This window comes from Melanotaenia boesemani, chromosome 10 (assembly GCF_017639745.1).
Source record: "Melanotaenia boesemani isolate fMelBoe1 chromosome 10, fMelBoe1.pri, whole genome shotgun sequence".
NCBI classification, from domain to species: Eukaryota; Metazoa; Chordata; class Actinopteri; order Atheriniformes; family Melanotaeniidae; genus Melanotaenia; species Melanotaenia boesemani.
This window is the reverse complement of record NC_055691.1, coordinates 13,609,154-13,753,332: the sequence shown is the minus strand read 5'-3', so window position 1 is coordinate 13,753,332 and position 144,179 is coordinate 13,609,154. Positions and strand designations below refer to the sequence as shown.

The 144,179-nt window shown below is 38.8% G+C and overlaps 1 protein-coding gene across 1 annotated transcript; it reads right to left on the bottom strand.

Annotated features, from left to right (window-relative positions):
- Nucleotides 1–43,928: 43,928 nt before the first annotated feature.
- On the bottom strand, nucleotides 43,929–132,599 carry LOC121646987 (chemokine-like protein TAFA-5). The gene is made up of 4 exons (XM_041996155.1): nucleotides 131,923–132,599; nucleotides 91,024–91,173; nucleotides 73,409–73,536; nucleotides 43,929–44,386 (listed from the first exon to the last, which is right to left on the bottom strand). The coding sequence occupies exons 1-4, from the start codon at nucleotides 132,011–132,013 to the stop codon at nucleotides 44,378–44,380; spliced, it is 378 nt and encodes a 125-aa protein (XP_041852089.1). The 5' UTR covers nucleotides 132,014–132,599; the 3' UTR covers nucleotides 43,929–44,377.
- Between the last annotated feature and the right edge of the window lie 11,580 nt (nucleotides 132,600–144,179).

Sequence of the window (144,179 nt, the reverse complement as noted above, 5' to 3'; positions counted from 1 at the left end):
CATTTTGCCTCACTTATTCTCACCTTGGATCTCTTGTTCTCACAGGCCAGTGGGCGACATGACCAGACCCGGATTACCTGAAAACTATTCATTACCTTACAATAAATCTGTTTTCTTACCAACCCTCTGTCCTGATATTTTCTGTGGTCCAGTTTGCTTGATAATGCTTTCCACTTCTATCTAAAGTCAACAAACTAACAAAAAAGTGAAAAATGTTGAAATACATTGGCTGTGAAAGGATTGTAGTACATTTTATATGCTATTAAAAATATGGGAACATGCTTCTCCTCCACGTTCTCCTCACCAACATTCAGGGAGCTCTATAACATCGAATGAAAGCACCCTATATTTCAATTAATGATGAGAGAGGGAACCTGCAGTGTTGTGCAAGTTCATGCCACTCATGAACTAGTTCATAGTTCAGTTCTTTTCAGTTGTTTAACTTCCTTAGGGCCAAAGTTGCAAAACTGTCACAAGCACCAGATCATGTCTCCAGAAAGAGAGCTTAAACCTGTTTCACCGCTAGAAGGCAAACATGTGAACTGTCAATACTTAGCTGCAATTATCATTGATTGGCCGCTGCTGCACCACCTGCCACCAAAGCCGGAAAACCTAAGGGAAACCTGAATATGCCTACTTTTACTCTTTTATATAAAAACTTTTATTTTAGTAGTCACTTTAGTTGTAATAATTAGTTGAATATTTAATAAAATCTACACCTTTGAAAAGGTCTCATTTGTGCCCCCCTTTTCCTGGTTAGTACCCATGCCTGGACCCCATCAAGACTTTTCTAGACCTGCCCCTGCATAGCTGATGTATAAATCATTTCTACCAACTGTCGGCTATTTTCTTACAGAAGAGTTCTGCTCTGTTTATAATTTCTCTCACCATATTCATGACCCCTAAAGGATCTGACCTGTATCTTCAACATCTGTACAGCACCAATGATTTAGAGAAGACATCCCCTTGTTTCCTTTAGCTATTCCACTCTCACTAGATATCTGAACCTGATCTATTTTCATAGATGTGTGCATGGCTGTCTGATGACTAGCAGACTGACAGCTGTGTCACTAGCAAACCTCATTAATAGTAAAAAGTTACATTAAATAAAGGCTAACAATATTTAACTGAAATAGGCTGCTGTTATCAACATGTTTCATTCTTCAGCTTCATGTGACATGGACGTGACTGTATTGAGAATGATACATTTAGCTAATTAATGCTAGCACATCCGAAAACAATACTTTGGGGTGAATATATACTGGTATGAACTAGAAACCACTAGTTTCTTCCTCCTCACGCCAATTATGAACAAGCGCAACAAGAGAGATGGTACTAGCTACAGGAAAGCCAATCACCTGATCACCGGCAGCTAGTGCAGAGCGAGGAGGAATAGGAGGAGGAGAAGGGAGGAGAAGGCAGCACAGACACAGAGCTGCAACTACAGCAAAAAACTTAAAGACCCACTCCAATGATTATTTGGAGCTGTTTAAAATGTTCTCGGTGGTCTTTAAATTGTGATTATGAAGTTTTTGACAAAAATCACAAACCTGTGTCTTTCTCCAGGACTTTGCTTCTGCAGAGAACAAGCAGCTCATTAGCGGTTTGCCTCTGAGTTGTGGGCGGAGTCAGTGCTGCTCAGTGCTTTAGTGCCCCCACAGTACAAAATCTCTGGAATCATGTTGGTATGGTCAACACATATCTGACAGCTGCTTCAGGTGGGACAGATGCAGAGTTTCTTTTATAGTGAACCTGCCAGCGAGGAGGTTCACTTCACTGAGTCAGTTACAATGGTAAGATTTTGTGAAGCATTATCATTTGATGACATCAAATTTCTTGCACAAGCTCATGTACACAAGCTCATTCCAAAATAATTAATTTAATTTCTACAAACTCAAACCATTTAAATTAATCAGTCACACAGCTTTAAAAGAAGTTTAATTTCTTTTGAGGCAGTGAGTTTTTTTTTTTTGTTTGTTTTTGGGGTTTTTTTTTGGTAAAACTTTTTTTTTTTAGAAGAAGAATCTTTTGTATCTTCTGGGAAACACTCTATAGAACTTATTTTAAACCTCCTAAGCACCAAATAGCTACCACAGCTATACACTAAAAGGTGAATAAAGAATAGGACTTAGTAATAGGTGACATGAGTAACACTGATCATCTTGTTACCATGCAGTTTTCTGCTTTAGAAATGTTGTGTGCTAGCACTGATGTGGATCTTTTTTCTATTTGCTTTCTGATTACCTGGGGGAATGGTCTCCCCCAGCAGGACAAAGCACCACTGCATACAGCAAAAAAACATCTTCAAGAGCCCACAATAGACCCCGAAGTAGTCACCTGCCATCCAAACTTGCTAGATGCGAGTGTAATTGAGAATCCGTTGAATGTGGTTGATTCACACAGACTCCACCCTGCAACCCACAGGACCTGTAGGACTCATTTGACAGCATCCCAGTGCTCCCAAATGTGTGTGATGCTCTGTTTTACGTCCTGTCCTTGTCTTTTCCTTCCCTTTGAGATCGATTATTTACACCTGTGACTCATTACCCAGTCATTACTCTCCATTATGTCTCTTTGATTCTCTCATGCACATGTTTTCTTTTACGCCGTAGCTTCAACCAGTAAGAGGGGAATCTCACAGGGAGATGCATGGAAGAATACAGATGAGTTTCTGCCCTCTAAGCTCTTCCCAAAGCCTCCTCTTTTCCCTGAAGTGCATTTAAGGAAATGGCTGAATCCTTGATGGTGGATTGGAAATTATTTCTGAGTCCAGATGAAGCATAGTTTAGCATAATGAATAGCCCAACATTTTAGTCTGTAACAGAGGTAAAGTTTATTAGAGTGGTCTGCTTCATAGATAACAATGAAATTACACCTCAAATAAATGGCATGAGATAATTTATTAGTCCAGTTTATTAGTTTATATCTGACTGATCATTAGGGGATCATTTAAAATTAACAAACTACACCACAACACTCATACAATACCAAGTATTGTTTCCTTTGTCATGTGTATGCCATTATCAACCAAGCCTAAATATCCTGTACCACCTTACTACAGGATATTTGTGTCAGCATTTATTTATTTTATAGTTTTTTATCTTCTCTCTCCAATTATTTTGATAGAGTATAAATATAACCACATTAAACTGTGTTAGAAATAGTCTGAAATAAGTTCCAGGTTCTTGCTGTGTTTGTGAAAAGTGACAGAACTGCACTCAGTCATTTTTGTAAAACAGGACACTGTGGTATGTTTTGCATGTAAGTCCAGTTTTGTGCACGCCAAAACAATCATCACGTCCGTATGCCACTTCCTTAAATTAAAAGTTTTTTGAGCGAAAGTGCAAACTTTTACCCAGAATTTGCATGACTGTGAAGCGCTGTATTTTTCAATATCTTTTGTATAGACATCTAAGCTAACGGCTCCTTGCCGGAAAAGCTATTCGCTTCATGTTCAGCCATTGTAAAGCTAATTGGACCTCTAGAGGAATAATTAAGTGGTACGATGAAAGTGACAGGGATTTTATTTGGCTTCACCAACAAACGTTGTTTCTGCCTCTTTTTTTTTTTACAGCAGATCATGATTGCTGTTGATGCCGTCTGTACACTTAAAGTGTGATGAAACTTCACCCACCTTGTGGTGGTTCCAAAAATGGTCATGTTGGGATTTTTTCTTAAGCAAACCACACTATTCGTCACTTACACTGAAGTCGCACACAAACGGAGTCCAGCACCACTTTATTTGAGAAGAGCATTTCTCATAAATTGTTCCAATAAAACCAGTCCTGCTCAAATTGCCTCCATAAGCATTCATACTTCCCATTTCCCTGCCCAAAACTATTGCTGGCCTTTTCTTCAGGAAACTCTGAAGAATAATCTGACTTTTCAACAACTCCAAACATTGGTGATGTAATGATTTACAGTAGTTTAACACAGTAAGCAACAGGTTAGTTCAATGGCTAACATTTAAAGTGAATGTGAGGTTCCAGATTAGATTAATTTTAGAAAGGAAGGGACTGGGTAGTGTTGTTATAAAAGCTCAGTTCCAGTATTTCTGTAAACCACTCATAGTTGTCATATGTGGCTCTAATGAGATGAGATGTCTCAGATTTGTAAAAGACTTTTCCATAAATAGTGGGCAAACAAACAAGACCACTCTTGGTAGACAACCAACATTGTAATGATTTTCAGATCTGCCATTTTCAGTGTATTTTCAGCTATGGGATGGTTTTCTATAGCTAATAGATTTGAAAACAGGTACAAGAAGGTAGTGGAGGGATAAGACCTTTAGTATGCAGCCTAAGGTTTACGCCAACTGTCAAACTGTCAAACATTCTGTTAGTCAAACTACATGCAGGAACAAAGAAGAGAAAGTTAGCTCTTTATGTGAGTAGGCATATGACTGTTATTTCACAGATGAATGTGATTTAGACTCATTAGATTTATGTCTGGCTGTAATACATATATAGCATAGGGCGCTAACAACAAATCTGCACGAGATGTTCAAATTATTTTGTCATCAAATCTTTGTGCCATTTTTATAGCTACTGAGCCTGTATCTATGCATCTGGTCGATTTGCCCCTACACTTCTTCTACAAGTCATCTTTGCAGCCTTTAGCATACTCGTTGCCTTAATTTACGAGGATGCGTGCACCAACTTAAATTAAAGAAGTCAGCCATTGTATGCATGCAAATGCATACAATGGTTTGTAATAATTCTTTTATCAGTTTAAAAGTGTACAGGACAGAGATGGTATCTAAATTTAAGTTGGAAAAAAAATAATAAAAAAAACATTGATATAACTGATCTGGTCAAATCAAAAATGGCCAGTTCATATTAAGGTATAATGGAGTGGTTAATTATTGTCTGCAGCAACAGAAAAATACAATAATTTAATAAATAAATAAATAGATAGTAAAAGGTATGTTTTTATTCTCTTAGAATAAGTCATTTATATCTACTTTTCGTGGTTTTACACACATGGCAGCTGCCATATTTGTGCCACCATTTTTACTATGGTGTCTCTGAATGGACAAACAACTCTCTACGTCAAGTCAGAATGCTCTGAGTTTTAAACTGCAGTACTTGTTCCTGGTTTTCTCATGGCGCGTCACATATTGTTTTATCTTATTTGTTTGTGAATATGGAATTTATGTAATCTTGCTGGACCTGACCGGAGGGGACAAAAAGAAAGGAGAATAAAGAAAAGAAGTAAAAGGAAAAGTAAAAAGGAAAGTGGAAAAAAGGAAGATGAGACAAAGATACTGTAGATAGAAGCAATGCCCCTTCAATCCAACATAGCACCAGACAACCAACTGCTACACCTGTACAGAAACACAACATAAAAACTTCTAACAGCTTTTACAGGTTGACTAAATTGACAGTCATCAGCAGTTCCTATAAAACACAACAAACAAACAAACAAAAAAAAACAAGACAACAACAACAAGATGCACCACAACAACAACCAAAGTTGCAAGGACACACACATTCAAAACAAAAAAAAAAAGAAAAAAAAGTTAAAACCTAACAAAAGTAGCTGTCAGTGTATAAACTCACTGGACAACTAAGTGACTATGTCAGCAAGTAGAGGATAAGGAATGAGGAGTGATCAGAGATGAGTGTGATCCTGCAAAAGTGGAGGCTAGAGGCAGACTAGGGCCATCAGTAGCAATCCCAAAGCACAGAGACACATGACTTAATTTAATGTAACTTTATCTAAGCAGGATAGAATTACCTTGTGGATAGGCAAAAACAATAAGCACAATTAATGTAGTTAAATAGAATAAATCAATATGCTTCTTCTCCTATGCAAAATTGCTTAATCTCAAAAACCTGAATTGCTTTAATTTTATAGAGGTTTTATAGGTAAAGTTTGATAAATTGTGGACAAAACTCTCTATGTCCATCAATGACGGCTGACTTAAACTACAATCTTGACAGCACTGCCCGCCGTGCATGTGTGTCAGTCCCCCGCTGGTGAGCTACTAATGATAAATGGACAGAGCGAGGCTGAGGAGCCCACGGTGGAGAGCTAGCCGTGTGAAGTCATGTGCAAAATTGATATTTGAGGACAGCTGATGCATTGTGGGAGCCAGGTCTGCCAAGTGTCACCGTGATGCTACACTGACTCTTTTTCTATCACAGCTTCATCCAGAGGGATGTTCTTTTGGGTACTCCTCCCTACCAAACAAGGGGGTTGAGAGTTTCCTTACGGAAATACTCTCACAGCTACAGGGAAGATGTTCACAGTAATTTATTTTGTTTGATTACTTTCAATTATTGTACTGATTCAATTTAATGTCAGCAAATGGATGACCTGGAATATATCGGTGTTATATTGAAGATAACTGGAATGAATCACGAAGGAAACATAAAAACTGAGGAGGAATCAGCAGGTTATCTGTTGTTAATACAGTCAAAATAGACTGGTTGGAGATGTCAATATCATTTGAAATCTATAGGGTATCAAAAGTATTACAACCAGTTTTATTTGCTGATGACACAAATCGTTTTGGCTTTTGTACAGATTTGGAAAAACTCATTCAAGATGTCAAAACAGAACTGAGTAAATTTAAATTATGATTCACAGTCAACAAACTATCATTGAACACAAGACCAAAATAATGCATTCTGGTAACTGGAGAGGTGGCACACAGATGCAAGTTTCATTAGATGGCATAGATAGAAAAATAAATGAATTCAGCTTTCTTGGGGTGATGGTAGAAAATTAAACTAGTTGGAAATTTTATATCAGTTACATACAAAAAAAGTCTCAAAGAGCATTGTAGTACTAAATAGAGCAGTTCTGGTTTTGGATCATCTTGCTTTCCACAGTTCATATTCTTCTATTGTTCTTCCATATTTTACATATTGTGCAGAAGTTTAGGGCAATAATTATAAAATTCGGTTTTATTCATTAAATATATTTCAAAAACGAGGAATACGATATGACTAGAAAAGCGCTATATAAGTACAAGTCCATTTACTATTCAAGACAAAAACTAATTCTCTACCAGATACCATTAAAAAATTATTCAGTGTAGTAGAGGGCTATGATTTAAGGGAAAAACTTAACTCTTTGTATGCTCGCACAACAAAGTGAAGCTCTTCTGTTTTAGTTTGTGGAATTAAACTGTGAAATAGTTTCAGTGTGGAGTTAAAAGAATAAACAATTGAAACAGTTTAAAAAAATATAAAGAAATGATTTTATCAAAAATATGCAAGCACAGAATGTCATTGAGAATCACCAGCTATTGGTCGATATTGTTTTTTTGTTTGTACATGTTGTGTACATATTTACTTTTTGGTTGTCAAGTGAGGCGCTGACTGGGCTTCTGGAAGGTGGATTTTACTGATGTGGAAGGGGGTGGGAATATACAAGTTTCGACTTATTCCCATTTCTTTTCAAACATGAAAAGAAATTACAGGGGTGATCATATATGTTTTAATGTGGTAGACTGCCCGCCTGCTTGTTTTGTTTATTGTTATTTGTTTTGTTTTATTTTACTAACATGTTCAAAATAAACAACCAAAAACACTGAAGAACTCTGGTAACCTCCAAAAAATATTAAATATTAACTATTAAATTTAATGCGTGTTCTATTTAGGGCTAAAATGCATTATCATGATACTTTCAACAAGGATGTCGTCCTTCTTCCGGGGCCATCAAGCTGTTTAGTCATCAAATATCACACAAAGCAAAAGTTACAAGGGCATGCAATGAATGGATCTAAATTCCAGGATCTTGGGAACAAATAATTGTTACTGAACTAATAAGAGATGCCCTTCGAGAAAAGTCAGCTGATGTCAGGTATGTGCTTATCATTGTTATTATTTATATAAATGTGGCAACAAACTACCTGCTGGACAGGAGCTGGATGTAAATCTTGTGTGCAAATATATAAATCAAAACCTCTATACATCAGACCAACAAAGCCAATTTTGGTATGTTTTGGTCTCTTGTTGAAATAGTCTAAACATTGTCAGTTACTACTAATATTTGTAATGTTGTGTGTTCGGGATGATACCAGCATCCAAGCATGGACACAGAACTAAGTATATGTGAAAAGTTTTATTGCAATCCACTGGTAGAGGAAAAAGACTGGAGATAAGCCGAGGAATGATGATGGAGTGAAGGCAGGCAGGCAGGTCTGGGTTCCTGAGAGGAGCAAACAAACAACGATTATACATAGACTGAGGGAAATGACCAAGTTCTGTTACCACTGGGTAAACCAACAATCTGACAATGACTGGAAGACCAAGCAGGTATAAATACTGCTGCTGATTACTGATGAGGTGCATGTGAAGATCCTAGTTGCCAGGGAAACAGGCACGCCTACGACAGCCACAGGCCAGAGCAGGGACATGGACCACAATGAGGGTGAATCTGGTGCTCCACAGAGATGTCAATTTTAAAAGCATGGACAACACAGGTAAAAAAAAAACAATAGCTGACTTTTCAGATACTTTTCAACTTATAGTTTATCTTTTTTCCATGTCATTCCAACGATGACATCATAGGCCACAGTGGAGATAATGTTTTTGAGAAGCCCACTTTTTTCACATGGCAGCTGTGTTCCTCATCTCAGGGTATATCCTTGTCTTCCTCTTAAGATTGTTTTATCAGTGCAGTGGATCCCTTCCCACCAAACTGTACGTCTTCAGTTGAATCTCTTGTCTCATTTCTTTGTCGTAATCCTTCACATTGAAAGGTTAGAATAAAATGTACCTGTTTTCTAGTAGCTAATTCCAAAGTATTTTTCTTGTTGTATTGCTTTTAAGGTCTTATAATTTCTCATTATCAACTCTAACATACTTTGTCATGGGAAGGTTTTGTTTTTAGAGCACATATTGTCAAAGTAATGACATTAAATTGCACAAAATAATGAGTTTCAATAACAGCACTAAGCTCAGCTCACGACCTCATCTTTGTTATCTTATTTTATTTTTAAATATCCTCCAAAATTGTCACTTTTAAGAAAAAAAAATGAATGACTGAGCTTGTGTAAAAACAGTTTGCAGAACCTCACAAAATTATATCTTAATGTCTTATCAGACATTTAGTAACAGACATTTAGTAGAGTACAAACATACTTTTTGCAGAAAACAGTGATAATCAACAAGACATAGAGCTCTAATCTTGCTGTGTCCCAACTTATCTGTTTCTTGTTTGTCTCAGATGTACCACTAGAAGCTCAGAGCCAGCCAGAGATATTCTGGAAGAACTTGCAATGAAAGTAAGCCATAAAAAAATAAAATAACATAAAATAAAGAATTCCAAGTTAAATATGAACCAAACCACTGCCCTGGAAGGAGCTATACAAGGTTTTAAAAAGGGAACGTATAATCCATGTAACACAGACTATCTGATGACATGGGAGTTCTTGAAGAAGCTGTAGCCCTAGGGGGTCCAAGAAGAGAATTTCTAAGACTCTTAATGGAAGCTTTGCCCCAGTCCTCAATGTTTGAGGGAGACAAAGGCAAAAAGAACTTGGTCTTTGACAGTGCTGGTTTGTATTGATTGTAATTCCTATCTTCGATTGGCTCAACTTAGAAAGTTATTTATTGCATTTTTATCTATATTTAGATGTACAATGCTATAGATTTTTTCTACAGTTCTTTTACTTTTTCACTGTGAATTAATACAATTTTTCTAGCAATGAGCAAAGACAAGTACTTGATTGCAGGCAGGGCCATTGCGGTAAGCCTTGCACACAGTGGTCTTCCTGCAAGCTTTCTGTCCCTGATTCTTTCCTCTTGCCTTGTTGATGGCCCAGAATTTGCTAAACCAGTTTTGGAAGATGTTGCAGATAGAGACCTCCATGAACAAATTAAGATGGTATTTTCTACTCAGTTTTAGAATACGATGCAGTTCATTTAATTCTACATCTGTGCATTCAATATCCTCCTGACTACCAGTAGTTCAAATGTGTCCTATGTGGGGACATTTGTAAACTTGTAAATTTGTGAAAGTACCTTTTGGTAACAAAAAAAATGTGATTGGACAGTATTTTTTTTCCTGGTAGTCAAGAGGATATTATACAATAATATACTGATACTTCAAATTTTTGTTTTATCAGTTGGAAGCTAAGAGAGTGGCAGTCATTTGAAGATCTCACAAATGACTGCCACATATGCTCACACCTATGTGTGCACAACCACAAATCCATGCACCCATATAAGTAATTCAATATTCTATTTCAAATTCAGATCAAATTTATATTTAACAGCCATGAACACAAAACTAAAAGCCACCAGTTCAGTGCTTTTCACTCCCCCACTCATCAAAAGCTTCAGTACAAAGGCACAACAGGATTCCTGTATTGATGAGCTAAACAACATAACTGTTTTATTTTCCCGTTATTTTTTCTATGCCAGATCCCTATAAGAAATTTAAAAGAAAATGAAAAAGTTGACTCAGCTTAAAAAGATAAGACACTGTCCAACCTTATCAAGGGTTCCCAAACTTTTTCAGCTCGCCTGTAGAGGCATTGTTTGGTTCAGCAGAACCCACCAAATATTTGCGTTTTGTTCATGTTTAAATGTTTAGGTTTAGGTTACTGTAAATCTTACACATTCATTACTCATTCTTGTAACAATCACTTGTCCTGCTGTTGCTCTGTACATGCTGTCAGTTCCTCTTTACTACTAGTGGAGTGTCCTCCCTCTAAACACCTGCATTATATCTAGATTTTCAGCACACGCACGCACGCACGCACGCACGCACGCACGCACGCACGCACGCACGCACGCACGCACGCACACACACACACACACACACACACAAGCACATATTTCATATGGATTTGTGAAGATAAACCTCAGACATCAAACAGCAATGATAAATCATTTAAAGTAAAACCATATAAACACACTTATAAACTGATTAAATCAAAAGTTCCCTCGTCAGCATTTAACCTGGACTAATGAAATGTTCTTCACTCTAACAGCTGTGCAACTACTTGTGTGTTGGACATGGACAGATAAGGACAGTATATGTGTACAGACTGTTATAGCCAAGCAGTCAAAGTATTAAAATATCCACCTGTCAGTTTAATACAACACAAATACATAACTAATTATTTTATTTTGTCCGGGTTATACCAGGAAACCTCAAATATTACCTAGTTGTATAAATTGTTAGCATATCCATTTGTAGTTGTGTGTTTGGGCTGATGTGAGGTTTATTAATAAAACAACAAACCAGTGCGACATTTCCAATAGAATGAAGTTTAAACAGGAGGTGGTAGCCTACCAGCTCATCATTACAGCTACATAAAAGGGCTCATGGAGAATCTCAACCAGTGATTATCATGTTATCTTCAGATAAAAGTTTGCCCCTTAACAATACCCCTGCATCTGTGTTTTATTAAATGGTTACCTCAAGTGATGTCGCGGGTGACTAGACACCACTGCTAGTGGAGGATGTTTTTTTAAGTTCTCTTGCTGCTTCCCCTTTCCTCTTATTTACGAGTCCATTAATAGGCTACCAGCACCACATTCCTCTGTCTCTCTGTTGTTCCACTTCTACGTGCTCTTGTTTTGATTAGTTCTCGTGTTGAAAATAAAATTTGACTATTGATATTTTAAGGTGAAAACTGACGAACACAAATCTTTTTATTGGTGGGCGGGTGCCAGTTTCTGCAGACCAATCAGTTGTAGTTTGCCGTGATTATTTTTTACTTTTTTTTTTTTTTTTTTTACCCCAGTTAGGCCACTTAAGAGCCCAGGCCACTGGAAATACTCCCGACAACCAGTTTGGGCTGAGCTTACCTATCTGTCACTTGACGTGGAAAATGGAGCAATACCACCGGAAATCATGGGTGCAGTGTTGCGCTAACAAGCACCCAGCAAAAGGAACAAACCAGAGAAGAAGAAGAGGAACAGGAAGACAATGGGTGTGTTCCAATTCAGGGACTGCACACTTCGAAGTGCGGATTCGTCGGCCACATACGTCATCGCGGTGCGCGAAGTACTGTCCCAATTCGCAGAATTAGAAGGACCCTCCGAATCCACCCTTTACTTAATTTGAAGAGTGGCTGTGTGAATGTGTTCAAAACTACAGCCATATTTATGATATCACGTCGCCAGGGCCTGGGGACAAGCAGGTTTGAAATAATAGCTGGGAAGAAATAGCTTGTGAGTTGGGAGTGACTCCAAAAATGGTGAAGGAAAAATTGAAGTGTGTCTGGGACAAATGTACGTGCAAACAACAAAGCCTTGTGCAACAGAGTGGTGATTCAACCAATGGCTCTTCGGAGCCACCTATCCTCTGTCGTCTAGGTTGGCTCAAAACGTATATAAACCATTGACCAACAGCAACAAGGTGATGATATGGTGAGTTTCTCATATAACATTTATTTGGTAAATGAGCTGGAATCTTGCCATACTGTGCTTTTTTTTCACACTATAAACCAATTGCTCATTGTTTCTGTGTTGTGGTCACGGACATGACATTAACCAAGGCTGGAAACAATATGAATCACTCATGAAAACTCTGACCAACTGTAACAGGGAAACCAGGTAAAACCATGTAGAAACCACGAGGATCTCACCAGGAATGACTAGAACCACCGGGTATAAATACACAGCAAAGTAATCAACAGCAGGTGACATGAATGACAAATCAGATCAGGTGTACTCCTCAACCAGGAACAGAAAATAAATCACATGAAGGGAGACTATGACCCAGGAACCTGAATACACATAATCTTTACAAAATAACCCTGACATGAAGAGACAAGAAACCTGAACCATGATCTACACATAAACAAAATATGACAAAACCCAAGATTATAACCCAAGATCCAAACTACACATGACAGAACCCAGAAACTTAAACTGTGATCTTTAAGAACTAACCCATGATCCTAAAACAAGATCTTAACATGAACTAAACATGACAAAAAACCAAGAACTTCAACTGTGATCATGACGGAACTTAAACCAGCACCAAAACCAAATTATAACAGAAACTAAATGTGGCAAAACCCAAACACAAGAAATAAGACCGTGAAACATGACAGCAGGTATGTGACATTACTGAAAACAAGGAGATTAAACGAGAAAGTGCATCAGATCTGCATAGAATTGTTTAAATTTCTCCACTTAGAAATGAAGCAGGGAAGCTCTCATCTTGCTAGAGAGAACATTGCTAATCTGTCAAAAGTTAACATCTTCCAGGCTATCATTAGAGTTACAGTAAATGAGACGGTATCACTAACATTAAAAGCAAAACAGCTTTTGTTTGTAGCTGCTAAAAACAGGGGCCAGTCTAGAAAAGTTTTGATGATAACATAACTAAATGCTTTTTATCTCAAATTTTTTTTGTCATAAAATAATAAATCAACTACATTAACTAGAAATAAATGGGTTACCCTATTTTTTTGTTTAGTAAGATTGTGTTGAAACAACATTCCTGAGCCCCATATTTATTTCAATTAAGACATTACTATTTTTCTAAAAATACAACTTGTCTCAAATTGGAGTTTCAGTGTAAAGGATGACTTAAAAAGAAAAATCAATCTCCTGCACAGACACACTTTTGTGAATATAATGTATGTGTATTTACAAACCTTTATCTGTGTGTTTTGTCCCCAGAGAGAAACTGTGTCATGTAAATACAAGTGTAAAAATAAAAAGTAAATATGAACTAAGTAAACGTGTAATGCTTCTCTTGGAAATGATTGATTAAAGTAAATTAAACCTGGTTTCTTTTTCCTCTTTAAGCAGATAGAATAGGAGCAGGGTCACCATCTGGATCCTGTGCGTTCTTCTACACTGAAAAATGTAACTCTCTCTGCTGATTTATTTCACAAAAACCATTTATTTATCGCAACAAACTCACACCCTTCTGATCTGTGAGGATTTAAAGCAGAAACCTGCAGTTCAGGAAGCTTACCTCCTGGGACCAACTGGCCTGCTGCCTCCCCTGGGCGGCCATGATGGATGTTGTAGAAGAGGAGCAGGACATGTTTCCCAGGAGATTGAGCTTCTCACTGCAGGTTAAAAAGCATTCAATAGAGAGCTGCTTTAAAGACACTTGATTTCAAACCTGAGCCAAAAACATAGACAGTACATCATAGATAAACAAACCACCGTGCTGTCACCTCTCAGTTTGTGAGCTGAAATAGTGAATAGTTTGTTCTTTTTGGGGCTAAAAATGACCATTTTTAGATAAGGGTGGAGCTGGAGGGGAATGCTTTTGACATAACTGGATGAAAATGAGTTCCTTAAAGGACTGCTATCATTGTAATTAATTTTCTAAAAGGTTGATCAGCATGATAACACAGATCTTGAGAATTTAGCAGACAGCTGGATCATGTGGTCAAAACATATTTGGTCAGGTAAAAAACTCACAGGTGAGTCTGTGACATACTTCTCCAAAATACATCTCCAAAGCTGTTCCTGCATCAGAGATTTTCAAAAGTAAATCTCTATATATTTAATTATATATGATTATGTAGTGGTAGGGATGTTTATATGTTTATAAACAACCAAAGCAGGAAGTTTTCTGCTGGAGGTGGATGGAAATGAAGGGGCAGAGGTTCCGGGGGTACTGCTGTCTGAAGGAAGCAGAAGGCAGCCCATGATGCAGAAATTATGCTGCGGAAATTACTGTTTTTCTTCACAGTATGTTAAAAACAACAGATGAGACTCTCTATTGTGTTGATATAAGTAAGGCTTACATCTGTACATATCCACAATTTCAAGGAGCAAATGGAAAGCAGCATGCAGGTCAGCATCACACATGCCGGCATGCACAGCAATAGTAAATGCTCCAGAAAATTTGCTGACTCATTCATATATTGTCTCGCCTGCAGATGCTCTGGAGATTTTCCCTGAAAGATGTTTTCTGTTAAGTTTCTTTACAGGTGAAGCAGCTGGTTGTCTGGTTTTCTTTCTTCAGTTGTTTAGTTGTTGCTGCTGCTTTTACTCTGTTGTATCTTTGTCTCATTTTTCTTCTTTTCACTCTCTTCCCCTCACACTCACATTTCTTCACCAAATCCATTTGGTACGCCAGATAACATTTTGCTTGCTATGATTCTCACTAGAAATGAAGAAATCTTTCATTGAGTGGAAAAACATCTTCAAGGTTAGAGAAGATTAGAGAGAACTACGTTCTGTTGTCTTCTGTTTAAAACGAGGCTGTTTTTTGACAGTATACAGTAATTGGCAACGTAAAGGCTTCATTTTAAACAATTTGTTGGAACAAGAGCTAACAGTGGTTGGTATACCACAACAGAAAATGTCAATATCTTGTCATGTGTTAGGTGTTGTCTTGGTCTAATGATGTCTGTGAAAAGATTGATAAAGTCAACTGTTAACATAAAAGTTGTCATTGAACCAGAACAGTTAGTGGTTGATTCATATTTCAGACACTTTTGGACTTTTCTTTGTGGTTAAACATCTAGTTAGAGAACAGCATGGGGCTCAATAAGTGCTTGAAAAGTCATACATGTGCATTTAAAAGTTTAGGGAAAGTCAAATTAAGTTCACCTGCAAGAGCTATAGAGCATTTTAGGTTCATTCTGACACCAGACAATAAAACAACTATCCCTAAGTTTTGTTTTTGTGAGTAATGTTTATATATATACATACATATAGAATAGAATAGAATAGAAATACTTTATTAATCCCTTTGGAGAGTCCTCAGGGAAATTTGGGTACCAGCAGCAATACAACACCAACAGTAAAGCAGGACAAGCACAAGACACAATATATACAAAGCAAAATAGAAGCAACAAGGTGCAAGAAAAGCACAAATAGAATGCAATAAATAACAATAAGATAAGTTAAATAAAACAGTATATATATATATATATATATATATATATATATATATATATGTGTGTGTGTGTGTGTGTGTGTGTGTGTGTGTGTGTGTGTGTTTCTAAGAAGGTGTGAATCTAAACAAACTCATGAAGACACTGCACCATGTTGGATGCCATTCAGTTCCGGTAGGAAAGACCTACGGGAACTGAAGTGAACCATCAAAAGAACTCTGTCCTGTTGAGTTTACCAGCCAGCACCACCCCTGCTGCCACCGTCAGATTAGGAAGAGAAACTGCAACACAACACCAAAAACGACACTTACCCCCTACGCTCGTGTGCGACTTGACCAGCGTCAGCTACACCCTATCCAACCTTGCGCAGATGACGTGCGAGTATAAATCTAGCTTAATTGTTGAACTACAAGGGGGCTATTGTTTTCACAGCTCTGGGGAAGGTGTCTCTTTTTGTGGTGGTTTTAAGGTTCCTGTATCGCTTTCCTGATGGAAGCGATACAAACTGCATTGCCTGGGTGGGTGGGGTCAGCTGCAATGTGTCTGGCCCTCTTCTGGACTCAGGTGGGGTAGATGGAGTTTGACTGCCTCATCCTACTCCACACTAACAGTCTGAAAGCAAATAGCTTCATCATTTTAAACATTGTCCAAATTCTGGACTGATACTGGAAGGTTCGTGGATCGATTCCAGGCTTCCCCTGGCTAAATATTGAAGTGGCCTTGGGCAAGACACTTAACCCCACGCTGCCTCCCAATGTGCCTACCGGGGTATGTGTGTGTGAATGGGTGAATGTGACAGGTAGTGTAAAGCGCTTTGAGTGATCAAGCTGACGGGAAAAGCGTTATATAAGTACAAGCCCATTTACCATCCTCTGTGATCTTCATTGTTATTACTAAATGTTACAGGTTTGACAAGTTAATTAGAATAGAGCTAAAGAATCATATTGTGACATTATAACAAAGAAGAACTGCTGTTTTCATGTATTTGAGTTGTGATGCTAATGAAATTAAATCTTTTAGAGGTGATAACTGGAGCTTGTCCAACAGTAGTGAAATAATTTGCAGCCTTTTCGACTCTGCCTAAAGAAGGTTTATTTCAGCTGTTTAATGGTGTTGTGTGAAGTTTACGTTTCGGTAGTAGTACTCCATCCTTCCATCCTTAAAGTGACCGCTGAGAAAATGACATCAGATTTTAAAAAAGAAAATCAACACTGGTACAAAAGAAGGTTCAATTTAGTAAATGAGACATTTTAAATTTGACTGCTGAATTCTACAGATGATTTATGTCTCTGGGATGTAATTGAGGGTGTAAAGTGGAGGAAAGACTGAGGAAAACTCAGGGGAGATAAGTGAAGCTTCATCTATGACTCGTTGGGAGACTGGTGAACAAATCGTTGCTCTGCAGCACATCCAGAAATGTCATGGTGGAGAGGTGGGACCGCTGACTCAATCCTCACCCGCCTCAGTCCTCATCTGACCTTCAGGAAACTATTCTGACCTGGACATTAATCATGTGGAGGCAGCATCGTTTCTCTGCTACCACGGCATGTCTCTGAGGGAGCTACTGCAGCTGTCGCAACATCCACAGAGGCTCATGCTGCTGCATTTGAACCTGCCGTGCCCGTCCTCCTCCAAGGAGCTTGCCTTATTAGCCCATTAACTCCAACCCCACCCTCCCATCTTTCTCGTCCTTGAGCACCCTTCAATCTCACTCTGTCCTCGTGACCTAACCTATCTTGTCTGTTTGTCTCATGACCAACCTTCATCAAGCTCACACACATTCAGGTTTCATGGGTGGAGATGTGTGTAAAAAAAATGCTGTTAAACTGAAAAAATACAGATGAGATGTAAATGTCTTGTATCACATTTCAGATATGCACCTTTTTTCTACTAATTCTGGCTTCCACATCAGGTAACAGCAATCTCATGGGATAACTAACAGCAATTCTGTCTAATACTTCTGTTGACTTCTGAGCGGTGATTTGGGAGGGTTGTTAAAATTTCTGTTATTTAAAAAGAAAAAGAAAAGGTCAGTATTCTAGCGTACATCTGTCAGTTGAAAGGAACAGATTCAAGCAGATGTTTTAGTTTTGGAGACATCCATCCATTTTCTATACCTGCTTATTCCAGTGCACGGCCGCGAGGAGGCTGAAACCTATCCCAGCAGCTACTAGGCATGGACATATGAGCTGCTGTTGCTCATTTGCTGAAGCCTTTTATAGGGATGGAGGGCCGAGGGCTCTGAGAAGGAAGAGGAGGTGGCAATTCACATGACAACACATGTGGCCGGACCAGCTGGTAAACACAGGGCTGGAGATCAGCACAGAGAGGTGTGTGTGATGTCATGTTATACTGGAGATTAAATTACACCTCCAGTTCTTCACATAGCATTTTTTTAATTCCTTCAATTTAGATATGTGTTTTTGCTTTTTGCTCCTTTAATAAAGAATTTCCATAACACACTTTTCATTAATATGATTTGAATAGTCCATCATGCTGCTCATTCACATGGTATATTTTGTTATTTATTTTTCCTATTTAAACACCATCACAAAACAGAGAAAGAGAACATCAGTATGAAAAAGTTAGGATGTTATGGAAAATATTAATGATAAAGATAAACTGATATAAACTGGAGAAATTCCTTTACTATTTGCATTTCAGGTATGCAACCTAATACCCCCCCCCAAAAAGCTCCAATGTGAAGAATTTGTATGTTCAAGTGTATTGTGGGTAATGAACAAAACGAAACAAACAAAAAAATCACCCCAATGGAATTAGGAAAATGGTTCACTGAGAAGAGAGAAAACTTTTCCACATATTTTGAAATGAAATGGCACGGAGCAGAGGATTCAGTTCATAGATCATCTTCATGGTAGTCTAAGGTGAAGCTGTAGTCAGAACCTTCACTGCTGGTCAACAGACAGTTTGCCACTTACCTCATAAGGTAAGCTGAGATTCCTCTGGAAGGCTAGATGACCTTCCATCCTGTGTGTCGGATGGTAAACCCTCCGCTGCAGGTGATGTAAAGATGGAGTGGCAGGAGGGAAGTAACAGGATTACAGCGGGAGGCTGGAAACGGACAGCTTTTGTTGCGAGGAAACAGGTTGTTCCAGAGTAAAAAAAGACCAAAACTGATTGATTCATAGCTGAGTGGAGACTCCTGAATGTCACCTTTCCCTTTGCTTTACTGGACATCACATATTTATCAGTTATATCCACAGATCAGATAAACAGTAATGCCTTTCTGCATCCCATCCAAAGTATCCTATATACTATATCTTATATTGAAAATGGAGTATCACTTGAGGATAAAACTGTTTGCTTGAGGTGGTTTTTGTTGGTTTACTTGTGGTTCAAGAAGAAGCAACTTTCCTGAAAGCCTTCCAGTTTGGCTTCCATCCATTTTACCTATTAGATCAGGCTGAAACCCTTCCTTTCTGATAAGTCTTACAGTTATGGGTGGTCTAGTTTCCCTTAGTCATGCTGCCATAGGCTTAGATTGCAGGGAGACGTTCCATGATGCATTGAGCATTTCCTTTCTTTTTGTGTCGTTGCTCTTCCTTTTACTTGTGTAAATATATGACAGTATTAGCATCATTAACTTGTATTTCTCTTCTTCTCTCTCAGCAGGTCTCCCTGGCTAAAAGTTGTGGTGCCTGTTGATCCCTCTTTCCTGACCTCTTCACTTCTAAGTGGTTGAGGCACATGACCACCTTCCTTCAATCAGGTTCTACTCGAGGTTTAGTCAAAACAAAATTTTATTTCCTTTCCACTGTGAGCCCTGTGCATGCTCAGGATGGGAGATTAAATTGAAGACTAGATCTGATGCAATCCCTTGGTTCCCTTAGACAGCCTATTATTTTTATTAACTGGCTTGTAAAAAAGAGTTATTATAAACTGAACCTATGTGGATTTGTTTTAAGTGACTTTGAATGTAGCATGGTTTTTGGTCTGAGTATTTCTAAACTGCCGATCTACTGAGATTTTCACTCACAACCATCTCTACGGGTTACAGACAACGGTCTGAAAAAGAGAAAATATCCAGTGAAATGTAGATGTCATGCCCCTACTTTTTAGTTTATGTGTAAAGCAGCAAATGAAAATGATAAACTAAGTTATGACCAGGATTATGTTATATCTGCAACTTTGACTGTACAGTGGCCATTTGCGTTTTTTGCATAGAGAAAATACACATTTGATATTTCTTCAATCACTGGCCCTGTTAAGATCATGAATACGTTTGCATCAGATATTAGCATTTCTACTTTCAGTCCTAACTTAATTATGTCTCATCAATTTAGTATTATTGATCATGAAATCTCTGTTGAAAAACAAACATTAAACTTGAGAATACGCTTCCAGAGTTTCCTGTTTCATGCTTCTGTGTTGTTATACAGCAGGAAAATGGAAAAATGTGTGCCCTTCACATCTTGCAAACAAGCTCAAGCTTCAATTATTCAAACTGAAAACCCTCTGACACTCACACACTCTTACATACGGTGTGTGCAAGATGTAAAATATGTCATAATTCAGGTTAATGGGAAATGGCATGACTCTCCAGAGGAGCCTGCATATGTTTGATACAGTGTGTGTGTGTGTATATCTCATAATCTTAATACTACATGCATGATGAGTGTTTTAGGGGAAGCTGCTGCATTTTTTATGGCGTCTGCATCAATTTACAAGCTGCTGCTGTGAGCACAGTATGACGGCCATCGTCAAGTTCGCAGACGACACCACAGTTGTGGGGCTCATCTCTGGGGGAGATGAGTCTGCATACAGGGCTGAGGTGGAGCAGCTGACTCAGTGGTGCAGAGAGAACAACCTGCTCATTAATATATCAAAACCCAAGGAGCTAATCATAGACTTTAGGAGGGAAAGAACAGACATTCCACCACTGTTCATCAGCAGGAACTGTGTGGAGAGGGTGGAGGACTTCAGCTTTTTGGGAGTCCATATTGAGGAGGACCTGACCTGGATTGTGAACACTTCTGAATTACTGAAGAAAGCCCAGTAGAGAGATTGCACTTCCTGAGGATGCTCAGGAAGAATAACATCACCCAGAGGCTGCTGGTATCCTTCTACAGGTGCACTACAGAGAGCATCTTGGTATACAGTGTGTGTGTGTGTGGTACACCAGCTGCACCGTGACTCAGAGGACGTCACTTCAAAGGGTCATAAACACGACCCAAAAGATCATCGGCTGCCCTTTTCTCACACTGGAAGAACTGCACCGATCCCGCTGCCTCTGGATGGGTGGCAAAATTATCCAGGATCTGTTACCGTCAAGGCGGTACAGATCAATCACTGCAAGGACAGGTTTTACCCAACAGCAGTAACAGCCAGGAACAAATGGTTTATTAGCTGATAATTCCACCTCATGTGCCTTAATAAGCTACCTCAGATGTTTATTTTGCATTTAATACCTGTGCCTTAATTAAAATAAGAAGACATTGCAACAACAACTATGGGGGCTGCTGTGGTCGTACAGGGACTAAACAGCTTGTATAAACTTGGGGTCCGGTCCCTGTACGACCGGTTCCAGAGCTTGGTCTGCAAAGCTGGAAGTAAGTCAGATTCATTTCAAGTTGAGGGTTGGGCTCCATCAATGAAACCTTTCATCACCAATTTTGGTCATAATTTTTATGAACAAAATTTCTAGGCGCAGCTGAGGTGTTGACGCGATCCAGTTTGGTGGCTTCAGGATTGGGTCTCTGCTTTTTGCAGATGATGTGGTTCTGTTGGATTCATCAGGGTGTGATCTCCAGTTCTCAATTAAAGAGATTTGAAAAGGGTGGAGAGTCCTCTCCGGGTTGGTAATGAGGTCATTACCCCAAGTTGAGGAGTTTATGTATCTTAGGGTCTTGTTCACAAGTGAGGTAAGGATGGAGCAGGAGATTGCCAGGCGGATTGGTGCAGTATCTGCAGTGATACGAAATCTGCATTGGTTTGTTGTGGAGAAGAAGGAACTGAGCTAAAAGGCAAAGCTCTCAATTTACTTATGCATTATTATTTACTAATGCATTTCTTATCAGTTCCCAGAATCAGAACCAGACATGGAGAAGCTGCATTCAGCTTCTATGCTCCACATGTCTGGAACAAACTCCCAGAAAGCCTCAGATCAGCTGAAACACTCGGTTTTTTTAAATCCAGGTTAAAGACATACCTGTTCTCTGCTGCATTTCAATAGTTTTTATTTAGAAGTCAAAATCTACATCTGGTTCTTTTAAGCTGGAATCATGTTTTAATATTGTCTTTTCCCACAGTGGAACTTTACTTCTTGCATTTTATCTATTTTATTTTATTTATTACATCTTCTTTCTGCTTTTATTTCATTAATTGAATTTCTTTTAATCTTTTTTTTAATGCACTTGTATTGCTTTCTGCACCCTACTGTAATGTTTTATGTAAAGCACTTTGAATTGTCTTGTACATGAAATGTGCTATACAAATAAATTTGCCTTGCCTTGCCTTACTGTAATAGCTCACCTACCACAAACTCATATGCACAAAATAAATTACGTAAGCTTTCATTCCAGTGACAAGATGGTTCTTGTAGCATACAATTTTGAATCTGGGCCTTGTAACTGTAATGAAATAAGAGTTCATTGGTGGACAAGACAGTACTGAGTGAGAATCCATGTTGTCAAATGCTTCCATTAAGATAGTTTTGTATGGATATTGTCAGGGGGCATAGATAATATTCTAAACAGAATGCTTATTAAATGGAGACACTTCTCCAGCACATTGTTCAGCATAATGTTAAAATTATCATTTCATGTACACTTCATAAGCATTGCCTGTAAAGTGTTATGAATTTGATCAACCCAAACACTTACATAAACCTGTCATCCACAACAGCCTGAAGGACGTAGGAAGGCCAGCCTTTCTGATTTACAAATTCTGGGTAGCTGTCAGAAAGAGAAAGGATCAAAATGTGAGTTCCTAACAAAGCAATTAACAAACTTTACTACAAACTCAGGGGGCAAAATACAGGCATCTAATTTCTAATATACTCAGTCCAACAATAGCCCTAGTGTATTGTTGTACAGTGTTAGCAGAAGGGGACTCTCTCTCTCTCTCTCTCTGTGTGTGTGTGTGTGTGTGTGTGTAACCTCCCTGCATCACAAGGTTACTTCAAAGAAATAGGTGCAGTGTCGTGATTAACATGGTACACAGTACAGATGAGCACATATGAGCAGCAATTAGCCACATTAAAACATGTTTCTACACCTTATAACCACATAGTTATTAAAATGTTTTGAAAATGCATCAGTGTATTTATGGTTATTAAACAAAGGAAAGTCAAAGAGAATACTTACCATTTGCCAGACCAAAAAATCTGAGGGATGTGATGTGAGGCCTCAAACCTTCTTGCCATCTTGAGTGCATCCTATTTATTTGGCATTTGTATTAAGTTCTTAGTAGTCCTTCTTCTATCATGCCCTTACAAAAAGGGTATGTGCAATTTACAGTGTTGCTTTCTGGATCCCCAATTGATTTGCTACCAGGTGAGCACACCCAAGACAGTAGAGGCCAATGGCCACACAAGTTAAGGGGAATGGGTTCACGGACATGGGGGGATATGAAGCCCTGCACCAGGGTCATCCGAAAGTTCTCCTCCCACTCAGCATCCATAAAGTTGGTCAGAAAGACTCGGTTCCACCAGTCCTTGCTTCGCACTTTCATCCACTGCTGTCTGGTCTTGCGAGCGTGATGTGGCAGTGGGTTGAGGTATAACAGCTGTTACACTAACACTTGGCTTTGATTCACCAAAGTACAGTCTTCTGCCACACATCTCTGGTACTCAATCTCTCTTCTCTTCCTCAGCTGACGAAAGTGAAGCATTATGTTAATGCAGAGCTGCTGCTTCAAAACTATATTCAAAATCAAAGAAAATGTTACTTATTATGTGGTCTTCTTTTAGCCGAAAAGAAGCATGGACTTGAATTTGTTTTCTTCTGGTAGACAAAAAAACATCACATCCGCCCCCTGTCCAATAAGAATCCATCCCAGCCCCCAGATCTTAAGCGGATTGAATTAAGGGGATTAAACGTGTTTTCCGAGGAAATCTCAACTGTTTTCATGTAAACACAAAGATGAATACTTTAATTCTGAATGATTTAATACTGAAAAAAAAAGAAAAATAATATCTAACCAAGTCCACTGTGCTGAAAAGACACAGGAAACCTTCTTGCCATTGATGTGCCATTCTGTATGAGCTGCACTACCTGATCAACTTCTGTGGGTTGCAGACACCGCCTCATGTTACCTCCAGTGGTGAGGGTACTGGCAAAATGCAAACATGACCAAAAATCAGCCAGAAAGGACAAAGACAGGAAAATGCTCTGTGGCCACTTTCAGGACCATTCCTTTATAGGGGTTGTCTTGCTACTTACTGATTTCCACCTGCTGTCTGTCCCATTTGTACAACAGCAGGTGAAACTGGTTCACAATCACTGGGCAGATTTATATCCCAGAAGTGCGACTAACTTTGAGTTACATAGGAATGGTTATGTGGTCCCTATATATATATATATATATATATATATATATATATATTTATTTGTGAGCACTGTGCAGAATAACGTGCTTTGGTGGTTACTTAAATTGTGTGTGTGTGTGTGTGTGTGTGTGTGTGTGTGTGTGTGTGTGTGTGTGTGCGTGCAAAATGTGTGCAGTCCGGCCCTGTGTAGACTAGTGCTACAGGTCATCCCTAGAAAAAATATTTATGATTTTTAGAATCATAAGTCTTTGTCACAGAAGTTAAGCACAATGACAACAATCCTCCAAATGACTGATATGTGATTTTTCCAGTGCTCCCAGTAGCATCATCTGTACCATTGTTAATCAGAATGACACAGCTTATACCACTGATGTATACAGTCATAACACTTAATGATGTCATAGACCACTGCAATGGCCAATGCATTCAGCAAGTACTTTCACCTTTAGAACTGTAGTAATCTCTAGTGTCAGTAAACATTAATAATGTTTATATAAAATGTTAATTTAATAACCAATATAAAATATTAATTATTACCATTAATATTTATAAACCTCAGAGGCACCACCAAGCTTTTTCTCTTAATGGAAGCAAAGAAAACCATGTAAGTCTTAGCTTAATTAATTAAATTAATTAATTAATTCAACTTAATCATATCCATCAGTCTCTGGGCAGTTATTTAAGTTCTTAAGTACTTAAGGGACCAAAACATGATTCAAAGGAAAAATTACAAACGACTAGTTAGATAAATGTAAATGTTTATTAACTATAAATAAATAATATAAATATAATATAATATAATTTTTTTTTTACAAAAATAAAAGGAAGGATAAATGAAATTTAGATGAGCAGAAAACATTCAATGTGATGTTCAAATCAGACTCTTATGGTTAGGCAATGTAAAATGTGGAGCAACAACAACAAACAAAAACAACAATAAAATAAATAAATAAAATAATTAAGCTGTGGTCTTAATTTAAGAGAATGCTGAGAGGATTTCTGAATCCTATAGAACTAAATTGAATTGTCTGTTTAAGACAAAAGCGTAACTCCTGAAAATAGCAAGTCAATAGGAGAAGATGATGTTACGGATCTTTTCTGACAACCAACCATCTCAAAGCAAACTCTTGCAGACGACTGATCCTTGCCCGAGGAACGGAGTTTCCCTCAGGTGAAACACACACACGGTTTGATGGGACGGGTCCTGGATCCAAGGAAGCGAAGAAAGTTGGTCTTTGCCAGTGCAAGGCTGCCAGAGCTTCTGAAGGTTAGTCCTCGACTCTCTGCAGGGGTCAGCCTGGGCATGGGGGTCTGCAGTGTCGCTACTTTCCTCTTTCAGAGAAGCGACTGGGGTTGGCATCATCCGACAGTAAAACGTTATGAACCAAATTAAGTGATAAAAAAAGACTGAGTTGTGAAAAATGGTTGGGAAAAACTTGCGTTGTAGCTTAAAGTACGCAGGTGTAAATTTAACTACTTACAAAAATAAAAAAGGGATATTAAGTATGTGCAGAGATGGATTCTTTGTCCCACTCTGTACCTCCTGGTCTAATCATTCCTTGATCATCTCTACCTGCCCAGGCAGACGTGTTCATGCATGTTAAAATGCAGGTTCAGCTTAGTTCCAACGTTCTGGATTCTTCATTCTGACTCTGTGAAAGTCTAAGTAAAAAAGTTCAGAGTTTTAGATAAACATCTGTTAGTGAAGCACAAGTCTTTATTGTAGGTGAAAACAGGGGTTCTGGTAACCGTCACGGTCCGTGCCTGTCTATGGGAGATTCCGGTTAGTTTATGAGTTTGAGAAACACAAAAAGGGTGTATGATCTAATATCTGCTGTTCCAGCTGCAACCACCTTGAGAAGATATCTTAGTCCCCATGCTTTTAATTAATTCAAATGAAAGATTTGTGGCTGCAGGAGGTTTATCCATGACTCCCTGAATACAAAATCATAGTTTGGCCAACGCTCAACTCTAAGTGTTTTGTGAGAAGAGTTGATCTCTTTGACCTGTTAGACACCAACTCTCCCCTTGGAAGAAATGAACTCCTTTCATCTCTGTAAGGAAATCCATTTGAGATGTATAAGCTACTCGACATTAAGACAAAGTTCACTGTAGTGATTTAGTGTAATAACACATTATTATGTATATAAAATAGTAACATTAATAATTAATATATATCAATATTGCTATTAATTTTTATATACCTCAGGGCACCACCAACCTCTTTACATAATAATGGAAGCTATGAAAACCATCAATTTGTTAGAAAAATTAATTAAATAAATAAATCAGTCTCTAGACGATAACTATGCGAGTTTTATCCGAAAGGACCCAAAAGCACGACTTATCGAAGAATTAGTTAGATAATTTTTTATTAACTAGCATTTATTAACTAGACTACAACTACATAAGATAAAATGTGAATATATACAGAACAGGAAAGAAAAAAAAATCCAACATGGACAGAAAATATGCAAATATGTGTTTAAAACAGATTCTTATGCTGTGAAAAAGCTGGATCAAAAAAATAAAAATAAAAATTAATTAAACTAGAGATTAATTAATTGATGTTCAAAAGAAAGGAGAAAAGGTTTCTGAATCCTAGGGAGCTAATCTGCATTGTGTGTTTAAGGCAGAAGCTTAATTTAATTTCTTAAAAAAGAAACAAAAATTAGTAAAGGAACATAAATTCACTATCTTAATCTTTTCCGACAAACAACCACCTCATAGCAACTTTTTGTGCAGAGAAGTGGTCCTTAAGAAAAGAGCTGACCTCTTCAGTCTATTGTGTCTTATCTGATTCCATTGTGAGCAAGGAATACGCTACAGTACAGTGTTTGAGTACTTCCTTCTCCACTGGTAGGCCTACACACAGTCGCTACCAGAGCTGTTACAGTCATGCCCTGCCTCCCTGGATTTGCCTGCACTGGTTTCACTCGGCTTCTCCTCACTCTCTGCCTGCAGCAGCACCTGACGTGTTTAAGGACACCTGTCCCTCATCGTCCTTCATCACTGATGCACATGAAAGCCTGTTTTCTTCACCCACCAGTCACCAAACCTTTGTGGCTTCTGAGAATTCCTGTTTTCGGAATCCTGCCTTTCCCAGAACATAATCTCGAATTCAAGGTACAGCATTCACAACAAAGCACAACACTTTTGAAATTGATCAAACTGGGTTTCTTAATGAGCTTTCATAAGCTATTAAAAGGTATCATCTTCCTGTAAAGCCTCGTCTTTGATGGCCCACTGGTCTGTACATTTTGGATGTTTCACTCTTTACACTTACTCAGTTCAAATAATTGGGTCATTTGAAAGCTTGTGGGGAATTTTATTCCCCCTAACTAAAATAAAACAAAAAAAAGGTCAACATTTAACACAGAAACTCTAAGCTTTCAAAGTTTAAAAAGGGTTTAGGATGAAGTTAAATACATATAGTCCAACACCCTGTTGTCAATAACTTAAATATGGACATTTTCACAGCATTTCATCAGAATATTAAACACATCGCAAACCATATTACACAATGATAATAACGCCCAACTATAATAAACCATAATACATAATATACATTGTTTTCAAGCCTTTCAAGATTGTTTCAAAGATTTTAATTGTATAATTTTTTTTTATTATTTGTTTAAATCTACATATTGCATCTGTTCCATATGTCAACCCTCTTGTAGCAATACAATGAAGTTCAGCATTTATTCTCACAGCTGGTTCTTTTAAACACGTTCTTCTCAGATTTAATTTAAATTAATTAAATCTCCCTTAATTGGAAAAACTTTTGGATACTTTTTGGCAATTGATAATTTTCAACTCTGTACATAATTTGAACAATTTTGAAATTAACCAGATCTTCAAATTTTATTATTTTCAGTTTGATGCAAGATTGTTGGTTCTGTATGAGTGGATTTATTAATTATTGTGTTTGAAGACAAGCTGAGCAGATCAATTTTATTTCAATCTGGTGTCCAAGAGAGATGATTTGGACAATGTTCCTGTAGTCCACCTGAAAGCTCAGGGATGTAGTGCACAGGTTTTGCAGGCTGTAGCACAAACTACAATAACCTGCATACACTAAACATATTCTATAAGTTAGAAAGAATTTGATTATAACAGGTGCTCTAGAACTCAAACATTTATTCCCTGGGAGAAAGAGGTGATGTGGTAAAAATGTCTTCCAACCCAAACACAATGTTTTATGAAACGTAACTTCTTTGACAGTATTCCTGTGATACAAGTATTTCCAGTTTAAGTCCTCAAAGGCCACTGTCCTGCAGGTTTTATTTATTTTTATTATTACTTTTTTTATTTCTCATTTTCTTTCTTTTTTTTTTTTTTTTTTATAAATTTTCTATTTTTTTAAAACCTGTTACTGTTGGTTTTAGATGTTTCCCTGCTCCAAAACACAAGATTGAAATAAAATCGTACTCTCCAACAGCTTGTTGTTAAGTTCTACACAAACTTGTTAATGATGGTGCCCCCAGTGGCTGTAATTGGACACCCCTGCTCTTCAGTAGCACTTCGATAGACTAGTGGCCTGTCCAGGGTGAACCCTGCCTCTCGCCTGCTACTTGCTGTGATGGGCTCCAGCTGCAAGCATTAAAAATATTTTCTTTAAGTTATTATAAAACTAGATTTTGCTTCAGCTTAATTTGTCTGATATAGCTACTTTTAGTTAATTAATATGCATTCATCTGCTGTCAGTGTGTATATGTTTTACTGAATGTATTATTTTTTTGCTCTGATTTGTGCTGTCTGTGCACACCTGTTGCGTTCATGCCATTATTAACTTTTATTTAGTTATTTTACTTTTTATTTTTTATCTATTTTATTAATTATTTACTGCTGCAGTGTGTTGTGTGTAAATTGGATGGATTTCAGGGCAATATTCCAGCTGTCACACATTTGAAATTTGAAGTATTTAACTATAAGCATCAAGCCCCAGGCTACAAACACACACTGACTTATTAAAAACTAGTGGCTTGATAATTTTTACTCGTCTATCTGGATGGTCATTCTGTATGTTTCCAGAATATCCAGATGGCCAGTTTGCTTTTGCTGGATGGGATGTTTTCCACACTATTGATTCCCTTTCCAGCAGCAGACTGAGGGGAAAGATGTGTTGCAGAATGCCAGGCAGCTGGCCTACGCAGGACTTCAGGACTCTGGGAGCGATGCAACCAGGGCAATGCAAAAGTTTCTGTTTGCATTTCATAAAATATCCCAGCTGGAACTAGGATTTATTCTGCATGTAGCACAAGCACCGTCTCCAGGCACTTTCCATAAAAGTGTATGAACTTTAAGGCAGAAAAGTACATTGACAAAAAAAAAATATACAAAAAAATAAAATAAATAGGATATGTGGAATAAAAACATATTGTAAATCCCATTCTTTTCATTTGGTACAGTGATTATATTAATTTATTTCTTTAGCTTAAGAACTTGAAACCAAACTATTGAAAGCAAAAGATGCCCACACGTTAGACAAACTCAAGTCATCACAGTAATAGAAACCCTGTCTCATGAGCACCTCAGACATAAGATGGTCCACAATGGCCCTCCAATGATCAGTGTTGAAGTTTGGAGGTACTGGATAAATCCCAGGAGAAATCCACAGAAATAATATGTTATTATTTGCACATCGGGATGTTGAACAATCTTTTGTTACAAATACACATGTAGGGAAGAAGTGGTACTGGATCCAGCTAAAACTCTGTGCTTAAGATGTCAGTCTGCCTCCGAGTATCTTCGCAACACTGAGCAGGGCCATATCCAGTGTGTAAGGCTCCCAGTATTCATTTTGAGGCAGGACAAGGACTATTTGTACAGCAAATATAATGTATGAGACAATTCAGAGTGCTTTACATCATTGATTCTAAACGTTTTTGAGGCCAGAGAGCCCTTACAGGTTAGAAAATTTGTGAATGACCCCCATCATAATTCTGACACCAATAAAAATAAAAATAAATAAATAAATAAAAAAAAACAGTATTTCCTGCCAATTGAACTCCTAGTTGGTCTTATGAACTAATGCATTTTAAACACAAAGTACAAATAAAAAATTAGCTAAAAACTTTTATTTAAACAGGGTCTTTTTTCACACATTCATCATTTTTATGTAAAATATGTTGAAGCTCTCAGAAAATGAACAGCTGCCAACGTCCAAATGTCCAGAGTTAAAAAAAGAGAAAAGAAATACATTGTAAAGCTTACAAAAGTCATCCAACTGTAATATTATGGCACCCTTTGCAAATTATTGGCAAAAATCAGCCTTTTTAAACAATATTTGACAAAGCCTGTCTCTAACACAGTATTTATATTTCTTATCAGCCAAGGTGGAAAATGACAATTCACAGAGATAAATGGTTGGAAAGCTGAGCAATATTTGCATGGCTTCGGCAGTGAGTTTGGGATACAAAAAGCTTGCATAACTAACCTGCTGCAATCAGACTTTCAATAGCCACAATGTTGGGTTTTGGTAGGAGCAAGTCTAGTTTTAAGTGTCTATAGACAATTATTATTATTCAGTAAAATTATTTTTGTACATTACTACCACTGGAGACATTTCAGAACTAATAACTATACCTTAATATCAGTCTTTAGAGTTGTTTCTTTGTATATGTCAATCTTGGAAAGATATGACATGAACAGAGCAGATAATGAAGGCTATGAATCCTAAGGGGTCAAAGTAGAGACTTCACCTTGTGGCTAGCGATGGCACACGATGGCCACTGTTGCTGCTGCTTTGATCCTTCACGATCAAAGATCCCATCAGAGGTCTAGCAGGTACAGAGGCAGATTCAGGGAAGTCCAAGGGGCTTAAGTTGGGGGATCACATCCTTCACGGTGGCGACAGACAGGTTGTTTGTGCGGAGAAACTCGGTCAGTTTGGGAAAGCGTCTGTTATCCTGTCCTTCATCCTTCTTCTCCATAGATCTGTTTTCTTCATATAAGCAGTGATTTTTGTTGTTGACTTCAAGGATAGATCTGTGGCCTCCATGGATGGAGAGGTTCGGGCTGTTCAGTGTATTGGATATGTCTGTGAGATATGCCAACTTGGCCACACACTCTGGGTTGGTAAAAAGTGTACAATGTCGAGTTTTTCTTTCAGTTTATTAGCTGCTTCTCTCCTAAGCATTGCAGCAACTTTATTCTTCATATTTCAGCTGCCGCTGGTAGAATAAGATCTTGACCTTATGTTACTTTTTGCGATCCATTGAACCATTAAATAAGAAGTCTTCTGTGCTTTCTTTGAAGTTGTGGCCAGGCTCACAGTCTGGGAGTTTTTGGAATATGTAATCTCCAGCCTTTCACCGAAAAATGTTTTGTTTTGCTATATTTTCCTATTTTAGTTGGTTTAGGTAAAACATTACTTTTTGAAGTAGACAGATTTAAAAACACATCCATAGCTACAAGCTAAACTGCAGTTGGAGTAGTGCTGGCTTGGTTGTTGGTTACTGTTTGAAGCTGAGTGGTAACATTTAATCTATCTTTCTTGGCTCAAAACAAACAAACAAAAAAAAAAAAAGAGAAAAGACTCAAGTTGTAGCAGGCTTAAATGTCGACACAAGGTCAGATACACAGTGGCAACCCATTATCCTAATTTGAGTAAAGCGGGCATAGAAAGTGCAAGAATGACATGCCATGAATGCACAGAGGATACATATTCAATACATCTTAGAAAAATGTGGATGGCCCTTGATAGAGCAGTAGGCCATGGACGATGCCAGATGAACTGCCATGGCAGAACGTGTTGATGTCCCACGCAGCAAACAGACTATCATTTGACTTGCTAAGATGCTGGACAGGACAGGTAAAAAAAAAAAAAAAAAAAATCCTACTGTCAAAATAGAGTGTGTTTGGATGGAGTAGTGGATGTTTTAATCATTGCATACCTCTGCCAAGTTGTAGAGATGACCCAGACAGACTGAACTGAATTCCACACATTTTACAGAAAGACATAGTTACTCAAAATATGCTCTACCAAACGGTTGAGCAGTACATTGCTATAACAAGAAAACAAACTTTGCTTTCTTAACAGTTTTACTTGTTTTTTTCTAGATAATTATTTAAAAAAAAAAGAAAAATAGTTGATCATGGCCGCTCTTGGCTTCCATAATAGTCTAATAGGCTGAAATGTTTTCCTTTTATGCAAGATAATACAACCACCACTCCAATCTAAGTTTAATGTTTAAATGAATGGTTATGTTGTGTTTAAGACATCTATAAACTCATCAGGACTTTTGGTTATCACAGTAATTTCTTACACAGAGAGCTACTAAAAGTTGCAGAGAACTGAGAAGCAGTTGAGGGGTTAATTTTGCATATGCGTTGCTCTGGAGTGGGCAGTTTGACTGGAAAACAAGGGAATGTAACAGAATAAAACTACAAAATGATCAGAAATACTTGCATCAAAGATCTCACTGACATATAAACTCAAGTTGAAGGACAATATTAAGTCAAATGCGTGTCCCATCTGGTGTGTTGTACCTGTCACAGACTGAGTGAAGTTAAAAGAATCTATGAGATTTAAAAACTCCTTGGCCTGAGGTGTAGACTCACAGCAGTCATGGATATTAAAGTCACCAACAGTTAAAAACCAATCAAAGTCTACAGTCAACCTGGCCACAAGGTCCGCAAAGTCCTGAATAAAATCCTTATCAAACTTTGGTGGACCATAGATCAAAGTATAAATGATAGGAGGATCATAATTTATGGGAAAAGTCTTCTCTTCAAAGCTGGAGTAAGTATCAGCGACAACCTGACTTCAAGTGAGGCTGGATTTTAAAAACTTGCCAGCCCTCCACCTCTGCCAGATAGAGAGCTGAACAACAAGCATTCAGGAAGGAGAAGTTCAGAAAATGGAGTGGCCTCACCAACCTGAAACCCAGGTTCTGTGATGAACATAAAATACAAACCTCATGAGTTGAGAGATCGTTCATTTGCTAGCCTCATTTGCCTGTGCATTTTCTACGTTTCCTGGAGCACTTCCTCCTTAAGGTGACATGTGGACAACAAAGGTACCCTGGGATAGATGCCAAGAAAGGTGGGGCACTTGCGGTTTGGTCATCAGAATTCAGTTTTGACCACAACTCAAGGGAAGTTTTGATATCCAGAAGCACTTGTTGATCATACACCAACAGAAGCAGTCACATCTCAGCAGCAAACACAAAGTAGAACAGCAATAAACGCAAGTCTGAATAAGCCTGGGAGACAGAGCATTTTGAAGCAGTTCTTTGTATCGTATCAAAAATCATTACACCAGTTCCACCAGTAGACCACATCTCTACCAGAGGATTTCTAGTCGATCTCTCCTTCCGAGGCCCTCAGAGCAGATTGGACCAGACAAAATCACTCCTAACACACCCCACACCACAGGAAAATTGGACACAACGTTTTTTGTAAACATCTGACAGTCTGGCCTTTGCTGGCTTTGATCGTAAGGGGGAGATCGAGACAAAAATCGGCCTAATTATCCTGTAGTGTGTACCCGCCTTAAAGCAGAATCTGTCTCACCTCAGTGAGCTCAACTTACTTGGAGTAGTTTGCAGTTTCCTGGTTTAAACACCTCACACAATAGCAGAGGAAGTGATCATTCCTTGACTCCTACTGACATGGTTTTAACTATAATGAATAAAGTAGCAGATAATAAACTAAAGACTAATTTGTGGCACATTTCTTTCTGTGTATTTCCATGTAAGCATTGGGGTACATGTGATAGTGAGACTGGGGGGTTGGGTTTGTTTATTTTTGTTAATGAAAAAGGGGCACAGCAGAAAAATTTTGGGAGCGACTGACATAAGGATAGTATTAAGGGAACACAAGTCTCCTGATGCACAGAGATGACTAGGTACCTCCTCTCCACCGAGAAGGTAAGTTGTTACCCATTTAAACAGAGACTGATGCTGGCAGAGAATAGGTACAGTTTAAGACTGACTGAGATTTATGGATTTTTTTGCAAGACCTTGAGACCTACCTGTGCCTTAGTGCATTCACTAAATAACCTGTTTGCTATTAGGAAGTAAAGGCTAGCCTGGATGAATAGGGGTTATAGTATGAAGCCCTGAAAGGTATTGTGAAGCACAATGGGCAGCTTATTTCAAGCAGTGGTTATTTGAGTTATTGTTGCCTTTCTACTCTTTTGACCTTATTTAGCCTTGAAATTCTTGAAAGAAAATATACCATACAAACATGCCTAAAATTTATTACATATTAACTACGAGTTTCTGGCTATATCATTCACATCGGTCAAATATTAATTGACAACCCACACAGCACGCCAAATTGCACACATCTCATTTTATACAAAATAAGATATTGGCTGAAAAGGGTAAAAAATGTGACTTTGATAATTAATAACTTATACACTGATAAGACATTCACAAAGTGAGCATCTAATTTATTTCATTACCGGTCTCTCTGTCATCAATGTGAGCGTTTGCAGTTTGAATCTGTGGGTGTGGCCAAGTGGTCTTTGAGCTTTAATTAGAGCTGACAGAATGGAAATGGGCTTTTAAAGAGGTTGGCAGAGGAGGTGATTCACCTCATTTAGGTGTCAGGTGAGTGGTCAGGAGCAGCAGCTGTTCTCATTTACAGAGAGGGAAAACAGTGATGTCATCTCGCATCTTCTTATCTTTTCTATTTCTATCAGAGAGGTTGTAAACAATGAGAGATGGGAATTTAGTTTTTTGTTGGGCAGTGCTCATATTAGTTGTCAGCAATTGTTATCTATAAATAGCAAAATGCGTAAGCTGTGAGCCTGTTTTTGTGACTGTGGTTTTGTGATTGGACCTAACCAAGTATATTAACAGTGGCAGAGCCAAGAAAATTTCAGGGAAATTTTCACATCTCACTACAAAATACAGGGTTATTTAAGGCAACTAAACCACACACATCTACAATTTACAACACAATTATTTAAGGCAATGAAATTAAAAATACTTTATTTATCACCATGCACTTCTACAATATTTGGAAAGAAGATGGTGGAAAAAATGAAATAATATTCAGTGTATCTACTTTTTTTTTTTTTTTTTTCAGATTAAGTAACAAAGAAGAGTACATCACACAAATTTACAAAATTTTACAGACAACTGTACTGACTATTACTAGTTGTCTGAGTGGAGATGTTCAGCCTAGTTTTCGGCAATTAGTAGCGTTATATATATATACATATATATATATATGTGTGTGTGTGTGTGTGTGTGTGTGTGTGTGTGTGTGTGTGTGTGTGTGTGCGTGTGTGTGTGTATACTATTTAAAAAGGTAATGTAAACATGAAGCAGTCAGTTTTACATTTGAAGAACCACAGAGCCAAAATGGACACCCTTAAGGGTTCTGACTGACAAAATTTGGAGTGTAAAATGGAGCAACCCTTATCATGGTAGAAGAAAAGAATTGTGAAAGCCTCATTTCATGCAGCACTTCCATTCTAAATGGCACGACAAGTAGCAAACAATAAATAGGCTGCTATTATTGAGACACAGTGTAGGTCTCAAACATTTTTTCTGGGTTCTGCAGATTTCTTATGATAAAGATTAATTTTATGATTTCACATCAGTTCATTCATCCATTCATTTTCTGAACCGCTTAGTCCATTAAGGGTCATGGAGCCTATCCCAGCATTAACAGGTGAGAGGCAGGGTACACCCTGGACAGGTCACCAGTCCATCGCAGGGCCAACACATAGGGGACAAACAATCATTCACACACTCACTCATAGGGAGAATTTAGAGTTATCAATTAACTTAACATGCATGTCTTTGGACAGTGCGAGGAAGCCAGAGTACCCCGAGAGAACCCTTGCATACACGCATATACAGCTATTTCTGAAGCTGTCCATAGGAAGTGGACTTCAAGCTCCTCATGGGCTGCAGACATGGCACTGGCACAAGAGCTATTCACTTGTGAAGTTCACAAGTGTGCAGCGGTTCATTGATGTTTTTTATTTGAATGGACATATAATATAATATAATATAATATAATATAATATAATATAATATAATATGTGACAACCAGGTTTGCAAGATTTCCCTCCGTGTATAAAAGTGGGATAATACTGAGGAGAAGTAGGCCAGAATATAAAATTAATAAATAAAAGAAGATAATGTAAGAGCAGTGAGGCCTCAGAGAACTCTGCCTGCGAGCTGCCTTAGTATTTTTAGTTCATGTGAAGCCTCAAAAATTAGGTATTTACTCAGTGTATTCAGCAGGAATGTGTCTGAAGCAGTTGGTTAGACACAGTCAACTGTGTGTATGTGTTTTTAACACCTAAGTATTAAGTCTGAGGAGGATTGAGTTGTGGATATAAATCACTTGCATGCAACTTGTTCTGTTTGTGTGTGATATCTGAAAGGTGCAGCATCATTATCTGGTTTAGATAAATCATTATCTTGTGATTAAAAATTGCATTATCATCTTTGTATCTATGCCCAGCTGAGAATATATGTACAATATTTTGCTGTCTCAAAAGACCATCTCAAAATTAAATTTTAATTATCTAATTGTAGATAGATTTGTTGTGCTTTCACTTGTTTTGGTTTTGTAGGGCTGTCTTATGTCAATAACGTGGCAGGATGCCGAGAAATTTTAGGCTGGCAAGCAAATAACATGGAGAGAAAACTCAGAGACAGCAGACGCTGGATGTCCCCCTGCTGGGATGTAAACAACCAACCATCGGACGGGACCCTGGACACGGAGGAACCTGAAAACCAACTGCTTCATTTAGATGAATCAGTACAATAATATGTAGGATAAAATTTGGAAGCATTATTGGGGACATGCTCCTACCTGAGCCACCCCCTTGTGGAGGAGTTTGCACATTCTGAAGATCCTTGGAACTATGTTGTCAGGGGCTTTATGCAGGTCTCTATGGGAGGGACCAGACAAAATGCAGCTCAACAGACCCCTATGATGAATAAAAACAATTGATTCAGGTTTCCCATGCCCAGACGTGGGCTACCAGGGCCCCCGTCTGGACCCAGGCCTAGAGGTGGGGCATGGAAGTGAGTTCCTGGTGGCCAAGCCCTTTGTCCATGGGACCCAGTCAGGCTCAGTTTGAAAGCGTGACATGGGCCCCCCCCTCTTCTGGGCTCACCACCTGCCGGAGGGGCCAAAGCGGTTGGGTGCAGTATGAGCTGGGCGGTGGCCAAAGATGAGAAAACCTGGCGGTCTGATTCTCGGATACCAAAGCTAGCTCCAGGGATGTGGAACGTCACCTCTCAGGCAGGAAAGGAGCCTGATCTGGTGCGCAAGGTTAAGCAGTTCAAGCTATATATATTTGGACTCGCTACAACACACGGCTTGGGCTCAGGAACCACTGTCCTCGAGAAGGGCTGAACCCTCTTCCATTCTGGGGTTGCTCCCAGTGAGAGGCACTGAGCAGGTGTGGGCATACTTGGTGGCGGTACATTTGACGAGAGGGTAGCCTCCCTCTGCCTTTGAGTGGGGGGATGGGTCCTGACTGTTGTTTATGCTTATGGACTGAATAACAGTTCAGAGTACCGACGTTTTGTAGAGTCCTTGGATGGGGTGTTGGAAAGCACTCCTTCCGAAGACCCCCCCTTCTGGGGACTCCTAGTCCTGCTGGGGGACTTCAATGCTCAAGTGGGCTATGGCAGGGAGACCTGAAGAGGCGTGATTGGGAGGAACGCTCCCTCTAATCTGAATATGACGGTCCCCCTTTTCCCTCCAGCTACAGAGGGGTCACACTTCTCAGTCTCCCTGGTAAGGTCTATTCAGGTATCCTGGTGAGGAGGGTCTGTTGGATAGTCAAACTTGGATTGAGGAGGAGCAGTGTAATTTTTCTTCCTGGTTGTGGAACAGTGGACCAGCTCTACACCCTCTTCAGGGTCTTGGAGGGGGTATGGGAGTCCACTTAACCAGTCTAAATGTGCTTTGTGGACTTGGAGATGGTCTTCGACCTTGTCCCCTGGGGACTCCTGTGAGAGTGTTCTAGGAGTATGGAGTGCCGGTGTTCTGTCAGTTTAGCATACGCATCAGAGTAGCATACATTATATTAATGCACATGTGGGTTAAGGTTAGGGTTATGGTTAGGGTTAGGTGCAGTTGTCAGTTTGCACTATGCGTATGCTGATCTGACAATGTATACTAAACTGACAGAACACCGGACCCCATAATATGAGCTGTCTGGTCCCTGTATGAATGGTGCCATAGCTTGGTCCACATTTCTGGCAGTAAATGCCCTTTGTCACCGATTCTGTTCATAACTTTTACGGACAGAATTTCTAGGTGCAGCCAAAGTGTTGAGGGGATCTAGGTTGGTGGCCTCGGGATTGGGTCTCTGCTTTTTGCAGATAATGTGGTTCTGTTGGATTCGTCGGGTCATGATCTTCTGGTACTGACCAAATAACCAAAATAATGAGATTGGCTGAAATACAAGTGGCCAAAAAAAGTTTTCTCTGCAGGGTGGCCGGGCTCTCTCCCTCATAGGGTGAGAAGCTTGGTGATCTGGGAGGGTCTTAGAGCAGCGTCGCTGCTCCTCCATATCGAGAGGAGCCAGATGATGTGGCTCGGGCATCTGGTCAGGATGCCTCCTGGACCCCTCCCTGGTGAGGAGCTCTGGGTTTGTCCCACCCGCAGGAAAGCCTAGGGAAGACCCTGGACACACTAGAGGGACTACATCTCTAGGCTTGCCAGGAAATGCCTCAGGATCCCTTTGGAAAAGCTGCCGAATATGGCCAGGAAGAGGGAAGACTGGGCTTCCCGGCTTCGGCATCTGCCCCTGCAACTCGACCCCAGATAAGCAATAGAAAATGGATGGATGGATACTGCGAACATAGGCTGACCATCTTTATCCATCTGATTATCCTCAATTTTAGTGTGTAATTCAGCTGGTAACCAGTTATTCAACCCTAACTGATGCATTGAGCAGATTCACATTTCTTAAACAATCTTGTAGTGATGTCCTGATGCTTATGAAAAGATGTCAATCTGTTTCAGAAGAGTCATATTATTGGCAGAGAAAACATCTATGGAGATGCTGAAACTGCCCAAAACTGGGTTAAAAACTGTCCAATGTATTGTTAGAAACAGGAAAGATGGTGGGAAATTATCATCTTCCAGAAAGAAATGAGATCAGTCAGACAAAGATCTTAAATGACAGTGATTGGTGATCAATTAAATGTTTGGTGAAATCAAATAAAATCACAACAGTAGAACTCTGGGCTATGTTTAATAGCAAAATTAATAATATTTCCACATGCACGTGGAGACAACTAGAAGGATTTGGACTAAATGCTGTGCAGCCTTAAGAAAACCATTGACAGTACTAGTTAGAAGTTATGTCCAAAATTTTGTCTGGTTGTGTGTCAGTGAGGATAATCACAAAAATATTTTCAGTTTCATAGGGAGTATAAAGATTTGACTCTGGAGCAATGGAAGAAGGTCATGTGGCTACTCATGTGGCTGGATAGCTCAGTTGGCAGTGCATCTGTCTTCCATGCGGGGGACCAAAGTTTGATTCCCTAAGGGGAAGAACATTACCACTTTCCAGTTGGGTTCTTAGGCAAGACCCTAAACGCTATTACTACTTAACATATCTACTGTAAGTTGCTTTGAATAAAAGCGTCTGCTAAATGACTGTAATGTAATGTAATGTGGTCTGATGAGTCCAGATTTATCCTGTTCCAGAGTCATGGTACCATCAAGGTAAGAAGAGAGGCAGATGAAGTGCATCATGCCTAGTGTGTACATTACAAACCTGTGGGGGCAGTCTATGATCTGGGGTTGCTGCAGGTGGCCAGGTTCAGTTCCTAAACATTATGTGCCCAAAAAACGAGGTCAACTACTTGAATATACTGAGCAGGTAATTCCATCTTTCATGATGGCACAGCAATATTCCAAGATGACAATGCCAGGATTCATTAGGCTGTTTTTTATTTTGTAGTCATTTTTTATATTTGGACTGTTTTGAAATTATTTATTTCTTTTTCTGTTTCCCGTCTAAACTGATTATGTGCTTGACCTCTGTTCTCAATAAGTTTCATTGGGGTCCAAAACCTGACACTCTGGTTTTGACACTCATGAATTTACTTATCAATTTATTTCATATTTCTGTCAGGCCTGGCTTTGCAGCTTTCCACAATAGCCACTATAAAAAATAAATGAAATATTACAAGAGAACTACACCCAGGTGTAAACTGTATGGTGATGCACTGAGTCTGTCCTATAAAACACTGGCATCAGTTGACATCATCTACATAGCCCTTCTGTGTCTGTGCAGGTTTTTTTTAGGTACTTTAGTTTTCTTCCCACTGTCTGAAACATGCACATGAAGAAAGTTGTTGATTTTAGAATGATCTTTGGTATGAGTGTTAAGATGCTTGGAATTTTGTCTCCTGTAATGTTGTGAGTGTAAATCACCTTTCACCCATGCAGCTAGGAAAGACTCCAGCACCTTTGCAACCCTCAACCTGATAAAACCAATGCAGAAAATAGATGGATGGAAGTCAAATAAGAGCATGACTTCTTTTAACACAGTTTTAAACTTCACATAGGACATATTCAGAAGAATCATTTGAAGAACGTTGCCAGAGTGCAATCATTTCTCACCAATACAAGGACATTTCACCCTGCTATTTTTACTGCAAACCTTTACTTTCTGGTCTCCCAAAGATGGGTACATTTTCCTTACAAATCACGTAAAACTCAGCTGCATGTATTCTGACTAAAACAGGACAGATGAATTGCTTTGCACCAGGACTAGACTGTTTTTTTTTTCTTTCTTTCTTTCTTTCTTTCTTTCTTTCTTTCTTTCTTTGTGGAGGAACGGAGATAAATCAAACACTAGTTCAGTTCTTATTATTCGTTTTTTTGTCACTAAAAATGCATGAATATTTTACTTCAGTTGAAAGAGTGTTTTAGTTTGCACAGCTTTGTTTATTATATTGTCTCTGACAGTGGATGTGAGGATTCCCTTCTCTCTTTGCATGAGTTTTTATTTAAAGAACACACAAAAAACTCCTATTGTCATGAATAAGATATACAAATTTCATTACTATAAAAAAAAACTAATAAATACTGAAAATAAAAATACTTTATAAATTCCCAAAGGGAAAATTATAACAAATATTATGATAGAGCTAGTCTTACATGTTTATCAGATTTGCTTTTATCCTCTCAAAATACTGGCTGTCTTCTAGACTTCTGCTGGTTATGTCCCTTTATTTATCATAATTAAAGTGAAGGACTAAAGCCAATAGTGAGATAAACTTTTATTACTGCACATCAGTGGAGCAGCCAGCTTTAAAATACAAATTAAAGAACAACTTTTTTAAGTAAAAAATGTAAATTATAGTATATAGACCTTTCGTCTCATTTGCCTTGTTTCTGGTGTTTTCTCATTATAACTTCACTTTTATTGATGGAAGTGTTTCTTGAGTTTTGACTCAGTTATTCAGACCAAGTATGGCATTTTATTCTATATCTTTTGCTTAACCTGTTCATTTTCTTATCTTTGCTGCGTATTACATTTTACAATGTAAAACATGTAGTGCTACTTTGCCTTGATGAAAAGTGCTGTACAAATGAAAATAAACTAATTCACAGATTAAAAGATGATGCTGAGTTTCTTCATTTCACAGTATTACAAAACTAAAGGCAACAGAGGTTGAAATAGAAAATAATAAGAAGAAAATTTCATTTTTCAACAGCCAAAAACAAATAAACACAAAAAAAAAAACATTATTTTAGGGACAATTTTTGAAGTAATTTTCAAACATTAACTTACATCCCTATTTGTCAATATAGCTAAAGCCCTGCTTTCAATATCCTTTTGGTCCTTTTAACACATAATCAGTTATTTCAAACACCCCATGCTACTGTCTTTCCCTTTTGTCAGTGCTTTCATCCAACGGTTCAGCTGATTTAATTTTTCTCTCATCGTCTTTTCACTCAGAGCCAGTTTATAGTCTGTAAGGACAACTTTTTCTGATGTGCTGTGTGACTGAGCTGGAAAGCTAATGTGTGGTAGTTGTTAGACATAACCACACAGACAGATGAAGTAAAAAGTCGACTGCAGGGACTTGGTACCACAATATTCTTCAACAATGTAGATAATGTAATAACCATTATTGAGGCGGCATTGGCTCAGGTGGTAGAGCGGGTTGTCCAATAACTGTTGTTTTCCCATGAACCCAGTCATCTGTCATGTCCTTGGGCAAGGCACTTTACCCTCCTGGCCTCCATTGTTGGCATCGCTGGTGTATGCATGTGGATGAATGTTCAGTGGTGGTCGGAGAGACCGTAGATGCGGATTGGCTGCCATGTTACCTTCAGTCTGCTGTGGCTACACATGTAGCTGAAAGAACTCGCGCCGTGTTTTTCTCTTTCGACTGCAGTTCTGATTTGAAACGCTAGGTGTCAATGCTACTTATTTAGCCTTTAACTAATTTTAAATTTGATGGCAGCAAAGCATTTCTAAAAAGTTGGAACGCACAACAAAAGGCTGGAAAAGTAACTAACAGAAATCAAAAGGAGGAGGAGGAGTGTTTGACTGCTAATGAGCTTAATGGGCAACAGCTGAGTAGCACTGGTATAAAAAGAGTGTTTTGGGAGAGGCAGCGGATGCATACGCAAAGATGGGCTGAGGTTCACTAATTTGTGACAATTTTGCATGTAAAAATTGTGAAACAATTTCAGAAAAATGTTCCTCAACATAAAAGTCACCTCCCAGAGGTTTACAGACAGTTATTAAAAGAAGAGCTAGTGGCAAACATCATGCTGTTCCAACTTTTACAGATGTATTGCTGTCATTAAATATTGTACAAAATGAGCATACATTGTCCATGCCTTGCCTTGTCATTATATGATAAAATGTCTCATCTTTAACACCTGACATGTTGTTTATGTTTTATTGGGAATAAAAAATGGGTTTATGAGATTTGTAAATCATTGCATTCTCTATTTACATTTTACAATATCCTATCTTACCCCTCCCGCCCTGCCCTTTACCCCTTTTACCTGCTCCCCTCTAGAAGGAGATATAGGTCCATTAAAGCCCACACAGCCAGGATGGCAAACAATTTCTTCCCTTCGGTCATCAGAGCCATGAACACTCAAACCACAACAAGACTTTAATTTAGCTCCAAGCTTCCCAATAATAAATATGCAATTATACAAGTGCAATATTTTGTTTTCTATATGTGCCCTGGTTTCAAGGTTGTAAGTATGTGTACATATTTCATAAATTTGTATGTAAAATTGAATGGAACTGAGGAACTGAGGCTTTTAAATAGTTATATTTATTTACTGTCTTCTCTGTTATTTCATTCTTATTTACACATTATGTAAATGCCTGATGTGACTTGTCAGCCTTTTCCACCACACTGATGTGACAGGGGGAAGAGCTATTAGTCTGCTTTACAGTCAGAGAAGGTGAAAAGGTGTATTTCCGTGCCTTTCTCAAAGGATTAACTTTTAACTCTTCACACCCAGAGTGATGTTTGCTGAGTTTAATGTTGGAGTACTATTCCTACAGCTGAAGTCCTGGCACCTGAAAGAACACCATGCTCATATTTTGGAGATACCAGTGATTTGACAAAATAGCAGCACATGATGACTTGGAAATGAAAATGTGTTGACAGTTTTTTTTTTTGCTCAGTAAAGTCATTTATTGTATATAATATCACAATGTGGGTTTTTGTTATCTTTACAGAGATCTGGTGCTGTGTATGTGTGTACTGTATGGAGTGTGTGTATGATTAGGAGGGCTCTGAAAGTCTCCTCTCCTAAACATGTGTCATTGTTGGCTCTGTTCATGTTTGGTCTGTAAAAATGAAACAGAGTTTTGTGCCAAACAAAAGAAATCCATCCAGCATGGCACCATTATTTGCTAGTCAAATCTCTTAGGGGGGGAGCAATAAGAAAAGTCACTTTTATCAGGAGGCTATTTCCACAATTCACCCCAGCATGAAACAGGAAATGCCAGTGTGTCGCCCTGCCGTTCTGACAGCGGCTGATGATTGTTCTGTAGCAGCTGCAGTAGCTGCCGAAGCTCTATTCGGAGATGGTGGACGATGCGCAATGGGAATCATTCTCTCTCTGGGCCATCGCTGTCAGGACACCTGGAGGTCAGAAAACAGAGTTAGGACAGACACAACTAGACCTCTACAGCAAAGACAGCTAGTCACAATTATCCAGGGTGTTCATTTTTAGCGCATAATGATAAGATTTAGCAAGGAAATAGAAGGATGTTTCATTACGATCAAATGCAAACATCTTTCATTTACAAAAGTATTCAGACTCTGTGAGGCTATGAAAGGAGGTCAGGTGTATCCTAAAGTGTAAGGCTGATACAAAATCTACTCATTTCTTGGCTTAACAACTCAAGATGGCTCTGTGATGGGAGATGGCTGTAATTTTACAGGTTATTATTATTATTATTATTATTATTATTATTATTAGTAGTAGTAGTAGTAGTAGTAGTAGTAGTACTAAATATATATACTATAAATACATAAAGCAAGTTTTTTAAAATAGTTTCATAAACAATCACTATCTAATTTCATTACATCATTGTTTTTAAAATACATATCAAGCTATAATCAACAAAGGAAAACCTAATTTATTAGACTTTTATCATAAACGTAATATTAAATAATCACATCCTTATATGTTGGAAAAACTTTTTCTACAGGGTAAACTATATTTTTAATGAAGCATTTAACATTAAACATAAAATGGTTCTGACATGAATTAATTTAATTGCTGGGGTAATATAAAGTTAGGGTTATCACTATCAGCTGCATTTTTGCATCAGTGTGTGGTGATAAAAATGACTGAAATGATTTACAGACCCCAGCACAAGTCTGTAAATCATAATTTATTTTCATCTGCAAATAAAATGGAAAATAAAACGTATTAGGTCACAGGAACAACTTAGAATGCAGTGAAACTGTTCAGTCCTAAAACATCAAAAAAAGAAAAAAAAAGAAACTAAGCAGAAAACAAAAATATTAGGATAAATATGTGGGTGCGTGTGACACTTCATGTTTCAGTCTAACTGGTCTCAGTAAGCATCCTGGTTTAATCGACTGTGCTGACGATCATCAGAGAAAACAAATCCCACACAACAGGCTTAAAACCCAGCAGCTGCAGACTGACTGCAGACCAATGAAGGTGTCTATACAAGGACACGGGGAAAAGATGAGCTGAAGGAAAGCTGAAATATTAACTACAGAATCTATAGCACAATTTAAAAAGGAGCTGCTCAGCCATTTTAATTATAACTAGAAGCTATAAGAGAATGCAGACCTCTGCAAAGCCATAGATTCAACATCTTTACTGTCATTATGCAAGCATAATGAGTCTTTTGGCTTAAGCACAAATAAATAAGAAAATAGAAATATAACAGGCACACGAAGATAAGTAAAACTTAAGGATATAAAATATTTACTGCAATGGACTGGTGACCGGTCCAGAGTGTACCTGCCTCTCACCTGCGAAATGCTGGGTTAGGCTCCAGCTTCTGCACGGAGGGGTATAGCTAATGGATGGATGGATAAAATATAAAAAAGATATAAGAACACCTTTATTTTTACAGAAAATGAGAGAAATAGGATAATAAATAAATAAATAAATAGGATCATTCACTGAGGAAAAACCCCAAAAAGCCCAACAGGCCACCCAGTGCCCTCTATATTTCGACATTCACTGGATCTAAAATATCAACGTGATCCGGATGAAACAACGTTGGATTGAAACAGCTACCACAAAGTCAGCTTTTATTTTATTTTATTTTATTTGTTTTTGCCAGTAATTCCGGACATTATCTGATGAGTTAAGGATAATTTTGCCATTACAGCTTCTATCTCAAAATGGTAAAAATTCCTTAAAAAAAAAAATCCTGGATCCTGACGGTGATCCGGATCACCCCCAAAATGTAATCACTTGTTTCTTATAACATTTCTGACATTTGCTTAAATTAATCTGACTGTGTGATCCCACCTAGACGATTGGATGGCTGTGTGGCTCCACCCCTGTGCCTCACTGTGCTGTTCCTTGCCTGCGATTGGCTGGCTGTGACATCCCCGAACCAGGATTGGCTGCTTGCTCTTCCTCCCCAGCAGGTCCTGGCTCATCAGCCCCATTTAATGAGCAGGGCAACGTTGATTCAGGGCAGCTGTGTGGTTTCAGCACGGTTTGTCTCAGTTTTCGTTTGACTTTCTACTCTGTAGGCCTTTGTGATTTTTGTGCACTTTGTCTTTGAGAACTTTGCCCATTTTGTAGTTTTATGGACATTGTCAGAACTGTGTTTGTTGAGAACTGATTGTTTTGTTATCACACCTCATATTCTGCCTTGTTTTTTTTGCTAGAGAGCTGGGGGTTTGTAACAATCTGTCCATAACTTTTTGAGTTTTGACAGACAGACACATGCTGCCAAAAACATAATAATTAAAATGAATTAATTTTACTTGGTAAAATGGAAAAGTTTAATTTGTGCAAACCAAATCAATTTATATATTCTATGTAATTCTTGCATTAGCCCTTATTTCCATCATCACCTTCAAGCTGGTGTCATAATGTTGAAAAGAAAAATAAAAAAAGCTTTTTTTCCCTGATAATTAACCTCCAGACAATATAAAACAGAGTGAGGATAGTGAATTGAAATATATGAACATGACAATGCTAATCCTTTGTTCTCCTATTTGTCTTTCAAGCTAATTATTGTGATAACTATTTTAAAATCCGTCCCTTTTAGCCGTGAATTTATCCACTGGCTGAAATGTGATGACAACAGAGAGAAACAAGTTATTAAATCATGTCCTTATTGCTTTTAGCTTTTTTTTTTTTTAAACCCTTTAAAAACTGTAACGGAAATGGTCAGCCTATGCTGTTCTTTTTGTGCATAGTGGTATCTTATTTGGAATATCCTCAAGTACTTCATATTTCTATGATCTGCACAGCTTGAGCTAAGTCAAAGAGCAATAATAACTTATAAAATAATTGAAACTGTTATTAATATATTAAAAATACAAAAATCTGGAGATTTTTATCACATTATATTAAATAAACACACGAAACAGAGATCCAAAACATTTTTAAATGTGCAAAAAGTAAGTAATTCTTTACACTATAGAAGCTACTGCAACACTTTGTCTCTTTTAGTTTTTGAGATACACTCCATCTTAGGAGCAGAGTACTAAAGTATTTTGATTGATAGTTGATTTTATTCTGCAATACAAAACAACTGAAATATATACATGGGCATTCGTATTCTACTGTGGTGTCCTTTGATGGAGTATTTTTTATCCTCAGAATATATGCAATGGAAACAAAAAGGTTATGGAGCCATGAAAGTCTAAAGACCCTTTTCTTCTTTGTGAAACTGGTTGGGTAAGAGTTTCTAAAATGCACAGAGACAAAAACACTGAACCGAAACACTTATAAAATGCAGAAAAATATTGAATAGTTAATAACTTATTTGAACAATGTCCATGTTTTTTTTTGTTTTGAAGCAGAAACATTTTTCATTTAGCGTGCAGTTTCATTTGTGCAAGTACTGTATGTTACTTTAAATTCACCTTGTAGTTCTCAACAGCCCCTCACCTGCTCTACCAAGTTATTTCCACGGTGCAATTGACTGCTGATGTGTAAAAAGAAAAGGGGGAAAAAAGGAACAATGATTTATGTAAACAAACACTAATTGTAAACTCTAAACTGAAAACTAATTGTCCTAAAGACAAACAAGCAGCTTTGCTAATCTGCTGAAGAACTGTAATAATAAAACAAGCAGCTTTCTATGTTAAAACTACTGTGGTAAAAATCTGCTGAATACCATGTGGTAAAAACTATCTAAAATACACACTAAAAATGAAAGACTACATTATTCTCTCCATCTCTCTGATAATCACTGCTGCTACTCCACCCAAGCTCTTACACTCATATAGCATGACGTGATGACATCAGCTCATTGCGATGTTACATCTTAAACTATGGTAGTCATATTTGTCAGCTAAATAAATAAATAAAAGAGACAGCTCTAGCTATTATAGTTTTTTTTAGGGCAGCTTTAAAACAGGATTATGCCAATAGTAAACTCTGTTTTATTAAAGTGTTCAAAATTAAGAAAATATCAACAAAAAGGATCAATTAAACATTAAAAATGTTTAACTAGTTCTGATTTTGTATTTTGGCTGTGTTTGATATAAGGTGCATCACATGCACAGTCTAAAGAACATCTTGTGTAAAGGCCATTTTTTTTCTTGAAGGCTCTAACTTAAAACACAAACTTGACAAGCAGGAACACGTCATCCCTGTCGCTCCTGTGAAGATAGGAGCTCTCTTGTAATTACTTTTCTGGTAAAGACTCGCCAGACAAGACAGCAGAAGTGGCAGCACCTCTGAGCTGTTCACCTCTGAATTATTTATATCCGCCCTGTTTGACTGCAGCTGGAATCCTAAAAGAGCTGTAGGAGTCAGACAAGGACGAGCTGGATTACACCAGCACATCACTCTGAAACAGTAATAATGCAGAGACCTTCTCTACAGCTCCGCTCACACCTGATTAAAAACAGAGGCGTGTTTAGAAGATCTCAACCTACTGCTTGCAGTCACACACTTTGACAATTTAAGAGCTCCTGTGATACACATGTGTTCAGGCAGTCACATGGTTGATTTAAGGAATTGTGTGTTTTGCCATGTGATTGATTGGACAGATTATTTGTGATAACAAGCAATTGAACATATTGTGACCCTAACAAAGTGGCCAGTGAGGTCGATATGTAGCTGCTGCAAACACAAGAAATTTAATATAAAAGATATGTACCTTCTATTCCAATGTAAAAGTAAGGTTTAGGTAGGATTTGAGAACTTTGCTCCATTAGATTTGAGTCTGAGACTTTCTTACAGACAGTGAACAGTGCACCAGCATCTGAACTGTGTTTAGGTTTCAGAAACACAGCAGCAGAGGCATTAAAACTACTTGGTAATATAGAAAGAGACTGGATTCAGGTTAGAAGTACACTGTTTTGTAGTTTATCTTCCTCACAGGTTAATGACATGGAAATACATGTTTTACTATGTAAAAGAGTTCCATCCATCCATCTATCTTTTGCCGCTTATCCGGAGTGGGTTCGCGGGGGCAGCTGCCTAAGCAGGGAAACCCAGACTTCCCAGCTCATACGAAGGGATCCCAAGGCATTCCCAGGCCAGCCGAGAGATGTAGTCCGTCCAGCGTGGCCTGGGTCTTCCTTGGGGCCTCTTTCCGGTGGGATGCGCCCGGAACACCTCACCAGGGAGGCGTCCAGGAGGCATCCTGACCAGGTGCCCGAGCCACCTTATCTGGCTCCTCTCGATGTGGAGGAGCAGCGGCTCTACTCCGAGATAAGGTGAGAAGCTCGGTGATCCAGGAGGGGCCCAAAGGGGGAGCCCGGCCACCCTGCGGAGAAAACTCATTTTGGCCACTTGTATTCACGATCTTGTTCTTTCGGTCACTGCCCACAGCTCGTGACCATAGGTGAGGGTAGGAACGTAGATCGACCAGTAAATCGAGAGCTTTGCCTTTTGTCTCAGCTCCTTCTTCACCACGACAGACCGATGCAGAGTCTGCATCACTGCAGACGCCGCACCGATCCGCCTGTTCGATACTCACTGCTCCATCCTTCCCTTACTCATGAACAAGACCCTGAGATATACGTGAAATCCTCCACTTGGGGCAGGACCCTATTGCAGGACCCAGAGAGAGCACTCCACCCTTTTCTGGCTGAGGACCATGGTCTCAGACTTGGAGGTTCACACTTCACACTCGGCTGCGAATCGCTCCAGTGAGAGCTGAAGCTCACGCTCAATGAAGCCAACCAGAACACATTATCCGGTTGAATAGAGCAGAGACCCAATCCTGAGGCCAACCGAACTGGATCCCCTCAACACCATCGGCTGTGCCCAGAATTTCTGTCCATAAAAGTTATGAACTGAATCTGTGACAAGGCAGCCTTTGACAGAGTCCAACCCTCACTGGAAATGATTCTGATTACTGCCAGCAATGCGGACCAAGCTCTGACACTGGTCGTACAGGACCAGACAGCTCGTACAAGCGGGTCCAGCACTCCATACTCCCGGAGTACCCCCCCAACAGGAGTCCCCTGGGTGACACGGTGGAATGCTTCTCCAAGTCCACAAGACATGTAGATTGGTTGGGCAAACTCCCATGCCCCTCAAAGACCCAGAAGAGGGTGTAGAGCTGGTCCACTGTTCCCCATAAACCACACTGCTCCTACCTCAATCCGAGGTTCGACTATGACGGACCCTCCTCTCCAGCACCCTGAAATAGACCACCACCCCAGTCTGCCAGTCCAGGGAAACTGTCCCCAATGTCCATGCGATGCTGCATAGGCGTGTTAGCCAAGACAGCCCCTACATGCAATCTAGACCCTAAGAAACTCTGGGCAGACCTCATCCACCCCTCATGGCCTTGCCACCGATGCAGCGGCCTTCAGCCCCAGAGATGGGAGAGCCAGCACAGCTACCCCAGACTCTGCTTCGTCATCAGACAGATGTGTTGGTGGGATTGAGAAGGTCTTCGAAGTATTCCCCAAGTCGAGGTCAGCAGACCCCCATTCCCACTATACTGACAGAGCACTGCTTTCCCCTCCTGAGCTGCCGGATGGTGGACCACAATCTCCTTGAAGCTGTCCGGAAGTCATTTTATGGCCTCTCCAAACTACTCCCATGCCCGAGTTTTGCCTTAGCGACCACCGAAGCCCGCCGATACCCATCAGCTGCCTCTGGAGTCCCACAGGCCAAAATGGCCAGATAGGACTCCTTCTTCAGCTTGACAGCATTCCTTACTGCCTCACACAGCAGAAACATGGAGACATGGAAATACATGTTTTACTATGTAAAATAGTTAAAAATAAAATCTTCTGCACTGAACAGTGAGACCAGATCTCCTGACAAGGCTGCAGTGGAAAATTCTGTCAGAGCAAGCAAGTCCTGTCTCTGCATCTATCTCCTGTCAGTCTGCCTGTTCATTTTCTTCAGGCTGATATTATGAATTCTTCCTCAAGTGTTTTTGAACTGCAGTTTTTTTTTCTCTCTTTTTTTGAGAGTTTGTTCTTCTTTTGGACTCTATTTTATACTTTTCATTCCGGGGTTCAGCAGCTGCCATGTAACTAATTCAATCTCAAACGCCTCTGCTGGGAATAATATTTGATGCTGAAGGCCAATATAAAATATGTCCTTGTATTGGTTAAAGCCTGTATTGTCAAATCATCCTGCCGTCTGGTCTTTTCTTCTTAACTTCACATAATAGAGATTATACATGATAGGGACTGTAGCAGACAATACAGCCATTTCTATTCTGAATATGTTGTTAAGCTTATTGGAATGCAATGTCTAAGAAATAAGGTATACATCGGAGTTTTTACAGTATGCTTTCTGTCAAATTGACCCCGCAGGATTTCTGCCTGAAAACAAAATGAAAAAAGCATAGTTGATCTATTACGCTCTTAAAAACAAAAACAAATGTCATTTTATAAGACATTAAGTGTCTGCGTTTTCATCAGACCTCCTTCCTGCTGCCCTTATCTCCAAGGAGAATTTGATTTCTGTCTGATTGAGCGCACAGAGATTTGTTCCTCTATTTTTTTCTACCTGTGTGTGTAGAAACTGATGCAAAGTACCCCTGCAGGTTTTAACTACATGGGAGGCTTCAACATAATAATTCTGCAAAGAGAGGTAGAAAAAAATAGATAGGTAATGTCCGTTTCTGCATAAGAGTTCTGCTTTGTGCTGCGATGCCTGATAACACCATTTGCTTCCATACCACAGGCTGTAATCATCATGAATGAACAATCTCTGCTTCTTCATCTCTTTCTTGGTGCTTTTAACTTACTCAACTCCAACTGTACAGCCCGATTTATGCAAATTGTGTTCTATAAGGAGCCTGTTTGTTTAGCAAAGTTTTCCCAAGTGTCTCTTATCCACATCCAGCAATGTTCATCTCGGCCTTGTGAGATGTTATTGATGAGACTGGGGGCATGTGGATGTGTCAAGTTGATATTTTAAAACATAGCTAAGGGGTTATGGTGAGAAAGTTGTCAATAAAAAGAAAGTTAAATAATAGTTTTTAGATGCTTTCATATGTGTGTTATATTCTGTGGAGAGATTGTCAGGTTGACTATTTAATCTCCTTTGAGTCCTGCAGAGTAGAACCCTGAAACTTGTCTAGCTTGTCTTCTGGCCTCTGCTGGAATCATGGCTCAAAGCTGATCTTTTCATTACATATTGTCTGAAATCATGGTAATCATCACATGTGATGAATACAAATGACTTAGACAGTATAAAACATGGTTTCTGTGATTCAGTTGAGATTAAACCCTTATAACAAGGCTACTCAATTCGCCCAATGAGGGCGCAGCAGCAGGTTTTCAGTGTCTCCATTGCACCAACATACCTAACTCAAATTAATGTGTGATTGTGCAGAACTTGATAGGCTGTTGGGATCTAATGAATTGACTGAGGTATGTTGAGCAGGGAAACCTTTGAAAACCTGCAGCGCTGTGACCCCTCTTAAGACCAAACTGAGTAGCCCTGCCTTATAATGTCCTGAGCTGAAAAAATACAAAACAGGAAAGTGCTTGAATTTGTTTAATAAATTTTTATTAACGTTAGTTTCTATACAAAAAAAAAGAAAAAAAAAAGAAAAAACAACAAGAAATCCCATTAAATTCCCCCGTGAAACCCATAAAATCACACATGAAATTGCATGTGTGTTCTGTTGTTGCCTCTGGCCCTGTTCATCATTGTAAATAAGAATTGGCTCACAATTATGAAGAAATGATTAATTATTATTCAGAATTATTCAGAATTACCATAGACGTGAAATTTAAATAAAAGTCTTGTATATCAAACTGAAATCATTCAGTGACTATAGAAAAACCTTTCATACACTATTCTGAAATCCACTTATACACTATACTGAAGTCCTCTCATACATAATACTGAAATCATTCACACCTTATAGTGAAATTTCTGAAATCACATTTTACTAGTATGTATAAGTCATTCTACTAGTGTGTGTGCAAGACAAATTTTAATTGAAAAGGAAGTCATTTCAGCCAGAACGGAAACGGAGTAGAAAAAAAGGCACATTTTTAAAGCAAACTGAAGAGGAAGAAGTTTGAGAACATGGTGACAAAGTTTTCATGAAGACTTATGCAACACACAACCCAACTGATCTGCACCACATCCTGAATTCCAGCAACATCTCTCCCATGATCAGTCGTCTATGGGATAAACTTTGTGCCACTGGGGAGCGAATCTGAATTCTTTATATTTGAATATGAATCATTCAATTTGAATCTGAATATGCCTGTTTGAATAATTGCTTTAAAAAACTGAATCCAAATGACCATATTTGATATTGAATCTTTGTTTTTTGAATGTGTATATTAGTAAAGTTGAAACTTTTGTGGTGCCGTTAAACAGACTTCCGACACATTTTGTGAAGTGGATGAATCATGTCTGTGACTCATGACGTATTTTTGACAGTTGCTTCACAGCTGCGGTTTGTAAATTCATAATGAAGAAAACATTATCATAAATTACATTTTATATTTGAACATTTTTAAGTTTGTATAATTTTTTAAATCATATTCTCACAGACTTACTATACAAAGAATATTTTATGTAATTTTATACGGACGATAATTTACAAATTTTTATTTATGCACAATTTTAGATGAATGTGCGTGGATGTATTTCTATTCTATTCTATTCTATTCTATTCTATTCTATTCTACTTGTGCACACAAATCCTAATTAACAGCTGATTTACACCATAATATTGTCTTAAATGGCCCCACATATAATAACACGTGAAAGCCTTGTAAATTTAGTTTTGCTTCCACATCCGCCTACCTAAAGCCTGGTACACACATAACGTTTTTTTAATCTTATGAGATTTTTTATCTGGTCGAGACCCCACACGTGAAGATAAAAAATCAGTGCTCCAAAACTGTCATCACAGAACATCACACACATAATGGTGCTGTCCAGCAACTCATCTACAATCTAGTCCTCCAAGCCGGACAAATACGTCGAAATGTAGTAAGAACCATAGCAATAACCGGCAAAAAACGAAGAGAAGAAACATAGTAACAATCGTAAAAACACAACACAGCATCGGAAGAGGATATACAGGATGAGGGATGATGGTGGTCTTGGGGCTATTGTTAACAGAAAAAGCCAGAGCTGAAAAAAAAAATAAACAGATCGGGAGGCAGACTTTATTTACTTTCTTGCTCCTCAGCCAGCTTGCTCTCTGATTGTTTAACATTCTGTACCACGTCACCATCCAACAGAGTCAAAATGCATGAGTCGTCGGTGTTCCTCAGACATCAGCTCGGAAAATATTAAATATGTTCAATGTTCCCAATTGTGGCTAGGACCTGTTTCAGAGCGGACAAATCGACTCGTAACACCCTCAGACCAAATGATGATTGGACAGGGAAATTTTCACCGATGATTCGGGCGTTTGCCGTCCGAAGTCGGAAGAGACTAAATCGGGACAAAAACAGCCCAAAAATATTATGTGTGTACAAGGCTTTAGTATTTATATTAATTTAACAAAGGTTTATATGTACTACTTCCTGTTGTTGTTTTGTTCTGTTTATTTATTTATTTATTTATTTATTTATTCATTTTTTTCATTTTTTTTTCATTTTTGTTTTTAGGTTAGAAGAGTCAGCAGCCTGGTTGAAGTCAGTTTCAAAACTTTAGAGTCACTTTAAGTTTGATTCTGTCTTTTGTTGAGCAGCACCATATTGCTGCTGTTCTTTTTTTTTATTTTTTTATTTTTGTGTTAGCGCTCTGGCCACTGCCAGCAATAAACTCTCTAAGTATCTTGTTTTTTTAACTGCTACCTGTCCCAGTCCCCTTGCAGAGCTGGATGAAAAGTCTCATCCACATCGAGCCCAACATTTGCAGACATTAAACAAACAAAACAAAACAAACAAAGAAAAGTAAATAAATAAATGGCTTCCTGCTTTTATCATCATGCATGACAAAAAAATTGTGGTGTAAGCAGTTTTTCTTGGAGTCATGGGTAATATCTGACCACCATCATCTATCATCACTAGGTAATTGTGGCAACTACCTAAAAGGGCCCGGTACCAAAGTTCTATTTAAGATTTTATTTTGTGATGAGGGTTGTTATGATTATTATCTAGAGCAGTCTTTGTTACAAAAGTAAAGGGGCGGATAATTTCGTTTTCCTCTTTGTTGCTACTGGGACGGTAAAGGGGGCCCGTATTTCCGCTTTTCTACCCAGACGCACAATCTTGGAGAGAAACGAAGATGGTAACGTTGCCTTACCTCCCTCCTTTCACCTGCTGATATCACACGGTAACATCTTTGTTATGCCCGGTCATACACCCTGAGAACCACGTTGCAGAAATCACACATGCTGTGTTGGAGCTGATCCCACTGATGACATCCCTGAGACCAATACTGAAGCTGCAAGCTGAAACGGAGGCGGAGCTGTCCTGCAAGCTGACTGATTCCCATCGGAGAAACAAGAGGGAAGTTTCACTATGACTGAGAGTGGGATGGAAGCACCTGGTGTGGGACATCAGAAAAAAGCCTGCCTCAGCTTGGTCCCGCGGAGGAACTCTTTCAAGATCACCAAAGAGGTGGGGCCAGCCGCAGGACAGGACCGGCCCGAGCTCGAGGAAGGAGACCAGGAGGGTTGCTTTGACCACATCAGTTCCTTCATGTATAGTAAGCATTTACTTGAGCCAGAGGACAGTGGGATGGTTGAATTATTGATCTTGAAGGATTGTATTGATGCTGTTAGTAAGGACAGAGATGGGACGCATGTGTCTGACGACAGAGAGGTTTTAGAGTCACAGGCAATTCACGTTCCCACCCAAACAATGTACACACCCCCTAACACAGATGGTACTCTGGCCCTGGTTTACCAGTAACCAACACTCATGACACAGCCATGCAACCCCAGGCTCTAGATGCAGTTACCAACACAAACCCAGTTGACCTATTGCCTAGCCAGCGTAGTGATACCCTTGCAGCTAGCCCCATGAGTCTGGCCAAAGCCGCATCTGACACCACAAAGGTTGAGTTGCAGGAGTCACTAGCTATGAGGAGCTGGGTAGGAAGTTAAGGCAGAGCATGTTGTCACCTGCAGAGCAAGCACTTTGGTCTGGATGTAGTGAAGCATGCCTAACAGCCAATCTAACAGTGGCCAAGTCCAAAATGAATCATCCTGCTCAGCCCATGACCCATATGTCTCGTGAGGGCATCACCTCCCTAAGAGATCTAAACCTATCTCCAGAGAAGAGAGTTCAAATACAAGGGGGTCAAGTTGGAGACTATTCATCAGATATAAGCTACAATAATATCTGTAAACAATTGATGAGGGGCTCAGAGAAGGTCTTCCATGACACAGAGATAGTTCGAGGAATTCTCAGGATAATCAAACCTGGGACTTTCAAGGATATGCTTATCAACAAGGATGACCTCACTGTGACTGAACTGAAAGGATTTCTCCAGGCTCACCTCAGAGAGAAAAACAGCACAGAGTTATTTCAGGAGTTAATGTGCGGCAGACAGGATGAGAACGAGACACAGTTCCTCTACCGTGTGATTGGCTTGAAGCAGCGTGTTCTGTTCACATCCAAACTGCCAGACACGGGCATACAGTATGGTCCAGCTACTGTTCAGGATGTTTTTCAGCATACAGTCTACCAGGGTCTTGGAAATAAGTACAGTGACATACGGCGAGAGTTGAAACCTCTTCTGTCAAGTGGGAAAGTAAGTGATGAAATAATACTGCGTCATGGGATGAGGATCGCTAACGGGGAAAATGAGAGGCCGAAGAGGAAGGGATCCTCACTTCGTCAGGCCTCCACAAGCGCACATAGTGTCCATCTACAGCCTTGCACAGTCCAAAAAATGCAGTGATGAGCAAGGTGTGAACACATGGTTATGCAGATGTGCTCATCTCAAGGACAGAAGTGACCAAGGAGAATGTGTGTCATGATTGAGTGTATGTTAGTAAAGGTGGGCAAAAGGACTCATAAGGACTGATATGAAACTGGTTAAGTTGAGTTTAAAGCAAACTGAAATGACAAATGCAGATATGATTGTGATATGTGATGTTAAATAAACCCAGACGCAATCTTGGAGAGAAACAAGATGCAACGTTGCCTTACTTCTCCTCTTTCACCTGCTGATAACTGGTAACATCTTTGTTACGCCGGTCATCACCCCTGAGACCCATAACATAATGGAAATGTATAATAATAATAATAATAATACATTTTATTTAAAGCGCCTTTCAGGGCACCCAAGGACGCTGTACAAACAAATAATAAAACATTAAAAGTACAGGAGAGGCAGACATATACAACACAATCTAAAAATCTAAACATAAAGGGCAGAGTGGCGAGGATGTGATTGAAAATAATGTTACAGAGAGTATGCTGTTCTGAAAAGATGAGTTTTGAGTTTGGAAATGAAGATGAGGAGAGAATCGGTATTGCGGAGGTCAGGAGGAAGTGCGTTCCAGAGCTGGGGAGCAGAGCGACTGAAAGCTCTGCTCCCCATGGTGCTGAGACGGGCAGGAGGGACAGAGAGATGGATAGAAGAGGAGGAGCGAAGACATCTGGAAGGGGTGACTATGTGGAGAAGATCTGAGAGGTAAGGGGGTGAGAGTTTATGTATGGATTTGTAGGTATGGAGGAGAATCTTGTATTCTATCCTGTACTTGATGGGAAGCCAGTGGAGTTCTTGCAGGATGGGAGTGATGTGATGAATGGAAGGAGTTCGGGTGATGATGCGGGCAGCAGAATTCTGAACCATTTGGAGTTTATGAATGGATTTTTGTGGGAGGCCAAAGAGGAGAGAGTTGCAGTAATCCAGGCGGGAGGTGACAAGGCTGTGCACCAGGATAGAGGTGGTGTGGGGGGTGAGGGAGGGGCGAAGACGGTTGATATTATATATCTGAAATATATTATCATATCATCATCTAATTTACCCACCCACAGCTATGTGGCCTTACCATGTTTGAGCTTAAAAATAGGAACGGGGAAATAAACAGCCTCCAGTCTGATCTTGAAGATTAGCCCACAAATGAGTAAATCTTAAATCCTTGCAGTTCTTATATTGAAAACATGAGGAAGTTATCTTCTGATCTCTGGTTTAGCAGGATTGAACTCACTGATCTGAGCTTTAATCTGTGCCACAGAAGTGAGCCCGGTCATCTTCAAAGACTTAATCTCTAACACCTCTAACACTGCTGACTTTGCATCAGCAGTTGTGGTTGCGCTGCTTAAACCCAGGCTGTCATTGGTTCTTGCTAAAGCCTGATGACCCAATGGGATCAATTACAGGAGGAAGATCAGAGCGCAGCACCTGTGGCTCATTGCTGTCTCCTTTCCCCCTATGGAGAGGTTTAAATTCACAACCAGCTGTTTAGATTGATAACAGAGCTGAGGACAAACACAGAAAATAATCACAGTAAAAACGCTGCGCCCTGGGGAGGCAGATTGTAGGCAAGTATGCTGAGAAACATCTATCCGATTAAAACAAAACTTTGTCATAGGATGTAATGATATTACACAGGTCTTCCCTGCCTTTTCAACAGGGATGACCATTTTAGCTTCATCGTGTAATATGCTAACATATTAAAATCCAGGTGAAAACTGGCCCTCTAAAAAATAATTACCCAACATCTTGACTGTGCAAACATTTCCAAGTGTTTTTGCATTCATTGTTTTAATGCAAATAAGCCAAATCCCCAGTTCAGATTTTAATGGTGCTGCCGTTTAATGTCCAAAATAATGTATTACTATGTTGTGAGGGTAGAAGGAGAAGTTTGCAAAACGTTTGATTTTAACACAGACATTGGATGACAAATTGTTTTTGTATCTAAACCCAAACACCTTTTCACCCAGAGACCATTGTTTTTCAGCAGCTTCTTATGTGCAGTACCGCTCATGCTGCCAGAGCTCTTATAGATTGTAGCAGAAGATTAGGAGAAGAGTCTGTAGCACCTCTTGCTCCTTTGCACCAACCAAGTATGAATCTGATGGAGAAAGTAAGGCTGTTTTTACAAAGATTTTCTTAACACTTCAAATGGAAAGCTTCATGCTTAGTGTGTTACAAGGAGCAATAAGCTATACAGCTTCTTGGTATCTTTTTTATAAATTATAATACAAACCTCATTTGCAAAAACGCTGGTAAACTCAATGCAAGCAAACGTGAACCTGTTCACATTTGTTATCATCATCATCTAGGGTGATCTGATCATAAGTGCTTGTGTTAACACATGGTTAAAATGTGTCTACATGCACCCTGACACCATTTTTGATCAGACCTCAGTTACTCTGAATGCAAATACAAAAAAATTACATACATTCATTCAGGGTCAAACAAGATATCATTCTGATACATCAATCCTATCATCAGTGATGCTTAGCATAGATCCAAATTTAAAATATTGATCAGATATTGATACAGTAATCCTTTCTATGATGCAGTCAAAGAACATGTTAAAGTGTTTCTATTTTCTTTACTGTACTGTAAAGTGTTATTTTAATCTAATGTGGAAATATATCCAAATGAGTGGTGTGTACAGTAATTATGATCAAATTAGTCTGTATTACTTTAATTAATACAGCTAAATTCTGTCATGATTCATGGTTTATGTTCTGGTTTCTTGTGTTTGGTTTTTGTGATGATTTTGGTTTGATCTTGGTTTCTTGTATTTAGGGTCATGTTCTGTGTATTTTGGTTTCTGCTCATTAGTTTACCTGGTGTGATTTGTTCATTCACCTCACCTGTGTCCCGTTAGTTCCTCAGGGTATTTAAGCCATTGGTTTCAGTTCCTCCCGTACTGGTTCATTGTTTGCTTATGCTTTCTGTTAGTACTTTTAGTTTAGTTAGGCCATGCCATGCCAACGTTTTTGTGTTATGTAGTTTAAGTTCAACTTTATCAAATCCTTTCCCCTGCACCAGTCTGCCTCTTGCTTTATCTGCCTGCATTTAGGTCCTCATGTCCACAGTCCCGTAACAAATTCTGAAAATATTTAGTTATAAAGTCTAAAATAGAGTAAGGTTTACACTATATGCTGCTTTAAAGCAACAAAACAAAATTTTCTGACCTTAAACTCTGTGCTTCTGATTCAATTTGGTGGTACACTGACATTCATTTTGTACATTCTTTAAGTTGCCGTTGCTCTACAGCATCCTGTGGCTGAGGAACACCACTTAATAACATTTTCTTTCTAGTCTGTGGCATCACATGACAGGGGTAGGGAGCTTTGTTTTACATTACAGCATGACATCACATGCCAGCAACTGCATATCAACACACTGCATAAGCATCATGGCAGATTCAGAAAAGAAATTCAAGATGGCACTCATGAATGGAAAGAAGGAAAAGAAAGTGGAAAAAGCGTGTATGATTTGATGGGTGTTTGCTTTGGTGTTTTCTGTTCCTTACTTTCTATTGTCCTTTAGTCTTCTGTTTTTTGGCTTCTTGTCCTGATTGAGTAGAGCCACACCCCTTGTATGTTGTGTGTTTGTTGCTTCCTGATTCAGCACACCTGGTTTAATTATCTCATTCACTTCAGCTGTTTCGTTAGTTGTCCTCTGTGTATATGCCCCTTGGTTTCTATAACTCATTGCCAGATCATCGTTGTTTTCCTCCTGTTCTTGTTTGTGTTGGTTACCAGTACTTTGGATTAAACCCTGGATTATTGTGCTCATCTGCCTCTTGCCTCGTTGGTCCAATTTTGGGTGCACTTCCACTCCACCACTGAAAGTGACAGAGTAAGAAATAAGACAACAATCAACATCAGACTGATTTTTACTGGCTGGAGAGAGCTCAGAGCAGAAACAGGATGCCTGATGGACGCTGTCGTCATTAGGTGGCGCCTCACTCAGAAAATCTTCTTTATTCTTTTATTCTTTAATCTCTACAAATATAAATGCATTCGTTTAGCACATTTTGTATATTGACATATACAATCTCTATCATTTGAACATTCAAATGACAAAGATTTTATATCTGAATATACAAAATGTGTTACAATCTACTTTTGTTAATTGTTTTTATTAAGTGTGATTAAGCTTGGAAAGAAAATTAGATTTAATAATTTTAGTTGGTTTTTGGGATCTGATATTAATTGGAATGATTGTTTTAAATCAGTATGTAATTTCTCATATTGATCATTAGATCCTGAATCTAGTCTCGCAGATTCTGATATGGTGTTGGATGCAAATACACATATCACTGACCTGTGCCTGTCTTCATTCTGAGTTCAGTTCATACAAACATTCCCAGGAACCTGATGCTATCTGCTTGTTTTGTTTGTGTAGACTGAAAACAGTAAACACACAAACCTCAGTTAATGATGAACATTTCCATTAAGATGGAAACACAAGCTATAATAATATAATCTATAGTAAATAGATGATGTAAAATAAATCAATCAGCAGTCAGTGTTATTATTGCAGAACTGCCATCTGCTTGTTTACACAAACTGCTCATTTTAAGACTAAAAATGAAACAGCATTAGAATAACACAAGGGGAAGATATAATCAGAGACTCTGATGAGAGGAGACCATGTCCTAGAGAAACACGTGAAGGTGAAAAATATTAAAAAGAAATTACATCAGGGCCAGAGATGACAGGAATGAGTCTTACAGTGTTGTTAGTTACATATCAGCTTAACTCATATTGCTGCTCTATAATACAGCATCCCGTTATCTCTGTGTCTGTCTGTGTGTGTGTGTGTGTGTGTGTGTGTGTGTGTTATCTGCTATTTTCTTGATAAACACCACAGCTGGGAGTAAAGTGGAAAGCAGGCGACCTTGTTTCCGACGTAATTGCTTTATGATGAATTGCAGCTGGTGATGAGAAACAATGAGCCCTGTTTCTATTTATTTCTCTTCCAAAGCAAAAACAAGCCAGAACTGGTCTCATTAATAATGCAAAGCTTTGGTTACAAACCCATTTTTAATTTTCCTCAGTGTATAGATTGTTTAAAATTCTCTTGAGAAAGTACAGCCTAGCTCAGGAACACACAGGTGAGGAAACTTTGGCTTTAGTTATTTTTTGGGCTTTAGCTGCCCCTGCTGGAATCTATAGGCCCATTTATGCTCAACGCAGATGATTGATACTCAGATGGACGGACAGTTACGTTCATCTCCTCCAGTTACACATGCAATTTGGTCCATTTTCAAGGAGCTTAGCTATCCGTTGCTTAATGTAGAAGGCGGAACAATACTGCAGGGAATCATGAGGGCAGTGCTGAGCAGAATAGCTGATATGTGACCAGTGAAAAAAACAAACCAGAGAAGAAGAAGAGAATCAGTAAGGGAACAAAAAAGCAGAAGAAGAATCAAGACGAGCACAACAACTGTAGAAGTTGTGCGAGCTTTGAAGAAAGACTATGTGAGTGTTTAGGGCGTGTTGGGAGGTTGGGAACAGCTTTATAGTGATGCATTTCTGCTGCCAAACGGTGTCTGGAACTGACGTCAGCTCACGGGAGTGAACTCTGAATCGAGCACTGGCCACTAGTGGAGGAACTGCCTTAACAACAATAGCAACGCAAAACAGGCATGGAAGAATGAGGATGCCGTCATATGACACCGTTTGATATGAACATGGCTATTTACGTACGTAAGGGAGCATAAATGGGCCTTATGGATGCAGCACTTGTGCAACTAGACTTTAGGTGTATAAGGTTCACATCACTGAATGTAAATTTCATGGTACACTTGGGGTAATGAGATGCAACAGGTTGGATTTGCTCCTGCATTGTTTTCATTCCGTTTTAGTTCTCCAAATCACTTGTAACACTAATTTTTTTCAAAACTGCCATAGATACATTGCAGTTATGTAGCAGGTCTGTTTTATTGAATTTACCTACATGGAGGAGGAGCATCCTCCCACATTTTCAAAAAACATATATAATGTGCAACAAACCTTTTAAAGCTGATGAATTTGTAAATATTTTTTTTTTCTTTTACGTTTTTTGTTATTTGTACTTTGGCTTATCGGCACACTACTAATATTAGTTTTGACAAGAAGAAAGTAGGACACTGAACAAAGTATTTCTCATTTACATGTCTATGTTGTAGTCAGAAACATGTTGACAGTGACAGCAGACTAGGGCTATAGTATGTATTCACTTGACAAAGGTTGCAAGAAAAAAGTTATCATTTCTTGGTAAACTATAAAAATTTTGCTCTCTAATAATATCATTTTGTGGTTGCATGTGTACGTTTATCACTAATATCCACTAATATCCATCTACCCATCCATTTTCATCTGCTTATCCAGGTCAAGTCACAGGGGTGCATCCAGAGCAGGGACGCCCAGGCTTTCCCTTTTCCTGGCCACTTCTTCCAGCTTGTCTGAATGCTCCAAGCTCATCTTGGAGGTTTTTCTTTTATTCCTTTTAGCTGTTCTTGTGTCAGTTGTAGGTGTCATGCAAAACAATGCATTTATGTAATGTTTTGACTAGGATATCTTCAATAAAACTGACATATTTACTGTTTCTTACCACAGATCATTTGGTGACTACAGGTTCTGCTCTACAAAATATTTGTAATTGAAGTCAAAGCATGTGTTTTTATGACCCTATCTACAACTAGATGAGTGTTAAAGGAACAGTGAACGCAACTGTAGATTCAGACCTTGATAATTTAATTGTTAAATGGGTGAAAATGTATTTTATCCATATTTGTTACTCTCTAATAGTCTCTCAGTGGGTCAAAAAAGACATCTTACTGTCATCTATTAAATTCAACCTAAACGCTGAGTAGTGATGAATTCAGGCCAGTGAGCTGTTTGGTGACACTTGGAGACTGTTGGGGGTCTACAGTAAAATGTTGTTACTATTTTTGTAGCCATGGGAGTGCATTCTTTTATAACCAGTAATTTTTAAGAATTACATGTCATCTAATGTAAACGTTATAGAAAAACTTGGTTTCTACTTGTCATTCAACTCCTCATCCAGACTCTTGTATCACCAATTAAAACCTCAACACTTTTCTGTACATGCCTTTAAGCCTGTAAACCTCATTTCAGCTAATTGATTATCATTTGTTCCTCTGATCCTGCTCGCTGAGTTTTAATGAACACTGACTCCTCTTCTTGGGTAAACACTGAATTTCGTGTCGGTCCACCCACTCAGTGCTGTGTCTGTAATTTAATTTGCCTTCCAGCATGGCAATCAGATCTGCTGTCCTTCATTAGCAGATGAGATTTTTTTGTGAAGCTCCTTAATAAAATAAGCTATTCTCTATTTATACTGGGCCAGAGGCAGCAGAGGCAACAAAGTACTGCCATCTTTCAACAAGAGGGGGTGGGAAACTATTGTCGGGTGTCAGAGCCAACAGAGATGTTCATCAGCTAGGAGGGGGGCTAATGGGATGAGTTGAACACTTGGTTTAATTGCCCTGATAACTGGTTGAACACTGTCCAAATTACCTGCCAAATTTAGACTGCTGCATGTGGTGCTCACTTTAGCTTGTATTTGAAAACATTAAATGACCTCTTTAAGTTTTCCAAAAAGCTTGTAAGCAATATCCAGTAAAAAACACTGCCCATCCAAAACAAAACTCACACACTAAAATTTTGTTGAACTGCCCACAGCTTTGATAACAGCAGCATTTACTGTGGCATAGTTTCAATAAGCTTCTACAATGTCGCAGTTATTTATGTCCAGAGTTACACTAATTTTTCTCCAAGATCTTGTGACCACTGTGCATTCTTCTCCAGCACATCCCAAAGACTTTCAACAGGGTTCAGGTCTGGACTCTGTGGTGGCCAATCCATGTGTCAAAAAGATGTCTCCTGTTCCCTTAACCACTCTGTCACAATATAAGCCTTATGATCCTGGTATTGTCATCTTAGACTATGGCCGTACCATCAGCGAAGATGGAATAACCTGCTCATTAAGTAAATTCAGGTATCAGCTGACCTCATTCTCTGGGCACATAGATCTGAATAGCAGCAAACCCAGATCATAGACTGGCCCTATAAAATGATCTGATGACATAAAAAACGCACACAGCATTTAAGGTTATTAGAGAACAAAACTTTCATAGTGTACCATAGTTAACTAATTGAAATTATGACAATAAAACACATTTTTTCTGCTTTTTTTGTTGCCATTTCTGAGCCAGAAAAGTGCTGCAAACAGCGCAACAGAGCAGCTTCACTAACTTCGACACTGGGTCAGAATTTTGTAGGAATTTGTATGCTTCTCTGTGCACTGCTTTCGTAGGAAATCATATGAACCATTTGTGCAGGCTGCCCATCTGGTAGCTAACCTCATTCTTTGGACCCCAGATCATAGACTGGCCCCACAGGTTTGTACAGTAGACACTATTCATGATGGCTGCATCACTTCATCTTCCTCTCTTCTTATCCTCATGCTCCCATCACTCTGGAACAGGGTAAGTCTGGACTAATCAGACCACATGACCTTCTTCCATTGCTCCTGAGTCCAGTCTTTATGCTTCCTAGCAAAGTGATTAGCCTCACTGATAAGTGGTTTTCTACACACAGCTGTTTAATCCCAGTCCCTTGAGTTCCCTTCACATAGTTTGTGTGGAAATGTTCTTACATTCACCCTTAAACAGCCCTGCGTTCTACTGGTGTTTTTTATGATTTGATTTAATCAAATTGTTGATCACCACTGATCACCATCATTCCTGAAAGATTTTGGTTCCCTACTATCCTTCCAGGAAGGATTTAATAATGCAGTAGACAGTTCTTAACCCAGTTTTAGAAGTTTCAGCATCTCCTTACATGTTTTCTTTGAAGTTGCCCACTGAGTCAGTCAGGGTTAAATAACTTGTTTCCATCTGAAATGTAATCATCCATGCAGTTATTATTGAAAGGGAGGCTCTTACATATTTGCTTAGTTAAACACTGGCTCAGCTTCTAAAGATATTTGCCTAAAGGGTGCTGGAATTTGTCAGGCATGATTTTGGATTTTGAAGATTACAAATCAAAATCATTTCAGGTTGATCAATTTACTTTGGAGAAATTGTACCAAAGTCAAGCTGGCCTCCTTATGTGTAATTGGATCAGGTCTCCTTTTACATTTTTGGGGGTTTAAGTACGCATATCAGCATAGCCAATAGTAGAATTGATCTTCTCTGATGAGGTTAAATGTACCTGATTAAATGTACCAAGAAAAGATGGTGTTTTATCAAGCAAGGAATTAAAGAAAAAAAAAAAAACAGCTTGAAATGCCTTTAAATTCCTTTACGAGACGACAGCTGTTTGTATTTATTTATTTTTATTTTGTTGTTGTTTTCCCATTTCTGGTTTTCTTGATCAGGCTTATAAATTAAAACTACTTGGTTGAGGAAAGAAACTAAATCATGGCATTGTCTTAAATACAATGTGACTGCTTTCATTTTAAAGTTTATATACAGTTGATCTCATGAACACTTAAAAGTGTTCTTTGAATGTAATTACAGGGTTGTCTGAATGAACAGCCAATCCAAAGGAATATTAATCTAACAGCAGCCACGTTTTTAAAATAGTCTTATCAGCAATGATCTATTTCCTCTGGGGGAATACTGGAAAGCCCCGTATTGCAGGTAGATTTTTCTTAGCTTGCAAAATTAGAATTTATAGCATAATCATATTTTATTTCTTTAAATTTCACCAACGTATTCACAGCGTACTGGCTGGGGAGTGTATATCAAAGATGTGGAGGTTTGCCAAATTAAATTGCTAACAATATTGAAAAAAAGGACCTTAAAGTTATGCGATGGAAGTTCTTTTAGCTTTGGGATGAAGCTACCAGAAAGGGGAGTTTTTTTTTCCTCTCCACTACTCCCCATGCATTTCAGGGTGGAGGACTGAGCCAGAGAAAATATTTCATGCAATCCATTGTTTTTCTTCTCTTGGCAAATGTGTTTATGAATTGACTTTATATTAACAGCTTTATAATGCAAAATCAGAAAATAAAGCATGTCCTTGTACCTAGGGGACTGTCACAACCTTGTTAGATCAGGGAAACAATGAAAACCTGCAGGATACCGGCCCTCGCGTACAGGAGTTTGACACCCCTGTACTACAGGGACACAAACACAACCAGAAACTTGAAATCATGCCTAGAGGTCACATATAAACCGGTGACAAGTTGGGCAGCAGATAATCAACTACTATGAGATATTCACAGAGGACAAAGGCATGAGTCAAAAAGGAATAAAAAATCAGCATGACTTGAATCAAGTTCGGCTGATGGGATGATTTCTGTTATCTGAAAAAAAGAAATGCTGCTAATCAGCTTTAAAAAGAGTGGAAGAGAGAAGGAGCAGAAAGCTCTCAAGGTAGCACTTAATCAATTAACACAGACTGATGCAATGAGGATCAGCAGCATCTCCTTCTGAAGATGTTATTATGTAATTAAGCTGTAGGTGAGATTACATTTTGGATTGAAACTGAACACAGAAAAAAAAATAGCATAAAACAATGTAACTAAAGACCCTCTCCAGCAGAGCTTTCTATTTTTTTTTATTTTCTTTTTCAACCGGCTGAGCCAGTAATGTCATCCTAATGTGACCTTAATTTATAACAGCAGGTTAAACAAAATAGTCACTTTGAATGTGATGTCCTTAGTAGGACCTGTTCACTCCTGGCATTATTTTCCTCATAAATATGACTCTTAAGCAGAGATGGGTAGAGTAACCAACAGTTGTACTCAAGTAAGAGTAGTTTTACTTCATCAGTGCTTCATCAGTGTTTATCACTGGGTCTCGTGTGCTCTTTGTCAAGGAGGACAGGCCCCATGTCTCACCTCTATTCCTTTGTCCTAAATTCAGGATCCCATTATATGTTGTACGTTTTTCAGGAGGTTAACTATACCAAGCAGCCTTTTGGTTTCCGCTAAGTACTGTAAAGAACAGGGGTCTGCAACCTATATAATCCCAAGAGCCATTTTTACCTCAACCCAGCTAAAAATAAAAATAAATAAATAAATAAATAAACTTGTTTAGAGCCGCAAATGTTACAAGACCTTTTGAAAAAGGACATCTTATCATTTTGGCTAAATATCTACTACAGCAAATTTGCTGTCGTTTTAGGAGAACCACATTTTTATTTCTGTTTTTGGTAGGTCTGTCAAAAATAATGCATTAACGGTGGTAGTTGGAATTAACATTACATTTTTTGAAGTCTGTTGCATTCAGGTTTTCAGATGATGTGATGACAGTTGTATCTTCATAATCCCCAGATTACACGGAATCATTGATAGGAATTGATCATTGAGAAAGGGCTAAGACATTAATATAAAGCTTCACATTTTTTTGCAACGAGTTGCAGTAAATCTGTTGATGACCATGATGCTAAGGAATCTCTGATAATTAATCTCTATTATATATATATTATATTATTATACCCAGCACAACATCTTAAAACTTTTTTCCATTTAAGGCCACAAGAAGTTGGAGTTATACCTGTGGCCATCAAGATGTTGGGACACCCTTTCTTTAAGCTGGCTAATGAAGAAATACCTTGACTGTGAATGTCTTAGTGCAGAGCTGAAACTTTCAGCTGCACACTGAGCCCTGCACAGATGACAGTGGAATGTAGTTTTGAAATGCTTTAGGGAAAATTGCAGAGTTTATTGAAGAAGATACACGTCAGCATCTCGGGGGTCCCGCCACTGTCAGCAGCTGCTTTTTATGACACAACGTCTGCAAGTTGCAAAGAGATGAGTAGGACAAAGTGGATGAGCAAGCAAAATTAAACTAGGAAGGCATCATGAGATAACAGCACAACCATCTCACAGGAGTGTCCCACAAAATGGTATTTTCAGCATGCATCTTGGTTTTGTGGCAGATACAAAGTAGAACTGAGTATTATTAAAAAAATACTCTTGTTTTATGAGGTCCACCTGTTCCATTGTTAATAACACAAAGAGCTATTCAGTCAATTACATGGCAGCAAGGCATTGCATTTATTGGCAATTTGCTGAAGTTCAAACGGCCTCGGAATGAAGAAGAGGGGATTTAAGTGATTTTATACGTGGCATGGTTGTTGGTCTTGGTATTTCAGAAACTGCTGATCTACTGAGATTTTCACACACAACCATCTCTAGGGTTTACAGAGAAAGGTCTGAAAAAGAGAAAATATTCAGTGAGCAGCAGTTGTCTGGACCAGAATGTCTTGTTCATGTCAGCAAGAAGTCAAATGGCAACTGGTTTCAACCAAGGTACGCAGAATAGCATCTCTGAACACATAACACATCCAGCCTTGAAGCAGATGGGTTACAGCAGGAGAAGACAACACCAGGTACCACTCCTATCAGCTAAGAAAAGGAAACTGAGGCTACAATTCACACAGACTCACCAAAAACTGAACAATAGAAGATGGAAAAATGTTGACTGGGCTGATGAGTCTTCATTTCAGCTTCAACATTCAGATAGTAGGGTCAGAATTTGGTGGAAACAACATGAAAGCATTGATCCACTGTGTCTTGTTGTTCAGGCTGCTGGTAGTGTAATGGTGTGGGGCACATTTTCTTGGCATATTTCAGGACCCTTAGGTAGGCTGTGGTGTTTAAACCATGATAACTTGGTACTGAGTATTGTTGTTGACCATGTCCATCCCTTTATGACCACAGGGTCCCATCTTCTGTTGGCTACTTCCAGCAGGATAATGCACCATGTCGCAAAGATCAAATCATCTCCAACTGGTTTCTTTAATGTGACAGTGTGCTCACTGAGACAATAGAGCAGCTTTGGGAGGTGGTGGAACGAGAGCTTCTCATCATGGATGTGCAGCCGACAAATCTACAGCAACTGTGTGATGCTGTCATGTCATTATGGAGATCTAAGGCACATTTCTAACACCTTGTTGAATCTATGGCACCAAGAATTAATGCAGTTTTGAAGAAAAAAGAAGGTGCAACCTGGTACTGGGAAGGTGGAAAAGTGACCAGTGAGGGTATTTTTTTGTCACTTCTGATTTCAGTAAAAGGAAGAAACAAATGCTGAAGAACAGCTGAGACACAAAAGCACTGATACCAACTAACATAGTTTAATAAGGAGGACAATTTAATTTGATCCTTTTATTAAAAATGCAAATGGTTAGTATCACAACAAGTATCACACAAGTTAGTATCAAGTTAGTATATGTTGTTGATGAGATCAAATTTAAAATAAGTGTCTTATGTGCACAGAAAGGCAAATATTTTCTTTTAGAACTAGCAGATTACACCAGTATGCATCTTATCTTAATGGGTGGCGTGTAAAGTCAAACTTCTTCATACCTTCCACAGCTGTGGGGTATAGGGAAAATGACAGTGTTGGGGAAGTGAATACATCTTTGACGTAAGCCTGGCTAAATTTATCAAAAGTGACGGTGGGGAGTTTTGTCATTCAGTTCACAGGAAGTGCACCGTTGGAACTGCTGGTTTTGGGGAAGTTGTTCAAATATTAAATATGTGTTCATGTAAAGGCAGCTGTGTGAGTTTGTCTCACTCTATGCTGACACACAAAACAAGAAAATCAAGACTGAGCTGGGTTAATGTAGACATTACCAGAGAACCAAACCATACATTAGTTTTGTGTTCTCAGTCAAATACCAAATGAATGCACACATTTACACTGCTTAGACTAAACATCTTTAGTTAATGAGGTTCAAATGACAAAGTATAGAGTAGAGATCTGAAAGGGACAGGATTTTCAATCCTGCTCCCATGGGACTCCCTTCACCTGACCGCCTGAGGGATTCCCAGGAGTCCCGACGGGTACTGAGTTTTTTTTTAACGCAAATCTAGAAGATGAAATTCATCATTTTTATGAGGGATATTATCCGTAGTGCAGCACAATAAGCGAGGCTTTGACCCACACACAGGCCACCCTGGGTCACGTGACCTGCGCTACTAGTAACAGTGGGTCGCTGCACACTGCACACGCAGCGCAGAGGTTTAAAAAGGAACCCTATTGATGTGATGGAGAGGACCTTGTGCAACTCCCCCATCATCACTACAAGATCTTGAAGAAAAAATTTATGCAATTCTGGATGAAAATAAATGTGACATTGCAAAAGCTAACTGAAACAATGCCACAGTGAATACATATCGTAATCAAAGCTAAACAAGCCAATGAAATAGTGTGCAACCAGTTTGGATGGGCAGTGTACATCAGAATCAGAATACTTTATTAATCCCTTTGGAATTCCTCAGGGAAATTTGTGACATTCATTTGCACTTGGGTATCAAAGGTTTTCCCAGGGAAGGATCAGTTCACATTAAATATTTGTTGGAACTTGATTGTCTTTTCTTTGGATGTCGCCTATGGGGTAAAATAAAGTTTCCAAATAAAGAAAAAAGAAATTATTAAAATTTTATGTTAAATTACAGTTTAATGATTGAGTTGAGTTTGTCCTCAATTTTAAATCTGCATTGCACATTTCCATTTAAAAATAATTTCAAGTCTTCTTCAAATGAGGCTTCAGGAGCTCCAATTAATCCAGGGGTTTCCAACTCAGATACACAGTGGGCAAAAATGAAAAAAACTGGAACAAGTTAAGGGCCGGACTGGATTAATGTTAATTAAAAACCTTTTAAAATGACCTTATTGCACATATTGAACATCGAACTAACAGAGCCTATTTGTTATTGCCTATAAAACAACATTAGTCATTAACTAAATGAAAAAAAAACACTTTTGCATTTCTTTCTTATGGCTATATATGTATTTTTTCATAGTAATTTCAAGTGAAAACATTTTCTACAAAACTGCCAAAAGCAATTTCCTTGTTTGAAAAATCAAATGCTCTGTAAGAGAAAGACAAACAATGCAAAAGATAGACAGACGGACGGACGGACGGACGGACAGATAGATAGATAGATAGATAGATAGATAGATAGATAGATAGATAGACAGATACTTTAATTGATCCCAAAGCTGATAAATTAGGGATATAAATAAAGCAGTAAAACAAACATACAAATCTAATAGATATAGATAGAATTCATAACTTTGAACTATGACCTTATACATATATATTATTCATCTAATATGTGATCCAATCTGAGATGCCACAATATGAAATTAGATTAATTTGGTAATTTTACTACCATCATGAACTCAGGGTCATATTCAAGATTTTTTCTCTTTTATGCCTTATATACTGTAAGTACACAGAGGGTACTTGCCCATATTACCATAGAAACGACAACTCTAACCATTTCTATGTGGTAAAAAAGTAAACAGTAAGTAAAGTGCCAAGTTGTGGCACTGTTGGTCTAATGTGGTCTAGGTTTCCAAGAATTCAGTGTAATCGCCCTTTACACACATGCTCAGCATTGTTTATTTTGTGTTGACAACACTTCAAGAAGTTGTTTCTGACATAGCTTTGTTGTCAACTGGAAACCTGTGTTTTGACTCGCAGGTACTAGTTTAGTTGCTCCTATCACGTACACGTGTCTGGTGTTTACCAAGCGCGTACTCCGTTTTCTATAAAGGGCAGCTTTTGGAAATTTCATATTGGAATATCTATTCAAGTTGTAAAATTTAAAGCATCTTATCTGCAGCTACCTTTACTCTCAACAGACTCCACAACACACGCTGTGTTTACATGCAGAGCAGATGTCTGACAGCAGAGTAGCTAACACTGCTGCGCACCTGGAGGCGGCAATGCCGGTTCAATTAAGAAAGATTTAATCCTTTTAAGGCGTGGCACTAACAATATAACTGTGGCAGGCCGCCACAGCAGAGTCAGTGTAGGGGAAACATTGGATAAACTATTTGGTAACGCAGTCTTCGCAACCCACAGGTGCAAAACTGAACGGTTTTTACGGCCCTCTAGGTGGCACTCAGCCAAAACATGGACCTTGACCCAATGGTGAAGACAAGAACAAGTTCTTCTGATACTGCACATTACTGCTGTATAACATTTGACCTTCTTTCAAAGTGTAAAAGGGTATCAATGCAGTAATTAATATACTTTAATCAAAAGGCTTATTACATCATTTCTCTGATGAAACATGTGACACAGGTAACTTAGTATGAAAAAAAAGAAAAGAAAAAAAGGTTAATTTTGTCCCATTTGAGCCAGATGGGGTTTTGTTCTCACCGTGGTGGTTTTGACGCGGCCTCCTGGTTGTGTGCAGGTCCAGCCCGACTGATTGACCAGGAGATTACAGTCTTCATCGTCCAAACAAGGAGTCATCTCACACCACTGTCGACTCCTGACAACTCGAACTGAGGAGGAGGACAGCAGAGGAGAAATGTGAGTATTTTGGTTTCATCTTGTTTCTCAATGCCAGATGAACCAGTTTGTTTCCTCAAATCTGAGTCTTTGAATAAAAAAAAACACACACAGAAAGAATTTATGTATAAAATGATCATAAGTACAAGACAAGATGTGGGCATATCTGATAAATTGGATCAAGCAAAATAAGAACCTAAGTTTCAGTCGAGGGACGGCATGGCGGATAGCTACAAGTTCCATGGTGGCCTGGTGGGTCCACACAGGAGGAAGGAAGATAAGGGTCTGATTGATAGTATATTAGGGCTGGGCAATTAGTCGAATCGATCTCGGTTTTCAACGATCACAAAAATTAAATGATCAGATTATTTGCTCCTTCTCAGTTTACACTCATGCTTTTTTCAGTTGCAAATTGAGCACCACTTGCTGTGCTCTGCTGCAGACTCCTCCCACAGCCCCAACCGCTTTGGTTTCATTCAACTCAAGTTGAAAACACCTCTCAAGTTATGGGATGGACACACAGGAGGCGACGTCACTCCTCCATCATTTTCTATGGAACTTGCGCGATGAGGCGAAAATCGCTGCCCTCCTCCAGCCAAGCAACAAGCAACATTCGTGCATGTGAAATGTTGCGCTCGTTCACGTAGACATGCACACGGGGGGTTGTGACGCCACACAAGAAAATAGAAAAATGTTCAATTTTTATGAGTCACAACTAAATAATCCACCAGCTCCCAGACACACAGAGAGACAAACGTTATAAACAAACAGAACATTTTTTTTCTCAATTAACACAGTCAACAACCCGGGATTTAAGAAACTCATCAACACTTTGGAGAAACGGCATCACTGCCATCTCGTCTCCATGTTAGTGGAGTATCTCTCCCTGCCCTGTATGATGAGTGTCGTGAGGGTGTTGGGAAGGACGTGGTTACCGTCCAATGTTCCGCCACTGCTACGGACCTGTGGTCAAGCCGCATCATAGAGCTGCATATGATGCGGATATTAACGTGAAAACAAAATGTCAATCAAAACAATCATGATTATCATTTTCCCATAATCGAGTATATGTTGGTGTGTGGATATGATGAAGCTAGGCTAGAAGGTTTTCAAGAGGGCTAAATTACAATTATCAATATTATATATAATCAAGGTCACAAGGATGGTAATTCTTCTTATAAAAGTGAGATGCTGGTGATTAATATTGTAATAGATTAATGTATCCAGTTTTCCTACATTATTCATTTACATTGCAAAGGAAAATAGCTGCTATGGAAGACGGTAAGACTATTGACCTAGTGGAAAGGATGAATATCCTGTTTTTAGTCTTACATAGTAACACAAGTAAGAGCAGCTATGGTACTTAGGAAAAGAACTGCAGTTCTATCATTATTTACTTAAAGGTTTCCAGCCTTTAATTTTTTAGAAGCAGTTATTCAGAGGATAAAATGAGAGAAAAGTATTTGCATGCAGGTCAGGTAGAGCCAGGCTCTCATCTGCACAGCAATGAATTACAAACTGATTTTCTTGAATGTGTGTCATAATTCATGGAGAGAGAAGTAGGACCCAACTGCAGGACTAAGCAGGCAGAAAGCAAGCAGATGCCAGAACCAACATTTTATTCTAAAGAGAATAAAAGGTGTTGCAGTGGCAGGATTTTAAAAAAATAATAAAAAAAAAAATAAATAAAAAAAACACTGAACTGCATGAAGCTACAACCACAAACCAAGACACGATCGACAAGGATCTGATGCTGAACAAAGAAACCAGGAGGTGTTTGTTCTGACGGAGCGAATGACTAACAAAAGGCATGTGGTGATAATTAGCAAATAGAACCCAGATGTGAAACCAGATGAGGAAACAGGGGAAATACATAAAGCAAAAGAGAAAAAGTATGAACTTAATCTTGCCTAACAGGAAAACTGAATCAAAACAATGAAGTAACACAAAGACCCTGTCCACATGTTCACAAATATTATGGTGCAGATTTTTCTGTGTATTTCTGCTTTTCATCCACATGAAACACAATTTTGGGGTACTGAAAATAAACTTTTAGAAAAAACTCTTTCCAAGCAGGTCATTTATTTATTTATTTTTTAACCTGGCTGTGCTAGTTATCTATGGAAAGAATAACCTGCATTTTCAGATTGCAGGTTCAGTGCACCACAATGTGTGAGACAATATGTGACATTCCCAGCCAGCATGTCTATATGGGGCCCATAAGGGTTAAATCTGGGCTGCAGACAAGGGTCGTAGGTGGGTTGGTCCGCAGTTTCCACAGTGGCCTCACCAGTGTTTGCCCATTTGGGCCTTAAATGGGTTCTGACTGGGTTCCAAATAGGACCCATATCCATGTTACCCAGCTCCAGCCCAAACTCACTTAGCCCATATTTATACTTTATAGGGCTCATTTAGCCAGCCTACATGGGTTCCCCAATGTGGGGCCCAGTTTATAAAAAAAAGTTGGGCCCTATTTAACTTTGATGTGTTTATGCCCAAGCCCAAATAACCCACCTAGGTCCTTTATGAGGCTCATACAGCAGGCCCACATGGGCTTTGCAAATTGCACCCATGTTACTGAAACTACATAAGACCTGCAACATATTCCTAGTTCAAGGCCATGCCCACTCAGTACCCACATAGCCCGTATTTAACCCCTGTGGGCCCCATACGGACATGCTGGCTCGGATTAGGTCCTTAGTTTGCATGGCGATGGTAGACTGACAAGACTCCCAGCCCACATTATAAGCTATTCTTAGGTTTGCTTATGCTGTATTGAATGTAATGTTGGGGTATAACACCACTTTCCCTATCTATCAACATCAAAGATTCTGCTTTTTTGTACTGCATCATTTTTCAGTTTTGCTGGAAGCTTGCTAATGTTGGAGTGATATACACATAGCCAAGGATAGAACCTAAAGTATAACAGAAGCCCACAGGTTATGACAATATGTCCAATAGATAGTATAGTAAATTAAGAATCAATCTGACATTATTTAGTTGAAAAATCTGTGTCTTGCCTGAGGGGATGTACCCTCAATAAAATAAATAAATAAATAAATGAAAGCCAATGATTAGAAGCTAATCTATCAACAAGGATGCAAAATGGCTCTATCGTTTCACAGAGTAAAGTTTTCAGTGATGGATTTTGTTTTAAATATGGCCAAATAACCCTGCTTGAGCCATCTTGACTAATTGGTTTGGGTATGTAATACTCAAAGTATGTGTTTGTTACCCCAATGCTGTTTTATATTTTCACCATTTCATTCTTGTTCTGTAATTATTAACTTTTATCTCAAACATTTACCAAATAAAAAGAAAAGAAAATACATTTATTCTTGTTATTCTTATCCAAAAAAAATGGAAAAATGGAAAGCCACTTTTCTTTCTCTTTTTCTTTTTCTTGGTATGAACATAACTCAAAAAGTTATGGATTTTAATAAAATTTTCTGGAGATGTCAGAAATGGATTATAGAGCGAGTGATTAGATTTTGGGGCTGATCTGGATCACCGTCTGGACCCAGGATAATTTTGTCATTAGAGCTTCTAACTAAAACATAATGCCCAAAATCATTAATCAAAATACTCGATGGATAAAGGAACTTTTTTAACACTCAAACCACCAGAAGGGGTCATTTTGACACTACACTGACACAGCATAAAAATGATAAAGGTGGCATTACATTTTGTTTCCTTTTGAATCTTTTCATTGTTAAAAATTAGACAAATGTTCAATAAATAAATAAATAAATAATTGATTAGCATATGGGATTACTTTCGGCTTGTATTTCAAATAGGAAATGTCAAATACTTACTAGCTTACATTCACTTATCAGCTAACATAACATATAGCAAAAAATCATATAATGCTGAAGTAATGAAACAGAGCTGGATGTCAGCTGATAATATATATTTTTTATTATTATGTTTTCAGTTGTGCTGGTTTTTCTGGCTTTCTGTGTGCCTGTCAGTAACATGCCTCAAAAAGTAATAGACAGATTCTGAAATTTTCAGAAATAAAAGGATGAGGAAAAAATTATTACATTTTGGGGGTGATCTGGATCAGCGTCTTGATCCAGGAATCTTTTTAAGGATTCTTCACTACTGGAAGATAGGGATAAATTTGTCCTTAAAGCTTCTAACTGCCCAGTATCATTGGGGGAAAAAAAAGAGAGATGACTTGATGGTAGATGCTATAATCCTCCAACATTGTTTGACCCAGATCATGTTGATATTCTGGATCTGATGAGCCAGAAGAGTCAAAATAGAGGGGGTACTGGGTGGGCTGTTGGGCCTTTTGGGATTTACTCTGGTAAAGGACCCGATTACTTGGCAGAGGTCTGCTTTTACTTTGATCCCAATCGACTTAGAAGTAGGGAACAATTTGGGGGTAGGTTTTAGTATTTTTTAAAAGACACCAAAAATAAATTGTGAACTTTGGGAGTGGAAGATGACCAGTGTATTTCCTGACCTACAACTACATCAAACTACTTCACATAGGAAGCACTTCTTCTGTGCTGTATAATTGTTTGCAATATGGTACAGGAACTCTGAGTTCTGCAGCTCATCCATCAGCAATGACTTTTTCTCTTTGCTAATGAAAGAGACTTAATATTGACTGTAACTGTCCACAATCTACTTTCTCTTTTTTCCCAATGTTTGATGTTAACTCCTCTTAATGAAGTGTAAACAAGCAAAATGCATCCCAAAGAAATGCAAGACAGCCCAACAAAAAGCAGTACCATGCAATGTACCTTTTTTTTTTTTAAATCTATTTTGCAGTATTATAATATCAATAGATTGTGGAAGCCTCAAATGGTTATTCCTGCAATTATTTATTTTTTTAATCTCTTTATTTTTATATAACAGAATAATTAAATCATGATTACAAAGTTAATTTTCATGTGATAAGTTTTTTCATTATTAATATTTATTTGTTTGAAATCAGCCTTTTCTGTTACTAGTTATCACAAGATAATGAGCTCTGTTTTTCAAGATAACAGAATGATCGATATGAGTTTAGAAGAAAGAGTGGGTTGTGCTTAATTTAATTGGTAATTGTTGCCATTGTAATTTAAGTAAGTAATTAAAGGCATGCGGTTTGTTTTATGGGAATGCCATCCCTAAAATCCAACAGAAAAAGAAAAAACTCAACAGAGAAAAACAGTTGTACGGTAGCAACATAAAAAAGCATTGTTGTCTTGAAATAACAAGATAGTTAACTCATTATCTCAAGATAATGATGTAAAAAACCTTTTTAAGCACAGTGGCTCTCAGTTTCCATAGTAACAGTACAGTAATTTGAGGGTTCTTTTTCTTAAAAGTTGACTATTCAAGCAGTTTGGTTTAAAATGACCTAAATGAGTGAGAGTTTACATCAACATGCTCAACATGCTGTCATTAGGTGGAACGTTATCTAAAATTTAACATTGAAACTAATGGCAGGTGAAATGGGAAACCCTGGTCTTCTTGTTACTGTTACATGTTTTGCAGGGAAAAGTTGCATCCTGGCATCCACATGTTGCTGTGACACTTATAAGACCATAAGCATAGACTATAAGCCAGTGTATATTTTTTAAAATAAAATCCTATTATTTATCTTTTTTTTTTTTTTACTTAAAGCATAGTTGAAATAAAAGCAAACTAAACATAGTCCACTATACTGAACAGACCTCATTGATCAAACAATAACCTATTTCTAGACAAGCAGGACAGTCTGAACATTTTCATTTGCAAACTGCAGCTTTCAGATTGACCAGCTGACAATGAGGAAGGTAAGATAATGTGGAGGAACAATTAACGGGAAATAACAAACAAAACAACAAACTAAACAAAAACCAAATCAAACAATGATAACTCAAACCTTTTGTAGTATTGGTTGAGCTCTACTGAATCTTCTTTTTGCATTCGGCTTATTTTCATTTGATAAGCTTTGTGGAATCACAATAACGTCCTCAGGGTTGTTTTCTCTTTCAAAGAAATCATGTTTTTACTTTTTTGATTAAGTCCATTTACACACCATTGCATTTAAAACACAGGGTTGACTAGCACTCATCATGTGCAGGGGGGGTTTCCAGAAAGGAGGTTTAAAAAAAATCCTGTGATAAAGCCTGTGCTCACGGTTCCTAAATCTTCTGATGTCTTAACCTATGTTGTCAGTTCCAAAACACTGGCCATGAAGTAGCTATCACAACCCCATGTTGGTTAAGCCAGTGTGTGCACATCTACGGCAAACCCTTGAAAGGCAGCACCCACCGAGCCCCCGAAATCACAATGAAAATTACCAAAAAGAAAAACAGCTGTATCCACCACTGCCTGCTGTGACACAAGGATTTCCACCAAAGTCGATGCATAAGTGGATGTTAAATGCATGGCAGCCTACAGTTGTGTTATCTAATTACTAAATTCAATAAGCTTATTTTTATATTATATTATATTATATTATATTATATTATATTATATTATATTATATTATATTATATTATATTAAAAGCTGCCAAAATGACGCGTGAATGATGGTTTATGTAATTTATGTAGTTATTTTGGTTAAGATGTTTAACGCTTGTGCAGCATAACAAGTCCAGTACATCCGTCATTTCAGCATTATGACAGCAGACATGGAGGTGTCTAGAGGCAAGATGAGCCGGCTGGCTCTTTGGATGGATTTGAATATAAAAAGAACATTGATGGAACAAGCCATAGTTGTGGAAGATGATGATGTTTAACACCCACTCTTTTCCCAGTAAGGGGGTTCACCAGCACTCCCAACATTTTTCCATAAACATGGCCCCTCTATGGTCCTCTCTCTGTGTCTGCGCAGTGCTCTGTCTCCTCCTCTCCCCCTCCCTGTCCTATTGTTCCATGACTGGCTGTCCTTAATTAGCTGATCTTTTTTACTGTAGCATTTTTTGTTCAGCAGATAAGGAGGAAGCTAGCGGTCCATGGTTCACATCGAGACATATTTACCTCAATGTATACTTTTTTGGTATAACCCTTCTCTAACAAAGTAGCTGACATAGGTGTAGAAAGGATTTGTACTTCAGCTATGCAGGGGCGGGTCTAGAAAAGTTCTGATGGGGGCCAGGCAGGAGCACTGACCAGGAAATGGTTGGCACAAATGAGATATTTTTTCAGGTCTAGAGTTTATAAAATATTGATCTGATCATTACAACTAAAGTGATCATCTGATGTCAATAAATAAATAAATATATAAAATAAAGTATATATGATATATTTTTATCAGCAGATGTTTACTTTGGGTGATGCTGTGTTGTAGGATTTTTATCACTGCTGCACAAAGAATTACAATTAAATGATAAAAAAAAAGAAAAGAAAAAGTGTTTTCAGCCAGATCATCAGTTTGGTTAGAATAGAATAGAATAGAATAGAAATACTTTATTAATCCCTTCGGAGAGCCTCAGGGAAATTTGGGAATTAGAGTTTCTTGATCATTGATAGATATTATCACCACGGATATGCTGGACGAATTCTCCATTATAATCCAGAACATGGTAGAGGTGATTTAGAACAACATTTAAAAGTGCATTACATGCTGCATTTACTGACCTTGGACATCTGACGTTTACCCAAGTGAAGGTCAGTAATATGCGTAAGCATTGACTCATCCTGTTGATACAATACAGTAAAAACAGGCATATTTCAGGCATAGTCACAAATGGTGATTAATCATGATTAATTTGTAAGCTGCCATTAATCTGATTAAAAATTTTAATCATTTGACAGCCCTAAATATATAAAGACTTGATTTTTTTTACATTATCAGCATTACCAACAGTCAGGTTATTTTTTGATTCTGGATCATAAAGAGATAATGTGAATGTTATATGAGGAAAACTAAGCAAACATCTGTTTGTGATCAACAACACTGCAGTGTACATGTGTAAAAGTTCATGAAAATAATTTAAACTTAACATATCAAAGTCATATGCTTCTGCTTTATTTGTTTGTCATAAGTATTACAATATGATCAGTGATACAAAGTATGTGGTAAAAGTAAAGTCAGAGCCACTTCTTGACACATTTTGCAAATTCAAGCTGTATTGTATAAATGTACTGTGTACATTATAAAGCAGAGCAATAACTTAAAATTTCTCATTTTAAGACTTAGTGCAACATTATTACAAAAATATATAATATATAAAAACTGCAAAGTACTGAGTGCACAATTTCACTTCAGAGACAGCATTATTTAAGTAGATAATTAGGTGCGTAAAGTTGTTCATAGGGCCAACGTAACACAACATTAAGCCCATTGTGCAACATTAAGCAATTCAAAATGCAAGATTTTGTAGCATTATCTTAATGAACATATCATAATTTGCCATGATTTAATGCAATGCATTACAAAGAAGCATGACAAAACATGATGATCTCCAGAGTGACATGATGAAATATTACATTAACATAACTGTAATATAACATGACTATCATGCAACATAGTTTGACATTACAGAAGACACCACAGAAAAACATGATCTTACATAATGTTACATTAAAAATTACTTGACCTAACATGATATCAGTGCCAATGAATAAACAGAAACATTCACATGCAATGAATTCTTCACTTGAAGAGCTCTTCTGATGTTCTGATGTTTGGGGTCAATATTTTTCTGACCCAATTGGCCACCATCTTCTTAGACACACACTTATTCCTGGCACTAAATTACACTCTGGGAAGTCCGGACAAAATCGAAGAAAAGGAAAGTCTGTAATACATAACCTTGTAATCAGTACTCCCTTTGGCACACAGCTTAGCTCTGTGATGGTGATAGCCTGTTAGCCTCAATTACCGAACTGATTTCCCATTGAACAACAGCAGCTCTGGCCAGCCATGATACTTAATTAAATTCTCACAGTCCCTCACTCAAGAAAAAATGCTTTAGCTGCACAGCATATTATTGACTATGTATTTTTAGGTAAAATTCTGATTCAATGTAAAGGATATTTATGAGAATAAATGAGCCCCTGGAGGTCAGCGGACCACAACGGACTTACCAATGGTCCTTAAGGCTTGAGCTGAACAACTAACATGTATACAGACTTTTTCAATCAGTCTTTGGGAAATGTCCAACACTCATGCAAATAATCAATCATCATCCCAGTCCCTAAAAAATCATACCCATCTGAGCTGAATGACTTCAGACCAGTGTCTGGCCATCAAGTGTTTTGAAAAGCTGGTACTAACACCATCAATCCTTTACAGTTTGCCTATCACTCTAAGAAGTCATTACACCCTGAAAGACCTTAAAAGCATTGGAACCTAAACCAGGCTGCTTTACCTGGATTACAGTTCTGCCTTTAACACCATTCCCATACACAGTGCAGGTATAAATCCAGCTTTAGTCAGCACAGGATCACCACAGAGTTGCTGTCTCAGCCCTAAACTCTTCACTCTGTACACCCATGACTGTGTCAACACCCAGGATAACACTGTCAAGTATGCTGACACCACCATCCTGGGCCTTATAAAGGGTGGAAAAGAATTTAGAGACCTGGTCCACGATGTTTATGGCGAGGAGGTGGGTGCTGCAGAGGGGCCCCAGTTTGGTTCAAGATTTTCCAAAGCTCTGGAATTGTGCACCAGTGGGCTTATCAATGCTCTCTATTGGTGCTGACAGGCGCTCGCCAGCTTACTGACTACAAATAAACAGACATGCACATCTGTATGTTGTCAGAGGAGGCAATCCAGAACATGGCTACATTTCATTGACAAATATGACAATGGCACAATGTAATAGAACGACCAATAATAGTAATAGATGATAGGACAGACCTATATCTTCGTGCGAAGTAGTGCGCAGCCTAATCACTACTCTGCTCCTTGTTTCTTACATGGGTGGAGTATTCTCTGAAAGTCTGCCTAATGAGCAGATTCTTTTAATTGAGTCCTGTTGTCATATTAACGGAGGAGTTCACCAGCTGTGAGTATTTCTCCTTTGAGTGATAATTAGGGAGAGGAATCAAAACCCAATTCCAGGGAGGGGGAGGGTCGATGGTGCCCAGGTTCCCGGGGTGTGCGGCTAGAGAATTGGGGTATGTGCTTGCCCCTGCCGGGTGGTTGTCTGGGGGGGCTGGTTCTCCTAGGCATGGTGCAGGCCCTTTACTTTTGGGGGGTGGGGGGGCCACCTCTGGGCTCCTGGGGCCCTGGACTCTTTGCTTGGGCCGCCCTGGATAGCTGGTTCCTGGCAGGGCTGGCGGCTGCTGATCTTGGCCCACTGGGGCCTGTGCCCCAAGACCGCGGGGGGCTCTGGCTGGGGTTCTCCTCTGCCACCCTCCGGGTGGGGCTAGAGTTGTCTTCAGGGTGGGGTAGCTTGGATTTGTGCTCCAGGGTTGCTGCTAATGGCCCGGGTCTCTGGTCTGCCTCTAGCCTCCGTAGAGGCGTGGTCGCATTTGCATGATCTCATTCATCACTCCTGATGAGTGAGATCATGTGATATAAAGCTGACAATGATATAAAGATATAAAGAAAACAATGATATAAAATTACATCACTGAGGATGGCAAACAACTTGAACTGCTTTGTCTCACACTCTAGCATAAATAGACTGCACTACATACCACACATCAGACATCAAATCTATTATGTACATCATATATAACTTTCATTCTTGTCATAAACATTCAGATGAATTGTCTGACTTGAAATAAAGTCAATTCCCATAACACTATCAGCTTTGCACATCAGTTAGCATGTGCAAACTCACTTAGTTAGCAAGACAGCAAAGAAGATGTTTACAGTGAGGAAGTTCTGACATTGTGTTGAATCTGTGGAAAGAAGAAGAGCACTCATAATGAAATTTTTAGTGTGTGTCAGCAGTGAAAAACTAATGAACAGATTTGATTTAGCGCCTGTAGGCTAAACATAGCTCAATAATCCCAGTGAGGGCTACATCTCCACAACAACAAATAAGTAAAATTTTATAGACATCTTGGTGATTATGTGATGATGAAGACAACCTCATCTTTCTGTAAGACCATTAACAAAATCTCTGTAAATTGTTGAGCTACATGCACTGAGCCACACCATAACAGAGAGGTGATGAGGTAGAGCTGCCATTAGGGTAAAGGATAGCTGATTTTATAACCAAAGTGCATGAGAAACTTTAAAGGGTTGACTTTAATAACCCAAAAGCACTCTAATGCTTTCTTATCTTCTGTTTTGTTGAGGTCATTTCTATGGGTTTTTGTAATATAGTTGCAGCTTGTTTTCATCATGGCAAGGGCACTATTGTAAAATAGGTTCTTACCTCAACTGGTTTGTATCCAATAAGGGAAAAAAAAGAAAGAAAGAATGAAAGAAAAATTATTAGTTACAAAAAAAAAGGATTCTTTTTTGCCTTTAAATGTCTGTAATTCTGTTTAAATTAGTGTTCCTGATTTAATGCTCTTTTCATAAAAAATAGATAAAGGGGCTGCAACAAAGCATTGATTAGATAATGCAGGTTTTTAACTATTGATCGCTTAAAATGATACTAAGAAGGACAGGCATCATCAGAATTTAGATTACCCACAATGCAGACCTTATTAAAGGGAAGGTTTAGTGAGTAATTCACAATATTTGCATTAAATCTCTTATTTGGACAAAATAATTAAAATTGTTAAAAAGGCTGAATTGCTGTAATTCAATTAATGGAATATCTTAAAGCTACAGGGTGTAGAAATTGTACCATCTAATGTTTAATGTGAAATGCTACAATCGGATCGGATCTAGTGAAGCTTCAATCATGTAATGGCCTCATTACCAACTGAAGAGCAACAACGAGGAAACATTTTGGTCTGTTCAGTACAGAAACAGACACAGACACTTTTGAACCAATGCTGCGTAATGGAGATGCAGTGGATTAATCTTAGGTATCAGTAAACACCTGAACACCTGCGAGCTCCGCATCACTGCCCTGATAAATTAGCAGCCGCAATGCAGATCCATCCGCCACTGCTCAGCACAGTTCATTTATCCAGAAAGAGTGGAGGCCATTTTGTAATGGCTTCATTCATCAAAGACTCTGTCCAGAAGGAGGGTCGCTTCTTCGTCCCCAGAGGACGACACAATCGGACGGTGAAAAGAGAGGAATGAACAAAGCTGAAATGAGGTAAAGAACAAAACCAAAGTACTGAAATCGTAAAACTACCTTTTCTTTAGGAACAGTTTGTCACATCACACAGAAAAATGAAGTCATCCTCTTTTCCCTTTTTACTTTTCAGCATTGCTTTCTTCACCCTTTATTTTTCCATCCCATTTTTCTTTTCAATGCAAAAATGTCCTTCAATCCTATAATGTTCTGTTTTGCTCCCATATTTTAACCAAAAAGTTGTCTTTTTCATCTATATTTTGTTTGAGTTCTGTCTTTAACATCCCTCCAGGAATCACTGTAATCACCTCAGTTCTTGAAGGCATCGCCTCTCTGCCCTTTTCAGCTTTCTTCACCTGATGAAAAACAAAAAGGTCTCATTGCTCTCGTTTGTTTGTTTTTTTGTTTGGTTTTTTTGTTGTTGTTGTTTTTTGCTGCAGAGGCTCAGAGCCCCGTGGCCTTTTTTCTATTCATCGCTGTCAGTCTGATTCCATAATAACAAAACAGCAGTGGCAGGAGGTAATCCGAAACTGCATCATCTTTTCATTTTCCTGCTCAGATCACAGTTGAAAGGCAGAGAGCATAAAAAAAAAAAAAAAAAAACCATCTGCTGTCATTTCTCATGAGTTCTTGGATTACTTTTCATTAAATCTGTGAAAATGGCCTTTTTTGTAATAAAAACAATCTGTATTAAAGTTTCTTTAGAGTATTGTGGATTTTTTATTCATGAATCTGGCAAAAACATTACCTATACATTTATAAGGTATATCCAGAAATCAGTAGCAAGCAAAAATTACACAACTAAATTAACTAGATAATGTCTTTGACAAAACAAACAGTGGATAAAAGTTAATAAAGTCTTGAAAAAGTGAAGAAATATGGGAGAACTGAGCAGTTTACACAATGAAATCCACCAAAATCTTGTTTGGAAAATTGGGCTGAGACTCCAACAAGCTGATTATTATTAGATAATTTCCCCATAAGACATAAATGGCCAAAGTTAATATTTTGCGTGGATTCTATTGATTTTGTTTAAAGATGTTTTAGTTCTGATTTATGCAGTAAAATAAAAAAATCCCCAATTATCGTTGTAACTATAAGCATTCAAGCAGAGTCCTCACATCCGAGAGAACAATCTGTGGTCTGACTTTGGTGGTCGGAGCCCTGCTGATGCGTTAAAGCAGCAGAAATAACTCAGATACAAAGTGACAAAAAAGGAACATGTGGCAGCAGAGGAAAGGTTACCGAAAGCAACACAGATCTGTTTCCGAGGTCTGAGATTTAGATTTATTCAGAACTTTGTGAGCTGGCTTTAAATAATATCTCAAAAGCTGGTTTTAAAGTAAAATTTTTAAGGTCAGTAATTCTTTATTAATAAAATCTTATGTTTTCTCTCACTAAACCAACCTTTTAACAAAATGTTATATCATGCTGCATTATTTACGATATATAATTAAATATGATTAATTAATTAAAGAAAATAAATGACAATTTGATACATTTAAAATTATCCACTATAGAGGATCAAAACTAAGCTGTGAATATCTTCTGAAATGACTAAAAAAATTTATACAAAAATTATTTGAAAAGATTTTATTAAATAGGGATGTCATATGATTACATTTTTCATTGGACTAATCAGCGCTTACAAACTAATTAATCATGATTAGTCACCACTTGTGACTATGCCTGTTTCTACTGTATTTTATCAACAGAAAGAGACAATGCTCACTTGGGTTGTTCTTTGCTTTTTTACATTAGATGTTCACTTTAGTTGTAATATTCAGTTAAATATTACATTAAATCAAGACCTTAAAAAATTATAGCATTTGTGCCAACCTTTTCCTGGTTACTACCTCTGCCTGGACCCCCATCAAAACATTTCTAGACACGCCTCTGCATAGCCGACATATAAATAATTTCTACCAACTGTCAGCTACTTTATTGCAGAAGGGTTCTGCTCTGACTTGTATCTCAGAACCTGTTCATAATTTCTCTGATGACCCCTAAATGATCAGACCTGTGTCTCCAACATCTGCACAGCACCACTAGATATGAACCTGATCTGTCTTCATAGATGTGTGCATACCTGTCTGATGACTAGTAGATTTTACAGCTGTTTAACTAGCAAACCTCATTAATACTGAAAAATTATATGAAATGAAGAAAAACAATATTTAACTTAAATACTGTTATCACCTTTTTTCATTCTTCGGCTCCATGTGATGGTAACATGGGTCTGAATAATATGAGACTGATACATTTCCTAGTACCTCCAAAAAAGAGGCAGACTTGGGCAGCCCAGAGACTCGGGCAATCAGCAGCAATTCTGGAGCACGAACCCAAGCCCCCCCCACCATGAAGACGACCGCGGACCCACCCAAAGGGTGGCAGAGGAGAGCCCCAGCCAGACCCCACCACAGCCATGGAGCACAGGTCCCGGCAGGCCAAGATCTGTAGCTGCCTACACTGCCAGGTACCAGCCATCCAGGGCAACCAAGGGCCAAAAGAGCTGTTCTACCAAAAGCATGGACAACTATACAAAATACTGCAAGGAAAACACAAACTGACATAAATATCAACATCCTGTAAAGGTCATAGAGAGGCTTAGTTGGATGCTATGCAACTTACACTGAGTACTTCAGAAATGTTTTTAATGTCATTTTACATTGCTTTGCCATTTCCATTTTCATTTTGTCCTTTAGTGCTATCTACTTTAAATAACGCAAGTATATATATCAGATGGTGAAACATTGCTTTCATATGTCGGCTTCACAGAAAGCTTAATTTAATTCCATTAGCGAATGGCCTCCACTGTTTGGTTTAATGTACCCAACAAAAAGCCCAAACCTTTGTGTTTCTATCAGAATCCAAGCTGGTTTGGTTGAGGTTTTCAGTAAATAAAATAAAAAACATAGCAGCGCTCTCAGATCGAGTCTGCTGCCGAAAATATCCTCCCAAAGCTGTAGAGCATGTTCAAACCAGCTCTGATCACTGACAACACCAACCTTAACTTGTTCACACCACAAACTGTAGGTGTACATTTTTGCAGTTTCAGCACTGTTGAACCTAAAGTCACCTCCAGCAGCTTGATCAATGAACAGGAACAGGGTTTGTACTGGATTGTTAATCTTCTCTCTGCTGAGGCACTGTAAAGAACTATGATCATTTACTAAAATAAGAAAAAGAAAAAAATGAAGAACTGGTTATGATTAGCACATAGAAGAAAACTTTTTATAATAACAATATTTTTTTTTCTCATTATATTTTTAATGTAAAGCATTTTGTGTTGTGTGTTTCGGTATAAAAAGTGTTTTATAAATAGTTTGACTGATTGGATTATTTGCAAATATAAAGTAAGAATTGTTCTGTTTCTTTATCAATGAGAAGCCTCAAAACAGATATGCTGCAGGTTGTCCTCATTGTCAATACCCACTGAAAGTCATGTGGAAATAAACTATTTATGGTACTAAAAGTGCTGTTTCTGTCCCCTAATGGATCATAGAAGCATGTAGTACATCCTCTTTCAGTTGGAAGATATATGCTCTGAATGGACCAAGGTCACAGCTGATTTCAGTACAGAAGAAGGTGAAGAACACTTGATGAATCTGAACTTTTTTATAACACAGTAAATAAGGATTTTCGAAATATTACACTCTTAAAATACAGTTTTGCTATTTTGTGTAAATCACAAAAGCATAACTGTAATGATTATGTAAACAGAACTTGATAAATATGTATTAAACAAAAGGAATAAACTAAGGAGACTAATTTGTTCTGTCAAGATGTAATTGAGCTTAATACCCTGACATTTTAAATAGCCCCCACAAATATGGTGGGAGGTCTGGGACTCACACTTGGGTTTCATTGACTTCAGACTCAACTTGGACTTGTACTCACTGGACTTTAAACTTGACTCATGTATGTGTGTGTATATATATATATATATATATATATATATATATATATATATCTATAGGAGACATTCACGACTTCATGATCGGACTGAAAGAAGTGCAATGTGCAAAGTTGCCACTGGCTTACAGTCAGATATTAATGTCTATTAATGAAGACTGTGGACAAAAACATTTGAAAAGTATTGTAACATGTTGTAGACTCTTATTTCTGAACAGCCAGAGCTGTTAGTTCAAGTACTTAAAGTGACTATTTAACTTTATGTCTGTTCATTTTGGGCCAGGGATATTTTCTGTTTCTTTTTCTACTGTTTTGAATCAAAATGCAGTTAGACATGAAACATTTTCATACTACTCTGTGGGTCCAAATTCCATACAAATTAAAACTTGTAGTTATTTTATATGTCAGGAGTATACTAATCTGAATAAATTTCCATGTGTATACAAGTTTTCTGAATTCAGTAAATTAAAATAAATGTCAAGTGGAGAGGGCCAGAGTAACTGAGAGTTTGAGCCAAAGATCAGTGCTGTTACAAAATGATGAGAGATAAAGGGAAAGGATGGATTTTAATTTCCTTGGACGTTACAGTGCACTGTTGTAAGCAGACAGCAGGTGATGCATGGACTTGAAATTGAGGGGCAAGATTTGAGTCTTGACCTGGGCTTACAAAAAACGACTGGGCATTTCTAGAATGTAGTCTTGCTTAACATAAAGAATAAAAGATGGAGAAGAGCAATCTGAGAGGGCAAATTTGCTTAAAACAGCCTACACTCTTTCTGTAAACAAGTTTTTCTGCTGATTTGTTGAGATGGCTTTTTTCCATAAATCATTTGTCATTTAATAATTGTAAATGATTTGTCCCATCTCGAACTGTTGGAAATCAAAGCTGATGTACAGGAAAGTACTATAAAGGAGAGCATATATAAGATTCTCTCTTCCTCCAAACAAAGAGCAGCAGGGGATTCTGCAGAGGCTCTTTAGCTCTGCAAAACAACTACTCTGTTCACCAGGAGGGCCTGTAAATCCCTGCAGAGCACACTGAGTCCCTCCAGCTGTTGTCATTGTGAAAGAGAAGACAGCCGGTGATGAAACATAATGCAACTCTGGGATGATCCCATCTGGGATGTGACTTCCTGATCTTCACCCAGATGAAGAGATGTGGAGGATTTAGGAGAAAGCTGCAGGTATCTGTTTGTTTCCTTCATGAACAACACGCATTGGGTGGTGCTGACCTGCAGTTTCAGCAAAGGTTTTGAATGCTGTGCAGCATTTTCCCAAACTACTGAATGCAATCCTTAAAAACACCCATAATTCACTATCAGCGTATTTACCCTAAATACACAAACACAATGAGCAGCTGCAGAGCAAATGCTTGTTAGAGAGATGGATGAGAATTCAAGTGTTTTAACACAGTTTGGGTTTTGAGATTCTCCAACAATCAAGAACAGCTTTTAGTGGGATGGTAAGTCTTACTGTCAACGCAGGCCGGTCTGGCTCGCGTTGTCCCAGCGATCTGTCCCTTCCTGCAGGCACAACGGGCTGTCTGTCGAGCGATGGTCCTCTTGGGCTGGCTACTGTCTCGGTCCAGAGTTACAATCTCACAAGTGCCTGCCACCAGCTGACCTGAAGAGGCAATGGAGCAAATCACATAAATAAGTCTGTAACATGCGACATTTCATGTGTTTTATATTCACTCACAATTGTACATTTTCTAGTGAAAAAGATCAGCATCACACTTAAAAATAAAGTCTTTGAATTAACACAAAAAAATCACAGAAATTATTTCTACGTTATTAAATTGATTTATTTTAACATTAGGCATTTGTGTTATTCCAGCTTTACGTACTTAAGTTAATAGAGTTTATCCAACTAATTTTACAATAATATAGTTATTTTAAAATAATTAATTCATCCAACTCTTGTTAGTGAAGTTAGTCCATCAAAATAGCTTATTTCTAAAAGAAAGTAATCTAATCCCCTTTTTGGAGTGTATACATTTTTCCTGTTTGCATTTGTTATCCAGCTAACATAGCATATACATTATACCTAAAAACAACAAATAAGTTTGAACAAATATCAATAATAGTTTTAGCCGAACTGGTGAAGACTTTGTGCTCATAATTAAATTCAGATTTTGACAGATGATGACAGATTTGGTTTTAGATTTCAGGCCATGCAGTTCTTTGCTGCTCTCTTTCCAAGATAGTTTGCGATCTTGCATGATCTCACAATGTCACAGAATCTTCTGTCTTTAAGGCACATGACCAGTCTAGCTATCACGTTACCTCAACATGATTGAATCTAACAAGTGCTGAGATGCTGCAGTTCATTAAAATGACATTATTTTATTACTCTCACCTTGGAAACATAAAATTATTATGTTCAAATGACATGTTATTCTTTTAAATATATAAATCACCCAGTTCTTCTATGTGTTGTGAATGGTTGCAACCAGGGCTCTTAAAATCTAAGAGGTCTAGAAGAGCCAGTTCTTCCAACTCCCAAACGGCCCTTCATTTAGTTTCACCCAGAGCTTCTGTTTTAGCCTGATTTAGCAACTGTGGATTGTTTGTGTGTTGGTAAATAATTTTTATTCAGTGTTTACATAAAAGCCTCATCTTTATGTTTTTTTTTTCTTTTTTACATTTAAACCAAACCTTTGAATGAACAACTGAACACAGAACCACTGCAAATAAATCAAAATGAAGACCACAGTCTGAACATTATGACACTTTAAATAACGTGACAGATAGTTATTTTACAAATTCTGTTCTCAGTTTTGCAGTCTCCAATATCCTTTAAATGCAGCCAGGTGATGCTAATTTTTCTGTTTTTGCATGTTTTTCACTTCACGTCAGCCCTCTTCCTTCTTTTACATGATGGCATGATCATGGCACTTCCCCTTTGTCAGTGCACATCCAATTCTCTGTTCAGTTTCCACCTACTTTTCTTTCTGTGATTATCTCACTGTATGATCTTTCCTTCAGGGAGATGCAAAGTAACCTGGATGCTGAGGTAGAAAACACAACTCACCACAACCTCACTGAGAACATGTTCCTATGCAGGGTTTCCAGATCCTGTAGCTCATTCCTACATGCAGATGTATAATTATTTATCAAAATAACTTGACTATTTGTGGGAGACACATTATTAAAACGGTCTTTCTAAGGAAAGAAATTACCAACCAATCATGCTGGAATTTTACTAATTCTGCTTTTCTGTCAGTTCTGAGTGCAGCTGAGACACAAGCTGATGGAGGAATGACTGTTTTGAGAGTCAAACCTCATAATTTGGTGGCTGGATTTAGTCGCTGTGGTGACGGCAGAAGCGCCTCCTGCATGCTGATGAACTGTCATCAATAGGGCCATGGATCGTCCCCTGTCCACGAGAGGCCCTGACTCACAACAGCCAGGACGTCGGAGCAGAGAAAACAGAAGTACCAGTTCAGAGCGACGAGGTCAGCTGGGTCAGAGCAAGAAAAATAATGACGCCATCAGCAGCAGGAGTTCATTAAAGACAAGCCTTTCTGGGAGACACGCACCACCCTGATGGTTCAGCATCTTCTCTGATTTGCCAGCTGCTTGTTTCTGACAAACGAGTGTTTAAAAATCTCTTTTGTAGACAAAGACAGGAACAATTCTGCCTGGCATGAAAGATGAGCAGCAGAAAGGGAAAATTCTCTTGTCGTACAAGATCTTAACAAATGTGATCACTGAAGCAGTGAAAGAGAAGGTTGCAAGATGAGTGAATTCTGTTATTCCTCACGTGTCTCTGAGGTGTTACTTTACATTCATAGCTTGTATATGCTGAAATGTTTTATTCTGAAAGATGTCAGAACTCAAATATTATCTTTCACTTTTCAAACTCATCAGACAAATCGTAGTTTGTCTCAAGTACAGGCGCTTTTTGTGTTGTTATCCAACAATCAAACAATAAAACAATCCAGAGATGGTTGTTTCCATATCAATGGATATGCTGTAAACAGAAACTTCTGCAGTGCCAATTTATAAAAGACAAACCTATATCAGCAATACAATAAAAAATTAGAAATGAAAAAATCTTGACGTCCCATTAGTATGGAAAGTGTGATTTCCACAGTACAAGAGTTCACGCTGAACACCAGCGCCTCCAGAGGTGTGTCCTCTCTCCACTGCTGTTCTCCCTCTACACAAATCTGTGAAGCTCCTGAAGTTTGGAGATGACACCACCGTCATCGGTTTTATCCAGAATAGTGACGGGTCTGCATATCGACAAGAAGTGGATCAGCTGGCGGTCTGGTGCAGTCAGAACAACCTGCAGCTGAACACACTCAAGATGGTAGAGATGATTGTGTGTGTGTGTCCCCCCAGTCCTCAGCATCACCATTTCCATTGTAGAGAGCTTAAGATCAGAAATGTGCAGATCGATACTGAAAGGTTAGAATATCGATATTTTCATAATTTGAGGTAAATATGTAGTTGATCATAAAGTGGAATACAGTGAAAAGTAACTATAGTATCAGGATCTTTTCTAAAATTTTTCCCAGTTAGTAGAAATTTCTTTGTTTTCCACCTGTATAGTCATATGTGAAATTAGTGGCGCAGCAGCATGCTGACTACTCATTAAGTATTTACTGAGTTCATATCAGTCATGTGTGGAGCTGAAGAGCAACAGCACTGTATGATCTGTGTGGGAAGACATAGAGGTGTTTTAGCAACACCACAGACCTCCTTAAACATCTGAGAGCCAATCACAACACAGCATATAAGGAAATTATGATGAGGAAGAGGTGGAGAGGAAAGGGCCAATGCTGCAAGAGAGAGATAGACGTCACTCTTGGAGGGCTTTGATGCTGCAGGCTGGGTACTATCCAGGTACAATCATGTACTAAACCCTATTCTGAGGTAAAAAATGTGGAGCTGTGTAGCACTGATGCTACATTTTGGGGAAAAGGATTTTCATCTGTCTGCTAGTTTTAACATTTTGTGTTGATGCTCAAACAACAAGAGTTCCCCTCATTCTTAGACCATTGCATCCTGTTTTGTTATGTGCAGTATTAAATATGGTTATGAAACAAGAAAATGCTGCAATAAATAGCTGAGTGAGTTCAGCATGGAGTGATATGTGGTTCTGAAATCAGCTCACGTTAATTCAACAGGCCTAGGTTTAGTGTGTAAGGATACTGCAGAGGCTGGGTGTCATTAAATATTCAGTAAAACAGCCATTATAGGGTTTTTAAAAATAAAAATACAGCTGAAAAATGTTTGATAGAAAGCATAGATTGATAACAACATCAATCATTCTCATTTGTTTGGACTAATAGTTAACTAAATATTTCATAGGTGTTGAAAAACATATGCAGTTATTGTGGCATTTATATTTTAACTGCATTTTACTCAATTTGACTCAACAAGTATTCTATTAAAAATGTAAATGCAATCACGTCCTTTCCCCTCAGCGTAGGATGCCTTTGAAAGTGGCAAAACATGAGCTCCATCCTCAAGAAGGCCCAGCAGCAAATGTACTTCCTGCGGTTCTTGAGGCAACATGGACTTCCCTGTGACTTGCTGCTGCAGGTCTATACATAGGTCATTGAGTCCATCCTGTGCTCCTCCATCACTGTGTGGTTTGGAGCTGCCTACGACAGGACAAGACCAGACTACAGCGCACTGTGAGGGCTGCAGAGCGCATCACTGGTTCCCCCCTGCCCTCTGTTCAGGACCTGTACTCCTCCAGGACTTAAAGGAGGGTAGGGAACATCATAAAGGACTCCTCTCAGCCTGCACACACTCTTTTTGACCTGCTCCTGTCCAGCAGGCACCTCAGAACCCTGCAGACCAGGACTAACTGGCACTAGAACAGCTTTTTTCCCACTGCAGTCATCCTACTGAACAGATGAAAAGCCAATCGGTTGCACAATCTATATATTTGTAATTGGTGTCTGTGAATAGCTCTTTATATAGTAGACACCACTGTATAGAAGTCGGTTTTATACATTACTTTCTACTTGTTTTATTTCTTTACTAATCTTAGTACTTTCTACTAGAGAGACTTCTGCCAGCAAAAAAATCCTTTTACGTGTTCCATGTTGGCAAAAAAAGAGCTGATTCTGATTTCAAGAACTACACTAACCATTTTATTAGGGCCAACTGTTCATCATCTTTTTTTTTTATTTTTTTATTTATTTATTTCGAGCCTGTGACAATAGTGTACAATAGTGTGAAACATAACAAGACAAAAAAACAATATATATATATATATATACATATATATGTATATAATCAGAAAGAAAGGAACCAAAATAATAATACAAAATAAAATAATAATGTAATACAATCCATAAATTTGCGTACTTGGATATTTGTAAATCATAAACCAAATCAATGCAATAAGCTCGAAAAGGAGTGGAAGGAAGATAAACTTATTTAATTCCACCCATCTTGTTAACACATGTCGAATCAGCCAATCATATGGCAGCAAGTCAACACATTTTGTGATGTAGACTTGTTCAAACTGAGCATTGAGAAAGAAAGGGGATTTAAGTGACTTTGATCGTGGCATGGTTGTTGGTCTGAGTATTTCAGTTGAAGCAGTTTTGTAGGAAAAAGTGGGTTAATCCCATTACTAAGGTGGATCTAATAAAGTGGACAAGTGTAGGGCTAATTAAGCCAGATGTTAAGACAATTATTCCTGACGTACAACAAGCCCCATCACAAAGGTTCTTGGTAATCTCAGAAGTACGTCCTCCAACCAAATTCCTGTTCAACTCTTTCCTCTTGGTTTGGACTTGGTTCCTATGCTTTAAAATGTAGGGGCCAAAGCAGCGAGGCACCTAAAAGATACTAGTTCATGTGAGAAGGGTTCCTGTTGTCCAAATTCTGCTATATTTTCTATATATTCCAATTTTATTTAACTTTCAAATCATTTTAAAGTGACAAATGTTTTTACTGTAACCACCTTGTTAGACCAGAAACATTATATTTAAGGTACTGAACAGCTTCAGGCTAGAGTGAACGCAGCATTCTCCGTGGTATAGACACTGTATGTGCTGCAGGGCTGCTTACAGTCAAACGTTGCGATTAGCAGGACAGCAGTTTCAGGAGTTGTGTTGACTCATAATGAATAAACTGAAGTTTTAGTTTTGACACCACACCGTGGAGAAGCACAGCTCATTTAAAGACATGCAGGAATTTATAGTTTTTGTGTGCAGCTCCAGAACAAATGAGCAGGATCTCCTCAGTTTTTTCTTTTACTTTTCTTTCAGTTGGTTTCTCACAGCATCCTGAGTCAGGCTGATGAAGAGGAACCATGTTTTCAACCTTGTGTGCTGCAGCAGATTTTGGTCGGTGACGACGGGATGCGGCTAATGAGCAGAGATGTGCTGCTGCTCCGCTGCTCTCTCCAGTTACCATGGGATACTTCTTAGCTAGGGGCATCTCTGAAATCAGCTACATGCTGAGTGAATCCCAGTCACCCGGCTTTGTCTTCAGTAGCAGCAGCATGCCTCAAGTCAGTGCCTCAGATGGTTCAGGGTCACAGAAATTAAACACTTGACATATGGTGTTTAATAAACACAAGGAGATCATCTTTGATAGAAGCCTTTTTGGGGGGACTTTATTGTTAGGGGTGTGTGTAACTTGCTGTCTGGACAAAGCTGATATAGTTGTCTGTCTGACCATCATCTGACACCTAGATCTTAGAATTTGGACTTTTATAATCAAATTACTGTTAAAGGAAGTGTTCAGAAAAAGAGTGATGCCCTCTTTTATGTAAATAGAATTATTATACACACACACACACACACACACACACACACACACACACACACACACACATATATATGTATATATATACAGCAAGAAGGTTGCTGGTTCGAGCCTCGACTAGGGGGAGGTTTGAACCTGGGGGGGTGGTGGCCTTTCTGTGTTGAATTTGCATGTTGTCCGTGTGTATGTGTGGGTTCTCTCCGGGTACTCCGGCTTCCTCCCACCGTCCAAAGACATGCATGTTAGGTTAATTAGGTACTCTAAATTTTCCCTAGGAGTGAGTGTGTGTGTGAATGGTTGTTTGTCTCCATCCGTGTTGGCCCTGCGATGGACTGGTGACCCGTCCTGGGTGTACCCAGCCTCTCACCTGTTAAATGCTGGGATAGGCTCAAGCTTACCCGCAACCCTTAATGAACTAAGCGGTTAAGGTAATGAATGAATGAATGAATGAATATTGTTATTAAATATTGTTAAAAACAAAACAAACAAACAAAATAAATTTATCATCACATAAAGTTTTTTTAAAGGCATAACACAAAACAGTAAAATTACTTTTTTGTTAACTGTTCAAAGAAAGAAAAAAATCAAACATAAGCAGTAAAAAGTGAGTATAGTGCAGCTTTAAAAATTTCCAATGTTGTCTTTTGTTTTTTCTTGTAAAGCACAGCTGTGAATCAGTTGTGTGTGGAGTTAATGAACTACCTTTCATCCACAACTGATTCACAAGAAAAATAAGACATCATTCATCCAAAAGTGGGTAAATGCAAATTTGTCAGCAGCTCCAGAAGAATGTTGCTTTATACAACAACACAGTACCAGCGAGAGAACAGAGGAAACAAAAAGTCTGAAGGAATTATATGGAATGTGAATAAAATGAAGTATAAACAGGTCTATGATCCAGTTATTTTGCAGGTAAATGATTTACTAAACATAAAGCTCTTCTACTTCACTGGTGTCATTGTTAGCACCGCGGCCTCACAACAACAAGGTCACTGGTTCAAGCCTCGGCTGGGGAGAGGAAGGAACAGTGGCCTGTACAGTTTGCATGTTCTCCCCGTGTATGCGTGGGTTCCTCCCACTATCCAAAGACATGCAGGTTAGGTTAATTGGTCATTGTAAATCAGGGTTGTCAAACTCAAATACACAGTGGGCCAAAAAGAAAAAAACTGGAAGACGCTGAGGGCAGGACTGGTTCAATGTTTATTAATTAATTAATTGAATTAGTTATTGCCCATTAAACAACATTTAACATTAAATAAAAGGAGCAAAAAGTCTGTTCAAATCTATTGCATTTATTGCTTATGACTGCATTTTTCCTTTTCAGACTAAATTTAAGTAAAAACATGGTCTACAGGCAAAAAGGCAAATAATTTCCCCATATGAAAAATTAAATACCCTTTAAAAGCAGCAGAAAAAGTATGCAAAAAATTAACTGCATTGAATGTCAGTACATATATATATATATATATATATATATATATATAATGGCTCTTAAAAATAACATGTTTATGGCAGAAACTAATTTATATAATTATTAATATTAATATTATTATATGATTATTAACGCCCACACAGCATGGCGAGCCCCTGTACACCCATCATTTGTCTGTTATGACAGCGGGACGGAGAGAGGCAAGATGAAAAAGATGAGCCGGCTGGTTCATGGATGGATTTGAGAATAAAAAGAACATTTCTGGAACAATGGACGTCACCTTTGTGGATGATTATGGTGTTTTAAATACACCTTTCAAGTTGAGAAGGTTCCACACTCGTACTTTTTGTCATGTTCTCTGCCCTGCCTGGGCTCATCAGCTGATTCAGATCACCTGGGCTTAATTGCTACTCTGCCTCTGCCTTTGTTCCTGCTCTGACAGGCTACCAGCCTAATTCAGCCCACCTGGTTTTCCCTGATTGCTGCTTGGTTTCTCTGCACTACTTAATCCCTCTTTAGTCTCTCCTTCTCTGCCAGATTATCATTGCCAGCACCTTGCCAAGTTGATATCCAGCATTCAGTTGTCTTCAGATTACCTACTACTTTTGCCCTTGGATTACCCTTCTTGCCTTGCCCTTGTCGGATACCTTTTGCCTGGTTCCTTGGATTTCTGGATTCTGACCCATGCTTTGTTTTTGGACCCCAAGCTTCGCCTGACGTCTTGGATAAGTGCCCCATCTATCTCTGTGTTCTGACCATTGCCTGCCTTCTGACCCTGATTCTGGATTTTGGACTTTTTCAGCATTCCTCCTTCCTCCTCCAGGACTAGACCGCGTCTTCCAGCCTTGCTGGACTCTTGCCTCTTTGCTGAATCAATCTGTTTTTTTCTACATTCCAACTGCTGTGTGTGGTTGAATTTCCGGGTCCTCACAGTCACACATTACACTTTTTTTTTTTTTTTTTTAATTACTTTTCCTTTGTTGTGCACCAACCTGTCTGATCTAATGTCTCTCTGATGTTCACTGTGTCTGCAGCACAGTATGATGACTCCTCTCATGTTGTTCCATGAATCATGATGGCTGTCAGTGATCAGCTGATCGGCTTTTCTCTCTTTTAGCGTTTGTTTATTGTTCAGCTGACAGGGAGGAAACTAGCAGTTCATGGTCACATATTCACCCTAAAGTATTGTTTTTGGCAGGCCTCTCTCTAACACAGTTGTTGACAGGTGATAGACAGGGATTATATTTTTAAAATATCCAGGGGTGGGTCTAGAAACATTCTGATGGGGGTCAGGCTGGGGCACTGACCAGGAAAAGGGGGGCACAAATGAGACCTTCTTTTAGGTCTAGATTTTATGAAATATTGAAGTGATAAAACATATTTTAATCCAGATCATTAGTTTTATCAGAGTTTCTTCATCAGTGTTGGATGTTTAACTTTAGTCGTCACATCTGGTAGTTTTATGACAAATTGTGAGATGATGATATATGTCTGAGTTATGATCTAGAACATGGTAGAGATGATTTAGAACAACATATAGAAGTACATTACATGCTGCATTTACTGACCCTTGGAGATCTGACCTTTACCCAAGGGAAGGTCAGTTAACACTAAATATTTTTGATACGATACAGTAAAAATGGTCAAATTTCAGGCATAGTCACAAATGGTGATTAATCCTTATTAATTTGTAAGCTATGACTAATCATTAATTATTTTTAAAGCTGTGATTAATCTCATTAAATATTTTAATCCTTTGATGCACTAATATGTCATAGTTCATAATGAAATTTATGGAATCCAATATGGCTGCCAACCTGTGATGCTGCAATATAAAATTAGATGAGTAATTTTCCTGCCATTATAAACTCTGGTTCATATTCAACCTTAAAAACTTTTAAAAACTCTGGGGTCTAAAGGGTGAATAATTCTTCTACCTTTTGGAGACTTTGTTTCCTGTTTAGATGCTTGTATCTATCATGGTGATTCGTTTTAAAGTGTCTTATTACGTTGTATTCATTCATTATGGCCACATTGTCTCCACACAGAAGACACACAGCTTTGCCTTTTACATCCGCAAACATATTCTGTTTTCTAAGTCTCATTTTAATTTAGCCATTTTTTTGGTGAGAGGGTGCATTGACAAACGTAAACAGCTCAGTAAGGCTGCTAGAGAACGAGTGAGGTATGCGCTCACCGGCCTGTGATTGACACACTAACAAACTTGCAATGTATTGTGGGACTTTTAGTATTATAATGGTATGTGCACTATCAGTGGGCCAGCTCTAATAGTGATTAGATATGATCAGGTGGGCCAAAAATAATTAATTCACGAGCCCTGAGTTTGACACGTGCTTAATTTCTCCCTAGGAGTAAGTGTGAGTGGTTATTTGTCTCTGCGTTGGCCCGATGATGGACTGGCAACCCGTCCATAGTGTACCCTGCCTCTCGCCTGCTAATTACTGGGATAGGCCACAGCTTCCCGTGACCCTGAATTGCACTAAGTGGTACAGAAAATTAATAAATGTATAATTTACAAGTCTGATTGCTGTGGGAATGAAAGAGCAGTGGAAGCACTTTTTTTTTTATACATCAGAGATATAAAACAAACAACATTTCACATATTCAGTCCTATAATTTCAAATTTTATTTTCTGTTTAAGTCTGACTTACTGGTTGCAAGTGCATGCCGTGCTCCACTTCCGGTGGCTTACATTGCACATGGGCAATTACACATCTATGTCCCTTATGTCTTGTGGTGAACACGATTAGTTCTGTAAGTTGTTTTTCTTTTGCAAAAAAATTCTGTCAGCCTCAAAATTGATCAGTGCAAATTACAAGCATGTATGACTAAAACATTCTAAAATTTTTTCCGTGGTATCTCCAAGTATTATTTCATGTCTGGAATCCTTCTTTCATTCCTTCAGACAATAAAGCTCTTTCACTGTCACAAGAGCCATCATGCATCTATTTTCATGGCTGAATTATGGTAAAAAGTACTGGGTGTGCAAGACTAAGCCTACAGTTTAAATAATGAGCTGTGAAAAGAGCTTCTTACCAGACAAGTAACTTGTTTACATTCTGACATTTTCACAGCAGATTTGATGTGTTTGTGTGTTGTCCAGTTGATGTAATTTTCATGTTTTGACAAGCTTCTCTTTCACACACCAATCAACCCTCTTCAGCGATAAACCTCAGCTGACAGACAGGGGTAATGACTCTGAGCTGATAGAAACAGCAGCATTGTGTCTTCATTTATTTTCAAAAAGACTCTGCTGACAGCAAAATCTCTGCTTTGAAACAGCTCCTGAGCACCAATTCTGCTGTGTTGTTTTTCGGCAGCTGCAGCTTTTGAACTGCAGCAGTCACGGTTTTTCCAAACTATCCTGGTTTGTGGCCGGCCCTATCAAACTATTTGTAGTTTTAAAATATTTTATTCACATCAAATTATGTATAGAAATGTATAAATGTGAGAGATGTTTTATATAAACACTGTTATTGTTTGGTTGGCGATGCTGAGTTTAACTAATGTGAAGAAAATATACTGAAATACACTAAACAGCCCGTTTATTAGGTATGCCTAAAAGGTCTTACCTGCTTTATTTCTTAATTTATTCAACAAGATATTGGAAAACATCTTTGAGCTTCCCAGAACATACCACTTAGGTAGGCTATGGTGTTTAAACCATGTTCAGTTGGTGCTAAGGGGCCCACAATGTGACAAAAAATAAAAAAAATTAAAAATACCCCCCATACCACTACACCACCAGCAATCTGAACTGATGCTACAAGGCAAAATTAATCCTTGCTTCCCTGTTGTTTCAACTAAATTCTGACTCTACCATCTAAATGTAGCGGCTGACATGGAGACTTGTCAGACCAGGCAACATTTTCTATCTATTATTGTCCAGTTTTGTTAAGTCTGTGTGAATCGTAGCCTTAGTTTCCTGTTACAAGCTGATAGAAGTGGCCTTCTGTTGCTGTAGCTCATTTGCTTCATAGACATTATAATTAAGCTAATGTATCCATTTTTATACATTTTGATTAAATCAAATCAAACTTTATTTTTATAGCACTTTTCATCCAAAAGCAGCACACAGTGCTTTATATGATAAACACATATTTCTAATGTATGTAAAACCTTCACACACTTAAGTATTAAACATCAAAGTTCAACAACACACACCTGAGTGTGTGTGTGTGACTTTCTCACACACACATCATCACACTCACCCCCAATTTTATTTTGAAAAAATTACCGGAAGCTTTTACACTGCTCCCGTGTCTGGTTTCCTGTCTACCGCATCTGAACTACTGAGTTTGACGCGCACTCTGTCAAAAATAGACTCGACACGCATGTTTAGCGGAGAGCTGCAACAAGATGGTTCTAGGATGCTTCTGACACCCAACACAGCACACCCAGTGTGAACCAAACCACGTATACAACCCCCCATTCCTCCCCCCCACCCCTCTTTGTAGAAACAAACTCTTACTTCTAGTGTCTGTCTCTTTAACTGAAACATCAATATAAAACTGTAACTGGAGATAAACATCTGGCTTGACGCTGAGGTGAGGAAACGGGGCTCCAGACTAACTTTTTCTATGAGGAGTACAGTCTAACTTAAATTTTTAGGAGCGCAAGCAAAAAATTTAGAGGCGCACACTGATTGCATAGCAAATATTCACATTTCGTTTAATTTCCACTGTATTAGTGATAAATACTTGAACAATAAATTCAGAAATTATAATGTTTACAATTCACTTTTTTTTTTTTGTGCAGCAGTTGACATAACATAAAAAACATCTTGCTGAACACACTAATACAAAACAAGTAGACATAGAATTTGTCAAATCAAATCAAATCAGATTTGATGATTTGATTTTCACTTTGTAGTCAAAGCGGAACGGCAACTTTTTCACTATCATCCCCCATAGGGCATGGTATGACCTGTCCATGTAGTTCCTGTCAATAAGCAGCTTCAGGGACTGATACTCCTCTCCAGTCACTGTTCCCAACTCCTCCGTAAGAAAAGTAGATATTGGCTGTCCCAGACGTCGCTAGAAGTCGCTAATTAGCATAATCAGCCTAGTACATATAGTTGTAATGGAAGGTGCCATAAAGAGGGATGTTGTGGGAAAGGTTGATAAAACCTAAAAATGTTTAAGATAGATAGATAGATAGATAAACATATCACAACACTTAACTTTTTAAATATTTTTGTCCACACTCTTCATTAATAGGCATTACTCTGATGGGAAGCCAGCGCAGGATCCCCCAGCAGCAGCTTTGTACGTTTCATTTTCAGCCTGGTCATGAAACAGAGGTGAACATCGTCTGCTCTGAAAGCAGCTGCTGCTGCGTGAAGACCAAGCCTCGTATGAGAGGGGTCTGCACAGCACCCGCTTCATATTGGGAAGAATAAACTACGTTAATTCATGTCAGTCTCCAAAAGTCTCCAATAATAACAGAAAAAGTCACTAGATTTGTCGCTAGAGGGGTCTGAAAACTCGCTAAATATAGCCACAAAGTTGCCAAGGTGGAAAGAGTGAGGAAAAATATATTCCCCTAAGACCCGTTTCTTTTCACACATAAGCCAATCACAGTGGTCTTTCATCCCTGCTCACACGCACATGGTCATCTTCTTTGTTGGTTTTCGTCTCCTTTTCTCATATTGAAGTTAGTTTGAGTCGGCAAACTAGCAGCTAATTTGGGCATTACTGTGAACTACTGGGCTGAAGAGGGGAGCAGAAGTTTGTTAGCAAATAAATTAATTATGTTATAACTACTACAAGAAAAAGATCGGCAAATGTATCGGTCGCCATTGAGTGAGTAGATGAAAAAGCAGTCTCTGATGTGAAGGATCCAATGAGGAAAACACTGAAATTAAAAAGTAAGAACAATAGCAAAATAAACCTAAAAACAATAAAAGAACCATAAAAAATAAACATAAAATAATAAATACATAAATTAGCACATAGTTAAATAAATAAAAGACAGTAATATAATAAATAAATAGATAAAAATTGACTAAACAAAATATATAAATAAATAAAATAAAATTCAGATGTAAGCTAAGCTAAAAAGATCTTGAGCCTCTTTTTTAAAAACATAGCACCTCCATGCTGGCAAGACAGAGAAATGAGCAAAAGTTTTTAAGATAAAATCCTGTCTTTGTGACATTTCTAATCTGTGGAATAAAATCCAGGTCAGAGTCAGAAAGATCACCCAGATTTTTCACACACTGACAAGGTTTATAACAAAGTCATTTTGGTAAAATTATGTATCCCTTGTCTTCAGGACCGATAATTAAAATTTCAGTCTTGTCCTGGTTGAGTTGGTTAAGTAAAGGTTTCAAAACGGATTCAGCCTCTGATCTTTCTCGGCTGTTATCTATCTGCCGAGCTGTTGACGGAGACTACATCATGCCACACATGCAAGCCGCAACAAAATCATTACTTGTAATCGATTATGTTCTGTTGCTGCATCGATGCAGAATCATTTACGTCCACATCATGATGCAATGTAGAAACGAATAAATTCAACAGCCCTAGTTCAAAGTCACTTAAATCACCTTTCTTCCCATTCTGATGGTCACTTTGAACTTGAGCAAGTCATCTTGACCATTTTTATATAAATAAATATGTTGAGTTGCTTGTGATTGGCTGATATTTGAGTGAAAACAACACTACGCAGGTTTCTGACCTTAAAGCTCTGTATTTCTGATTCATTTAAATGGTACACTTACATTCATTATGCACATCCCTGCAGCTGTCGTTGTAATGAACCATCCCAAAGCTGAGAAACCACACTTCACTTTTTTGTGTGTTTTGCTTTATGACCACATCACATGGGAGCGACTGGATATGAACACACTGGCCATTTTGAATGCCCACCATGGCTGATATAGCAAAGAAAAGCAAAAGGACATTATTGGAGGAAGAAAGGAAAAGAGAGAGGAAATGACAGCACAAGAATTGAGAAAAGAGTCAACATCAGTCTGATTTTTACTGGCTGGAGAGAGTTTAGAGAAGATACAAGATGCAAGATAGACACTGAATTAGCTTTGGTTAGGAGGTACAACAGTGTGAAAATTTGTCAAAGTTTAGTAGTTCTGTTTTAACAATCAACTGTACAGGTGTGCCTCGGAGTGGCTGGTGAGTGTCGGTGGAAAATGCATAAGACCTGAGTCTGAAATTATGTTTAAGTGATTTAGTAAATCTCCAAAATGTTTTTGTTCTTGGTGCTGCTGGTAAAAATGAAGCTTGTTCTAAACTTAAGGTTTTTTTCTTAGTTGAAGTCCCTCATTAGTTTCAGGATACTACTGTAAAAGATTAGTTTCCTGTGTGGCTTATTTCATACTGACATCTTCTACCAACGTAATTATTGGGAGGATATTCACACAAATGATGTGGACTCTATTCAGAGGAGCTCTTACAGAATTTATGAAACTGGTAAGAATCATACAATTATGTTACATACATACAAGGCAAGAAATTCAACCATCTAACTTATGACATGCTTTATGTGTGTTTGTAACCTGTAATCTAGTTCATCCTTAGTTTTTTAGTAAAAGATAACTGAATTTGCTGTCTTGAGGGAATTTCTTCTCTTGGCTGCTTTGGCCCTGATGGGCTGGTGGTGATTTAAAGCATTTAAGCTCTCGTGGTGTCATTAACACCTTTAGAGCTGTGAAAATCATGAAAATAAAAAACTGGATTGTCCATTTTTTTGTTTTGTTTTAAAATAAGATGGGCAATTAGATGGGATGGCTTTGTAATCATTAAATTTATAAATTGTGTTTTTTCACTGATAGAAACATCTTAATTGCATTAATTAAAAAAAATCTACTTTTGGGATAATTGATTTAATGTCTTATAGCTTACTTTCCTATTTTATTACTTTGTTTCATGGCTTACTGTGCAGACTTTCTGCCTGTAAGGACCAATATCCTTGCTGTGGTTTTTGAAGTTTCTCACTACAAAGAAACTTGTGTTTTACTGTTTCACAAAACTAACTGCAGAAGTGGAGCCCCCCAAGCAGTTCCCATAGATTATAGCAGGATAATTGCAATTTACAGCACTTTGTTTTAAAGTGAATAAAGCATTGATGGTGAGGTCAAAATTTGTTTTGAAATTATGCAGAGACTATTTGCTGAACATCTAAAGACAGTGAATATTTCAATTTGAAGCTGGAGACCAAGCAAAATCTAACATCAGGCCAAATGCAAAGTTAAATATTTTAACACATTTAATGGATGGAAGAATCCGTCATTTATGATGGCGAGACATGGAGGAGTCTAGAGGCAACATGGAACAAGCTGGCTGGCTCTGTGGATAGATTTGAGCTTCACACCCATGGGGGGTGTGGATGCTTTAACACCCACACTTCTCCTGGTGAGGTTCATCACCCACTCTTTTCCTCTTTTCCTATATTAAAAAAAAAAACTTACTTTAAATAAGGAGGAGCAGCACTCCTCCTTGTTTATGCACTCCCCCTTTCTCCCCCCATCTCCTTGTGTGAATCATGACAGCTATTGGTGATCAGCTGATTGGCTTTTTTTAGCGCTGGTACTGTCTCACTTGCATCAGCTGAGAAGGAGGAAACTAGTGGTTCATGGTTCACACCCGCACATATTTACAAAATTAGCAATCGTAAGCTAAATTTATCAGTTTCATCTCAATCAGATCCACGTCGCTGTCACCTGAAGCTGAAGAATTACAAATGTTGATAACAGCCTAATTCAGTAAGATATTGTTTTCCTTTATTTTATTTAACTTTTCAGTATTAATGAGGTTTGATAGCGTCACAGTTGTAAAATCTACTAGTCGTACAACACATCTATGACAACAGATCAGGTTCAGATATCTCGTGAGAGTAAAACAGCAAAAGGAAGCAAGGAAATGTCTTCTCTGATTATTTATGGGCCATGAATGTTGTGAGAGAAATTATAAACAGGTTCTGAGATGCAAATCAGAGGAGTTTTCCTCTTTAGCAAAGTAGTTGACAGGTGGTAGAAAGGATTTATACTTCAGCTATGCAGGGGTGGGTCTAGAAAGGTTTTGATAGGGGGTCCAGGCAGGGGAGGACCAGGAAAGGGGGACACAATGAGATATATATTTTTAAGCGCTTAATTTTATGTAATATATAACTAATTGACACAACTATGATCATCTAATTTAAAAAAGTGTAGAAAAACCCCAGTGAGCATTGGCTTGCTTTCTCTGTTGATATAATACAGTAAAAAGGGACATATTTTAGGCATAGTTGTGAATGGTCACTTAATTAATCTTATTAAAAATTTTAATCACTTGACAGCCCTTATTCACATATCTGCCATCTAGTGGTCGAAGTTGGTAACAGGTTTAAGCTCTCTATTTTTCAATCCTAAGTAGCATAAAATGGTCATCTTCCAACCTAATAGTTGGCAGGCTGATCCCCAAGGACACTTGTCAAAGGGTTCCTGAGTTGGACAATGATGGGATAACGATAAAGTTATATATAAATATTAGAGCACCACACTGCTGCAGAGACTTATGTTTTGAAATATTAATGTGGGACTGTAAATATCGGCACACACGCTGACAGATCTCATCTTGTTTCGGTAAGCCGAGGGGGATTTGGACATAGTTAGTTGAGGTTTCACACTCACTACTGAATCACTCACTGATTTCCCTTCTCCAGATGCATTTATTCAAATCCAATTACACCCTCTGCAGCATTTTGCTCCCTTAATTTCTGTTTGTGAGTTTTCTTTTTCTCATCTGATGATTTTCTTTTTCATTCAGATGCAGTATGTTCATAATTCCCATGAATATATGCTCGACTTAATGGTGCATTGAAAATTAATTTGGACTCTGAAGGCTCCTTAGGTAAGCTTCTGCACTTCTACACTGCAGGCACAACAGTGTGTCTGCTGCATAATAGGCTTGTTTCCAGGATCTAAATGAGTTCATGAGCAGGCAAAGAAAAGAGAAACTCAGTAAACACAGAGCGTGAAGAAATTAAAGTCAGCCTGCAGTTTGTTTTTATTAAAGCTTTCACACTGAGATGATCAATGAAGAACAGACTATACCAACACAACCTTCTACAGGTATTCTTTGTTATTTAAAGAGAGGAAATGTTTGCCTGTTTTATCTGACACTTTGATATAATTTTAACAAACAAACCAGACCTCTTCACAACGTAGAGCATCACTGGAAAACCACACCTGCTCTGTTTGAGCTATGATGGATGAATTTCAATGAGCAGCTGCTAGAGTTTATGATTACCTATTTCTGCAACAGTGAAAATAAGTTGAAGACAAGAGTTAGAAAGAAACTCTGATTCCAAAAAAGCAAGCTGCTGAACAAATTGTGATTTTTTTGCTTTAAACCATCACATACCAGAATATTGTGTTGTTTGCATTTTGCATTAGAGACTGATAGGAGCTTTAAGTGTGTTATATTTATGGATTATCTCATAATTATCATGTTTTCCTCTCGTAAAAAAAAAGTAAACAGATAAAATGGTAATATTAGACACCTGGTAACCAGAAATATCCAGTGAAAAAACAGGAAAATTGTACAAATTACAAATAATTGTAAAATTAAAGTAAAATAACTCCATCATGGGATCTCTTGTTTTATTACACCTTTTTAATGTTTAATGAGAGAAATTAGTCAGAAGATTGCTGTTCTTGATTGATTTTATGTCTTATAGAAGATTCTTTTTTTTTATTTTGTCAATATGCAATTTAACAAAACAATATATCACGAAAAAATAACCAAAAAAAAAAAAGAAAACATTTTATTTAAAATATCATTTACTGATCTAGTTATCACTATGTGCCTGTGGAGTAACTGGGGATTAAGGACCTTCCTGAAGGGCCCACAGTGGTTCACCTTCATTCCCAGTCCAGGGACTAGAACCCGGGTTCTCAATCGCCAGGTCCACCTCTTTTACCTCCAGGCCAACACTCTGTGTATATCATATTATAGTATAAATGAACTCACAGTAAAATAATGGTATTAAGCTTCAAATGAGTTGTCTAGCCATTATCTTTTAAATTGGCACTTTATTGAAATGTTAAAAAATGTATTAAGTCTTATTTAAATTGAAATTATATTTCCTTTCTTAAAAGTTGAATTTTTTATTCATTTTCATAGATTCAGGTTTTTCATGTTTTTTACATTAGAAATTTAATTTGTCTGTTTCCATAATTTTATTTGCATTTCCCTATATTTCAATAATATAGAAAAAAACTATATCACCATTTACAGTGTAGAATGGTACCTATGTCCCACTAAAGTAAACAGCTTTTGAGCTTTGTAGATAATCTGTGTCAAGCCCGGCTCGTGAGAGCTTGACAAACAAGGAAGCGGGACAACGAGGGATGCCAATTAAAGTATAGTTTATTAAGAAAAGGTGACCAAAGTAAATAAACGAAGCGTAACAGTGTAGCCTATGTGTATAATCTGTAGCATCAGTAGTGTATGGAAGTGTTGGTTGTGGGGAGGTGTTGTGTGGGAAAACTAAAGTGAATAAACTAATGAGTGCACAAACAAAGGAAAAGGAGTGCTGCAGGGGAGCAGGCTGGTGCGAGCAGAGAGCCCGGCAGGTGGAGAAGGCCTGGTATTTAAGCCCAAACGGGCCACGCCCCCGCCAGGTAGCGCGGGAGAACCGGAGCAGCATACTGGCCACCTGAGAAACGGAGGACCGAGGCGGAGAGAAGGAGGAGGAGGCAGAACAAGAGACAGAGCTGGAAGCAACAAGTAAAGTCCCCAGAGACGGACAAAATACAGCCCGCTCTGGGGTTGTCACATCTGTTTCAGAAAAACTTACAAGTATGGGGACAAAGACGCATCCAAGCTAGAGCCATTATCATCTGCTAGGTTTGGATTTCCATCAATAGCCTTGTAAAGCTAATCTGAAATGAGTTTTTGATAAAAACAGGCACTCAGCCACCTTTCGGTTGAACATTTTATAGCTAAGACATTAGACTGCATAGAGGCCCCAGAGTGTCACTTTAGCATACACTGCAAATGTATGTCATCGTGTGCATAAAATCGGGTATGGAAATGTCCTGTCCAATGTTCAGCAAGTTCTGAGTTGTCCCTACCATTCTCCATCACACAGCTGAGATCAGTGTTTTTCCTATTTGCAACAAGCCATCTCTGCAAAAGTCCCACCCTAAAACCCATTTCATCTAAAATGATTGGCTCTGCTTTTTCATTTCTTGTGATTGGCTATCCCCACTGTCACTAACTCATCTAACCTTCTAAGTGCCAGAGTCCCAAAATTGCCACAAGCACCTACACCATGTCTCCAGAGAGAGAGAGCTTACCACTTTCCACTGCTAGATGGCAGACATGCTTTTATCTGTGGCTCCAACTTAGCTCCTTTGGGTTGGTTTCTAGGTGGTGGAGTGCAGAAATGCGTACTTTCAGCCTCAGGATGCTGAAGGGCAACAAAACTAAACTTAAACTGGTGATTTAGTTTTATGATAAGTAATTTGTCAAAAAAAAAAAAAAAAAAAAAAGCATCCTAAAGAGCCTGGAAGTAAAAGACAGCACTTTTATCTAACTGGCTCAACAGGAGTAGCCAGCAGGCCCAGACCCCAGCAACCAGTCACCACCAAGCCCAAACTATGGCTCCACTTACCTCCACATCTATATGTGAAAGTTGTCTGTTCCTGTTGAATAAGATCGCCAAACTGGAGAGGAGAATATCCAACTGCTACAAGATCCAAGAAGCAGAGATCCACCTGGACCCAGTCATTTTTGGCCCAACTCAAGCCTTGACTATCAGTGCACAGCTAGCTGACACAGCACCATAAATCAAGGCTGGCCTACCTCCCTTGAGCTGAACCATGGAAGGCTGCCCAGGCACAGAGCAGGGGCCAGGGTGTTCACTCCCGCTCGAAAACCGTTTTAACATCCTGGAACTGCATGACTTCCCACCATTGGCTGCTGACTACACTCCTCTGTCACCATCAACAGGGGGTAAAAGCTATCCAAGTTAGGGGGAATTTCATTCTGGCAACTATGGCCTCCAGTCAGTAGGAACAGTGTCTCGCTCAGCCTTCCCGGGTCTCTCCACTAGCCCCGGTGCCACAAAGCTCCTCGCGAGGTTTCAACCATCCACATGACTGCATTACCACCGAGAGTTCGGACATGCCTGCAGATCCTGCATACAAACATGGTGGTCGACAGTCTCTCCCTAAAGAACAGAAAGTTTTTCTGTCAGTCATCTACATCATTGGATCCTACATGGTCTGATAGGTAGCCACCCGGAGAAGCCAAACCTTTTGTTTTTCTGAAGCGTGTGTGAGAGACATCTTACCCAAAGCACTGGATCTCATCCCATCCATAAGTCTGCCTCCACTCATGTGATAATGGCACCATCCAACGACTTGAAAACTGAAGTCAGAAATTGTAAAGAATGACTTTTCACACCTGATATTTTATTAGATACTGGGAAGAAGGTAATGCTTCCTGGCCCACTTTCATGCCCATGCTATGGGGATGTCATGTTCGGCCGCATATGCCAATTTCACATGTGGTTCCAACAGATTTGTATGGAGAAAGGCATGCCATTTGTTGATAATTGTATGGCCTTTTTTAATTGCTAAGAACTTTTTAAACATGACCACCTTCACCCCAACTACCTAGGATCAAAACTTTTATCAAGAAACACTGAACTCACACTCTATTCCTTTAAATCTACTCCACCATGATTAGCAGAGACCCCTGACATAAACCATAACACACCATCCTGTACATTCATTCCTTTATTTATTCCTGTTATCATTATACCCAAGTATCATCTTCATTCATTCAAACAACAAAGAACTCATCAAAACCTCATTCACATTCAAACCCATAGTTCATCGCTATTCATCCCACCCAGCTTAACATGGCACTTTTAAACAGCAAATCCCCTTGCAATAAGACATTTTTTATTATTGAAATGATTGTAGAATTTATTGTTTTCAACAGAAATTTGGCTCAATTAATATGCACCTGCTGTTCTTTTAGAGATGGCACCACCCAATTATACATTATTTTATCCTGTTATGGAAGAAAGAAAAGGAGGAGGAACTGCTGCAATTGTTTTAAAGTCACTTGCTTTAAAAACATTACATTTGTTGACTGTCAGTCTTTTAAATACTTTTTTTTTGTTTCAAATGTCCTCCAACTTGCCCTCCCTTCATTACTCTGAACTTTTATCGCTGGTGCATTCCAAATATTCAAGAATTCTCATCACTGAAGATTGTAATCTACTACATGCAGAAAATCTGTCAGATTCCATGGTGAAGGAATTTTTTAATCTAATAAATTATTTCAATTTTAGCCAGCATGTTACATACACACACACACACACACACACACAAACATAACAAAGGTCACAGAATGGACTTGGTTTTATCTTTTTGTCTCCAAGTGAAAGTTACAAGTAAATAAGGTTTAGGATTTTCTGATCACTCCCTTGTTTTCTTTAATACAACTGGCTTTATACAACATCACAAAGTTTGTAGATTATTTCCTTGACATCCCTGCAGACATTTAGGGTTATATCCTAACCCTATCCCCCTTTTCAACTGTTGATTGGCTAATAAACCCCACCCTAATTAAGTCTGCTAGCTCTGTTAAGACCTGTGAGAACTTTGCCCACTTTAAAGGTAAGATTGACAACATTAGATTAAACCTTGTCTCTTATCAGAACCAACATTTTACCCCTTCACAATGTATGCATTTAACAGAGGAAACACTGGAGGACATTGTCATGGTTGATCAACTCTCAAGAGAGCTGCAGTTAGGCCACTTCTGAAGAAGAGCAATTTGGATGCATCAATCTTTAGCAACTACAGCCCTGTCTCCAATCTTCCATTTTTAGGTAAAATTTTAGAGAAAATTATTTTTAAGCAACTGAATGACTTTATGACAACTTATAAAATATTTGAAAAATTCCAGTCTGGTTTTAGAGAGCAACACAGTACAGAGATATCACTGGTCAAGACTTTAAATGACCTTGGAACCGACATGGACCAGAAGAAACAGTCTGTGTTGGTTCTCATGACCTCAGTGCAGCCTTTGATACAGGCAGTCCAATTAAATTCAGTATATTGTAGTCCAACTAATCCAATTATCCAACTATTATCTGACATGTTTTAATGATGAAAGACCACTGTAAAAATAAGAATACAGTTAAGTCCTTTATTTGACTTTAAGTGGAACCTGGTTTATGCTGAACTTGGCATTACTACAATTCGCAGTGAATCTGTATGAGATCCTTAACATTTATGATCTTTGTGTGAATTGTGACTCCTCCTGAGCCACCACCTCACTACTATGGGGAGGTTTGTGTGTCCTGAAGATCCTAGGAGCTATGTTGTTGGGGGCTTTATGCCCCTGGTAGGGTCACCCGTGGCCAACAGGTCTCTAGGGGAGGGACTAGACAAAGCGTGGCTCAACATACCCCTATGAAGAGTCAAATCAATCGATCAAGGTTTCCCTTGCCCGGACGTGGGTCACCGGGGTCCCCCTCTGGAGTGAGGCCTGGAGGTGGTGCACAGAGGCGAGTGTCTGGTGGCCGGGCCTTTGCCTATAAGACCTGGTCAAGCCCATCCCTAAAACTTTGTAGTCATATCATCGGACTTGCGGCTGCATATCTTGGATAATCAGATGAAGAGAGGGGCGGAGCTGTCAACTGATCACCGCCTTGTGGTAAGTTGACTCACATGATAGGGGAGGACGCCAGCCAGGCCTGGGTGGAAAATCTGGTGTCAGAAAGAGTTTCAACTCCCATTTCCAGCAGAGCTTCAACCATGTCCTAGGTGAAGCGGGGGACATTAAGTCCAAGTGGGCTGTGTTCCATGCCTCTATTGTTGAGGCTCAGGGGTAAGCAGTGCCCTATCACCACTGTGTACACTGTGTACCACTGACTTCAACTTGGGATTTTGTGGGTTGATGGAGAAAATACTTCCAAATAGGGAGCAGAAGTCGGGGGACCCTGGCTTGGGTTCTCCTTTCTTTAAGGCTCTGGATGCTTTTGCAGATTTGCGTGGACATTGGGTGCAGTTCCCCTGGACTGGAAGACTGGGGTGGGGTCATGGGAGTTCATTCAACCGGTCTACATGTGCTTGGTGGACTTGGAGAAGGTGTTCAACCGTGTCCCCCAGGGACTCCTAGCGGGGGTGCTCCAGGAGTATTAAGTGTCGAACCCTCTTGTACGAGCTGTCCGGTCCCTGTACAACCGGTAACAGAGCCTTGTCCGTATTTTTTGGCAGTAAATCAGATTTGTTTCCAGTGAGGTTTGGACTCTGTCAAGGCTGCCCGTTGTCACAGATTCTGTTCATAACTTTTATGGACAGAATTTCTAGGTGCAGCCGAGGTATTGAGTGGATCTGGTTTAGAGGCCACAGGATTCGATCTCTGCTTTTTGCAGATAATATCATCAGGCCATGATCTTCAGCTCTTGCTGGAGTGATTCGCAGCCAAGTGTGAATCAGTCGGAATGAGAATCAGCACCTCCAAATCCGAGACCATGGTCCTCATCTGGACAAGGATGGAGTGTTCTCTCCAGGTCAGGAATGAGGTCCTGCCCCAAGTGGAGGAGTTAAAGTATCTCGGGGTCTTGTTCACAAGTGAGGGAAGGATGGAGCGGGAGATCGACAGGTGGATCGGTGTGGTGTCTGCAGTGATGCGGACTCTGCACCGGTCTGTCCGGTGAAGAAGAAGCTGAGCCAAAAGGCAAAGCTCTCAATTTACTATTCAATCGACGTTCCTACCCTCACCTATGGTCACAAGCTGTGGGTAGCGACTGAAAAAACAAGATCATGAATACAAGTAGTCGCAATTAGTTTTTTTTTTTTTCCACAGTTTGGCTAGGCTCTCCCTTAGAGATAAGGTGAGAAGCTTGGTAATCCAGGAGAGTAGAGTCACTGTTTCTCCGCATTGAGAGAAGCCAGATAAGGTAGCACAGACATCTGGTCAGTATGCCTCCTGGATGCCTCCTTGGTGAGATGTTCCGGGCCCATCCTACAGTGAGGAGACCCCAGGGAAGCCCAGGACATGCTGGAGACACTACATCTCTCGGATGACTTGGGATTCCCCCGGACGAGCTGGCAAATGTGGTCAGGGAGATGGAAGTGTGGGCTTTCCTTAGCCAGAGAGACTCCTGATAAGCAGTAGAAAATGGAAAATGGCTCAGCTCCTTCTTCAGCACGACAGACCATTGCAGAGTCTGCATCACTGCAGATGCCGCACTGATCCGATTCTACAGACCAAGATCTGGCACTAATCACACAGGGCCCAGACAGCTCGTACAAGGGGGTCCAGCACGCTATACACCAAGAGCACAGGAGTCCCTGGGGGGACATGGTCAAACACCTTCTCCAAGTCCACAAAGCACATCTAGACCGAACGAATTCCCGTGACCTCTCCAAGACCCTGAGAGTATTGGGTGTAGAGCTGGTCCACTGTTCCACGACTGAAACCAAAACCCCACTGCTCCTCCTTAATGCAAGGTTTGACTATTTAACAGACCCTCCGCCCCATGACCCACGAATAGGCCTTACCAGGGAGGCTGGGGTGTGTGATCCCCCTGTAGCTGGAGCACACCTTCGGTCCCCTTTTTGGTGAAGAGGGGGACCACCACCCTAGTCTGCATTTCCAGAGGCACTGTTCCTAGTGTCCATGTAATGCTGCACATGCATGTTAACCACCATAGTGAACTCAGTCCTAGTGATAGAAAAGCCCATACCTGGGTCCCCTGACTCTGCTTCCTCATCAGAACACATGTCTTTGGGATTGAGGAGGTCTTCAAAGTATTCAAAAGGCTCCTACACTCCAGCCCTTAATTGTGAAGGTAGGAACAATTACAAACAACTATAAGTTAAAGGAGCCATGAAATCCAGTCTTCTTTATGTCCTCCTTACAGCAGAAGTTATTCATCACTGGATCATGACCTTATAGGGATTCTTGCAGAAGAAAGAGGTTGGATATAGGTCGTTCCAAGTGTTCAGTTTTCATCTTTAATTGTGCTGAACGTACAAATCCAGCTTTGTCCAGGTATGTTTTGGTGACCCTCCCCATGATCCATAATCCACAAGAAGCAGTATGATCCATAACCATCACAATGTCTCCAGCGCTGAAACTTCTTTGAAGCTTGGTCCATTTTTGTCGTTCTTGTAACATTGGCAGATTTTCTCTTGTCCACCTTTTCCAAAAAAGATTAGCAAGATGCTGAACTTGTCTCCAGCGTCTTTTGATGTAAAGATCATACTCATGAAAGAGGAGATATGGTGTCGAAAGCAGCACTTAAGTCAAGGAGGATGAGAATGGAGAGAAAACCAGAGTCAGCTGCGAGGAGAAGGTCATTGGTTATTTTAATAAGGGCTGTTTCGGTGCTGTGACGGGGGCGAAAACCAGATTGAAAAGGCTCATACAGATTATTATTGGATAAATGAGAATGAAGTTGAGAAAGGACTGTTTTTTCCAGGATCTTAGACAGAAAGGGTAGACTGAAGATAGGACGGAGGTTATTGAAGTCATTGGGACCAAGGTTTTTCAGAATGGGAGTGATTGAAGCAGTTTTGAAGGGAAGCAGAGAGGGGAGTGAGGATTTGACAAGAAATGTGGGAATGGGATCAAGGTGACATGTAGAGGGCTTAGATTTCAGAATGAGACTGGTAATCTCAGATGGATCAGGGAGTAGAAAATGAGAAAATGGTACAGTCTGCATGACGGGGTCAGGTGTGTGAGGAGACATAGAGTCAGAGCAGAGGTGTTGGTGGATGTTGGAGATTTTCTGGGTGAATAATAACAAAAGAGAATTCTGCTGTTGATTATTTCCCATGGCTCCATAAGTTTTTAAGCATTTGTCCTGATCAACAATTCCACTGCAGCATCCAAATCTGGAATTTTAATGCCTTTCAGATATTCCCATTTGTCAACCTCTTGCTGAGAAGGAATGTTATGTCTGGACACAGGAATCCTTTCTTGTGTAAAAGTTTCTGGTAGATCAAAAAAAATTGTTGTCATCCAATGCCGACACTTCAAGCTCCTTAAGGATTTGACTGTCAGCAACCTTTTCCTGACCCATGGTACGTAACAGAATGTTGGATTTAACACCTTGAAGATTCAAGTGTTTCATCAAACGACTGGTACAGAAGGTTGCTGTGCTACCAGGCTCCAAGAAAGCATAAGTCTTCGACACCTTATTGCCTTTCTTAGATTTTAGTTGTACCGGTACAATTTAGAGGGTAGACTCATGATCTCCGGCCCCAGTACAACCCCATACCTGAAGGTTCAAGCTTTCAAGCTTTCAAGGTGCTTTATTGTCATTCCAGCATGAACATGACAGAATGAAATTAAGAACTCGAGGGCCGGTGAAACCCAAAAAAAGAGAGAGCAAGAGAGAAATAATAAATAAAACAGTAATAATTATATAAAACAGTAAAATAGCAGTTATTGTGTTCTGTTCATCAGTCTAACAGCCTCAGGGAAGAAGCTGGACCTCAGCCGTGAGGTTCTGGTTTTAATGCTCCTCTGTCTTCGCCCCGAGGGCAGGGGAACAAACAATCCATGGCAGGGGTGGGAGGGGTCTTTTATAATCCCAGAAGCCCTGCTCCTGCAGCAATTGTTGTAGATCTCACCAACAAATGTGAGACTACATCCAATGATTTTTTCAGCCGATTTGACAATGTGTTGCCGGGCTTTCCTGTCCTGGACAGAGCAGTTGCCATGCCACACTATGATCGACTGTGTCAAAACACTCTCCACTCCACATCTATAAAAAGAGATGAGAGCTTGGAGGCCAAGTCCGGCAATCTTGAGTTTCCTCAAGAAGTAGAGGCGTTGGTGGGCCTCCTTAATAATGCTGGCTGTGTTTGTAGACCAGGTGAGGCTGTCTGTAATATGTAAACCGAGGTATTTGAGGCTGGACACCATCTCTACTGCTAAGCCCATAATGTAAAGTGGGGGAGGAGGGCGGCTGCCCTTCCTAAAGTCCACGATCAGCTCCTTCGTCTTTGCCACATTTAAACAAAGGTTGTTATTCTTACACCATGCCTCAAGATGTTGTACCTTGTGTCTGTATTCTGACTCGTCATCATGGGAGATTAAACCCACTACAGCCGTGTCATCTGCAAACCTCACAATATGACAACCTGGGTGAGTAGCCGAGCAGTCATATGTCAGCAGCGTGTACAGCAGGGGGCTCAGGACACATCCCTGCGGAGAGCCCGTATTGAGAGTCACTGGTGAGGAGGAGCGGCCATTGATCCTTACAGACTGTATCCTGTTTGTGAGGAAATCCAGTATCCAGTTACACAGTGATGGTTTCAGTCCAAGCAGAGCCAGTTTGTTTACAAGAGTTTGTGGCATGATCGTATTAAAAGCCGAGCTAAAGTCCAGAAAGAGGTACCTGGCATATGTGTCCCGCTTCTCCAGGTGGGTGAGAGCCTGATGAATGACAGGTTCTACTGCATCAGACGTACTCCTGTTACTCCTTTACACATACTGGTGTGGGTCCACACTAATACTGATGGTGTCCCTGATGTGTGTCATTACCAGTCTCTCAAAGCATTTCATGACTATGGGTGTTAACGCCACAGGGCGGTAGTCATTTATGCAGGTCACAGTAGAGGTCTTGGGTACAGGAATAATGGTGGCTGTCTTGAGGCATGATGGTACTGCAGCCTGGAGAAGGGAGATGTTAAACATGTCTGTCAGCACAGGTGTCAGCTGGTATGCTGCGTCCCTTAAGACTCGCCCAGAAACACCATCAGGACCAGCTGCTTTCCGTGGGTCTATCCGCAGCAGAAGCTTTCTCACCTCATCAGGACACACGCTGAGTGGAGATTCACCCGATGGTAGGGTGAGCCTGGTGCGGGGGGGGTGGGGGTGGGGTTAGGATCCTCAAAGTGTGCATAAAAAGTGTTCAGGGAATCAGGTAAGGAAGGGTCTGCTGAGGTCACAGTCACCTTCTGCGTTGTGTTCAAGATGGATTTTATGCCCTTCTACATGCTCATTGTGTTGTTAGAAGAGTTGGCTTTGCCTTTTGTAATTCCCGCATCCAGATCCCTTCTGGCAGCCTTCAATGCATTTTTGTCCCCTGACCGAAAAGCAGCATCCTGCGCCTTCAGGAGTACACAGTTTTTGGTTGGGGTAGGTGGTAACAGTTCTGGTAATGGAAACATCATCAGCACATTTACTGATAAAGCTCATAACAGTAGATGCATATTCCTCCAGATTAACTGTTCCATTGTATGTTGCTGCATCTTTAAAAAGCTGCCAGTTTGTGCGTTCAAAACAATCCTGTAACATGTCAGCTGCATCCCTGGGCCACACTGTGATCTCTTTCTGTGTTGGCTTGTTAACTTTAACCAGTGGACGATAGGCAGGAACCAACATAAGAGAAACGTGGTTGGAGAGACCAAGATGTGGGCGTGGCTGAGCTCTGTAGACGTCACGTCTGTTTGTATACACCCGGTCTAGCGTGTTGTTACCTCGGGTCGCTATGGAAACATGCTGGTAGAATTTTGGCATAATGTCTGCCAAATGCACATGGTTAAAGTCTCCAGCGATCACATAAAAAGCCTCCGGGTGTTTGTTCTGAAGAGAACTGGTGTGATTGTAAAACTCCTTGAGTGCTATGCTAGCATTAGCACTCGGGGCTATGTAAACAGCTACAACAAACACCCCTGTGAACTCCCGAGGCAAGCAGTGTGGCCGACATTTAAGCATGACAAATTCAGCAGCTTCTGAACAGTGTCTGACAACAAGGGTACAGTTCACACACCAACCTTGGTTTATATAGACACAGAGTCCACCTCCACTTTTCTTACGTGCAAGAATACTTTGAATGTGTAATATATTTTTCTGACTTAAATATGTTTCAGTGTAATTTATATATTTTCAACTCGAACACTATATACATGTATAGTATACAGGTATATACATCATACTTATATCTGCAAATAACTCAAGGAGTGTGCACATCTGTTTATTTTTGTAAATATTTTATACCTTAGATCTTTTTATTTATTTATCTTTTATACTGCTTTCTTTGCACTGACATTGGTGATGGCTTAATCTCATTGTATATGTGTATAATGACAATAAAAGACATTCTATTCTATTCATTCTATTCTTTCCAGACAGATGGTTACGGTCAGATCAAAAAAGTGTTAGCCCGTCAATCTGGTATGTTACATCTGGCATTTTGCCACGTCTCCATCAGAATGTAAACACAACAGTTTTTCATGTCGTTGTATCTGGTCATGCGTAGACGTAGTAGGTCCATCTTGTTATCCAGTGAACGTACATTTGCCAAAAAGACTGAAGGCACCGCTGGTCTGTTTGTAGCCTTTAGCTTAGCCAGCAAGCCGCCTCGCTTACCCCGTTTACGGCTCCGAGCACACCTCCTACGCTTGCCCCGAAGCCAGTGTGACTTTACGCTCCAGCCCGCTGTCCTTAGCAGTCCCAATCTGCCCAACCTTGCTTTCACATTCGTAGGCAGGAGCCCAACAACATTGCCAAGCGTCCTCAATTCAAATGAACTGTACACATAAGAGGTAGAAATAGATTCACCGGGAGCTCGAGAAGCCACTGCGGTCCCACGCGCCACCATTTTGTTTTTTTTTCAAGGTTGGCAAGAGCACTGTTGATTTGTGTTTCTTGATCATTTACATTCTCTTTGTTATGGATGTGCAAAAGAGTAGGATGTTTTAGAGTGCATTTATCACAAGTTAAACACCTTTTACAGTCTTTACTCATATGATCAGCCCATAAACATACAAAACAGATTCCCTTCAATCTCAAAAATTCAATTATCTCTCTTTGAGATCATCATTCAACTTCATACATTTTAATAAAGAATGTGGGTTTTCACAATAAAGACAAGCTTCTGTGGGCTACTCTTTGGGTGTTGCTGATGGCGTAGATGCTTTAAGCCTCGTGGACTTAGGAACAATGTGTTTTGATGCTTAAACATATATAGCAAAGCTGGCACATTGGATGTTACTCTTTGCTGGCACTTTGAGCCTATTAACAGACTTTGCTCCAGCACTTGATTTTACATCTGAAATATCCCCAAACAATGGATGAGACAGAATCCTGACTCAAATCTATGAATGTTCTTGGATTTCACAAGCTGTGGACCGTCATTTTTCTCTTAGCTTGTATGGCTACTTCATTATAATTTGTTTCATGTTTGATGGGACATTCATTTCTTCCATATACTGTATATCTGCCATAGCACTGCAACATCCTTTCAAGAATAAGGAAAATTCCTGTAGCCCCTGAACATCTTCAACTTTAATGACAGGTCAGCCCACTACTTTGTCCATATAAGCTGTTGCCAGTTTATATTCATTTCCGAAGTGTTCCCTCAAAAGACATTTTGATCTTTCATACCCATGTCAAGGTGGCATATGCAGGCAGCTTCTTACTAGCTGCCCCTTGGTATATTGCTCAAGGAAATACAAACAGTCCTGATAACTGCTAGTTTTCCCCTCCACACAGTGTTCAAAAGCTCTAATAAAGGAAATAAACTGCAATGGATCTCCATCAAATTGTAATATTTCTCTTTGTGGTAAATAATTTGACATGAAGTGTTGTACAAGTGTTGTATTGATTTCACTTTGCTTTTGCAGGAGTTCACATATTACATCCTAAGTTGCTTTATTATGCACTGATGAAATGTTTTGTTGAATATAATGTTGTTCATGATCCCTCTTTGCAGCAACAGAATCAGGGAGTTTGGCTTTAGAAGCTGTAAACTCATCTGAAGAATTACGCCTCCGAGTCATTTCTTGGTTCCGAACACCATCCAGTACCTGTGTGACTCCATAAGACTGATGTTTCTTCTTTGAAAATATCTGTGTTGAACTTTGGTCTTCCGTCCTGTGTATATGAGAGAGATGGCATTTTTTTAAACTTGTTCCAAAGCTGTAGGTTTTTCCTTTGGCACAAGATTATCCAGATAATCTTGCAGCAGCAATGGGAATTTGTGTATCAAGCTCCATTTTCTCCTTTATTTTCCTCAGTCTCTCGCTTTCCAGTCTGAGCCTCCCATCCTGAGCCCCCAGTTCATGTTTTTGATTCAGAGCAGCAGCTTGCTCCAATAGTGCTGCTTTCTCAGCCTTTGCTTTTAGATGTCCCGAGGAAATACTAGATACAGATGTACCAGAATGGCTTCTCCTGCTTTACACATTAGACACACTGTCACTATGATTAATCTCATCATTATCATCATTCATTCCAGGCTCAACATTTGCACTTTCACCAGAACATGTCATCATACAAAAACCCTTGTTTCTTTAACCAGGTATATATTTCTTCCATAAAATCAATATTACCAGCTTTGTTTGATTGAAACCAAGCATCTTGCTGTCTTTGCTCTTCTTCAGGAACAGGAAATTCAGTAAGCAATGTATTGTAAACTTCAGCAGCACTTTGACACAAACTTATGAACCTTTTTAAATCTTGTTGTCCACAACATGGACATTTTAATCTGAAATGTATTGATTCTGGATTTCAATTAGCTTGCCTGTTTAAAACAACAACTCCTTTCTTTTGAAGCCTTTCAATTACTATTGAGATTACTTTCAGAGTTGGTTTGCTTAGGTTTTTTTTAATGACCTCATATTGTTCCTCTTTAAATTCTGATTCAGCTTTAACGTCTTGCATGTTCAAGCTCATTTCATCAGGATCTCATTTAATTTCATTCATCTCCCACAAAACGTCAGCAAAAATGCAGCATAGCAACGGAGTTCAAGCACAGCCTGTGCACTTCACCATAAAATCCACAGCATAATTCCTGGATTTGCGTGGATCAATTAACCAACACCAGCGCTGGACCTTGAATGCAACAAAAGAGGCCAACTGTCACACACAGCGTCATGCCCATATTTCAACCTCCACATGCCTTTTCATTCCAACCCGGGTACCTTTACTCCTGTCGAAGTGATGATGGCAATGAATTTATCCCTCCAAAAGATATCAGTCTTTCCAGAGACGAAGGCTTTATTCCAAACAATCCAGGTAAAATCCGCGATCCACATCCACAACTCCAGGTGAGATCAGCGTCATAGATCCAGAACTCCCGGTCAGCGCCGTTTTTCTTTCTCTCCACGAAGCAAAGTTTTTACTTTTGTAGTGACTATGACATTTAGCCACTCAACTGGGTAATGGGAGAGATCTGTTTATAACGTGCTTCAATAAATGATCCAAAAGCCGCTGTCAGAGTTGGGTGAAGTTCCTGTTTATTTTCCATTATATGTTATAGTATGCGTTGATAACGGGTCACATTTATGATCGAAAGGTGCCAATAACAAAAATGTGATAGAGGTAAAAATTGTGTCATTCTTCCACACCCAAGCTAATTAGAAAACCCCACATCACCTGTGGCTGCAATTTAATACACCTGGTGCGTTTCTTTACTGCCACCCACTGTAAAAATACAAACCAAAAAATGCAAGTGGCACAAAAAACAACAAAAAGCTCCTACAGTCTTTGATGGTCCGGTAGTCACCTGTTAGTTTTTTAAAACGTTTCTCGCTACATTGCTTTAAAGTCCATTGGACCCATGAGCGGTCATCAGTTTAAACCTTCTCATTTCAGGTCACAGCATGCAGCTTCCTCTGGGTGTGAGCATCAGCCAACAAGCAGAGAAAAACTTATACCTTACCCTCTCCAGCTCCAGCTTCATTTTTCTCTTTAGTCGATGCTTTAGACTACATGCTCTGAGTCCAGATACTTCATGTGTGTTTATTTGTAAATATTATTTTTAATAAATTGCTGAGATATACAGAGTTATAGATTATATGCCATAGAACCAAACAAACAATTCAATTAGACTATGCACATCGTGAAGATGTACACAAGAGTCGTCACCATTTTCTTCAAAGTTTAAACAGATGTTTGAATGTGGCGAAATTTCAAACACCCTTATCAAATTCAGAAGTTAGATTCTGTAAGCTCTTTCTTCCCAAGACTGAACAGAGCAAATCTCTGGAAGTGGTTTGCCTTGTGATCTGGCAAACTACTTCTTGGAAAGAATCTAATAATAAAGAATTATTACTGTTACTGTTCGATCAGGGAACATGACATCACTGAGTGCCTTTTTATGCCATTTGTACATTTACTCTCAAAGAATCTTCTTTCTGTCACAGTATTTAGAGCACAAAGCAATCTAGGTCTCAGCATACACACAGTTATCAGCAATTACATCACTGGCTGTCGGCACATTGCTATCGTACACGCTGACCTGGTTCTTATTATCCTGACGTAAGAATCAGACATTTCTGTATCAGCTTCAGTTCAACAATAAAAATAGTTGACAACGAATTTAACCGTTGAGTATTGTCAGCAAAAAAAAAAAAAAATTACAGAGTGCGACAGTGTCTTGCTTCTTATCTCTGCTGAGAGTTGCACATGTGTCTGCCAGGGCAAAAATATGGCGGCGGACCAGGGAACAAAACTGTGGCAGAGGACGTCAAAAGTCTGGGATAGCTTCACATTAAACTTACAAAATAAATTAAATACATGTGAGATTTGTAAAGCAGACCTTGCATACCACGGAAGTACGTCCCCAATGCTCGAACATTTAAAGAGGAGGCATGTCAGACTTACATAACAACCTCATGCAAGATTTAAAAGCTGAAAATGAAGTAAGAGCCATTTAATAATCATGAGATACTTAATCTAATTGGTTGACTAGTTGTTTTAATAGTCAATGACTAATCGACTATCAGAATAGTCATTATTTGCAGACCTAGTGTGGACAAAAACATTTTGAAAGTTAAAACTACTAAAGTAAAGTGAAAGTAAACCATAAAAGTAAAGTAATATGTTTTAAAGTCTTAATCAGAGAACACTTTAAAGTACTTAAAATGGCAACTTAACTCTCTGCAAGGGACTGGTGATGTGTCCAGGATGTACCCTGCCTCTTGCTTGTTAATTGCTGGGATTGGCTCGAACTTTCCCTTCGACCCTTATTTGGTCTGCGTGTACAAAAAATTAATGAATGAACGAACGGACGAGTGAACGAACTAACTTTAGGTCTTTTCAGTTTTGGACAGGGATTTTTTTTCTATTTCTTTTTCTACTGTTTTGAATTAAAATGCAATTAAATGCATTTCTCCAAACATTACTAGAGCTTAAGGTTACAATATTAATGTCTGTGTCTATTATTTGATTCAGTTGTCCACTAAGATCTATTTAAATAAAAAAAAAAAGTTTTTTTGGGGCAAATAATGTGTTTTTACAATATAATTAATGATGAATAATTAATTACAAATCCACTAATTAATTTGATTAATTTTTTTATCTCATAATGGGCCAACCAGTGGAGCTGAATGACTACAGGCCGGTGGCTTGTTATCTCAAATAATAAAGACCTTGGAGCGGCTCCTTGTCCGTGGCATTACACTGCAGTTTGCTGATGATCCAGTTTGCCTACCAGCAACACTTAAGAGTTGAAGACATGGTTCTTTACATGCTACACCAGGCATACACCTACCTGGATGTGTCATATGTGAAGATCATGTTCTTTGACTTTTCCAGTGCTTTTAATACCATAAGACATAAGCATTGGGGTGTCTCCCTGTTTGACATCCTGGATTATGGACATTTGAAATCTCAGTCTTATGTCAGGGTAGGGAAAAGTGTTTCAGTGACACCTGAATGCAGCACTGGGACTCCACAGTGGACTGTTTTAGCTCCTTTTCTTTTTATGCTCTATAGTATATATCTGTATATAGACCTCATATCTATATATACTGTAGTTTCTAGAATACTTTGGTATATACATGATTCATGGTTGACTCCATAACGTCAAGATTTCTTGGTCTTGTGATAGCAAAACAGCTGGTATTAGGTGTCTGTGCTGATATGCAATGTTTGGTTTTCTCTAAATGTGGTACTTTGTATTATGATTAAGCATCACGTTGGTCTCCATGCATCACTGACTGTGTTGGTGGACATCTTTAATGTTGGTTTATTTTATTATTATTTTGTTGGCTAGTTTGAAATCTGCTGGTGTCAGTGTCATGAGGATTTTAGGAAGTACTTTTCATTTCACTGCTGAATCATCAACATGCAGCTTACAGAGGACACTGTACCACAGTTAAAACGTCCAGCATTGTGTCCAATTAACTGTGAACGAAATTCAACTTAAGTCTAGATGATCCAACATGAAATGTTACTTTTGTAAGAGAACAGGTCAAGTATAAGAAGAAACATGAAAACGTGTAACTTTTTGATACAATATGTGTGTTTGTAAATCGTGTGTTTGTGCTTCAATTTACATTTTTGAGCTTGTTTATGTTGTTGCTTTCCTGCTGGGCATCTCACTTAGGGATAAATTCAACTTTGCAGAAACCTCTGATAATTAGCTGGACACAAACCAGCTCTAACACTCCAAAATCCCTCTCACTGCATAATTAGTGAAGCAGAAGAGGTAAGCAGACAACATTTGTTTGATTTTTATTCCTGTCCTCTTTAAGGTAAAAGCTGTGTAGATTCTCTACTTTGATCAATGAGCTGTTTTATTGTGATTCTGTTAACACAGGTCAAGCCTCAAAATGAGGCTCTGATGGTGTCATTAGAAGGCACTTTGAGTGTACCTGCACATCACTTTCAAAGGTACTTATTTGTAAAAACACAAAGCTATCTGCTGTTTGAGGCTTTGAAAGCTTGAGCAACCCTCCATGCCAACACTTGACTAAAAACATGCAGGAATAAGCTGCTTATTTTCAAGCTGGAAGGTCTGGGAGATGGGAATATTGATTTTATTGATTGATTAAACTTCCCGTATGCAGTTTGTTTTTAAAATGCATTTATTATAATGCTTCACAAAGTACAGAAGACAGACAGAAATATTAATTCCTTATTTGTCCCTGGTGTCAAACTGCAGAAATGTTGTTGTGACCACATAAAAATGTGCTCTACTTAATAATATTTTTTAAAAATTTATAAAAATGACAAAATATTTAAGTGTTTGTAACTGAAATCCTGAAGATGTTGCTGTGGATATTATTAGTTCATTTTGAAGTTGCTTTTATCACGAATGATGTGTCCAATTTTGTATTTTGTTGTTGTCTTTTTCTTTTATTTAAATTTACTTGTGTTTTAATAAGCCCTTTAAGTGTTAGTTTCCTCCTACACCCTTTAGGTTTCCCATTTCGCATGTCCTTTAAGCCTCTTGAATTTCCTTTAACTATACCTGATAACAATTATCTAACCTATGTCCAACTTCACTTAACACTGATTAAGTTTAAATAGGAGGCTAGCAATACTGCTAGTTGGTTCTAAAGTAACATTCATCATAAAATGTGGAGAAACATATCCTGTAAACAGTCTGATTTTGAATAAAAATATTTGAGAATAAAGCAAAAGGGAGATATTTCTGACTATTTTGAAAAGAAGAAGGACACAGATCAGGCCGAGACAGGGCCCAACTCCAGTAGCAGCAGCCCCGCCAGCTTCCAGTGTGGAGCTAGCCTCACAAGTCACTGTGGTCAGAGACAAGGATCCAGTCTACCACCACTAAGAAGCCATTGATCACACATCAAGCCCCAAATACTGTGCCCCAAGACAACCAACTTTCTATGGACCTTTAATTTTTGACTTATTGCAAATGTTTCCACTTGATGATCCAGATCATTAATGTAAATATGTTTTATTTCTAATGTCTCTCTAATGTGACCACAGTCATCATAGCAGTATGTGAGAGTGTGTTAAAGAGAGTAACACAATAATTTGCTATCACTACAATCCCCCAACAAATTTTTATCCACCCTCAAGCCACATGTATACAAGTCTAGCTCCACCACAGTTCATCATCCTGATTTAATTAAGACAGAATTCTGAAATATCATAATATCCTTTGTTTACTTAATGATCTTATAACACTGATCTACATGCTTATATTGATTTAATGATCAACTATTAGTTGCATAAATCTATCTATAACGAAATCTATAACGAAAATATCAAACATTGATACTGAAAAGAAAATGTGTCATTGTTTCCATTTCTTTTGTTTTAAAAACCAGAATGTTTCATTTAAATTTGAAGAGGAAAGCGTTATTAAAAAGTGTGGTTTGTCACAGTTATAAAGCCAGAATGTACTGCCTTGGTTATTTTAACCCCCTGTATTCCTGCAATCTTGCAGTAACACCTGCGACCCACTGAAATGCCAAATGGATAAGTAAGTCCTAAAAATCATGGCAGAATTTATGATGAGCAAACTAAATTGTTTTCTATTGAATGATATAAGGCAGCGGTCCCCAACCCCCGGGCCACGGACCGGTACCGGTCCGTGGGTCATTTGGTACCGGGCCGCACAGAAAGAATAAATAGCTTACATTACTTCCGTTTTATTTATTTCGGAATCTGAAAGATGTTTTATTTTGAAAAATTGTCCAATTCTCCATTACATCCGTCGACGTGACTCTTGACGCAGGCCAAGGCGCTTCTCGGTCACGTGATATGTTACCGCTAAAATTAAACCCAGGAGCTAGCAAAATGAGTAAAAAACAAGCTCAGGGCTCCCACTGATTCAGCACTGTGGTGAGTCGGATTTGTCATGCACTTTGTATTTGCGGTGTATCTTATTTTGAAAGGACGTTTAAACGTTACCATAGCGACCAGAGAGCGTTGCGGGCAGAGAGGACGTTGCTCATGTCTTGATTCGCGTTTATTGTTATATTTAGAAAATACCACAGTTTTCATGCAGGTCATATCATATTATTTTGTTGTATTTATCCGCCACACTTTAAAGGCCGGTCCCTGAAAATATTGTCTGACATTTAACCGGTCCGTGAGGTAAGAAAGGTTGGGGACCGCTGATATAAGGTATTGTGATCAAACTTGTGATTTACACCCCAACTAATGACCCTCTGAATACTGGTTAGAATAAATTCCCCTCAGTATATTAAAGTTGGGGTTGAACGGTGGGATTGTTTGCTTTTGTTGTTTTGGGGGTTTTTTGCATTTAATTTTGAAAAGCACTTTGTAAAAGAGTCTAATTTTTCTACCACAAAGAGGCATGTGGTGATCAGGGGGTTACTGATGCTGAGAGAAACGGGTAAGAAATCAGCCTCTTCAAGGAGTAAGTAATTTTTTTTCATTTCTATGTTGTGTTTTTTTCCTCCTTGTAAATAATTTAAGGTAGCAGCAGTAATTCCTTGTCTCCTGAGCTGACCTTTAGTAGTGCAAAAAGCTTTTCTGGCTCCTGCTCAAAGCCTGGTAACCTCTGATTCTGATCTAGTGTAATTCTTCAGAGCACTTCTATATATATATATTATATATATATATATATATATATATATATATATATATATATATATATAGTCCAACTTTGCAAACTAAAATTTGATTCCTTAAATAATGTTTTAATAATAATTAAATTTCCGGCAACGATAACATCAAATATAAACTGCATGTTTAAATGCATCGTGAATTTTATCATGGAACAAAGGGCCTAATTACAACTGCTGCAGCACATTAAGGTTAATTTGTCAGTCTAAATTCTCTCTTGTGTGTTTTTGTCTTTCTGTGTTGGCCCTGCGATGGACTGGCGACTTGTTGATAACGTACCTGCCTCTCACCTGCTAATTGACAGGCTCCCTGAGACCCTAATTTGGAATAGGCAGTATAGAAACTGGATGAATGAATTAGAACTTCCTCCAAGTTGAATGCAGCCCTGAATCCAGGGGCATCTTTGTTTGCCCCAATATTTTAAGTGAAAATGTCTCCCACTGAAAATGTTGATAGTAAAGACCAAGCAGAATTTTGCAGAAACAAAACTGCAGTGATGGCAAATTATAATATTATCCAGCTTTATTTAAAACAATACACATCGTGTTTATCAAGAAGGAATTAGGAAAGAAAGGCTGTGATAATATCAGTGAATATGATGGAATAAATACACATTTTATTCTCCTTGTGGTATATCCCTGAAAGGTCTACTTTTTCCTACTTGTTGGATATTCGTTTTCCACGTGGAGCATCCTGTGTACACATGCTTGCATCTTCAACAATCAATAATCTTTTGCTCTGATCATCAGACTAAAAGAGTTTCATATCGATGTCAGCTGTAAGAATGCTCTGATGTAACTTTATATATGGGAACAAGGGTGTCATATATATTAAAGCAAAATGGATGAAATATCCCAAAATCACTGAATTTTGTCAGCCAGACTGTTTAAAAGCTATTTAAATCTATTGTTTGAATCCGTCAAGTGAAGGGGATAGAGACCAGAAATACCAAGATTTGGTCTGAGGTTAAAATTGATTTAAGTGTTCAGATTTAAATGGAGGCACATCCTCTCTGTTTTTTCCTTATCACTATGTACAGGTTCTTTTTTTAAATTATAATTTAGGCCATTTCATGTCTGGGTTGTCCCTGGAGCTCCTGTTTATTATTTTAATTGTGTCTTCAGTTGAAACAAAAACAACAAAAATAAAAACAGAGTTTATGTTAATTTTCTTTTCCCACCGGTCATTATTAGCATTTGAATGGCTGTGTTTCTCAGGGTTATTTTAATTGTATTTTACTGTGGTCCTTCTCAGCATGTATTTGACAATGTTATTTTGCCTGTATACTGTGTAGTGCCTGACATCTCATGAAATAAACAAGAGATCACTATTGAAACAACAAAGTTGCAATTAATCAATAATTAAAGTGATGTCTAAGGCTCTGTGGTAGAGTTACCGATTTATATAATTTGACGATCGCATTCCAAACTCATCAGCCGACACAGCTTGAGAAGTGTTTTCTTCCTCTGGCATCTGTTTATACTCGCTTTGTGTTCCCAATTACAAGAAGGAAAAAAAAAAGCGAATTTTCCTGGACCTTTCCTCACCTGAGCTCCTCGTCCCGGCCACAGAGCCCAGACTGCTTCCTCTGTCCTGCACACATCTTTCTTCTGCTCACGCGCGAAGTGACAAGTCTCTAATATGCACACGCTACGTGCAGATTTATTATTATTATTATTATTATTATTATTATTATTATTATTTCCCTCTTCTGGTCCACCTAGACTCCTAAAGTCGTCCGTTGAATAATGAGTGCTGGATAAATCAGTTTAGCGCATCTTCTCATTTGTGTCAATTCATTCTGGACACTTGTTTGACCTGACACACACACACACACACACACATTCTGTATAACGCGGACTGTGAACGGACTGCAGAGTCGTACCTTCTCTCAGAATCTGGTTGTGGAGGAGCAGCAGGAGCAGGAAACAGACCGCTGCGGCAGTCAGTGCCCAGACCAACCGGAGGAGCTGCATGAGGGAGACACGCGAGCCGCGCGAGGAGCCAAAAAGTCCAAACCGAGATGATCCACAGGCAGGTGTGTCTTCACGACCTCACACTCATTCCCACCCGACCCGAAGGAGGACCGATAAGAAAAACATGTGTCATCTCCGGGTTGTGTTAGACTACAACGCACGTGCCTAAAGTGACAAATCCAGAGTTTTTGGGACTTATTTTCTTTCACGAAGCAAAGGCTCTTCGGGATCCTAACAACACTCCCCGGCGCGCGTCACGGTGCGCAGGGGCTGCAGCTTCGGGTGCAGGCGGTCCGTTCCACAGTAACCACGTTCATCAGGATTACACATTTGTTAAAAACTATAAGTTTTCCTGCTCTCCGCCTCCAACTCACAGCTCACTGCGCCTCTAATCCATCAGAAGTCTCGGTCCGCTCGACAGCGTAAATCCACCCAGAGATGGAGGAATCAGGCCCGACTGGACCTCCTACAGGGCGCATGTTCCACTCTTCTCCACGGAAGGCGCCGTCCTGGTAGAGAGCGAGTTGCCCGCTGGTAGTTTAAAGGAGGAGGTGCTGCTGCTGGTTGTGATGGAGGTCTGAGGGTTCACCGTTATTTGCTGCCTCCTCTCTCTCTCTCTCTCTCTCTCTCTCTCTGACTGACGTCACACCTGTTAAAGTACCACATTTAAATGCAAAAGCATCCACAAACTTGAGACATCAGCACCGAATCTAATGGAACACAGCAGGTGTGTAATCCCGGAAGTTGATCAAAAAAGAAGCAACATGGTTTCCATTATTTATTAAGAAGGACAAAAAGCCTGGTAACCCACACTGGTAAAAACACAATTGCATTGAACGACTTAAAACATTTTTGCAAATTTTTGCATAATTTTATTGTGTAGCTTGAGCAAGAGTGTTGGTATAAACTACTACGATGTTTGAGCAGAACAAATAGTAACGTAAAATAGAGTAAAGTCAACTTGACTTTAGAATTCCTCTGATGTCTGTGATCTACCAGATCAACCAAAGCTTAACAACATTGAACATGTATTTTTAAGTTTAACAAACTTCAGTTTTTTTTTTTCAATTTCCCACTACTTTGATTTTACTTATTTTAAGGCAAACATAATCAAGCTTTTCACTTTTCCCATTACTTACTTGAAGTATACTTAAAATTTTCAATCTGTTTACCATTTCAGTTTACTTTCTTTGTCCATTGTCCTTATACTGAAGTAGTTTTCAGGCACATGCATTTGGTCCTAAAACAAAATTCCCCATATGAAAATATGTGTCACAATAGCTGACCACTTATTTAAAGTAATATCTGAAAAATAAAAAAATAAAGCACATCATGAACATCTTCATTTATTTTTTTAATAGTTTAATTAAATGTATTATAGATCTTACGATAGATTTAGGAAGTCTTAGGATGCAGATCTTAGATAATATATGTAGATCAGGGGTGCCAGTCCCCGAGAGCTACTACCCTGAAACCATTAGATGCATCCGTTCTCCAGCACAACTGAGTCAAATGGTTGATTTCTCCTGTGCATGTCACTCAGCTCTGCAGAGGCCTGGTAACGAGTCATTTATTTGATTCAGGTGTGTTGGAGAAGGGACACATCTAAAAGTTTCAGGGCAGTACCTCTCGAGGACTGGACTTGAGCACCAAAATGTAGATAATATGAAAGTTTACCTGTTGGAATTAAATTTTGAAAAATAAATGACATTTTCACCATTTTCTAAATCTATGAAATTAACTAGTATGTGCCATCTAAGTGAAGAGGACATAAAATTAAACATAAAATTAAATTGCCTCATACTGTCACATATCAGGCAGGGACGACTCTGAGACCAAGAAGTTGAATAAACAAAATTTAATTGTGCTTGATGAAGTCTCAGCTGAAGTAATTATCAAGCTGAAGGGAAAAGTAGAAGTATTTGAATCTCAAATCGGTGTTTAAATGTGCTAAAATGGTTTAATTTTGAACTGAAATGTGCTTGGGATAAGTGATGATAGTTAAATCTGCTTGTTCAAGCATCAGCTGAAGTATTTTTGAAGATGAATTCAATAGTGGAAGTATTTAACCCCTTACGATGCAGACGTACCGGTCCCCGGTACATGACTACTAATCTACCACATTGCAGCCATGTGTGCAAGCCCCTCCGTCATGAATGCCCACAATATACACATCAAATGAAAGCCTCGTCTTTCCGATGATATAAACCATTTTGACATGCAACAACCACAGCGCTAACACTAAAGCCTTTTTTACAGAAAAACAAAGTTTAAATGTTGACGTTCCTTACCTTTGAGGGCTCTCTACAGGTCAAACATCAATATTTCTCATCAAGATTGGTTTCATTCTATCCGTACAGGATAGGCGAGGACAAAAAAAATATTTTTTTCTGTGTGTTCTAAAGTGTATAACTTTTTATCAGTAATACTTACAGTGATTGCTGTGGGTGAAACTAGAGAGTGTTACCTTTACAAAGAGCCCAAGCCTGTACTTACAATCCAGAGGGTTCAATAACAGCAGTAATTCTAATTTGGAGAGGTCAAATTACTGGCATTTTTCCCAAAATGACCCCGCTTGATAAGGGGTTAAAGCTCAAAAATTTTATAGTGCCAAGTTTCTTGACCCAAGGAACAGTCAGAATGCTTTAACTGTAAGTACAGTCAAGTTTATTGTCAAAGATGGAAATGATCCACTTTTATGAAGTATTTAATTGAAACTGGCAGAGTTGAAACAAGTGGGCAACAGATACATTTCAGCTCCACAGGTTGAGGACTGCAGGTGCAAGCATGGCTCCATGACAGGAAGACCAAGAGAGACATTCACAGGTAGGATCCAGAATACAACCTTTGGTTTCAGCAGGTTTCCTACAGGAACAATATATAAATTAGACTGGACAGATTAAACAAGGCTATTAGAATCTCTGAATGTTTAGGACCAGTATAGGACATCTCACTGCAGCTTCTTCTTTGTCTTATGGAGGGGGTGTTTATTATTTTCCATGCCATACAGTTTCCTCTTCACCTGCTGCTCCACCACAGTTCTAATAGGGTCCATCTCCCTACCTAGCACAGAACTGGCATTTTAACCAGTTTTTCCAGCCGTTTAGTCTTTGTCCTTAGTGCTGCTCACCCAGCAAACAATAGCATTGAAAAGCACACATGCAAAACAGTGTGATAGAACATCTGCAGCATGTCACCTCAGACACTGAAGGACCTGAGCCGTCTGAGGAAGAAAAGGTGACTCTGTCCCTCCTGTAAGCTGTGTCTGTGTTGGCAGACCACTCCAGCTTCTGATCTAGAATTACCCCCAAGTATTACTTATTTACAATTAACACTTACAGTCTCTATTTCCCCCCCATCAATGCAGACTGGCTGGCTAGGTGTTTTAGATCTCCTGAAAACCACCACAAGCTTCTTAGTCTTGGTGGTGTTCAGGAGAAGACAGTTCCTTTTCCTGCATACTAACAAGGCCTCCACAAGGTCCCTGTACGCCCCCTCCTGTCCACTGCTCACACATACCTCAACAGCTGTATCATCTGAACACTTTTGTATGTGGAAGGACTGAGTTGTATCTAAAGTCTGATGTGTAGAGCATGAAAGGGAGCTAAAACAGTCCCCTGTGGAGCCCCAGTGCTGCATTCCAGTGTCCCAGAAACATCTCTCCACCCTGACATACTGAGGTCTGAATGTCAGATAGTTCATAATCCAGAATGTTAAGGAGGGGCCCACACCCATGCTCATAAGTCTGTCTCTAAGAATGGGAGGCCTTATGGTATTAAAGCCACTGGAGAAGTCAAGGAACACGATCCTCACATAAAAACCAGGCACATCCAGGTAGATGTATGCCCGGTGTAGCATGTAAAGAACCACATCTTCAACTCCTAAGTGTCCCTAGTAGGCAAACTGGAGGGGTCTAGATCATCAGCAACCTGCAGATTCATGCAATGGACAAGGAGCCCCTCCAAGGTCTTCATTATGTGACATATCAAAGCCACCAGCCTGCATTCAGCTTCACTGGCTGCCCCATTATGAGACAGGATATCTTCCAGAGCACTGGGATTTTTTTATTTATTTATTATCTAAAAGCTGGTATTGAAGAGCCTCTGAAGACAAACTGCTCGTTGTCCTGCACAGTCCTTCAGAAGCTGTAGACATACTCCATCTGGACCAACAGCCTTTCCTGGCTGAAGTTTCCTGAGCTCAGCTCCAACCTCTTCTGTTGTTGTAGGTGGAATGACCAGCCATGGAGGTGGATTAATCAGCTGCAGAGGTGGAGGTATTAGCCAAAGATGTGGAGGTGGAAAAGCAGCAGCAGACATGGAGGTGTAGCGAGAAGCCACAGAGATGGAGGTGGGGGAAGAAGCCACAGAGGTGGAGGTGGAAGGAGCAGTCGCAGATGTGGAGGAAATAGCCACAGACATAGAGAGAACAGCTGCAGAGGTGGAGGAAGCAGCTACAGAGGTGGAGGAAGCAGCCACAAACAGGGAAAGAAGAGTCACAGAGGTGGAGGTGAAAGAAACCACAGCAGACGTGGAGGTGGAGAAAGCAGCTACAGACATAAAGAGAATAGGCGAAGAGGTGGAGAAAGCAGCTACAGACATGGAGAGAATAGGCAAAGAGGTGAAGAAAGCAGCGGTAGACATGGAGAAAGCAGGTGCAGAGTTGGAGGTGGAGGGAGCAGCCACAAACTTGTAGAGAGTAGCCGCAGAGGTAGACGCGACAGCCACAAACTTGGAGGTGGAGGGTGCAGCAGCAGAAGTGGAGACATGGAAACTGTTGCAGTCTGTGATGGTGTTGAAACTTGTATGTCTATTCCCTGCTCTCCTAGCAGTACATCCCAGTCTGTACAATCAAAGCAGTCTCTCAGGACATCCCTTGCCTCTAGTGACCACTTCCTGAAAGATCTGGTGGCAACAGGAAGCTTCTGTACACAGCATTTGTATGTGGGTATTTCACTGGCTTCCTGTTCAGTTCAGGATCCAGTTCAAGATTTTATTGCTTGTTTTTAAGTCTTAATAGCACAGCACCACCTTTTTTTATCAGAGCTTTAACTTCTCACAGTCCTGTCAGTACGCAGAGGTGATAGATTTTTTTCTGTCGCTGCTCCCAGACTTTGGAACAGCCTTTCACAATAGATCAGCACAGAGTGTTGGGCATTTTAAATCATTATTAAAAACACACCTTTTCTCATTGGCTTTCCCCCCCAACTTGAGCATTTAAATTGAGTTTTAATTGTAGTATGTGTTTTTATGCTATATTAATGTATTTTATGTTATTTTATTTTGTAATTTGTTTTATAAGTTAAATTGTTTTTTATTTTTTTATAATGAATTTGGCCTTTTAACTGCTCTGCTTTGTAAAGCACTTTGGTCAACTGAGGTTGTGTAAATGTGCATTATATATAAATTTGAATTGAAAATTTTAAATTGAATTGTTGGTTGGACATAGACCATGCTGTGTTCAGATCGGCTCAGTGGTGTGAGAGGTACAGCCCTGCATGCCTCCTTCAGGTTGGCATAGAACAGATCTAGTGTCCTATCTCCACATGTTTGACAACCCACTTACTTTATAAAACCAGTCAGGCAGGAGGACAGAGAGACGTGATTGAAATCCCCCATAATCACAATGAAAGCATCCAGTTGCTGGTTGTGTATCCTAGCAACTCAGTGTTCTAGCAGTTCAGTGACCGGACAGCATACCTCTCCTTAACAGTCACATTCTCGGGGTTAACCCATCTCGGATTAAAAAATAGGATAACACCTCCCACCTTTCCACTTCCCTCTTCGGATCTTAATCCACTCGTACTGCTGTGAAGTCGAGTATATCCATGCATGAGTCAGATGTGTTGTCGTTCAGCCAGGGCAATGATAGACAAATCAAACTGCACTTCCTGTACAGCCATTGGTTCACTTTAACTTCTTATTTTTCATAGTCTTTATTTTCACACAGACTCCACAGTATGACTTCAGTTCAGCTGGAATTGAATGTTTTAGATGGTGTCCAGTTCTCACCAGTTCCAACAGTTTCTCCCTAGTCTAAACTGCTCTTTCAGAGACAGTACACAGTGAAAAAAAAATAAAAACATAAACACCACAATACATGGGAAAAATGCACAAAACAGTTTTCACAAAACAGCAGTTTGGAAAAGTTTTTTTAAACAACAAAAACAATAAAAAAAAAAAAGAGTGCGTGACTAAAGACAGCAGACAGGTCTGATTCATAATGCAGACACAGTCTAGAGCTAAAGTAATAACATATTAATAATAAATATCTGTAGCAAATTCAATTGATTTTGAATAAATAACTTAATAAATAAAAAAAGATGTGATATTGGCCCACCATTAAGTTGGTGAGAAATCAGGCCTCAGCCCAAATTTAGTTGCTGACCCCTGTAGTATATGCATAAGTGAGGCTGGTATATTTGCAAATAAGACACTTCAGTGGACATTAGTTAATCGTCCAATAGACTGCCACTCACTGATTAAAAAAATATATTTTTAAATTTCATATATTTATATTAGTGCTGGGCAACTATTAAAATATTTAATTGCGAATAATTGCGATTATTCATATTGTTACATGCAAAATGTCCTTTTCCTTTAAAAGAAGGCCTACTGTTATATGAAGAAAATGTAGTACATTTTGGTTTACAAACACTAAATCCGGAGTCTTCAACCTGCGGCTCTGGAGCCGCAAGTGACTCTCTGGACTTTCCACAATTGCCCTTAATACATGACGGAAAATGCTTAAAACAACTAATATTTTTAAATATAGATATAATAACAAATGCTGGTTTTTAATATTTTTTCCCTTTTTCATTTAATAATTACATTGAATTTCCATAACATAATGAGATTAAAGGTACCAGTAATATATTTTTTTTTTTTTCAATTTTTTTTTGTAAGGTTAGGAACCATGGTCTTTTCATTTATTTTTTTTTTATAAACATAATTTTCTAACATGTCGGTGTCCCATAGAAATGAGTCTGTCTATCCTCTAAGCAGCAGTTTGTTTGTTTTTTACTTTATTTTTAAAACTTAAAATAGGAATAAAAATTTCCTATAGTAAATATACATAAAAAATTCTAAGTTTTTTTGAAAGGTCCTGTAACATTTGTATCTCTAAAGGAGTTTTTTTTAGCTGGCTGAAGGAAAAATGGCTCTTTGGATTGTAAAGGTTGCAGAACCCTGCACTAAACTAACTTAGCAGCAGTCAAAATATTTCTTAATATGTAATAAAATCAAATATTTATGAGAAAGAAGAATGAAATGTGCAGCATATACTAACTGAAAGGTAAAAAGTCAGCAGGATTAATTTAAAGCTGTGAAGCTGCTTCCTTTTAAACACAGAAGGAACAATATGTGATGAATATCAGCATCAGGTGAACAGACAGAAAGCAGGATTAGATGGTGAGGAGAGAAATATTCACAATATGCACAATAACTTCCATCCATGCCCCTTCAGTGCTTCATTATCCAGATTTCTAGCCTATAAATTCTCTAATTTTGCATTCTTAGCTTGACTGTTTAGCTTACTCTGTTGCGCCTGCACCCTCCACGACCGGAAGTTAAGGGGTTAACATCCGGTTTTACTGGTGTAGCTCAGGTCTGTAAATCTAACTATAAACATGTGTGGTGTCCACAGAAAGTCCAGAATCTCAGCTAACAAAATCATTTCGATGACCACCAAACACAGTCAAGACAAGAAACAATTTAAAGACCAGGAATACAAAGTCCAAAAAAATATGTGAACACAAATTATGTCTCCCCGTGTCCACCTGACAGCATGAACACGGAACGAAACCCGAAAACGCACATCTCACAGATTCCACAACTGTAAGTTTCATTTCACTTTGACCAAGATTTACCGAACCTGAGGCAAAAGAAGGCCCAATTTAAGTTTCACGTTAATTCATAAAATGTCTTACCTTTTCTGTCTTGCCTCAAAACTTAGATCCACCAAGATAAAATTGCATTTAGTTAAACATATAAAACATATAAAAACCTTATTATGCCTTTAATTAATTAAGGCATTGACACAATACTAAACGTCTTAACATGCCCGGCCCTTTATGACTAATATATATATATATATATATATATATATATATATTTATTTAAACCATAAAGGCCCGACCCATGAAATATCCAATTTTTTTTTAGATGAGGTCTTTCTTTGGCCCTTTAGCAAAATGTAACAAAGGAAATTAACATTTTTTGGGAAGGATATCTACCATTTATTACCATGTGATAGTTTAAAAATATTATAATGTGGTTTTCTGCTTCTGGGTATCTATTAGGGGACAGAAGACAAGTATCAGATTGTGTTCAACAGGATTTTAAGCAAAGTTTATACCATAAATTGAAGTAAAATGTCTCAGAAACTGTATGTAACAAATATGTCACGTCAGGCTCTTATGGGATATATATATATATTTTGTCTTGGTTTATAGTGAAAATTATGGAATTCATTATGGCTGCCAACCTGTGATATCACAATATGAAATTAGATGAGCAATTTAACTGCCATCTTAAACTCCTTGAAAACTTTAAAAACTCCAACGCCTAAAGGGTTAAATATGCATGTTAAACTTTAAGGTTTTATTAATTAAAAGACACATACTCTTAAAACATGGTAATAATCTTACGAAGTCTGCATTTGCCTAGTTTTTTTTTTTTTTTTTTTTTTTTTTTGCCTAGAGGATCAAAAAGACTTTTTGGGTAGATATGAAATTGTAAGACTTGTTTAGGTGGAAAATGTTTATATTTATTCTGGGTTATATTAATCTCATACAGCACATTTTGATTTCTACCTTCAAAGCTCCACACAAGCAGCTTTGAAGGTAGAGATCATTAAGAGTGATATGAGAAATTTAGTTTTTTTTTCTTTTTTTCTTATTTTTTGTAGGCTACTGTCATGGTGGCTGCTCTACTGGGCTTCCAGTTCATTGATTAGGCTCATTGGCTCCACCTGCAGTTCCCTGATTGCGCCGTTGTCTCACCTGTGCTCTGCTCTACTGAAACCCTCTCCAGCCTTTGCTTCCCTGCCAGATGGTCAACTGCTCTTGCCTTGTTGAGATCCAGCCTTGCTTCGTGTTCCTGATTTCCTGTCTTTGACCCAGTTACACCACGGATTTCTCTTGCCTGACCCTCATCGAATTATCTTGCCCCAAGTCTACCTGGATATTGAACCCTGTTTTGGACCAACCACGGATTCTGGCCTGCCCCCGATAAGTAGTCTCTTTCCTGCCACTCTGTGTATGACCTCTGCCTGGTATATTGACCATATGTTTGGATTTTGGATTGATGCCCTTATATTCGGAGTTTTTGCAGATTCCTGAATGCCACAGTCTTCCTGGATCCTCCCTCCTCATCCTGTCAGACTGTTCCAGTTTCCCTGCACTTCCACCTGTACAATAAATCACTTTTTGCCTTATCCTACTCCTGTTGTGGTTGAATTATCGGGTCCTCTGGGAAAACCATTACAGGCTACATTTTGTTATTCCAAGATAACTTTTTTTCCTTGTCATCATAACAGTGAGAAAGAAGAAAACTACAAAAGATACACAGAAACTTTAAGACATTTTAGTTTACATGATTGGAAAATTGAGGACATTATAGTTTACCCTTAACTGAAATCATTAGAAAATTTTATGTCTTGTCAATTATTGATCAACCAAATGAATAAAATGAAAACAAATAACTACTGGGTAATATCAACTATTACTAAGCACCCAAAGTAAAAGTGCAAAGTTGCATACAATGAATTTGTTAATAGAAGTGAACTGCATTGTGGGACATCTCGTTTGAAATCGGATTATGTTGAAACATGGTGGTACAGTTGGAATAAAACCTAACTAATCTAAATTCCTTTTCCTAAAATCGCTTGTCTCAAATTACAACCCAGTGTCTGTTTACACTTTATTTAATTTTATCTTTTAATCTTCAGGGGTTTGGATGGATTTGAGCTTTTTTTCATGGAGCTGATATTGGTCATGACTGAGTGTATCCTGGCTTTCAGAAAAACACACATGCCTATCCCTTTGGCCACTTCAGAAACACAAATTAACATAACATACATGTTTTAAAATTTTGGAGGAAATCAGTGCATCCTGGGAAAAACAACCCCTGCATCCAGATGGAGAACATGGAAAAACCACACAGAATTCATGATGTGAACCAGGAACCTCTCTGCTGCAAGGCAATGGTGCTACATTTAGCAAATGTGTTATATCACTGAGCAGGACATAGTACAATCAGGCACGTCATTTTCTTTGAACTTTTATTTGAAGCTTGGTTTTTAACATCCTCTTAGTACTGCAGCTTCGGACTAAGTTTTGTTTAACCCAAGTGTGGGCATCTGCTTTGGGAAATGAATTGAGGACCCAATGATGTATCACCTGTGTTTGCCTTAATTAATCCTCCTCCTGCACAGTATAAGTGAGTATAATAATTCCACACAGGCCAGTGATCTGCCCTACCTCTGACTTTAAAACCAGCCCATAAATCCAGCAGCAGCAGAACCTTTAGAGACACCAGCTGAATAATGTGGTGATTAGATTATAAGGAGCATGCATGATGCGAGACCATGAGGAGGTGGAGGGGCCAATCTTATCATAAACTGTGATGAGAAACTCAAATATACCTGTATAAAAGCTGTATAAAAGTATACACACAACTGAAGCAACAGACATCTTAAACAGGTCCAAAACATTTAATAGAGGGCTTTTACAGGGAATCAAAGCTATTTGTTTTAAAGGAAAACAAAGCTGACAATCATGAGTTTCCAAAAAAAAAAACAAAAAACAAAAAATGCCTAGCAACTTCCCCTGCAATCCCTCAAACCCCCTTCAGCCCCCCTTCAAACCCTTACACCCCCCTGCCCCCTGGCTATACCCTTGGTCCTGGGGCAGCAACCAGACTCCAGGGCATTCACCACCCTACGCTGTGGCAGCACATCTGGGGAGGCCCGAACCCCCCCTTTTAAATGTGTCACAATTTTTTTTAAATGTTTACATTACCAATAGCACATTCAAAATGCTATTATAGTAAGATGTAACTGCAGAAGTGACATTAGTAAGTAATCTCTTGTAGCATTCAGCTATGAAGCTTGACTTTTACACTGGCATTGTGATTGTTAATAAAAAATGTACAGACTACATTAACCCTGCTTTCCTTACATGTTGAGCTTTTAGATGACCGTTGTTTGTTGTTTTTTTTTTTGTTTTGTTTTGTTTTGTTTTCATATGTTTTGTTTATGCCAAAACATGCTCTGTCCAGATGTCCATTGTCACATAACATTACTTTTACAGATCAAGGCAAGGCAATTTTTTTGTATAGCACATTTCATGTACAAGACAATTCAAATTGCTTTACATAAAACATTAAAAGCATTACAGGGGGTTGCAGGAAGCAATAAAAATGAACTTTAAAAGAGATAAAAAAAATAAATAAAAAAAAACGGTGAGAAAAAAGGTGAACTAAAATAGAAAAAATAGAAGAAAAAAGTTCCAGTGTGGGAAATTGAACAGTTTTGATAATAGGCATCAAATATAAAAGTTTTTAACCCTGATTTAAAAATGCTAAGAGTTTCAGCAAATCTGCAATTTTCTAGGAGTTTCTTCCACATGTGAGGCGCATAAAAGCCAAACACTGCCTCTCCATGTTTAGTTCTGACTCTGGGAACAGAAAGTAGACCTGACCCTGATGACCTGAGGGATCTGGTTGGTTCATAACGAACCCCAAGATCCTAAATGTATTTTGGTCCTAAACCATTCAGTGCTTTGTAAACTAACAGCAGGATTTTGAAGTCAGTTCTTTGACAGACAGGAAGCCAGTGTAAAGATCTGAGGACTGGAGTTCTAGGATCTACTTTCCTGGTGTTAGTGTGGACTCGAGCAGCAGCGTTCTGGACTAACTGCAGCTGTCTGATGGACTTTTTAGGGAGACCTGTGAGGACAGCATTGCAGTAGTCCAGTCTACTAAAAATAAATGCATGGACCAGTTTTCTAAATCCGAGCCAAGTCATCAGTCTGTAATCTTTGATATGTTCTTTAAGTGATAACAGGTCAACTTCACAGCTGTCTTAGTATAACTGCTAAAATTCAGGTCTGAGTCCAGGACTACTCCCAGGCTTCTGGCTTGGTTGTTAGTTTTGAACTTAGATG

Coding starts and splice junctions, on each gene's coding strand:
- LOC121646987 (XM_041996155.1), bottom strand. CDS start 132,013: ATGCAGCTCCTCCGGTTGGTCTGGGCACTGACTGCCGCAGCGGTCTGT. Junction 91,174..131,922: donor CAACCAGATTCTGAGAGAAG/GTACGACTCTGC, acceptor TTGCCTCTTCAG/GTCAGCTGGTGGCAGGCACT. Junction 73,537..91,023: donor CAGACCGGCCTGCGTTGACA/GTAAGACTTACC, acceptor CCTCCTCCTCAG/TTCGAGTTGTCAGGAGTCGA.